We start from the raw sequence: 144,179 nt of genomic DNA on the forward strand, positions 1-144,179 counted from the left end.
CCAAAAACTCTGCACATACGGACAGTCAAGGTTCAAGTTATTCCCAGGTTACACAGATCACTAAAGGGATGGGGGGCTAGCCTAATACAATGTATCTTGCAAGGAGTCATATAGGTTCTGTGAGAGATTTTGTAGTGCATAAACTGATGGTTAGGGTTCTTTGATGCTCCAAAAATATCTATAGTTCCATCCCATTGTGTTAGATATTTCTACCATAACTTTGGAACAGAAAGAACAGCAGGTGAACGTGCTGTGAGATGCGTATACATGCAGGAGACCATGCCCTTGGACGTTGCCCCCAGGACCCACTCCACTACAAGATGACATATTAAGTTAGGACCCCAAGGAACCTCATATGTTTTCAATGCAGATCTTAGTCTGAAATAAAAGAACAGAGTAGTATTGGGAATGTTAAAATGAGAAACAAGGTCCTGGAATAGCCTCATGACCTGCAACATCATCTAAGACTAACATGCCTCTTCGGGCCCATAAGTCAATGGTAAGGTCTACCACCAGATAAAAAATTTGTATTATTCCAAATGGGCGAGCATCTGTGCCATTTGACATTGAGACCCAAGAATTTTTCCACTATAAGAAATAGGGCCAAAGAGCAGAGAACACTTTTTGTAAGTGAGACCAGAGAACAATAAATCTTGTAGTGTAATAGGTGATGTTAATTCCTGCTCTATCTCTAAAGAGGCAGGGTTGCACTGTGAGAATCCACACACTCTTTGTTAGGAATCACAGAGCTTAGACTAGTGCTTCCTGTAATTGCTCTCTCTCTCTCTCACATACACACACACAAATGAGAATTATTTCCTTTGTTTTACTTAGATATGCATTTTTATTTTTCTAATAGGTACAATATTAAAATAAACACAAGTTAAAAAAAAGTTTTATTAAAACAGAAAACTGTACAAAAAAGCATTATATATATATATATATATATATATATATATATATATATATATATATATATATATATATATATATATATACACTACATTGTAATTACAGAACAGTCTACTGTCCAAAAAAGGCACTCAATTCAGAAATTGGAAATACAATGACATACGACTTGTTTAACTATTTCAAATCGATAAAACAGTGATTTTATTTTGTTCACAGATTCAACAAGGACTCATTAACACTGAGGGAACAGACCCACAGTCTTAGACCTTGTGGTCAAGACAAAGCATCCTTCCTCAGGGCCGGTATTGTTTAACACTGCAATTAACACCAGAAGGACATACCTTCATTATCAGGGTAGGGTGTTGGCAAGGGAGCACTCAAGTGTGGATTATTTTTAACTGTTGAAGACTGAGCCCAAATATTCATTTTTATTCATTAAGTTAAAGTTATAGGGCTCTATGTATCATTGATTTTTCTTTTGCATCTTGACATTTTGTAGGTTTTTGTGACTTCGTAGAACTACCGCAATGTATTAAAGCCATTTTCACCCCTGTAACTTAGTTTCATCCCTGCTACGATAGTTTAATTACGACTGTTCGTTTCAAACTACTTTCATATGCAAATCTACGAATATCATTATAATACCAAAGTTTCGTGCTTACCCTTGATGTGTTATAATTTTCTCCTGATTTACAACTTTGGTTTGTGCCTGTTTTTTACGAAAGACTCAACTTGCTGTTTGTTTGTGAAACTTCCTGTTTAAACGTTAACAGGCTTTTAATTACTTTAAAATAAAGCACCTTTAAACTATATAAATAAACCAAAAATATGTATTAATAGTCTATATTAAATAACAATGGCAATAAATACATTTTGTTTTGGTTTCTTTTATATGTTAAGGTGCTTTATTAATGAAGGGAAGCACGGAAACAAATCATTGCAGAGTTCTTTAAACACAATACATAAATTGAAATATTTTCTCATCAGTAATTAATTATGTATTACCGAAATACGCCGAAAAGTATTTACTTGCATAGCCTACTGTATGTACTGTACTTTTCCTTTACACAACTAAAATGTACATAGACTCAAACAAAAGTTCTCTGTGATGTTCTTAAATTAACATGCTTTTGGGATGTTAAGGCCTAATCTACCTGCTACCAAACCAAGCCCCAGTCTTGACTGCTCATGAATATGCATGACAGTGGCAATTCTGACAGCACTTTGGCGATAAAGAGCTCGTCAGGCCACCTGAAAACATCAATAGTAGAAATAATAACACGTATGTGTTAAGGAGGGGTGTCTCTAAATAAATCTATCTGAATTGTGTTTAAAAATGCAATTGTTTTAAAAAGAGAAGTCTTGGAATAGGAAATGAGGAAGATTTTACATTATATAGATAGGGGAAAAGTCGCTACCGGAACTCTTTGGATTCCCAGGATGCACCGCTCAGGCACAGACGGAAGTTCTAATGTTAAATCAGTGGAGTTGACCATCTTGTGTAGATAGAATATTTTTGATGTAACACAGCTCTGAACAAGAATAACAGTTTACAAACACACACAGTACTCCCATCCCCTTCTCCAGTCCATAATCAGGTCACTCCCACATTATCTTTCAAATCAGCGGCCCCAGCACTACAATATTAATATTAACTAAATCCAGTTATTAATAAAATTGATTAATATTGCTACATAATTGATTTATTAAAATGTTTGGCTATACTGTTACTTGATTACTGTCTTGTTAGAATTGTGTTGAAGAAGAAAATACATTCTTGACAGAATCAGATTTTGCTGCTGATGTATTTATTTTCAAAATGTTTTCTCATTGTGCTGCAGCAGTGCGCCACAGATTTTTTTAAATTTTCTTTTGTGTGTGTGTTTACTTCACAGTTTTGCACCATGGCCCAGTAAATCCTAGCACCGGCACTGGTCCCACTGAATTCATTTTGTTAGTTATTTCTTTCCATGTTTCATTTCTTAATGTTTTTTGGCTCTGCAAAGTGTTAAATAATATTTCCTGATTTTTTTTCCATTTCACTAACAGGTAAATGTGGTCTTTGTGGAAATGTGTGGAGTCTGCAGAAGCCATAGCTCGATCCTATTATATTTGTTACTACTGCTTTCTGTTCACTATACTACTCATTTATCTTTGCTAGAAGGAAGTATCTATTTATAATGAGATGCAAATGCTGATCGCTCCTGTATAACGATGAGTAATTTATGCTGTTCGTAAACTTGCGGTGATATTCCGGTAGTTGTTTACAAAAAAGAACTGTTTTTTAGTACATCGCACTCAAAAATTCTACGAAGGACGGAGGCTACGAATTTGCAGTATTTACAAACACATAAGCAATATTAGTGCATACAGTCCATAACCTTAATGATTATCGAGTCAATCAATGGTAGGGTTAGGGTTAGGATTAATTAATGTAATATAAGTCTGTTGCAGCAGCAAAGGTCATTCAAAATGATCTAGACAGCATTTAGAACTGGGCAGACACATGGCAAATGAAATTTAATAGAGAAAAGTGTAAAGTATTGCATGCGGGCAATAAAAATGTGCATTATAAATATCATATGGCAGATAGTGAAATTGAAGAAGGGAACTATGAAAAAGACCTAGGAGTTTATGTTGACTCAGAAATGTCTTCATCTAGACAATGTGGGGAAGCTATAAAAGAGGCTAACAAGATGCTCAGATATATTGTGAGAAGTGTTGAATTTAAATCAAGGGAAGTAATGTTAAAACTCTACAATGCATTAGTAAGACCTCACCTAGAATATTGTGTTCAGTTCTGGTGACCTTGTTACAAAAAGGATATTGCTGCTCTAGAAAGAGTGCAAAGAAGAGCAACCAGAATTATCCCGGTTTAAAAGGCATGTCGTATGCAAACAGGCTAAAAGAATTTAATCTATTCAGTCTTGAACAAAGAAGACTACGCAGCGATCTGATTCAAACATTCAAAATCCTAAAAGCTATAGACAATGTTGACCCAGGGGACTTTTTTGACCTGAAAAAAGAAACAAGGACCAGGGGTCACAAATGGAGATTAGATAAAGGGGCATTCAGAACAGAAGATAGGAGGCACTTTTTTCTACAGAGAATTGTGAGGGTCTGGAACCAACTCCCCAGTAATGTTGTTGAAGCTGACACCCTGGGATCCTTCAAGAAGCTGCTTGATGAGATTCTGGGATCAATAAGCTACTAACAACCAAACGAGCAAGATGGGCTGAATGGCCTCCTCTCGTTTGTAAACTTTCTTATGTTCTTATGTGTCTGCTAAATGACAATAATAATAATAATAATAATAATAATAATAATAATAATAATAATAACAACAAAAAATGCAATAACATATTTCATTTTCTCTCCCTCTCATTTCAATTCTGAAATAATTTTGTTTTAGTATTTAAGCATATAATTTAAATCCCACAGCGGCCTTGTGTGCTGTGCTCCTCCAGGAGATAAACACGACTTGCGCAAAAGGCTCAGCACTATTATCTCTTCAAGTCTGCTGGGTTATGATAATAACCCAACGTTCCCTTTCAAGTACGAAATGCAACCATTACCGAATATGATACAATAGCGTTGGGGATCCATGAGATTCAGTCGATAGAACCGTGTAAAAAGTATGGGTACCAGCCCACACCGCTGCATTGCAAATGTCATTGAGAGATGCACCCTGGAATAAAGCCCCCTGAAGGAATGGGCAGTGAGCTTTCTGGCGGGGGCAAGTTGGCCAGTTCATAGGCAGTTCTGCATGTGTCTGTTATCCATTTGGACAGCCTCTACCTAGACAGGGCTTGACCATGGGACTTTGTCCCAGAGCAGCCAACACATCGTCCGGACTGCCTCTAACTTTTTGTCATGTCAACATAACACACCAGGGCCTGCACTGGGCAGAGTGTATGGAGCTGCAGAACCACATTTAACTTCCAGCGAGGAACAATGTCCTTCATAGGCGGCCAAAGCCACTGAACCACTTTCAAAAGTTTTGCCCCGCCAGGTAGCTGAGCTCCTGGGGAGAGCAAGTCAATTTTACATGGCAAGCTGAATGGCTGCCAAATAGACCTTTTAATGTAGAGGGAAAATCCTCTCATCAACAGGACCTGCAAACTGCAGTATTCCTGCCGTGGGACAAGTCATGGAGTCAAACCCACGAGACAGACACCATGTCTGTGGATGTGGCTATGGCATTTTGAAGGTGTCAATAACCCTATTGGACAGACCCAAATGGCTCAATGCAGCCATTTAGGGGGCAGACCCAGAGCTACGGGCTCTATGGGTAGGTCCCCCGTGCCTGACTGAGCAGGTCACGATGCTTGGGCAGTCTCCACGGCTGGCCACTCAGGAGCTGCATCAGGGTTTAGACCAGTTTCCTGGGCCAATAAGGGGCTACTAGGAGCACCTTGTTGGTACAGTAGTGTACAGTACTATTGCTGCCCTCAAGGGGCGTCTGCTAAAGCAGCAATGCCGCTGTACAGTAATGCAATGGGGTGGACGCTCTGTAGACCAGGGCATCTGCAAGACAGCAGTGGCTCTCTTGATCAATGGCTATTACAGGGAGAGCTTAACCACAGAGGATGCACTCTCTGACTCCACGTACTCAGACGGGAACGCCATCTCCTAAGGACTCAGAGCGCTCTGTAAAGCTGTAGGAGAGATGTTTCTCCAGCATACACTTGGACAAATGCTCAAAAAACTTGCAGAAAAGAGGTTTTATAAAAAAGAAAAGAGGTTTGGGCTGTCAACAAGGCCTGCTTGGTACCAGGCAGGCAGGCTGGCCTTGCATGTGTACAGGGATAACCCCAGGCATTATGCAAACAGTAAGCAATGTAGAGTAAGAATGTACAGTTGCACATCCCCTGCGCCCCCCCCCCCCCCGCCCCCCGCCATTCTAGGCAAGGCCCCAGACGAAGCTGGACGCGTCTGCAGTGTGCAGTACTGTAAAACCTGATGCCTATAACAGGGCAAGTCAAGATTCGAACCAAGTCCGCTGGTACTGGACAGGGAGTGCTACCACTGTTTAAACTGAGTAGGTGACTTTTGAACACACATTACGGTAACCTTGCTCGTTGTTCAGTACACGTACTGGGTCAGAAACAGGGTAGATCTGTGACCCACAGTTACCGCAGAAGCAATATATAGGGGTGCCCACGTATATAGCTTCAGGCAAGCTGACACAGTCCTAAGACTGAGGGAAGCCTGCTGTCAGAGCTCTCACAGCCTTCGCAATGACACTGCAAGCAGAAACCAAGGTGGCAACGAAACACTGCGGGAGGGACTGTGAGCAGGCAGACCCGAAGCAGAGCTGAGCCCAGCAACTGCTAGTGAATCGGAAAGGTAACCTTGTTCATTGTACAGTGTACTGGCAGGAACAGAAGTAAGTCTGGACCTACAGTTACCATGGAAGCAGTCTATAGGGATACCCACCTATAGTTCTGCTGGCTAATAAACAGTCCGAAAACTGAGGAAAGCCTGCTGTTAGAGCCCTAACAGCCTTCACAATGTTTATGAAAGAAGAACTAGTGTGGCAACGAGACACTGTGGAAGAAGTCTAGCCTGAAGCGCACTCTTTGTCAACACTCTTTGAGAAACAAACTTTCTCACACAAAACATTAATAGCGCAATTACAGTTTAAATGATATAATTTTCATAACAAAAAACTAAACTTAATTTTGAACTTCAATCGAAGCTAGCAGCCTGAGAGAGAGCATGATACAGCCGACTTAAGCTTGTTTGATCACAGGGAGGGGTCGATGGGAGCTGCCAGCTTCACACGGGGCACAAGACTCTGATGAGCAGTCTGATATATATATATTCATGTTACAGGGTCTTTAAGAGATAAATACCCATGAGGTAATGGTTATAATGGTTATATTATACTAGATAGGGAACTGTCTTTAAGGACAGGAATTTCAGCTCTGCTGAATGTAGGGGATCGAATGGTGGTCTTTTAAGTGCATCCAGCACTACAATGAGCCGCCAGCAAGGGACAAGGTCCTTTCTAGGGGGTCTTAAACTCCGAGCACCTTCAAAAACTGTCCTGCCAGGAAGTGCGCTCCTAGGGTGACTGAGTCAATTTTAGACAAGCTGATATAGCTGCCTTGCGATGGACTGGCGTCCCATCCAGGGTGAAGTCTCGCCTTGCGCCCTGTGTATGCCGGGTTAGCTCCGGCTCACCGCGACCCTGTGAAGGAGTAAGTGGTTAATGATAATGGATGGATGGATGATATAGCTGCCAGGTAGACCTTAAGCATGGAGGGAGATTCCCCTTCATCAAAAAGGTCCTGCAATAATTGCAGTATACTTGGCCTTGGGGCAAGTCGTGGGGTCCAGTGCACGCGACTGACACTATGCCTGGAAGACACTCCATTTGTAGCCATAATGGGAGTGGGTAGATGCTGCCCTGGCATTCTGAAGGGTGACATTTATTTATTTATTTATTTATTTCATTTATATAGTGCCTTTCATGATAAATGATAAAACAGGATCAAAGAGAACCGCCAAAATTTTTATTTCAGTTTTAGGATTTGATAAAAGACTGCTAGGGTCAAACTCATGCAATCTTACATTTTTTAGTTGGTTATGGGAGCCTACAAACATAATCTCTGTTTTACCTGAATTCAACATTAGGAAGTTTTGAGACAGACAGCACTTGATGTCAGCAAGGCAAGCAGTAAATAACACCCTGACAGAAGTATCAGCAGGTTTTAAAGACAAATACAGCTGGGTGTATTTATAGCAAATATAGCAGTGGAAGTTCACACCATGTTTCCTGACGATATCACCCAGTGGTAACATATATAATGAAAATAGCAATGGACCCAGAATAGAACCTTGTCGAACACCGCAATCAACTTTGGTCAATGCTGATTTTTCCTCCCCAATAGAGACAAATTGATACCTATCGAATAGGTAAGATTGAAACCAGGATAAGACAAGGCCAGAGTCCCACTAAGTATTTGAGCCGATTTAATAAGATGGAGTGGTCTACGGTGTCAAAAGCAGCACTTAGATCAAGAAGAATTAGAACTGATGGAAAGCCCAAGTCAGAGCTTATCAGTAGTTCATTTACAACTTTGACAAGGGCTGTTTCTGTACGATGTGCAGCACAAAATCTGGACTGAAATTTCTCAGGTACACCATTAAGAGTTAAAAAACTTTGTACTTGAAATGCAACAACCCTCTCTAAAACCTTGTCTAAGAATGGAAGATTGGAGATGGGCCTGTAGTTATTAATGAGTTTAGGATCCAAGTTGTGTTTCTTGAGCATTAGCTTTACTATAGCTACCTTAAGTGCTGAGGGAACAATACCAGAAGAAAGTACTTATAATTTTTAAAATGTGGGTAATAATAACTCCAAGAGCGTTTTTAATAACTTTGTAAGAATAGGATCAAGAGAACATGCTGTAGTTCTCATGTGCTGAATCAGAACTGTCAGCTCTTGAAGGGTAATCAAAGAAAAGACTGCCATAGTAGCCTTAGAGGCACTAATAGGTAATACTGTGCAACAAGCCTCCTTAATAGAATATGTTTGTGGAATCTGATTTCTAATGTGTAGTATTTTATTTATTTATTTATTTTTAATTTAGTCGTTGCCAATTATTTTTTTATTATTTTCTCCCAATTTGGAATGGCCAATTATTTTTTAGGCTCAGCTCACCGCTACCACCCCTGCGCTGATTCGGGAGGGCGAAGACGAACACACGCTGTCCTCCGAAGCGTGTGCCATCAGCTGACCGCTTTTTTTCACACTGCGGACTCACCATGCAGCCACCCAAGAGCTACAGCGTCAGAGGACAACGCAGGCAAGCCCGCAGGCGCCCTGCCAGACTACAGGGGTCGCTGGTGCGCGGTGAGCTGAGGACACCCTGGCCGACCTAACCCTCCCTCCCCCCGGGCAGTGCTCGGCCAATTGAGCACCGCCCCCTGGAAGCTCCTGTCCTCGGTCGGCAAAGGAATAGCCTGGACTCGAACTTGCGACATCCAGACTGTAGGGCACATCCTGCACTCCACACTGAGTGCCTTTACTGGATGCGCTACTTGGGAGCCCAGTAGTATTTTATTTTTAAAATGATTTAAGAAGTCATTACAGCTAGGAATAAAACCAGTATCAAGGGTGGAACTATTTGGAGAAGGATTAAATAATTTATCAACTGTAGCAAAAATTATTATTTTTATTAGTTTCAATTAAGTTAGAGTAATAAGTTGATCGGACAATGCCAGAGCCTTCCTAAATTATTTCCATTACACAAGAGTAGAACTTCATACTGATTTGAACTCGGCTCTTGCCAAGATAAGCACCAAGTAAGATGTAGCTTTACAGAAACTAATGTGATCCATCTGTGTCTCCATCCATTTGCGTTTCCTTCCATAGGATGATGTAGATATCCTTCTGCCTGGTGTTGATGGCTGAAGTGTAATGCTGGCTCCAGGGATCAGCTTATTTGCCTCCCTAGTGCATCAGCACACACAACGGCTGCGATGCTGGCTCCGGGGATCAACCACAGTGCGGTCTCTGCAGCGCATCAGCATGACAACCGTCAGGACTGAGCTAAGTAGGGTACGTCTCTGGGGTCTTCAAGTGGGCACCTTCCATCCTCGGTGTTTCGTAGACTAGCCCACGACACCTCAAGAGGGCTCGACGGTGATTCTGGCATCCCAGCATCACACCCCTCCGTCCTCAACTCAACTCAGCCCAGTTTACTTACCAGTACATCAGCGTTTCTTTCTTTCTATTGTGCTTGAGATCCCCAACCCTTTTCCGTCTCAATCACAGCCAGTTGCTGCTCCTCTCTGCTGTTTCAGATAAGTTATTCACTGTGCGACGCAACTCCTGGCCACTGAATCCGACGTCTCTGTGAAACCGGGTTGTAGAGTGTGCCACAAATCCTCGACAACCCACCCCCAGTGGGTAAACCCAGACTCTCCATCCTCACTGTTCCGCTCCAGCGGCTAGTTGAGCATACCGCAGTTTAGCCAGATGGTCCTTCCATATAGTGTAGTGAACATGCAATTTCGTTACCCGCCATCCCCGTTCTAATTTCCAACCCTCATATTTCAATTTACGAGTAGCATCATTAAACCACGGTGAGTTTTTTTTAAAAAACACCCTCCGAGTTTTGACTGGCGCTACAACATCTAAGATACCAGTCAATGAGGTGTTGTAGGTATTCACCATCTCATCTACAGATAAGCCCTCCGGGATTGATAATAAACTCAGTATACCAGAAAATTTACCAGCAGTTAAGGAATTAATATCCAGAGATGTATGTGTATGTTCCATGGATTTTGTAGTTACTGGTATGCTGACCTCAAAAAGAATAGCAAGATGGTCAGAAATGGTGAGATCTGTAGTTAATACATTTTTAACAACTATACCATGAGGGATTACCAGGTCTAGAGTATGGCCACGATTGTGTGTGGGACCTTTTACAGGCTGGATATAATCTAAGGAATCCAGTAGCCTCATAAATTCAGATTCTGTGTCAATATGTTGGTTAAAATCACCCAGTAGAAGAATCCTATCATAATGTACTGTCAATGAAGACAGAAAGTCACTAAATTCAGCTAAAAATAATGGGTTTGACTTAGGTGGTCGATAGATAATTACAATATGAACAGGTAGTGCACTATTTAGTGTTAATGTTAACAGTTCAAAAGATGAATAACCTGGGACAGTAACCTGATTAATTCTATGTTCACTATGGAAAATAGTAGCAAGTCCACCTCCCCGCCCAGTAGAGCGAGCTTTCTGAAAAAAAGAATAGTAAGGTGGGGAAGCCTCAATCAGTGAGACATTCTCATTAGGTCCAAGCCAAGTTTCAGTTAATGATAAAATATCAATCCCGTAATCCTGAATTATTAGACAGAGTCCTCACATTAAATAAGCATAAATGTAGAACCGTCCCATCTAGTGCAAGTGATTGAGCAGAGATAATAGGAATTTGAGTAAGATTACTGTAGCACACACCTCTATAACTACTCTTTGGGAAGCGGGGGTGGCAGGAAGCTATAACCTCAATCTTGCATATCTCTTTAGGTCCCCCCCCCCACAGTGCCTAGTTTAAATACTTTGCAAGGTAAGGTGGTTCTCAATATTAGCAGCTAACCTGCTTGCCCCTGATCTATTTAGATGAAGTCCATCCTTCTTATAAAATATATTTCTCCACCAGAAACAGTCCCAGTTATTTATAAAACCCAGACACTCTTGAGCACACCAGCCAGCTAGCCACGCATTTACAGCCCTAATTCTGCTGAATTTTTCATCCTCACAACAAGTAACAGGAAATAGACCTGACAGAATAATTCTGCATCCTGACCTTTTTTGTTGTTTTGTTAATGATCTGAAGTCCTCTTTTAGAATTTCAGATTTCCTATTCCTTATGTCATTTGCACCGACATGTCCTTAGTTTTTGCTCCAAGGAGGCAGGTAACAGTTCTGTTCATAGGGTCTTTACAGCTAAAATCACTGTCAACGTGGAGAATAATTGGGTCGCCTACTAACAGGACCTCCCCCCTATTTCCAGTCAACGCATCGCCAGTGTTGCTCAGTGCTTGGAATCTGTTAGATAATTTGATCTCCTCTGTATTTTGACAACTTATCCGTCTCCTCTTCCTACCTTTTCTAGCGGTCACCCAATCCTCATTTAACTCTTGCCTTTCAACTATATTTATTTTATCAGGTCCTGCTGCCAATCAGGCTGTGGTATTGAGATGTCGAATGGAGCAACCTCATTTAAAAAATTTGAATCAGGTTGGAAAAGCTCCAAGCATACAGTTAGCCTCTGGATTCTGTCGTGGTGATCATGCTTGCGGAATCGAGGCTTATGCTGAGATAGATGACCCTTTGAGGGGTGTCAGACAGCTTTTTGAAAGGTTTCACTGTGAGTCCTAGCCATTGGAGGTGGCTGGTGACCAGTCCCATATGCAACACTGCCTTTGCTGGTGACTCGGCACATCAGCCAGTCGTCCAGATAATTGAGCACTGATGCCTTTGAGTCTCAGAGGAGCCATGTAGCGTCCATGTACTTTGAGAAAGTGCGAGAAGCTAAAGAGAGGCCAAATGGCAGTACATGGAACTCGTACGCAATCTCTTGAAACGTGAACCACAAATATTTCCTGCTGCTGGGTTTCACAGGGATATGAAAGTGGGCGTCCATGAGGTCCACTGTACTGAACCAGTTGCCTGGCCTGAAATTGCAATGGCTCGTTCCTGCAGCAGGGCCTATACCTCTAGAGGGTTTAAGACTGTTGTTACGATCATGTCCTGAAAGGGAGGAGGGCCGAAACAAAACTGCAGAGAGTAGCCAGCCTTGATAGTTATAAGCACCCAGGTGTCTGTTGGTGCATGATCGCCAATAATCCAGGTGGGCCTGATAGAATGGGCCCTGGACCCTTGCAAGTCGTGTATCTTTGTAAACAGCAGCCCTGGGGCTTACAAATGATGTATTATTTGTTTATTTCTGGCATTTTTGGCCTTCGCAATCCTGCGTTGAATTTAGGGTACAGACTGGGATTGGAGAAGATCTGTGTACACTCAATACAAGGACCTATACCTCTTTGAGGGTTCACGACTGTTATTATGATCATGCCCTGAAAGGGACGAGGGCCAAAACTTAACTACAGAAAGTAGCCGGCCTTGATAGTGAGTGATAAGCACCCAGGTGTCTGTGGTGCATGATTGCCAATAATCCAGGTGGGCCTGATAGAATGGGCCCTGGACCTGTGGCAGCAAAACCTTAGGGCGACTAGCACACAGGGGCTTGCGCCTGCGGTTGCTGCTTGGGAGCAGGGCACCGGTAATTGTGGCGACCTCCATACTGCGCACCCTGTAAGTGGTTATGCGCATTAGCCCTAGCAGGAGCTGTATGAGCCTGTGCCTGATTCGGGCTCAGGGTGCATGTTTCACCATTGCTTTGCCGGCTTATGGGCTGGGGGCTTCTGCTTGGGGAGGAGGCATGCCAACTCCCTGGGAGTTTCCTGTGCTTGGTGAGAGCACTTTAGCATCTCATCCACTGCTGGTCCAAACGTATGACCTGGTGTTACGGGAGCATCAAGCAATGACACCTTGTCCTTGTTAGGCACTCGGGAGCTACCTTCCTGCCAACACCATGCTCCTGCCCAATACCTGCCCATAGTACTTAGACAACTAGAGCAGATGGTTATTGACAAAGCTTAACTTGTCCAGTGGGTGGGACAAGGGCCTGAATCTACATTCTGCATGACAAAATGCACAATTTTAAATGAAGTTTACAAAATAGATATTCCCATTATTTTTTATTTAATTTCTATTTGACTGCTGCTCGCAGGCGAGAGAGCCATCTCGCTGTAAGCTGGTAGTTTCCATAACAGCGAATTATGCTTCCATTCATTTTACTTGATCTCGTTAACATGCATTTTGATTAACAAGTTCCCCTTATTTAGTCATTGATACAGGAAGTGATGTACATGACCTGTGACGAGATTTTTAACGAGAAATGTGTTCATTAACGACCTCATTGACTGAATTTCAAAGCATTAAGGATTGATTTAATTAACATATTTCATTTGAAAATCGCTTGCTACTAAAGCTCTCGTTACTATACCACGAGTTCTATACAATAACACTATTTTTTGAAAATCCTGCCCAAGGTGTCTTCCCGCGCTTGTCATGGGTCAGGTAAAGGTGCCTGAACTGTGGGGACTGAGACAACGGGGGGGCCTTGCAGCAGCTCCGTCTAAAGGGACTGCTGCTGGCTCATAGCTTCAAAAAGCTTTTCCATTTGCCCCGCAACCCGCCTTGGCTGAGGAGAGGCGGATCTAGAGGAGCGTGGGCTCTTAGTCTTGCTCCTACCTAGAGGGTTGCTTACTAGCTCCTGGTGCAACAGTGAGTGGGGACACTTGACTGCACTGCAGGGGACGAATGGGGCGAGTCTGGATGCTGTGACGGTGTCAGATTGGCCCCCAGAACAGCAGGCCAGCCTGCTTTCCAATTTCCTCTTAGAAAAATTAGCACAAGATGGGCAAGAGCTGAGGTCTTTAAGTGCTCCCTCTGGTACAGGCTTTGGTACCGTAGGAGTGGCCTGGTATCGACCGGGCCACTGGTACTGACTGTGGTACCGAAAACGGTACCGACTGTACCATGAGAAGTGGAGTGCAGGGAAAGACCTGAAAGAGCCACTGGCAACTGCAAGCATGCACTGTTAAAGTGGGGCTGCAGATCACTTGCTCACTAGAAAAAATGTAGTAGCCTTCATTGGCAGAGACGCAAAAGCAGACAGCAATGGCAAAGATACACTCAGAATATTCTCCGGTCGAAAATGTTCCAGCCAATTCAACAGCACAGTGCAGCTAAAAAGCCGTTAATACTGGTAGTGTCTCCGTAGCGCAGAAAAGCTGACTGGAAAAAACAGACAGCTAGCGCAGGATACTGTCTGTGTCAGGGTTGCCAGATGCTACTCATAAAATCCTCCTGTTGGTGAACCAATGTCCCCCCATTTTCAGACTTCCCCCCCAATTTACACAATACCCGTATTGGAAAGGGGGAGTTGCATAGATAGTATTTACCGTCCTATGATTCAATTCAGGTGTTGCTGTAATTAACCAAAATATTAGGCATCACTAAGAATTTCTGGAGTATATGTGTGGTTGGTTGAAAGCTCTTGCATCTTGTCCCCTTGCCATATTTAACATCCAGGAGGCTTCCTGACTTCACTGGCTGACAACCAGAAGGAATTGACAAGGATGATTAAAGCGTTTATGACTCCTGTTATTTTTTGTCAGTGTTTTTAGACAATTGAATAAACTGTATCATTATTTATTAGGCATTGTTAAATTTAACTAAACCATAAATGCAGTAGAATTTCTTTTTTTTTTAAATGAAGCAACTGCCATATGTTTGTTTGTTGATATGTTTAAAAATAAAGTTTTAATTTGGATTTTCTTTTAAATCCCAATGCTTCTCTACCACAATTAATTTATAATAATAATAATAATAATAACAATAATAATAGTATAAATGCTACATAACGTAGTACAGAATTTCTCTGAAAATATTTTCTATAAATCAAGACCCGTACAAAATCTACATGTTACCTATCTACTATATTCAATGCAGTGGGGGAGTGCCCGTGTGTCGATGGTGGAGGAGTCAAGCGTAAGGCGGGACTTATGGTAAAAGGCATGTACTATTGGCTATTGCAGTAGGCTATCACTGTCAGAAGGCAGTGTTAATATTTTTAAAAGATATTAACAAAATCGAAAAGGTCAGAAACAGTGTAAGACAAAGAAAAATTAGATCTGTTTAAAATAGTTTTAAAAATGTCATATTTCAGAAAGTGCAGTATCTCTCCAATCATTCTAAATGTTTATCTTGGTGAAAACTGATAGCTTTTCTGAGCAGTTATATGGTTACTCAGGAGTCACTTAGCTTCCCCTCCAAGAAGTTAAAGGGGTATCACAGGACTGCATGTTATCCTGCGAAGTGGTGCTTTGCCTTAACCCCAATATCTTACAGTTATAAACAAACAGGCAGATTGACATTACATCAAAAAGTAAAAATACAAGCATAATGGTTAAAAGATAAAAAACAAAGACAAAACAAACAAAAAAAAAAACTTTGACATTGTTCTATGACTACATCCTCTTTCTGCTTAGCAGAAAATATCACAACAACAAAAGAAAATACAAACACATTTAGTGTGATTTTCAAACAGTCTGTTATTTTTAAAGATATATATATATATTTGATACTAAACCAAGCGCTAGGTTGTTAGTTGATAGCAGAAATTCAAAGCACGGAAAGATTTACCAATCAGCTTAGCTGTCATTCAGTAGCTATACTTTAGTTAAAAAATGGGTTATATCACATTTAAAAGCAGCATCCTATGGGCTGTCAATCATAACTTTTGAGGGGTGGAGCTTAGTGACTTGATACCCACCCAACTCCCTCCATAAATATTAATCCACAGAAACACAGTTTTTTATATATACTGGTATAGACAATTCCTTCACCATCTTCCTTCCCTAGCATTCCTCAAAATACCCATTTCCCAAACTTGTAGCTACCCTGTCTGCTGGGAGACAGATGCAGCAGTGTGGCCCTGCGGGCTCAGCAACACGTATTGTAACAGCAGAGTCATCACACATCCAATGTACATTATATTGTAATGCTGTTTAGTCTGTGTGATTTCCACAAATCCTTTTAAAAGGGGTTAATAAAATTATATGGAGTGTCTTATGGGGTTAGTGAAAGGATAAGTCCTGAAAACAACCCTTGAGGTGGGTGGAATAGTGAAAGGGATCATCACCCTAATCAGCTAGGACTAGGAGGCTGACACAAATTGGCTATCATCCCTTTTCCTCAAACAAATCTTAATCATGAAAGAAGATGATGGCTACTGCATTCATATCGCAAGCCTCTTAACAAGCTGTAGTCTCCAGACAGTACAATCACAATGGCAATTCACAACCTTAAAACAGACAGCCCAGCAGGACAGGGATATTTTATTTTGAGTTGCAATCCCAAGGCAGTGGTTCTCAAAGCGAGGAACTAGGGGCCCCTGGGGGGACTGCAAAATCACAAGCAGACCCTACTATAAGTAGGGCTTGAAGTTTTTGGTTTTTATTTTTGATCACATGACATTCCTTTAAACTTATTTTGAGCCAATTCTGTGTCCTAATTAAATTCAGAAAAAGCTGTTAATTACACAACAATGTCACTTGTTTTTACTTCATATCTTGACTGGGCCTGATTCTGTTTAGCTTAATTTATATTTCAAACAGATGTGACAAATTATGTTGATTGCTCATCACTGATCCTAATTGCATTTCATTTTTGTAGTCGCCTAGTTTGTCATTGTTGCTTTTACTATTTTCACTTGTTTAAGAGAGTTGTCCTGACAGATGTTCTTTTCATCTTAAAATACCCAGCACGGAGTCCATCACTTAAAATCTCCTTGATTTCTCCTTGATTTGTAGCAAAGAAAAAAATTATCTTAAACCCAGTCTTTAATTATCTTAAACCCAGTCTTTAATTATCTTAAACCCAGTCTTTAATTATCTTAAACCCAGTCTTTAATTATCTTAAACCCAGTCTTTAATTAGTAGTTTTCTCTTTATTAGGATGCAGCGACAGCTTAACAACTACTAATTAACATTTAAATGGAGGTAGAGAATAAATAAATAAAAAACAAAAAGTTCAAGCCCTAACTATAAGTAATGATTACAGTGCAATTAATATTTGTCAAATACAATATGTGTTTTTGCTATGTTATTTGTATATTTTTTCAATTAGCAGACCAAAGTCACTTTAAAAGGGGATCCTAACTAGAAAAAGTTTGAGAACAATTAAATTAAGGTAAATAGGTTGTTAACCAGATGTGTGCTGGAAATGTGGATTTAAATATATATATATATATATATATATATATATATATATATATATATATATATATATATATATATATATATATATATTCAGTGTAAGCAGAGTGCACAGTAGTTTCCATCTTTACGATTTGAGCATATACCAAAAAAAAAGAAAAAGAAACACCACCACATACTCAAACGTTTTTCATACACTGTAAAGAGGTTATTTCCTATAGAAGTGGAAACACTGTAAATCAACAGATCCCAAGACCTTTCTCAGTTTTGATAGGAAGCAGGAGTAAAGCCACTAGCCTGCAGTGTTTCACTTCCAGGCCTGCAGCACTTAAAATAACCCATTTAAATACTGAAAAAAAACACACTATATAAATGCTTTGTCAAATTATTTCAGTTATAACAAGGCCGAAGGCTTTAGCTGATTTATTTGACTGTATATTTCTATGGTTTTACCTTCCTTTTTAACACTGTATGGTATTTAGTCTTGGGAGGAGTAGGGAGATGGGCTCATGACCCTGGGCTGTACTGTGTGTGTTCCATATCACTGGGCAGATAAATTAGAAATAGAGAAACAAAAGACACAGGTAAAGGAAGCATATTTACATCAAACGCAAGGACATTGGAATCACTTATAACAACTGAGGGAGTCTGCTTGAATTGTACTACTTGAAGGAGGGGTCGGGGTCCTTTATCTCTAATGCTAGGCATATGAAAGCCAAGGCAAACAGCACCATGCCAAGTGAGGTAAACAGGCTGGGCTTTTTTTTAGTTTTCTCTTTTAAATGGACGAGCATATAAATTCATGTTACAAACATTATGTTGCTGAAAGGGGATTAGAGAAATTCAGGACAGAGCAGATCTGCAAAGGCGCTAAACGAGAATTGTTTTGGTCACCACATACTCTAACTTCCTCTCCCTTCCCCCCCAAGTTCCTCATGCGAGAACCTCAGTCGTCGTCATCCAGCACCTCTGTCTTGATCTCCCCGGCCCCGCCTTGTCTTGCCAGTGCTAATATGGTGTGATTGACAGCAGCCATTTCCACAGCTAGAGAGATCGGATCCTGGTGGTCACTGTGGCTGGTACTGTCATCCTGCCGTGAAGAGGAGATGCTAGTTAGAAATATTTAACTAGAGAAAATCACTGACATCAAGACAAAACAATTTACTTTAACCTAAAGAAATTTAAAACACAGATGCACACACACACACACACACACCAACTATTTAAAATGTGATACCCATTCAATCTACAGATTTTTAAATGAACACAAAATAATTTCCTGGAAAACCACATTAAATTACTAAATGTATTTACACAACAGCAACAAGCCCTTGCATGGTAGAGGTAATAAAATGGCTCCAATACAATAACATCTTTATACACTTGTAAAACTAGTTTAAATACAAACAATACAATTATATTTAAAACAAGTTTATTCAAAACTACAATTTTGCACTTTTTTAATTTCAGAAGTTCATCTACAGTACTTTAGTTAAACACCATAACTATTTATCAATATAAATGCTTCCATTTAAGAATGTTAAGTGCCAATGGTAACAAGAACAATACAATCCTTACCCATACAATGCCCCCTACCTGCTCGGAGTAGTCATTGCCATCAATGTCGTCACTATTGGAGTGTCCTCCTGGACTCTGCACATCAATCCCATGGCTCTCCAGGATTGCTGCTTCTTCGAAAAAACAGACCTTACCATAAAATATCTGAGATAATTCATGCACATTTAACATTCTATATTCAGACAGTGCCTATTCTAGTCATACATCACCTTTTTTATGGATAAAGGCGTCTGCCCTGCCAAAATAAATCTATTAATGGGGGGCTGTTCAACTGATCTCAACAGTGGTGGCTAGCTGACAAAATCAAAATAGTGTTTCAGTGCTTTTTTCCAAACCTGGCCACTCCAGAAAATCTTGTTGCGTGTCAAAGGTCGCTGTGGGATTGCATTGTTAAAAAAAAAAAAAACTTTGGGAGGATTGTGTTTAGAGCAAAGCAGTCCGATCAATGGAAGCTGAAATTGAAAGAATGTTGATTGCTATTTTCATTATGGCACTATACAAATTTAGACAGACTTCTCAAGACCCACCTTACAAAAGAAGACCGATGGAAAGTGAATCTGATTGTTCTTCATCAACAGATAGTGACAGTGATTTCATTCCATGCCGCAATGCTCGTGTGGTAAGTTTACTGATTTAGCTTTCAATGTGTATGTTCTTTTAAAAATGAAGGCTTCACATTGCTAAATGTAAAACAATAATACATTGTAAAGAAATGCATTAATAGTAGCGTTTTGTCTGTTGTTTTTTTTCCTACACACACCTCCTGACTACGTGACGACGCTCTTCTTTTGTAGCCACTTTGGGTACATCGAGTATGAGATACAAAACCTGGCCCGATAACCATGCTAGCAGTGGAAAGTGCCAGGCAGTGGAAATGGCATAAATTAACAATTTCCTCCCTACACTTTGTGTCATTACCCTTTTCACTGCCCACCCTGTTATTGTATTAAAATAAATATATATTCAAAGCCACTACAGAAGTCCCCTTTTTGACACATTACCAATATTAGCTCTTCTCTTGATTTCCTTCCGTCGGTTTGCAAACCAGTTGTAGACCTTCAGGGAGGTGACTCTCTCCAAGTCTGATAGCTTTTTCCCTGAAGAAAGAGACACAGATTGTGAATGAGTGAAAATACGCACTCAAGCAAGTTTCAATGTGTAAATGTTGTTTGAAATAGGGTAATAAAATAAAGATTTCTAATAACCCTCATGCACCAATGACATGTATTTCCAACAGTGCTGAGTAAATGTTACATTCCTAGCACTATTACGTTTTGTTGGAATTTACAACAAAACATAATTTACTGTCAGTTTAAGACTAGGTCCTGGATAAAACGAGCAAGACAGTGCAGGGTTCCCACGCAGATCTGATTTTTGACAGGAAAGTTAGATCGGTACACAGGAAATAATGATAATATTGATCAACATGATAGGATAGCTTTCTTGTCAAGATGACCTCCTCCTCCCCTTGCAGCCATCCAATCCACCCACTTTACACTTTAACAAAACAAATCACAGTTACTAAATAGTTAGAGTATACAATCTAAAGGCAAAATTATATTTTCTAATTGGCCTCGAAAAATACAGTCTATTCAAAACACCCTGTAAGTAAAAAAATTCAGGAAACTGCATCCCAGCTTCCATCCAGTTTCATTGGCTCCCTTTTGAAGGCTTCCATGGACAACGTGGAGTCCACAGCTTCCGATATTTAGAAGCTCTGGCAGTTCCTGAGTCTGGCGCTCTTGCACAAAATCCTAGTAGAATCTCCAGTTAATGTTTGGGCCATTCATCGAGATCTGCAATAAGCACTTTGGATGGGCTGTACCTTGTTTGAAGTGCTCCATTAGGTCAGCTGCATGGCATGACCAAGGAATTCTTCCAAGATACCTTACAGCCACTTGATCAGTGTCATTGTCCCAGTATCTGACTATAAGGTCCATCTGCTCATTCTGAGAGATTCTGTTCAGGCATTCGTCAAAGGCCAAAACATACTAAGTAGGCACACTTTGTAGCTCCACATGTGAATTCCTGTGCAATTTTGCTATCAGGAAACATATTGGCAAAGACCTGTAAAGCATTCTGACAAGAATTAAATGAGTAAAGGCTCATTACCACCTTCAGTGCCCAGATAACTTCTGCCTTGATTACATCATCATTGGCAATAGCAATTTCCATGGATCCTTGCAGTGTTGCTGTATTCTTGCCAGCTGACAAGAAATAGCTGCTGTCTGATGTACCAGATGACCCATCACCATCAGTTGATTTGGCTGACCTTTGGTGTGGTTGAAGACATTGATGGGGTCAGCGACTGGTGCGCTTTACCCTTCAGGTGGCTCTTGATAGCATCTATTCAATTGTAAGTCACCTTGGATAAGGGCGTCTGCTAAGAAATAAATAATAATAATAATAATAATAATAATAATAATAATAATAATAATAATAATAATAATAATAATAATAATATATTCCCATATTTCCAACATCAATTGTTTTCTTGCACAAACTGCAATATGCCTTGTGAACATTATCCTTCACTTCTTCTAGCCATGAGGCATACTCTGGGTCATCCTTCCAAAACTGGCATTTCTTGGAGGCCATGTCTGATTGGAGAGGCTGCATATGTGAAAGCATAAAAGGGGACGGAGAATTCGTGATCTGTTCCTTTGCTTTGGTTTAGTGAGTAGAACCGAGAAGGACAGTAAAAGTAACCACAGAAAGTAAAACCCTGAGTGTTGTGTTTTGTTTGTTTGTAATTGTCTTGTCTTGTACATTATTAGACAGCTAACAGTTCCGGAGCTGTCACCAAGGGCCAGCACTAAACCGGACAACACTGCATCATTGTCACAAATATAAACCTGTATCACCCACCATGAGCACTACTGCACGCACCCAGGACTGGTGATCGTGTTTGTATTATTGTGGGGTGGATATCGTTTGTTATTTGGGACTGACTGTTCTTGTAATATACCCCGTGCTGTACACATTGGTGTGTATTGCCGAGGAATTACTGTTTGGTCGCCAGACCTGAAATCTCCAAAATAAAACATTTCCAGACCGGATTACAATTATCTCTGTCTGCTTCTTTTACGCACTGCATCACTCCTGCACCTGCTGCCACTCAGCCACTTTGTCACACAATCATAATTTTTCCCGTTTAGGGAAATCAGCAAACTGGAAGACTGCCATAGCCATGACTCTGAAAATCCATCAATTTGAAATGGATTTGACTTTCCATGACTTTTCCATTTTTCGCCATTTTCCATGACTTTTTTTTCCCAGAATTTTCCATGACCGTGGGAACCCTGTATATGATACGGTAAAAGTCTCAATATTGGTGAATCTTAAGATTTACTGGTACATGTCAACATTTACCAAGTAAAGCGGTAAATGTCCGAAATAAACACGATAACGCTTTATCAGACATTTACCGGTACACCTCAAGAATAACTAAGTGCCTTTGGTTAATGACAGGGAAATTGTTTCTAAGCAGTCGCTTTCTGGTGGGCAAGGGTTCAAACCATGTATGTGTGTGACAGGGGGTACTGTTATGGTGTGGATATCCACTGAGATATTAGAGAGACACAGAGAGTTTGCGATTGAAATGCCACACAGGCGTCCAGGTTTTATTAATAATCACAAATATTGCAGGGAGTTGCAGTGGTTGGTGGCCGCCACTAGGATACCAGCAATGGTATCCATAGTGTGAGAGAACACACACACATGTGTGCATAATTACAGAAATACAAAACAAAACACTGTACAAAAACAAAGCCAGGAAACAAAAGGTGGCCAAGCGTTACTCCCACTAAAAGGGAGGTCCTGCTTCAGCAACTCTCCCGACATAAACTAAATAAACTTGGGAAGGATTCAAATCCCCTAAATTAATCCCTACCGTAAAGTTGCAGGTATCTCGGTCTGCACATGGTGATAACCCGTAGCTCATCCCCAGGCTTGCAAAACATGGAACACACCAAACACCAGAACAAACAAAGCTTGTCTTTCCAGGCCCTTTTTAAAGACAGTTGACCAGTGTTAATTGATTATTAATTATGCAATTAATTCCTGGTCACCTGCTGCACATTCCTTTTCAATTGCAGGAGGGAAGTTTAATCTCCCTGCCCTGTTATATCTAGCACACAGTATTTAAAAAATAAAAATAAAAATACACATTCTTTTAGTATAAACCACCACCAACTATACATTAATTACAGGGACAGGCCTCAGCCTTGCCACATACCTCCCCTTTGTGCAAACGGCCCCCTCCTTTAAACCCCAACCATTTCTCCAGGAGTCCCAAATAGTCTTTTTTTTTTTTTTACTCCTTGTGGGTGGGTTGGAGGGCGGGTCAGTTCAGGCCTCCATAACAGGTCCGAGAACTGGCGACAGGGGACCCAGACAATGTAGACGAGGCATTGAGAGCGCAGGTTGGCAGCCCCAGGCAGAGGTGCGAGTCCTGTCGACTGAGTCTTGGCCAGCAGGGGGAGAGGAGCAGGAGACCAGGTGATCAACTGTGCCTGGTGGTGCAGCAACCTAGGAGTCAGGCCCAGTGACCATAGGTCCAGACACGAAGGCAGGGTCGAGGGAAGTGCCTCACAGGCGCCAGACTGTTGCACAGGGGTGGTGGTCTCCTCACCTTCTCCTTCTGCTGGGGTGGCTCCAACGCTAGCAGCGGCACAGGGCACTGGTAGTAGCATTGGCAACAACAGTGCTGGACCTTCTCTGGTCTTTGGGCAGGCAGACCCTCCTTCTCTGGTCTTTGGGCAGGCAGACCCTCCTTCTCTGGCCTTTGGGCAGGCAGCTCGTCCTTCCATGGCACTGGAGATGGCTCCTCCCCCCTTGACTAGAGAAAACAGCTTTGCTTGCTTCTGGGAACGTCAGCTCCTCCTTTTCGGGCATGCAGCTCTACCTTCTCTGGCATTCTGGCAGGGATCTCCACCATGTTACCAAATTTCCCGTCATCTCACGGGGCTTGGAAGGCAGAGGGGTGCGTCTCGTGCTGTCTGGAAGGCGGCTGGGGTTGGACCTTCTGGCGGAGCCATTCCTCAGCTAATTCCACCTAGGCTCGAAGGCGCCCAAACTCCACACGCCTCGGAGGTGCCCAAACTCTCCACTAGCTCCTCACCATGGAGCCACTTCCTCTGCAACCGCCTCTGCTTGTCGTGCCAGTCTTCTTTTTTTGACATTAATGTTTTTTGTTAATGGAACATTTATATGCAGAAACACATATTGTTCGACATCAATGTTTTTTGTTAATGGTAAATGTGTATATAGAAATAATTATATTCTTTGATATGAATGATTACTTTGTTAATTGACAATTTATAGCAGGAATAAATACATTCTTTGATGATATACCTGCATTTACCAATAAGCTTTGGTAAATCATAAGATTAACCGGTAAATGTCTTCATAATTTTGGACATTTACCACCTTATTTGATAAATGTTGACATTTAGTGGTAAAACTTAAGATTGACCAGATTCTGACTTTTACCATAACATATGCATTAATTAAATTAACTCATACCTGGCTTCTGAATCACAGCATTGCAGGCATTGGCAATCTCTTCTCTTTTAGCTTCATCAGGGTACTGGTTTTCATTGAAATAGCTGGGGGATAGAAACAGGAGTCAGCCTACCTTGCAGCCACCACCTCATATATAGGGTACGAATGCTTTACCAGTCAAAGTTGAAATGAGTGGAGGCCAAAAATACAGTAGCGGTCTCCAGTTTATTAATTTTTCCTAGAAATACAGGTCAGCAATAGTACAAGTGGAATAATACCAGAGACAGATTCCCAGAGCACAACCTTTTTTAAACTGAATCATATTTGGCTGCTTTAATCTAAAACTTTCAGCTGTCAAAGTGAAAGTTACAAAATTCTAGGGTACCCACCCACATTAGGATAACTACTCTTCCTAGAACCTAATTGGTGGTGACCTGTAAGGTTTATCATATTGATAATTCAGTATTAATTGATGCTGAGATAATTTAAGCAAGATAAATTATATAGTGCAATGTGTAACACTTTATATATATATATATATATATATATAAAATAAATAATGGCAGGACGCTACCCAGATTGAATCACAGCTCCCAGAATGCACACCGAACGGCTGATTGTAGCTAACATTTCAAGCTTTTCACAAGCGTAGCGTGTCAGTCAGTGATAGAAGGTGAACGAGTATTTAAAACCTTCATGTACATTTAGGCTGAGAGACTGTGTGCCAGAGCAGCTATAAATATGGTGAAACATTTCAAATAGGCCTAAAACGATTATTTACATTACATTAGGCTTACAAAAAACTAAAACACTCACCCATATAACCACAAAAGCCAGAAGTACTTCCAAAGAAATTATTTTTGTTAATTTCTAACATAAAACAAATAGCTATGCACTTTGATGCTCTAGTGTAAATAACATAGAATGTATATAATTAAAAAAATATCTCAATTAGCCGTCATAAAACAAAAACACGGAAATGCCAAATACACAAAACCATTTGAAACACTGTACTGTACAGTCATGCACGTGTAGTGCAAATACTGTAGTCAGGACCCAACGTATTTTTATCTGTACTTATTATCAATTTCCTCATTAAAAAAAAAAAAATACTTAGGACTTAGGCTAGACATTTTCAGAGATGCAGAATCACAGTCAAATTGTAGTTGCAGTTTAAAAAAAAGGAGCATAACATACTGAATTTCTGCTGGCTACACAAATATGCACTAAACCCTATTAAAAAAAAAAAAAAAGTTATCGATAACAAACCCTTCTCAAAACAGGGTAGGAATAGAATATTTAAAATTAAATACGGTACTGTATGAAGTTGCTATTTACGCCACAACTGGAAGTAGACTACAGGGTCCACTTGGATTAAACCGAAAGAACCTGAACAGACCACAGATGTTTTCTGAGAAACCCGCATTAGCAACACAAACTAGTTCTTCATAAAATCAGGATGAAAACTATATATTTTTTAAAACTATATATTTTTTTAACGGATCCATATTCTAATAGTGCTCCTTTGGTGTCAAATGCTTAAATAAGTTTAACATTTGCACTCAATTGTAATATTTATACTATAGGCTACATTTATGTCTCATGTTCATTATACTGTATACGCAGTATGCTGTATGGAGTATTATATATATATTTCACTAATAGATAATAACTAGCATGTTTTTGCAGTTAGAAAATTTTGCACACATAAACAAAGCTGGTCTCATAATTGGATTGCTGTAGTGTATGAAAAAGTCATGTGCATAGGACACATTTTTTCTAAAGACTGTAATAAGCCAGTTCACACATTTCAGTAGCTGATCTCACATTTTTATGTCCCTGACCCTGGGTGAAAAAAAAAAAAGTGTTGGGATGCAGTGTTTTACTTAGATCTCTTGGAACAGTCCTGTTTCACCTGCATTATACCAGGCTGGTTGTGTGATCTCCACTTCATGGGTTGCTGTACAACATATTCCTTCCACGTGTGTAGGACCTTAGAAATTGATACTGTAGTGATTCAAGGAAAAAAAAATATATATATATATATATATATATATATATATATATATATATATATATATATATCGGAACCAAGCACTCTGGACAACAGTATTTTATTGTAAACAGGGTGGTGCCTGTATGTTTATTTTCTTATTATGGTGTTCTCTTTATCCAGAGTCACACAAATCAAATATCAACAACATAAACAAAATAAACCAAACAAAACCTAGCTCTTTATTAAAGCACTAACTACCCCTTTCTATAAGTCAGACAGCTAAGCTGTTTACTGACAAAAAAGAACACTTAAACTAGATAACAATTGTTTCCCCCTAGGTAGAACACCAACCTTTAATCTGTTTCCAGTATGTATCGGTCTCTCTGTATGTCATACCCTTTGCACACCCTCGCGTTTGAAAAAACCCATGGTCTTTTATGGCTGCCTAATTGGAGACAGGTGAAAACCCTTGTCTCAAAATGGTCGCCCCTGTGGAGCTCTGGGAATTGTAGTCTTTTCTGACATTGGCAGTCAAAGACTACAACTTACTTGTGTAACCCAAATTCAATGGAGAGGATACAGGCTTCTCGTCACTCTTGGACCAATATACACACCGTCCACCACTTTCCCATATATTTTATAGTTCACTTTGTCACATATCCTCCCCCCCAGCTCAGACCTACTGGGACGAGCGACCTTGGTGAACAAATAGTGAACACATGATAACCCATCCGCATTGCCTTGTAAAATTGAATGCCTGTAGGCTTAAAAACCACCTGGTTACCCTAGCATTTTTCTCTTTATTGTTCTTCATCCAAGTTAAGGGAGCATGGTCAGTTATTAGTTTAAAACATCCGCCCAGTAAGTAATATTTAAAGATTACTTGAAGCAGGAGCTTGCCTATCTGCCTCAGTCCCTGGTTCCTGTAGACTGACCACCATGGGCTTCCAATGCCCATTTAATTGCTAAACATTCTTTTTTCACTATAGCGTAGTTTTTCTCTTGTGGAAAGAGTTTCATACTTAAAAACATTACAGGGTGCTCCTCACCCTGGACCTGTTGGGAAAACACTGCCCCTATCCCTACTTCAGAAGCATCTGTCTGTACAATGAATTCTTGTTATTTGTTTATTTAGCAGACGCCTTTATCCAAGGCGACTTACAGAGACAAGGGTGTGTGAACTATGCATCAGCTGCAGAGTCACTTACAAATACGTCTCACCTGAAAGACAGAGCACAAGGAGGCTAAGTGACTTGCTCAGGGTCATACAATGAGTCAGTGGCTGAGGTGGGATTTGAACCGGGGACCTCCTGGTTATAAGCCCTTTTCTTTAACCACTGGACCATCAAAATTTGGTATAACTAATACTGGCTGTGTGCACAGAGCCGCTTTCAACCTCTGAAAGGCAGCCTCCGCTTCTGCATTCCATTTTACCATTAGGTTTTTCCCACCTTTGGTAAGATCTGTGAGGGGTGCGGCTATTGAGGCAAAGTCAGGAATGAACCTCCTGTAGTAACCGGTTAGTCCCAAGAATGCCCTAACCTGTTTTTTTCCAACTGGCCGTGGCCATTTTTCTATTGCCTCCAGTTTATCAATTTGTGGTTTTACCATGCCTCTTCCAACATTAACCCCCAAATATTTTGCTTCCCCCAGCCCTATTGTGCAGTTAGTGGGGTTAGCAGTCAAACCAACACTTTTTATAGAATTAAGTACTGCTTGTACTCTCACCGAGTGGGTGTCCCAGTCAGTACTGTATATGACCACATCATCTAAGTATGCGGCTGCATATTCCTGATGTGGCCTTAAGACCCTATCCATCATGCGCTGAAATGTAGCAGGAGCCCCATGCAAACCAAAAGGCAGTACTGTGTACTGGAATAAGCCCAATACCCTTTTGTTAAGTCGATAGTTGTTAAATAATGAGCTGGTCCCAATCTCTCAATCAACTCATCAACTCTAGGCATCGGGTAAGCATCACATTTGTACACTTCATTCAGCTTCCTATAATCATTACAAAAGCGAAGTGTCCCATCAGGTTTTGGAACTAGCACTATAGGTGAGGACCATTCACTATGTGACTCCTCAATCACCCCAAGCTTAAGCATTTTCTTTACTTCCCCTTTAATGGCTTCCCTTCTTGCCTCAGGTATTCTGTAAGGTTTTACTTTTATTTTCTCTCCTGGTTTGGTCAATATTTTGTGGCGTACGATGTCGGTTCTGCTAGGTATGGCGGAGAACACATCCCTATTTCTTCCTACAAAATCTCATACCTCCTGCTTCTGGGTCTCCGATAAAGTATCTGCTGTTTTAACCTGTGGTTCAGGCTGAACTTCTTTAGATTCTACCAATGCATTATCGTTCATAGCCAAAAGACCTTCCCTGTCTCTCCATGCTTTTAAGAGGTTGATATGGTATATTTGCTCCACCTTTCTTCTCCCTGGCTGTCTCACTTTGTAATATACCTCACCAACCTTTTCTATGATCTCATATGGGCCATGCCAGGTAGCCACAAATTTACTCTCTACGGTCGGAACTAATACCAGAACCCTGTCTCCGGGCTGAAAAACCCTGACCCTTGCCTGTCGGTTATAACTGTGCTTCTGCTGGGCTTGAGCCTGCCGCATATGCTCCTTCACAATGGGTATTACAGCAGCTATTCGGTCCTGCATCTGAGAGACATATTCAATAATGCTACGATACGGGGTGGGTTCTTGCTTCCAGACCTCTTTCTCTATGTCCAGAAGGCCCCGGGGATGTCTGCCATATAAAAGCTCAAAAGGTGAAAATCCTGTAGAGGTTTGGGGCACTTCTCGTACAGCGAACATTAAGTAAGAAATCCAAGAAATTTTTACTGTCCCTATCAATTACCTTCCGTAGCATTGATTTAAGGGTCTTGTTGAAGCGCTCCACTAACCCATCCGTTTGGGGATGGTAGACAGAGGTTCTCAGGTGTCTAATTTTCAGTAATTTGCACAGTTCCTTGGTAACCCGAGACATGAAAGGAGTGCCCTGGTCCGTATCTCTTTTGGGATTCCTACCCTGCTGAACACCACAAACAACTCTTTGGCAATAACTTTAGCTGAAGTATTATGGAGGGGAATAGCCTCCGGATATCTCGCAGCATAATCTAGGATAACCAGAATATGCTGATGTCCGCGGGCTGACTTGTTTAGGGGGCCTACTAAATCCATGGCTATGCGTTCAAACGGAGTCTCTATTATTGGCAATGGCACTAATGGGCTGCGAAATGTTTTAAAAGGGTCCGGATGCTGGCATTCGGGACAGGAGGTACAGTGTCGGGCTATATCAGCATGTATCCCAAGCCAGTAAAACCTGCAAACGATACGTTCTGTGGTTTTCTCTACCCTAAATGCCCCCCTAGGTGATGTCCATGGGCTAAATCTAGTACCACCTTCCTGAACTGCTGGGGCACAATTAGCTGCTCCACGATCTCTTTCCCCTTCTTGTCTACACAATATAACAAATCATTCTGCATAGAAAAGTGAGGATAGGTGAGATGGATCTCAGGATTTGTTTGAGCCTCATTTACCACCATTATATTCTCCCTGACAGAAACTAAAGTGGGATCGCGTAATTGGGCAGTCCCGAAATTTTTTGCATTTGTTCCCAAATCGAGTAAGTTTTGTTCTGGGTCTGGGACCTTACCAGAGAGGCTAGGGCCCTCATGATCCACTTCCTCTCCCATCATTACGTCCAATGGGAACTCTGGTTTACACTCTGTAACAATGTCACTCTCTAACACTGGAAGTAAGGGTTCTGGGCAGTTACTCTGTGGCTCTCTTCCTGCCACCTCAATTTTATCGGGCATATCCAATGCACCCTGTTTCCCCCATAGTTTAGTAAAACTGGGAAAGTCCCGACCCAATATTACTTGATACGGCAACATCGGTACTACTCCCACTCTATAGGTAAGCAACCCAGCACTCGTTGTAATACATATAATTGCCGTTGGGTAGTGGCACGTATCCCTGTGTATGCAAGTAATATTAAGGTCCTGGTCCTTATCTAATTTATGCGGGTCCACTAATTGCGTGGACACCAGAGTTACCATGCTTCCCGAATCAAGTAATGCTTTATTCTTAATTCCCTCTATAACCACTGGGCAAATGTGTTTCTCACCCTTTGGGTTCCCCGGTGTTACAGAAACTATAGTACAGGCATATAGAGAGCTGTTATTAGGTTGTTCCCCCATGTTACACTGCATTGGCTCCTCATTTTCAGGACAGTTGACCGCTATATGACCATATTCAGTGCACCTAAAGCACCTTAACCCTTAGCGGGCCATTTATTCAGCACGTGTCAGGCTCGTCAGGTCAAATTTATTTTCAGACACGCAGTTTATTTTATTTATTTAGTTATTTTTTTTTTTTAATTTAGTCATTGCCAATTAGTTTTTATTATTTTCTCCCCAATTTGAAATGCCCAATTATTTTTTTTTATGCTCGGGAGGGGCGAAGATGAACACACGCTGTCCTCCGAAGCGTGTGCTGTCAGCCGCCCGCTTCTTTACACTCTGCAGACTCACCGTGCAGCCGCCTCAAAGCTACAGCGTTGGAGGACAACGCAGCTCTGGGCAGCTTACAGGGAAGCCCGCAGGCGCCCAGCCAGACTACAGGGGTCGCTGGTGTGCGGTCAGCCGAGGACACCCTGGCAGACCTAACCCTCCCTCTCCCTGGATGACACTCGACCAATTGAACAATTTTCTGTAACCAATAACTAGCACGTATAGGTTGAGGGCTAGGCAAAACCCTGTTGGCCAAATCATTGATTCGCTCTGCCAAGGTCTGTATGTCCTTTTGCAGAGTCAAACTGGCTCTCAGTTGTTCCTCTCGCAGTAACTGATTGGTCTCCTGTTGGATCCGGTTGGTCTCCTGTTGGACTCGTTTTGCTTCTTGTTGTGCTGCCTGTTGGACCCACGTCGCTTCTTGTTGCACTGAAGCGACTTGTAAGAGCCCCTGCACTACTATCTCCATGGTTGCAAGCTGTTGTGTTCCGCTTCACAGACTTTATTTATTTTTTTTAATTTTCTAGTGCTGCCCGCATTCTCCACCACATGTGACAGACTGGGGTGTTTTGTCACGATTCTTTCGGGTCTTGAACACAGTCTTTCGGAACCAAGCACTGGACAACAGTATTTTATTGTAAACAGGGTGGTGCCTGTATGTTTATTTTCTTATGGTGTTCTCTTTATCCAGAGTCACACAAATCAAATATCAACAACGTAAACAAAATAAACCAAACAAAACCTAGCTCTTTATTAAGAGCACTAACTAAACCTTTTAATTATCTTTTAACTACCCCTTTCTATAAGTCAGACAGCTAAGCTGTTTACTGACAAAACAGAACACTTAAACTAGGCAACAATTGTTTCCCCTAGGTAGAACACCAACCTTTAATCTGTTTCCAGCACGTATCGGTCTCTCTGTATGTCATACCCTTTGCACACCCTTGTGTTTGAAAAAAAACATGCTCTTTTATGGCTGCCTAATTGGAGACAGGTGAAAACCCTTGTCTCAAAATGGTCACCCCTGTGGAGCTCTGGGAATTGTAGTCTTTTCTGACATTGGCAGTCAAAGACTACAACTTACTTGTGTAACCCAAATTCAATGGAGAGGATACAGGCTTCTCGTCACTCTTGGACCAATATACACACCGTCCACCACTTTCCCATATATTTTATAGTTCACTTCGTCACTATATATATATATATATATATATATATATATATATATATATATATATATATATATATATATATATATATATATGGAAATTCAGTAACAAACACTGTGTTAAAATAACTTTAAGGTTGCAGTTCAAAATCACAAAGGTCAGGAAATGGGACCAAAATAATAACCTTTGGAGAGTTTCTGTGATGTCATCATAAACTAGGAGACCTTTAGTTTACAGTCACATAACCTGTAACTCATTCAAGTACATCTTTTATTTTTAATAATACCTGGATATTAGTATATGTTAAAAAAGACAATATAAAAGGTGTCTTGGCTTAGGTCACAGGTCAAATCTAATCGTCTAGATTAGATTAGATTTGTCTTTTGATTTTGTAATTAAATTTAACATGAATGTTCACATAACTAATCACATAACAAATGCTCCACCAAGAGTGCCGAGATGGACATTACACTGGAAAAAAAAAAAAAATTCTCTGTACTGGAATGTAGCTATCATGCTTCTTGGCATATGTGCCAATGTAGACACAATCATAAACAAAACACGTACATTTTCACTGCGCTCACTGTCACTCAGTTCACTCTTTGAACTATTGTCTATAGACGTGATATAGGTGTTGCATGATTTCCAGTACATGAGAGTAAAACTTCATGCTGATTTGAACTCGGCTCTCGCCAAGATAAGCACCAACTAAGATGTAGTGTGATCCTGTTGTTTGTGTTTCCATCCTTATAATGATGTAGATATCCTTCTGCCTGAAGTGTAATGCTGGCTCCAGGGATCAGCTTGTTTTGCCTCCCTAGCGCATCAGCAAACACAACGGCTGCAATGCTGGCTCTGGAGATCAACCACAGTGCGGTCTCCCCAGCGCATCAGTATGACAACCATCTCGATTAAGCCAAGTAGGGTACATCTCTGGGGTCTTCTAGTGGGCACCTTCCATCCTTGGTGTTTCGTCGACTAGCCCACGACACCTCAAGAGGGCTCGACGATGATTCTGGCGTGCCAGCATCACCCTCCCATCCCCCACTCAACTCTGCCCAGCTTACTTACCCGTACATCAGCGTTTCTTTCTTTCTATTGTGCTTGAGATCCCCAACCAGAATCTTTCCGTCTCAACCACAGCCAGTTGCTGCTCCACTCTGCTGCTTCATATAAGTTCTTCACTGTGCGACGCAACTCTTGGCCACTAAATCCGATGTCTCTGAGAAACCGGGTTGTAGAGTGTGCCACACATCCTTGACAACCCTCCACTGGGTAAACCCGGACTCTCCAACCTCGCTGTTCCGTGGCTTAATTACTACTGTTACTTCCAATGCAAAAGTTGGCACACTTGCCACTATGCAACATGGCATTGCCACATATCTATACAAATCCATTGGTTTATCAAATGCATTTGAACATGTATCTCACTCAGTAAAAGGAATGTTTTTTTTTTTTCTAGAACAGTGCCAAACTGTGTTTCTTTGTCTTGTTATTGTCATATGAGTTCCTAAGAACAGCTAGAACGGCACAATATTCTGCACAACAATAAACACACCCAGGTAATGTCCTTCTGGGCAGTCTTGGTGGAGCATTTGTCATGTGATTAGTCATTGCTGATGTCATTACTGATGTCATGTATGACACCATATCTGATGCGATGCATAGGCATAATAGGGGTGAATTAAGGTTAACGTCCCATTTCCTGACTTGTGATTTTGAACTGCAACCTTAATGTTATTTTAACAAAGTTTTTGTTGCTGAATATATATATATTTAAGTCAGGTGGCATGCACATCAGAGGGAGTTAAAGGAAGGAGGGGCTACATGGTGCCTCGCCTGCCTGGAGTATGGGCACCTCCCTGAGGTGTGCCCATATGAAGACCCCCTCTTTGTGCAGGCCTTTGATCAAGGTGAGGTGGAGACTGCGGAGGAGTGGATCCACCTGAAGGCCATACCATCGCCGCAGGTGGATCAGGAAACCTGCCTCACCTGCCTCAAAGAGCAGGAATTGGCCCAGGAGAGGAAGGCAGGGAGAAGGAGCAGGAAGAGAAGGGGGAGAGGTAGGCTGCAGCAACAGCAACCGCAGCAGGAGATCGGTGAGGATGACTGTGAGGTTTACATTGTGAACCTCGTGGCGGAGTTGTGCCCTGGCTGTGGGGCATATGGGCACACGTTGGCCATATGCCCCACGCAATATGAAGAGGCGGAGCGCGAGCATCCAGCGCCCAGAAGGGGGGAGCGCGAGCATGCAGCGCCCAGAAGGGGGGAGCCCGTGCATCCAGCGCCCAGAAGGGGGGAGCCCGTGCATCCAGCGCCCAGGGGGGGGAAGCCCACAGGTCCAGAACCTAGGCCTCCAGCAGCAGAGGAAGAATACCTGCTGCCTCTGCCACCTCCACCACTTCCACAGCCAGGAGCAGAGCAGCAGGAGCTGCCTCTGCCTCCGCCACCTCCACCGCCAGGAGCAGAGCAGCAGGAGCTGCCACCTCCACCGCCAGGAGCAGAGCAGCAGGAGCTGCCTCTGCCTCCGCCACCTCCACCAGCAGAGGGTGAATGCCTGCTGGTTCCGACTCAAGCGCCGTGGGAGGACTGCTTGCCCCTCCCACCTCCACCAGCAGAGGGTGAATGCCTGCTAGTTCCGCCTCAACCGCCGTGGGAGGACTGCTTGCCGCTCCCAGCTCCACCAGCAGAGGGTGAATGCCTGCTGGTTCCGCCTCAGCCGCCGTGGGAGGACTGCTTTCCCCTCCCACCTCCACCAGCAGAGGGTGAATGCCTGCTGGATCCGCCTCAACAGCCGTGGGAGGACTGCTTGCCGCTCCCAGCTCCACCAGCAGAGGGTGAATGCCTGCTGGTTCCGCCTCAGCCGCCGTGGGAGGACTGCTTTCCCCTCCCACCTCCACCAGCAGAGGGTGAATGCCTGCTGGATCCGCCTCAACAGCCGTGGGAGGACTGCTTGCCGCTCCCAGCTCCACCAGCAGAGGGTGAATGCCTGCTGGTTCCGCCTCAGCCGCCGTGGGAGGACTGCTTGCCCCTCCCACCTCCACCAGCAGAGGGTGAATGCCTGCTGGTTCCGCCTCAACCGCCGTGGGAGGACTGCTTGCCGCTCCCAGCTCCACCAGCAGAGGGTGAATGCCTGCTGGTTCCGCCTCAGCCGCCGTGGGTGGACTGCTTTCCCCTCCCACCTCCACCAGCAGAGGGTGAATGCCTGCTGGTTCCGCCTCAACCGCCGTGGGAGGACTGCTTGCCGCTCCCAGCTCCACCAGCAGAGGGTGAATGCCTGCTGGTTCCGCCTCAGCCGCCGTGGGAGGACTGCTTTCCCCTCCCACCTCCACCAGCAGAGGGTGAATGCCTGCTGGTTCCGCCTCAACCGCCGTGGGAGGATTGCTTGCCCCTCCCAGCTCCACCAGCAGAGGGTGAATGCCTGCTGGTTCCGCCTCAACCGCCGTGGGAGGACTGCTTGCCGCTCCCAGCTCCACCAGCAGAGGGTGAATGCCTGCTGGTTCCGCCTCAGCCGTCGTGGGAGGACTGCTTTCCCCTCCCACCTCCACCAGCAGAGGGTGAATGCCTGCTGGTTCCGCCTCAGCCGCCGTGGGAGGACTGCTTGCCGCTCCCACCTCCACCAGCAGAGGGTGAATGCCTGCTGGTTCCGCCTCAACCGCCGTGGGAGGACTGCTTGCCGCTCCCAGCTCCACCAGCAGAGGGTGAATGCCTGCTGGTTCCGCCTCAGCCGCCGTGGGAGGACTGCTTTCCCCTCCCACCTCCACCAGCAGAGGGTGAATGCCTGCTGGTTCCGCCTCAACCGCCGTGGGAGGACTGCTTGCCGCTCCCAGCTCCACCAGCAGAGGGTGAATGCCTGCTGGTTCCACATCCACCTTCATGGGAAGGACTGCTCCTGCCCTGCCTCGCACCGCCCAAGGATGCCTGCCTCGCTTCGCCCAAGGATGCCTGCCTCGCTTCGCCCAAGGATGCCTGTTGCTCCGCATCGCCCGGGGCTGCCTATTGCTCCGCATCGCCCGGGGCTGCCTGTTGCTCCGCATCGCCCGGGGCTGCCTGTTGCTCCGCATCGCCCGGGGCTGCCTGTTGCTCCGCATCGCCCGGGGCTGCCTGTTGCTCCGCATCGCCCGGGGCTGCCTGTTGCTCCGCATCGCCTGGAGAGCCACCAGCTGCAGGGAACGAGGGAGAAGTGGAGCTCCCGCTGCCAACTCCATGGCCAGGGGCTCCCCTCCCAAGGGTCCGCTGCTGCTGCTGTCGTCGCCTCCCGAGGGTCCGCTGCTGCTGCCGTCGCCTCCCGAGGGTCCGCTGCCGTCGCCTCCCGAGGGTCCGCTGCCGTCGCCTCCCGAGGGTCGCTGCCGTCGCCTCCCGAGGGTCTGCTGCCGTTGCCTCCCGAGGGTCCGCTGCCGCTGCCGTCGCCTCCCGAGGGTCCGCTGCCGTCGCCTGGGGTCGCCAGGGATCCTGCTTCGCCTGGGGTCACTACACTGTGGTCGGAGCCCCACGGAGGGGAACTGCCGGCCATGAAGAAAGGGGGGGAGGTCAGGAGACCAGCTCCCCCAGCCGCACTTTCGCGGCAGGAAATACTATGGCTGGAACCCCATGAAGGGGAGCTGCCGGCCATGGAAAAGGAGGGGGAGGTCAGGAGACCAGCTCCCCCAGCTGCACTTTCGCGGCAGGAAATACTGTGGCTGGAGCCCCGTGAAGGGCAGCTGCCAGCCATGAAGAAGGGGGGGGGAGGTCAGGAGACCAGCTTCCCCCGCAGCAATTTCGCTGCAGGAGAGAGGGTGGCCGGAGCCCCACGGAGGGGAGCTGCCGGCCATGAAGAAGGGGGGGCAGGTCTGGAGACCACCCCCAAAAATGTTTTGGCCAGAGGAACGCTACGGCTGTTTGGGTGGGAGGAGGACATCCCACCGTGGCCGCCACCTTTGGTCCATTGCTGCCCCTGTTCCTGCGCCGGGACTGCTAACCGGGACTTTGGGGACTAAGGGGGGAGGTGGCCGAAAAGGCCATGTGTGCTGCGCACAAGGGGGGGCATGTGTGGCGGAGTGTCCCGCCCCTATTTATTATTATTTGTATTTTTGTTTGCGGCGCGGGTAAAAGCGCCACGTCTTTTATTATTATATTTAAAAACCCTGTGAGGATGCATGGCTGATCAGCTACTGATTATTTAACTAGCTGACAGTCATACATCCTTACCAAACGCGTGCAGACTCTGGCCGAGGGATAATAAGATAATTAACAACTAGTTAATCCCTCGGCCAGAGTATATAAACCTGCAGCTCTCTGCACTCGAGGCTGAGTGTAGAGGAGAGTACGGGAGAGCGGAGAGAGAAAACAACATTTAAAAACAATTGCTAAAACGTGCTGGATTACCCAGCACATCACTTACTTGTTTGTTTGTTCATTCGTTTGGCCCTCGTGCCCTTTTGTTATGTGTTTTGTTAAATCTTTTGTTTTGTTTGTTAATAAATACGCTGAGTGCCGCAGCATTCAGCTGCGAGCCAGACTGTCACATATATATATATATATATATATATACACATCATTTCTATTGTTTCTTTTTCTTTTTATAAATTGGAGTAACATGGTTGTAGTTAAATGGCCTGTGCTCCATTGCCATTCAAATACACTATGGACTTTTGCTCTAGGGCAAAATTTATCACTAGAAATAAACAATTTAGTAAGCTCTGAGGGGTTCTACCTGCATCTGAGCTCTTAAATTTTTTATTCAAGGAAATGCATGCACATGGATTAGGGAGTGGTTAACATGTAGAAAACAGAAAATACTGATTAGAGGAGAAACCTCAAAATGGAGTGAGGTAACCAGTGGTGTACCACAGGGATCAGTATTAGGTCCTCTGCTATTCCTAATCTACATTAATGATTTAGATTCTGGTATAGTAAGCAAACTTACAGACGACACAAAAATAGGAAAGAGTGGCAAACACCATTGCAGTAGCAAAGGTCATTCAAAATGATCTAGACGGCATTCAGAACTGGGCAGACACATGGCAAATGACATTTAATAGAGAAAAGTGGAAAAAGTGCCTTCTATTTTCTGTTCTGAATGCCCCTTTATCTAATCTCCATTTGTGACCCCTGGTCCTTGTTTCTTTTTTCAGGTCAAAAAAGTCCCTTGGTTGACATTGTCAATACCTTTTAGAATTCTGAATACTTGAATCAGATCGCTGCGTAGACTTCTTTGTTCAAGACTGAATAGATTCAATTCTTTTAGCCTGTCTGCATACGACATGCCTTTTAAACCCGGAATAATTCTGGTAGCTCTTCTTTGCACTCTTTCTAGAGCAGCAATATCCTTTTTTTAACGAGGTGACCAGAACTGAACACAATATTCTAGGTGAGGTCTTACTAATGCATTGTACCCTTGAGCAAGGTACTTCACCTAGATTGCTCCAGTAAAAACCCAACTGCATAAATGGGTAATTGTATGTTTAAAAAAAAAAAAAAAAAATGGTGATATCTTGTAACAATTGTAAGTCGCCCTGGGTAAGGGCGTCTGCTAAGAAATAAATAATAATAATAATATGGTATTTATAATGCAATTTGTATTGCCTGCATGCTGTACCTTACACTTTTCTCTATTAAATGTTATTTGCCATGTGTCTGCCCAGTTCTGAATGCTTTCTAGATTATGACCTTTGCTACTGCAACAGTGTTTGCCACTCTTTCCTATTTTTGTGTCATCTGCAAATTTAACAAGTTTGCTTACTATACCAGAATCTAAGTCATTAATGTAGATTAGGAAGAGCAGAGGACCTAATATTGATCGCTGTGGTACTCCACTGGTTACCTCGCTCCTTACCTCTTATTTTGAGGTTTCTCCTCTAATCAGTACTTTCTGTTTTCTACTTGTTAACCACTCCGTAATGTGTATTAATGTTCTTGAATCCCTACTGAGCTCAGTTTGAGAATTAATCTTTTATGTGGGACTTTGTCAAAAGCTTTCTGGAAATCTAAATAAACCATGTTATATGCTTTGCAATTATCCATTGTCAATGTTGCATCTTCAAACTAATTAAGCAGGTTAGTTAGACACTATCTCCCTTTCCTAAAACAATGTTCACTGTCTCCCAGGATACTGTTACCATATAGGTAATTTTCCATTTTGGATCTTATTATAGTTTCCATATAATAGAACTTGATCGAAGGCTTACTTAATCTGTCCCTCTGTCCTAAAACTATCAAGTAATATTTTCTAAGCGTGATGGAATGAATAGTTTAATGTGAATGCAGCAAATTATTTCTAAGTTCATGAAAATCCTTCGCACACACCTGCAACAGCAGCTCTGCTAATTGGGCTCACCTCTCCATCACAGCCAGGCACTCCTTCCTCCAGGTGAAGCGGCTACCCCTACGCAGCCGGAAGCTGCCTGGAGTGGAGCTAACCGGGGGTGGGGTCTGTCTCCACTCGGGGTCCTCCATGGCGATGGGGGCAGGACGCATGTTCAGGGTGACGCCTGGTGAAAAGAACACATATACTTGCAGTTAGAAACAAGAAGCATTCCTCTAGGCAACACTATCCCATTGACAGTTTCATTGCATGATTTGTAATAATGCAGTAACCCATTATTAAACTAGAAAAACAGGGAAAATGACATTTGCTTAATCAGTATCTTGGAGATACAGTATATGAGCTGCACACACAGTAATAATCCCCATACTGTATCGTCAGAGGTGTAAAGGCTGAAATGATTACATATTTTTTATAAAAGCACACTTACTGCAGTAATGTAAACTGTACTGTTACAGCTTGTATTAAATTATTGAATGTGAAAAACAGAAAGAAATTCCCCGAAGTAAAACTGAAAATAATAAACTTGCTAAACTGTGGCTCCAATTTTATTAAGTTGTATACTAAAATAACCTGTCCAAAAACTGATAATAAATGTAATGAAGTCTTAAATGCAACTGGTCTCCAGAAAAAATGAACATAAATAATTCCTAGTAGCATTTCTGGAATTCTGCAACTATAAATCAGTGTGGTTATTTTTGAATGACAAATACATACATCACTGGGGGAGGGGAAAACCATGGAAATGGTGTACAGCGGAATATTCAACACCTTTTTTCACCACACAAACTGATATTCTGTGGTGTTTCACCTGACTCAAAACAGACTGTTCAAACATGATGCTTATAGTCAGATGATTTATACATATGGTCAGTCAAAAGGCTAAAGAAAATATTACATTAGCACCCACCATTCACTGCTTCTAAAAAGTTAGAGAGAAAGATTGTAAAACAGCACCATGTCTTACCTGGGCTGGTCTTCTCCAGCTGGTACCACCTGTAAAAAGCCCTCTTCTTCTGCTCACTCAAGTCAGAGCCCTGCTGCAGCAGCCAGTGGGAGATACGGCTCTGGCTGATACCTACAAGTAAAGATAAGTAAACTAATAAATCAAGTAGAGTAAAAGAAAATAATGTCTTTCAGATTATGTCTAAATCATTGAAGAAAGTGTAACGCACTGTGACTATTTTTTTTAATTGAATTGGAACCTTTAAATCATAAAAACATGTAGAGGTATATGTGTGACAGAGATCGAATGATTCTTGGTGTTAAAGCTCCTTCCCAACCTGTGAGGGCGCGGAGTAAAGGGAACAGAGTACTCTGGACTGGATGGCCCGACAGTTCATTTTTAGGATTAGGCGAAAGTCGGCCATCTAGAAAGGGGACTGAGCTACGGTACACTAAATCATCGACCCAGAAGGTTAACGGGGTCATGGTTGACATTACTGGTATATCATTCGTTGGACCACAGGAATGAGGACTACACACTGCGGTCTCCGAAAAAGGTTAATCCACAAGACTCACGCCAGCGAGCCAGTTAACAAACCACAGGTTATACAGCAATCAGATAAAATCAAACTTTATTTATATAGCGCCTTTCATGGCAGTTGAAAACAACAATAAAACTGCGAAAACCATAAAAAACAGTAATAAAACTAGTAAATAAACAAATAAAAACAGTAAAAACAACAAAACAGTAAAATAAAAATGACAGTCAGATTAAAATGGAAACAATAGATCATAAAAATGAGTCCACAGTACAAGGGCCCTACAATTGAATGCTCTACCACCAGTGTTTTTCTTAAAAGCCCTTGGGACAGTAAGCAGCTCAGGGATGGGATCCTGGGATGAGAGAAGCCGCACAGGAATATAATGAAAGATCCCTTGAGTATCATGGGGGACCATTCCATTCAGGGCTTTATTGAATAGGACCTTAAAATCAATCCTAGACCATCCTGGGAGCCAATGTAGGGTTGTTAGCACAGGAGAAATATGTTCAGATGTTGTTGTTCTTGCTAAAACCCTGGCTGCAGCATTTTGTACAACCTGGGCAGCAGTGTGGAGTAGTGGTTAGGGCTCTGGACTCTTGACAAAGGGTTGTGGGTTCAATCCCAGGTGGGGGACACTGCTGCTGTACCCTTGAGCAAGGTACTTTACCTAGATTGCTCTAGTAAAAAACCCAACTGTATAAATGGGTATGTATGTAAAAATAATGTGTAAAAAATAATGTAATTATAATGTAAAAATTTGATATCTTGTAACAATTGTATATAAAAATAATGTGATATATTGTAACAATTGTAAGTCGCCCTGGATAAGGGCGTCTGCTAAGAAATAAATAATAATAATAATAAGGATAAAACATAGCTTGGGATACTTGTAAACAGGGAGTATAAAAAAAATCAGGCTTAGATGATACAAAGACATGCATCTGTAAGAAATAATAACACCACCAGAGTTATTATAATCTGTATAGCGTGTTATTATATGTGGTTCGAATGAAAGATCTGGGTCAAAAAGTACACCCAAGTTCCTAATTCCAGCTCTCAGTGAATAAGGGGAGCTGTCCACTGGAAAAACACATGGACACATTACCTGTTTTATCTGAATTTAACAATAAAAAGTTGTCCGACATCCATAACTTAATATCAGCGAGGCAGTTAATGAGAATATTTGTAGATTAAGTATGACTCGGTTTTAGAGACAAATATAGTTGAGTATCATCTTATGAAAACTATAATAAGATCTAAAACTGAAAATTACCTATATGGTAACAATATCCTGGGAGACAGTCAGCATGGAAAGGGAGATCGTGTCTAACTAACCTACTAGACTTTTTTGAGGATGCAACATCGACAATGGATAATTGCAAAGCATACGACATGGTTTATTTAGATTTCCAGAAAGCTTTTGACAAAGTCCCGCATAAAAGATTAATTCTCAAACTGAACGCAGTAGGGATTCAAGGAAATGCATGCACATGGATTAGGGAGTGGTTAACATGTAGAAAACAGAAAGTACTGATTAGAGGAGAAACCTCAAAATGGAGCGAGGTAACCAGTGGTGTACCACAGGGATCAGTTTTAGGTCCTCTGCTATTCCTAATCTACATTAATGATTTAGATTCTGTTATAGTAAGCAAGCTTGTTAAATTTGCAGACGACACAAAAATAGGAGGAGTGGCAAACACTGTTGCAGCAGCAAAGGTCATTCAAAATGATCTAGACAGCATTCACAACTGGGCAGACACATGGCAAATGACATTTAATAGAGAAAAGTGTAAAGTATTGCACGCAGGCAATAAAAATATCACATAGGAGATACTGAAATTGAAGAAGGGATCTATGAAAAAGACCTAGGAGTTTATGTTGACTCAGAAATGTCTTCATCTAGACAATGTGGGGAAGCTATAAAAAAGGCTAACAAGATGCTCGGATATATTGTGAGAAGTGTTAAATTTAAGGGAAGTAATGTTAAAACTTTTGCAATGCATTAGTAAGACCTCACCTAGAATACTGTGTTCAGTTCTGGTCACCTTGTTACAAAAAGGATATTGCTGCCTAGAAAGAGTGCAAAGAAGAGCAACCAGAATTATCCCGGGTTTAAAAGGCATGTCGTTTGCAGACAGGCTAAAAGAATTGAATCTATTCAGTCTTGAACAAAGAAGACTACGCGGCGATCTGATTCAAACATTCAAAATCCTAAAAGGTATCGACCCAGGGGACTTTATTGACCTGAAAAAAGAAACAAGGACCAGGGGTCACAAATGGAGATTAGATAAAGGGGCATTCAGAACAGAAAATAGGAGGCACTTTTTTACACAGAATTGTGAGGGTCTGGAACCAACTCCCCAGTAATGTTGTTGGACCCTGGGATCCTTCAAGAAGCTGCTTGATGAGATTCTGGGATCAATAAGGTACTAACAACCAAACGAGCAAGATGGGCTGAATGGCCTCCTCTTGTTTGTAAACTTTCTTATGTTCTTATGGTCTGAGAACAGAACCCTGGGGGACACCACATGTAACATCTGATAGAAAGGAAGAATCTTCCTCAATTGTAACATATGGTAGCCTATTTGAAAGATATAATTTAAACCAAGACAGGACACTACCTGACAATCCTATAAGACTACTGAGACATACAATCACAATAGGATAAGTAGTGTCACATGCTGCACTTAGATCTAAAAGAATAAGAACCGAGGCTAAGCCTGTATCTGATGACAAAACCACTTACCAATCTAATAAGAACAGATTCAGTACTATGGCCAGAGCGGACACTTGACTGAAATTTCTCATATACTGTATTCCTTTGAATTTAAGACACCCTCGAATTTAAGATGCAGCCCAAAATTCTCACCCTCAATTTGAGGGAAAAAAACCCATCAAATAAATACATATTTACAGATACAACCTCAAATTACACATATGGAGGCAGTTTGCAGTCATCTGCTCTCACATATAGAGCATTACAGTTATGTGCTGCTTCACATTTCCAGTCTTGATTACTCACCGCTGTTTTTCTCCCAATTTCTGAACTGTGGCATTGCTTGGTATGTCGAAAAATGCAGGGCTCTGATCAGCATTTCCGATCTGTCCAAGCTGGTACTGTTTGTTAGAAATGCTGAAATTGTAAAAGCTTCTCTTTGAATTCCTCAGGAAGCTAATGATGCTGGTAGTCATGTCTTTTGTTGGCATTTTAATACACGCATCATTGTACTCGAATTGAAGACGCAGGCTATTTTCGAGAAGCAACATTATTTTCAAAAAGTGTGTCAAATTATATATATCAGTATATCATGTACTGCTAGGAAGGTATTAACAGTCCCCTGGGTCAACATTGTCTACACATTTAGGATTTTGAATGTTTGAATCAGATCACTGCGTAGTTTTCTTTGTTCAAGACTGAATAGATTCAATTCTTTTAGCCTGTCTGCATACGACATGCCTTTTAAACCCGGGATAATTCTGGTTGCTCTTCTTTGCACTCTTTCTAGAGCAGCAATATCCTTTTTGTAACGAGGTGACCAGAACTGAACACAATATTCTTGGTGAGGTCTTACTAATGCATTGTAAAGTTCAATTGCCCTTTGTAAGCAGACCCAGACACAGACATTGTAGTTTTTAAAGCACTTTCGTGCAATTTTTATTAATTAAATAAATAAAAGAACTGAAAACCAAACAAAACAAAATTGTAAACTCAGTTGCTTTTCTGCAGGAGAATCCGCTGCTAACCAACACATCATCAGCAAGTGCATAAAGGCTCCATGTGTTATTCTCTCATGTCGCTTCTTTTGTTTCGGCTTCTCTGTCACGCGCTGGGAAGTCGAAATGGTAGCTGACCGCTTAGAGCCTGAAGGAAGGGCTACCCCCACGGATTCCCTAAGGTTTCCCCCTAAACCAAAAAATCCAAAATATGTGAGCAGGGGTTTTTCCTTACCCGAGTGCTGAGCGGTTCGCATTTAGTTCTGCGGGGTGCGTGGTCAGGCTGGAGAGGCTGGGCTCGTTTCCCCGGCGCAGTCATGCTCTGGGGAAAGGGCTGTGTCCAGCTGCTCATTTTCATTAATTTTTCAATATTTTGGGGGCATGCGTCACTGTGGGGTGTGTTAATCATTATTTTTTTCCATTCATGGTTTGGTGGCCTTGTCTTTTGGGGGAAGGTGGCTCATAGCCACTTCTTAGCTGTGGCACTGGGATGCGTGTAACTCTATGTTTTTTCCAGCTGGCCTCACGCAGGTAGCGTTTGCGCACCCACGGGCCCTGAGCGCCCATCACAGTAATTGGGCCCTGAGTGCCCATCACAGTTCGCTAAACCATCTGCAACTGCAATCAATAAATCTAATCCATGGCAGATTCTAACTAAACTTTCTCTGCATAACTACACACTGGACGGTTACCAGCAAAACAAAAACTTACACACACACAAGTTACTCACAAAGGTTTCACACAGTACCTTCCGTTACTGACAGCCTCTTGCCTTCTCACAAACTGAAGACCAAGACTGTCTGTGGAATTAAGCGAAGCTGTTGAGTTACCCACCAGTCGAGTTAATCTGATAGATTGGGTTTATTTATTTTTTCTTTGTTTTTAGTGGTTTTGTTTTGTTCTTTGATTCGATTCAATATAAGACCAGAAGTGTTACTTATGTTTGCATGTAAGAAAAAAAAAAAAGTATTTTCTTTTCTTGTGCAATATATTTTGCTATTAAACTGAATTGACATTGCTCTGTGAAAATGTGTCCATATGTAGAAACACTTCTTTCAGCATCCACAGAACTGGTAACAACTGACAAACATATTTTAGCCTTTCTTGCTAAATCAAGAAATAGTTCTCTGCATGTCTCCAAAATTCGGTCATTGAAATTCCACTACCATTTTCTTTTGCATATAGTTGATATCTCTTCATTTCTGATTTAAAGTAAGCATCAAACCCTGGAATACAATTTAACGAGAGGGGTTCTTTATCCAAACTACAAACTTGTTGTGGGTCTAAAATCCCTACTGCCTTCAGAAACTTGTGAGCTGGTTAAATAAAAAGTGGTTTTATTCTGCATTGATAAGTGGTGTAGTAGCTCGTCAATTTTTCAAAAACTTTGTGGACAGTTTTAACAACACATGTTTATTTTGCCATCTGTGCTTTTATGCCAGTGCTTGGTGTGTATGTATTAATTCTGCAACTTTATTATAAGTTTGGTGAATTCTAACATTACAGCTTTCAAAGTAAGTTATACCTATCAGTGTGCAGCACACCAAGTGGATATTGCTGCCTGCAATCTCTCAAAGAAATGCTTTTTGAGTTTGTTGGTGCATCTATTTGTTCTAAAACAGCAAGTCTCGAAGTAAGCTTTTCTTTAAATGCATCAATTTCTAGAATGGCAATAATTGTCCCTTGTAATTAGGGGGTATTTTCATATTAGCACGAATTTAATAGGTTGATTAATTAATTACTTAATTAATTAATTATTATTTTGATCAGTTTAGCTGGAGTGGCTACATGGACATCTGGAGGTTTAGGACTGGGAAAAAAAAAGAGTTGTGAAAAACGCAGGGCCCTATCTATAGTGAAACATAATGATCCATTAGTATATTCTGGGATGTGTACCTTGAACGGTAAGCTACGTGTAACGTCTAGCCCCACCTCCCGTGAGAAGTGGTTTGTGTTATGTAGAGGACAGCATGGACTTTGAAGTACAGCATTCTGTGTTGATTCTGTCGTGTTATTGTATTATACAGCGAGATGCTCCATTGAACAATCGAAAAATACAAGTTTGGACTCTTTAATGTACATAATTACATTACACACTTTCTTTCACACCAGAAACACGAACATCACAGTACTTTACTTATTTTTTAGCTTTAGCCTGGGAGATATTGTTCTGTGTTAGTATTCCTAATTATAATAAAATGGTGTTTATGACTGCAAATGAATAAGTATTTTTTTTTTTTTTTTTAAATACCGGTATTTATTTATTGTTGTTAACTATATTTTGTTAGATTTTTACCAAAATGTACATTTGGTATACATGGGACCAATTATTCAAAGGATCCTTTCTTCTAGTTGGTTCAGGGGGGTTATTGAGGACAGACCCTCTCTGGTTCTGCCTCTTTCCATTTTCAGCATTGCCTCTTTCTTTTGGTTTCGCTTAAGGTGGATCACTTTTTTATCTGAATAATATAGCACAAGTGGTGTAGGGCTTACAGAAAATTATGAAAAATACATACAAATATCGGAGAGATGCTTTAATTTAACTATACATAATTACACTACTGGAATATTGTTAGGTATCTAGAACGTAAACAAACAGTTTATGTGTTAAATACATAGTTCATTTTATATATTAACAGTCTAACACATTTAAGAAGTATAATGTTCAAAACAGAAAGTTATAAGGATATATCAGAATAAAAGGAAAATAAATTACTGAAAAAAGTAAGTTGTAACAATCACTTTGCACAACTGAGGCAGTTGCACTGTTCTCCCAAAGGAGATACTACTAGCCCTATTCCTATAACTAAATAAAGCAAGACTGACAGACAGCAAAAGCAGGTACGTCAGAGGTATCAATTTCATCAGCAATCGGTTTATTGTTGTGAACAATGTCAACAAATTAAATATAAACAAAAACAAAATACAAATGAGTATAGAATAGATAAAGAAAGGAGAACAAGAAAGGTTGAAAGCAGTAATAACAATAATCATAAGAAAGAAAACAAATAATTGCAGGGAACAGGTAAGTATGTAGAAGTACAGGTAAGTAGGAAAGTAAAGTGAACAAAACAGAAGGCCAAAAAATAACACAAAGGACAAATGGGTGGAGAGTCCTGTGGGCCTCAAATAAACCCCCCCACACACAAACATGACACAAACACAGTGCACAGACAGACAGAGAAATAATTACTGATGGAAAACAATTACAAAGACAGTCTTGATGGCAATGGATGATGAATGAAAGTTAAGCCTAAACAAGTCCAGCATGGCAGGGTAATTGAAAACCAAACAAAGTAACAAAAGAACAAAACCAAAAAACATAGGAAACAAAGTATCAAATTAAAGTAAATCAGCCAGCTTTAGTACAGGTGCTGGATTCTAAGGAGCTCTGAGATTGAAGGAGTGGATATTTGAATAAGCCAATGGGGAGGGATGAACAGAGGGCGGTTACAAGGAACTGTGGGAAATGAAGTTTTAACCTGGCCAGGCTACTGACCCTAATCAAAGGGACAGGTGGGTGAGACTTACACCCACATTATGTAGCATGGAAATTGCTAAAAAGTTACCGTTTGAAACATTAATTCTGCAAATAAAGTACAGTAAAAAAAAATACAAATAAAATTAAAACTGGGTTGCAGAAATTGGATGTGAAATGTACACGCTCTAGTAACACACAAATAAGAAAACAAACCAGTCAAATGAACTGAGTTCACTCAGTGTTGGTTTTGTGTTTACTGTGTACAGCTTTATATCACTATCCACACATAAATCACCAGATTGAAATGACCCGTTGTGGCAATGTGCCCCGCCCCTGTGTGCATTTGTGTGTTATATGTTGTATGTTGCGTGCGTGTGTTAATGTTGGTGTATATTCATTGGTACACGGGATATAAACGGGTCTGTGTTTCACGTGTATTTAAAAATGTAGATTTGTATTTAGGCACGAGGAGGGCACAAATCACTTCACGTGCTGGTTAAATGTAATATGTGAGCACGGGGTTGCACAGAATTAATTCACGTGCTGGGATTCAAGTGAATAATTAATTAGTAATTGAATCCCAGCACAACAGTATATATAGAGACGCGTAGCATTCACTCGTGGTTGGGTGTTCGGTGAGTGGAGAACGAGTGTGGAGAAGGAGGTAAAAAGAATAATAATAAGAAGAAGAATAATAAGGAAAGAACTGTCTCACTCACCGTGTTTCGTTTGTCTGTCTGTCTGTTTGTCTGTTTACTGTCTAGTCTGTTTTGTTCGTTTATTTATTTTGGCCTCAAGTGCCGTGTGCTGTGTTTTGTTGTTTCAAACCTTTTATTTTCTGTTCTGTTTATTAAATGCTGAGCGCGATCACGCGCCCAGCTTCACCAAACCCCAAATCTCTGTCTGTTTATTTCCTGCATCTGGTCTGACGCCACCCACTCCGGCCGTCTTTGTGACACCCGTTAATAAGGACAAGCTCCTGATAATAACACTCACATTTATCAGTCATAAAATTGATTTCCACCCACTAATATCACTTTGTGAAATAAAACCATAAGGTGTAAATAAGCTGCTGTACAGAATTAATAGAACATACAGTACAACATAGCAAGTCATATGTCCATGTACAGTATAACAAACTGTACTGCTTTATTATAAAGGAATATCAATGTAACCAATTTAATACCAAGTACTACAATGTATTTTGAGTTCAACTCTGCTTATAGTCACCACTCTATTTGTGGTATTAAAAGGGTTTGAATGGAGTAATATAACTAATATACTCTAATAAAAATTTATGCCTTAATATTTTTCAAAAACAGTAAGCGATTGAGCACAGTGAAGCAAACTGATTTGACAAAATAAAATGCCTTTAAAAAAGCAGAAACTTTCAGAAACTATATGTAGGTACTTAATAGTAATCTTTGTGAATAATTGAACTCTGTCTTGCTTTGGGCTGACTTACTCTCTTTCAAGTGTTTTTTTTTGTAATATTTTTTTGCAAGGACAATCTTCAGATTAGGGATGCAACAGTTATGATTTTCTGAAACTGAAACTGACTTATGCATAAAATTCCCAAACGAACAACGTACGCAGAGATAATGGGCAGGATTTTCAAAAGGTCATAAATGATAACGCCAGTGTTAAATCAACAAATCTGTATGTAGGGAACCTCCGGTGGTTTCCACCCAAGATGGCGGGTTAGCTCGAGAGCTCCTACACTCATCGCCCGATTTATTATAAAATGCACATATTATTCAGTGAAGGGCACTTTTTGCTCTTAGAATCACAGAATGGAGACACCAGAGAAAAGGGATTTGTCAGCTATGGACCTGAACACCCCCTCCCCAACTACAAAAATCAAGGGTAAAAGCGCCAGAAAGCAGATACTTATCTCTGATGACACAGCACCGAAGGTAACGGAGCTCAACCACGAGGATTCTCAGGGCCAGACACTGCCCTGGCAAACAGAGACACAGCTTCATTCGCTGAGAGATTTCACTGTGGGATGCATCAAGGAATGTTTGAAAAGTGAAATCATCGCGGACATCAAAACTGTTTGTGCCGAAATAAAATCTATCCAGGCTCGTCTCCAGCAAACAGGAAAAGATTATCGCTACTCTCTCCTCTCTTGGTAAGCAGAACAAGCAAGTAGATATTCTTCAGGCTGCCCAGCGCCAAAACCAGGCTAGCATTAAAGAATCAGACACAGCGATTTCCTTACTTAAATCTCGCCTGGCTGAGTTGGAGGATGGAAAACGCCGATCAAATCTGCAGATTGTTGGCTTGCCGGAGGGTACCGAGGGGGGTGACCCTATTGATTTCCTACAAAAATCCATACCATTGTAGCTGCCCTCTGTGACCAGGCCTACTGAAATTGAGAGGGCGCACCACATTTATGATGGATCTAGCTCTCGGAGAGACAGACCTGGCACCTTTATTTTTAAACTACTTCGTTATACCGATCGACAGCTCATCCTCCGGCTGCCAGAAAGTTAGACATACCACCTCGGCAGGATGGCAACTCTCTTCTTTTTTTCCTGGATTACTCTGCTTTCACTGCCCAGTGAAGAAAGAGTTTTGTACCGGTTCAGAAATCTCTCAGGCAGCTTGGAGTTCAGAACTTTCTGCTGTACCCGACAAAATTGAAGATCATTCACGATGGCCAATTCAGTCTGTTCAATTCAGCACAAGAAGGGGAAAGATTTGTCTCAGGGCTACAGAAGTCTAATACACAACCTATGGAATAAATACATTGCATCACATTCAACAATGGAGTTGCATATTTACTTTTTACCCTTTTTTGGATAATAAACTGCTGCATCTGGCTGGCTTGACTTTGCATTATAGGATCTGCTTCATTGGAACAGTTACTGTCAACTAAGTGAGTTCCATTGATATGGGGGGGGGGGTAACATGTATGTATATATTATATATATATATATATATACACATACATACACACAGTACTGTGCAAAAGTTTTTAGGCAGGTGTGAAAAAATGCTGTAAAGTAAGAATGCTTTCAAAAATAGACATGTTAATAGTTTATATTTATCAATTAACAAAATGCAAAGTGAGTGAACAGAAGAAAAATCTACATCAAATCAATATTTGGTGTGACCACCCTTTGCCTTCAAAACAGCATCAATTCTTCTAGGTACACTTGCACACAGTTTTTGAAGGAACTCGGCAGGTAGGTTGGCCCAAACATCTTGGAGAACTAACCACAGTTCTTCTGTGGATTTAGGCAGCCTCAGTTGCTTCTCTCTCTTCATGTAATCCCAGACAGACTCGATGATGTTGAGATCAGGGCTCTGTGGGGGCCATACCATCACTTCCAGTACTCCTTGTTCTTCTTTACGCTGAAGATAGTTCTTAATGACTTTCGCTGTATGTTTGGGGTCATTGTCATGCTGCAGAATAAATTTGGGGCCAATCAGATCCCTCCCTGATGGTATTGCATGATGGATAAGTATCTGCCTGTATTTCTCAGCATTGAGGAGGAGACCATTAATTCTGACCAAATCCTCAACTCCATTTGCAGAAATGCAGCCCCAAACTTGCAAGGAACCTCCACCATGCTTCACTGTTGCCTGCAGACACTCATTCGTGTACCGCTCTCCAGCCCTTCGGCGAACAAACTGCCTTCTGCTACAGCCAAATATTTCAAATTTTGACTCATCAGTCCAGAGCACCTGCAGCTATTTTTTTGCACCCCAGTTCCTGTGTTTTCGTGCATAGTTGAGTCGCTTGGCCTTGTTTCCACGTCGGAGGTATGGCTTTTTGGCCGCAAGTCTTCCATGAAGGCCACTTCTGACCAGACTTCTCCGGACAGTAGATGGGTGTACCAGGGTCCCACTGTTTTCTGCCAATTCTGAGCTGATGGCACTGCTGGACATCTTCTGATTGCGAAGGGAAGTAAGCATGATGTGTCTTTCATCTGCTGCAGTAAGTTTCCTTGGCCGACCACTGCGTCTACAGTCCTCAACGTTGCCTGTTTCTTTGTGCATTGAAATTTCTGCCTGGGAGAGACCTTGCTGATGCAGTATAACTACCTTGTGTCTTGTTGCTGTGCTCAGTCTTGCCATGGTGTATGACTTTTGACAGTAAACTGTCTTCAGCAACCTCACCTTGTTAGCTGAGTTTGGCTGTTCCTCACCCAGTTTTATTCCTCCTACACAGCTGTTTTTGTTTCAGTTAATGATTGTGTTTCAACCTACATATTGAATTGATGATCATTAGCACCTGTTTGGTATAATTGTTTAATCCTACACCTGACTATATGCCTACAAAATCCCAGACTTTGTGCAAGTGTACCTAGAAGAATTGATGCTGTTTTGAAGGCAAAGGGTGGTCACACCAAATATGGATTTGATTTAGATTTTTCTTCTGTTCACTCACGTTGCATTTAGTTAATTGATAAATATAATCTATTAACATGTCTATTTTTGAAAGCATTCTTACTTTACAGCATTTTTTCACACCTGCCTAAAACTTTTGCACAGTACTGTATATATATATATATATACACATACATACATACATACATACAATGCTGTGAAAAAGTATTTGCCCCCTGTCTGATTTTTTGCATTTTTGCACATTTTTCACATTGTATTTGGTCAGATTTTTTTGTGGGTTGTAGTAGTATATAGAGGGAGTCTGAGAAAAAAAATGACACCAAATTTTGGTGCTTCTTTCATTTGTTTGGTGTGCAAGGTAATCAAACATGCAATCTTCAGGTGTGAAAAAGTTATTGCCCCCCCCCCCCCTAGTTAACTCAGCCCAATTAAAGGAGTAATTAGGGTCAGCTGTTTGAGTACTTTGGTTAACAACCAGGCCTTATTTGGGCCAGCCCTGCCCAATATAAATCTGATTAACTTTGGCCCTTACCATCAGAGTGAAGTTGTCAGCACACAGGTTCTAGAGGCACATCATGCCACGAACAAAAGAAATTCCTGAAGACCTCCAGAAAAAAGTTGTTGATGCCTATCAGTCTGGAAAGGGTTACAAAGCCATTTCTAAGGCTCTGGGGCTCCAGCGAACCACAGTCAGAGTCATATTGTCCAAATGGAGAAAGTTTGGGACAGCAGTGAATCTTCCCAGGAGTGGCCGTCCTGCCAAAATCTCTCCAAGAGCAAGGCGTAAAATCGTCCAGGAAGTCACAAAGAACCCTAGAACAACATCCAGGGATCTGCAGGCCTCTCTCGCCTCGGTTAAGGTCAGTGTTCATGACTCCACCATCACAAAGACACTGGGAAAAAATGGGTTTCATGGCAGAGTAGCAAGGCGGAAACCATTGCTCAGTAAGAAGAAAATGAATGCTTGTCTCAAGTTTGCCAAAAAGCACCTGGATGATCCTCTAGAGTTCTGGAACAATGTTCTATGGACAGATGAGTCAGAACTTTTTGGCCGACATGGGCCCAATTATGTCTGGCGAAAACAAAACACTGCATTCCACACTAAGAACCTCATACCAACGGTCAAACATGGTGTTGGAAGTGTCATGGTTTGGGGATGCTTTGCTGCATCAGGACCTGGATGCCTTGCCATCATTGAAGGAACCATGAATTCTGCTCTGTATCAGAGAATTCTACTGGAGAATGTCAGGCCATCTGTCTGTGAGCTGAAGCTGACGCGCAGATGGGTCATGCAGCAAGACAATGATCCGAAACGCACAAGCAAGTCTACATCAGAATGGTTGAAGAACAAGAAATTTAAAGTTTTGGAATGGCCTAGTCAAAGTCCAGACCTAAACCCCTGTCTGTACCCAATTTTAAATATTACACTATGTAACACAATTTTTGTTCCTGGGTAGTAAGTGTTATTTCCTAATTACTTATGCCTCAAAAGTATAGAAAATGGCTATTATTCCCCACAAACTTTGCTTTTGTGACCAGGACAGTGATATTTTGAAATTTACCTATTTCCAATGAGAAAACGGGCGAATTTGTGTCTTTTCGTTCACATAAAGTCAGAAGAAAACAACATATGAATCCAAATTAACATGTATTTATACTGAAGTAATACAAAAATGACTACAAAAGATTTAGAAGTGAGTAGTTTTTCGAGATTTACGATTATACTGTAAATCACTTTCACGAATCAGACCCCAAATGTAGTCTCCCATCATGTTCTCGTTATACTGTCCTTGGTAGCGGTGTTCAAAGTCCAGTATATCCTGGTGGAAGCGCTCGCCTTGCTCCTCCGAGTACGCTCCCATGTTCTCCTTGAATTTATCAAGATGAGCATCAAGGATATGGACTTTGAGGAACATCCTACAGCCCATTGTGCCGTAGTTCTTCACCAGAGTCTCAACCAGCTCCACATAGTTTTCGGCCTTGTGATTGCCCAGGAAGCCCCGAACCACTGCGACAAAGCTGTTCCAAGCCGCTTTCTCCTTACTAGTGAGCTTCGTGGGGAATTCAGTGCACATCGGGATCTTCTTTATCTGTGGTCCAACGAAGACACTGGCTTTGACCTTTGCCTCAGACAGCTTAGGGAAGAAGTCTTGAAGGTACTTGAAGGCTGCCGACTCCTTATCTAGAGCTCTGACAAATTGTTTCATAAGGCCCAATTGGATGTGCAGTGGTGGCATCAGCACCTTCCGGGGGTCCACCAGTGGCTCCCACTTGACGTTGTTCCTCCCCACAGAGAACTCAATCCACTGTGGCCAGTCCCGCCTGTGGTAGTGCGCCTTGGTGTCCCTGCTGTCCCAAAGGCAAAGATAGCAGGGAAACTTGGTAAAACCGCCTTGGAGACTGTGGCAATGTGCCCTGCCCTTGTGTGCGTTTATGTGGTGTATGTTGTGTGTGTTAATGTTGGTGTATAGAGATTGGTACACGGGATATAAACGGGTCTGTGTTTCACGTGTATTTAAAAATGTAGATTTGTATTTAGGCATGAGGAGGGCACAAATCATTTCACGTGCTGGTTAAATGTAATATGTGAGCACGGGGTTGCATGTAATGAATTCACGTGCTGGGATTCAAGTGAATAATTAATTGGTAATTGAATCCCAGCACAACAGTATATATAGACACATTTTCATTCACTCGGGGTTGGGTGTTCGAGAGTGGAGAATGGGAGAGAGACGAGTAAAAGAAAACAACGTAAATAGTAAGTGTTTATAGACTCACCGTGTTTGTTTGTGTGTCTGTCCGTGCACCGTTTGTAGTGTTAGTCAATTTTTGTTTGTCTATTTATTTTGGCGCAAGTGCTGTGTCCTGTTTTGTGTTCAAACCTTTTTATTTTCTGTTCTGTCTGTTAATTATTAAATGCTGAGCGCGATCACGCGCTCAGCTTCACCAAAACCCCAAGTCTCTGTGTGTTACTTCCTGGCTCTGGTCTGACGCCACCCACTCCGACCGTCTTTGTGACACGTGGTGTCATCGTGGGATTAACAGCGCCTCCTAGACGCAGACCAGAGAAGGAGTACCGTGTGTTTTTTGGAAAGGGGATAAAAAAAAAATGGATTATTTTTGGGGGAAAAGGGAAGGAGAAAAGAGGCTAGAGAGGAAGCAACAGCAGCACCCATCCTGCAGGCCAGTGACAGAGGAGGTGATCGACTGGCTACTGGATCGGGAGAAGCAAGGGAGGCCCAGAGTAACATCAGCGCAGCAGTTGCAGGCGGTGTTAAAAAGGTGCCCCGCACCGCTACTAGCAAGGCCGTTGTCCTCTCTAGCGCCCAAAGGGGAGGAGCCCGAACGTCCTACGCCTGAGTGGGAGGAGCCGAACGTCCTACGTCTGAGTGGGAGGAGCCCAAACATCCTACGCCTGAGTGGGAGGAGCCCGAACGTCCTACGCCTGAGTGGGGGGAGCCCGAACGTCCACAGCCCAAAAGGGAGGAGTCAGTGCGTCCACAGCCCAAAAGGGAGGAGTCGGTGCGTCCATAGCCCAAGAGGGGGAAGTCGGTGCTTCCACAGCCCTAGGACCCAAGCTGCCAGCAGAGGGAGAATGCCTGCTGGTTCCACCTCCACCAGCAGAGGAACAATGCCTGTTGGTTCCATGTCCACCAGCAGAGGGAGAATGCCTGCTGGTTCCCCCTCCACCAGCAGAGGAACAATGCCTGCTGGTTCCATGTCCACCAGCAGAGGAAAAATGCCTGCTGTCCCCATCTCCACTAGCAGCGGAAGAATGCCTGCTGGTTTCCCCTTCCGAGGCAGAGCCGCACCAGTCCCCTGCAAGAAAGGCAGAGCCGCACCAGTCCCCTGCAAGAGAGGCAGAGCAGCACCAGTCCCCTGCAAAAGAGGGAGGCTACACGCTGCTCCCACCTCCGTCGCCAGGAGACTACACGCTGCTCCCACCTTTGTCGCCAGGAGACTACACGCTGCTACCACCTTCACCGGCAGGAGCAGAGCAGCAGGAGCTGCCTCTGCCTCTGCCACCTTCACCGGCAGGAGCAGAGCAGCAGGAGCTGCCTCTGTCTCCGCCACCTTCACCGGCAGGAGCAGAGCAGCAGGAGCTGCCTCTGCCTCCGCCACCTCCACCGGCAGGAGCAGAGCAGCAGGAGCTGCCTCTGCCTCCGCCACCTCCACCGCTTCCTCCACTAGGAGCAGAGCAGCAGGAGCTGCCCCTGCCTCCGCCACTTCCAGGAGCAGAGGAGCAGGAGCTAATGTGCTTTCTGATGTGACTGGTGTGAAAGTGCTGCTGAGTCCCCGACTGCTCCTTCTCAGTGACGACTCCCAAATTAACGTTAACCGTCAGAATCGTCACATTTTTTTGGCAGGCCTAACAGCAGCTAAAAAGTAAATCTTTGGATGCTTTGGGCCCTTAGATCGCACTTGGTTGTTTTCATTTACAGGTATTGTGCTTGTGGAGAGAAGTACTGCTAGATTACACCATGCCAGTGTAAAAACTGTAACTGCATGGTCAGATGCTTTTTCTTGTCTCCAAAATGTGCTTAATTAGCCCCCCCTCCCCCTTTTTTAATATATATATATATATATATATATATATATATATATATATATATATATATATATATATATATATATGCATAAATAGAATATACGATTATTATTATTTTGGATGATTAATTAATTTTGTATTCCTGTTTCTGTATTACTTTGTACATTTTAGAGCTCCCACAATTTGTTTTTATCTATTTGTTCATGTATTACTTTATTTTCTGGAAAACAAATAAAAAACAATTGTTAAAAAAAAATCAGTATGTAGCATTGATTTTGGCATTTTCAAGCGGTCGTTATATGCCTATTTCGTTATTAAATATTCGTGCTAATGTGATTTCCGAAATTATGTTGATTTACAAAAATAATGTTAATATCTTAATGAGCAGTGCTTCTTGCTACTATTTCTTTTGTTTGTGTGGGAATTTAAAATGAAATCTGTGTTGACACCGACGAGAGAGAGAGAGAGAGAGAGAGAGAGAGAGAGAGAGAGAGAGAGATGCAATTTGAAGAATAAGGACAATGCAACAGACAATGCAATTTGAAGAATAATGCCAGTTCGGGTAGGACTATGTGGTACTTTAGCCTCACCAAAGTGGCAATACGCAATGCTCGAATGCATGACAAATGCAACTTCAAAAATCCAAAATCCACGGATACCAAAATGTTATGCTTGATCCTTGTAGATCTCATCAACATCTATCCAAAAATATCTTGGGCTGACTTTTTTGGAGCCCCCCCACGTGAGTTATTTCGGCCTAAACTTGGTAGAAATACCAAAAAGTCAAATTTCAGAGGAGATTAATGACCAGTGGGGGGACTTGAAACCAAAAGTGTTTCACAAAATTTGCAAGAGTAGTCCCTAACGTTCTTACAGCAATACTAACATTTTAGGACCCGCATCCCCTACAGGGTAAAAGGGTTGGGCTTAAGTTTGAATAAAACTTGTCACTTACCCCTCATCTGGCAACTTGCCAAAAGTAAGTCAGCTGCTCCTGGTATTTTTTCTCGAAAGCCCTATTCATTATTAGTTGAACGAGGTGCTACACATGATGGTAGCGTCTAAGTTGAGCCCAGGGTGACTTTTCTGGTCAGGTTCACTTTTTCACTTTGGGTTGACCTTTGCCAGGTCACAGCTCGAAAGGGAAATTTTATTTTAAAAATAAATAAATAAATAAAATAAAGTAATAATATAGCATTTCTGAACTTAGCGGGCCCGAAAACCCCCAGGTTAATTTTTCTAGGAAACATCTGAGACGGTCGGGCAACAAAATGCCCCTTTTCTGGATGAGTTGGCGTGGAATGACCTGAATGTAATTTTGATGGTGATATAGAAAGATAGTGGTAAAACCCTACAGTTTATTGTAAAATATTGTTATACACAAAAAGGCGAGTCTTGAGATAGCTTAAAGATTTAAGTTACAATTACTTTATCATAACATTTACACCACAATAACCCACCAGCCTCTAAAATCAATGTTGAACTGACAATGGATTCAATACAGTGTCAGGAAGTAAGGGAGATAATTGAAAGAAACCATAATATATTTTTCAGCACTACTGGGGTGAACAAATATAATAAAAGTTGACATTGTAACTGATCCCGGGGTTAAAATAAAATTACAACCATACCCATTACCTGAGGCTAAAAGAGCAGAGATAAAGGCTGAAGTAGAAAGGATGCTTCAGCTTGGTGTAATTGAAGAGTTGTCTAGCGACTGATCAAGCCCGATAGTTTTAATACCAAAGCCCAATGGCACATGGAGCTTCTGTAATGATTTTAGGAAGCTAAACGAAGTCTCAGAATTTGACGCCTACCCGATGCCTAGAATGGACGAGTTAATTGAAAATTAAGAGATATTGGCAAATACCCTTAACTGAGAGACAAGGAAAATAGCTTACCCAAGATGGATTGTACCAGTACAATGTAATGCTGTTTGGGCTACATGGTGCCCCAGCTACATTTCCGTGCCAAATTGACAACATTTTAAAACCTCATACACAATACACATCGGCTTATTTAATATAGTAATTTCTAGTGAAAATTGGGAAACATTTAAAAAGGGCAGAAGCTGTATTGGATAGCCTCAGATCAGCAGGGCTAACTGCGAACCCAGAAAAGTGTCACGTGGGCTTAACAGAGGCTCTATATTTGGGCTACGTAGTTGGGAAGGGTTGTGAAACCACATGTAAACAAAGTGGAAGCTTTATAAAATGTCCTCAACCTGTCAATAAAACGCAGGTACGAGCATTCCTAGGAATTGTTGGCTATTACAATAGATTTAACCCAAATTTTGCCACAATAGCAGCACCATTAACAGAGCTAACCCATAACAGGTACCCAAACACAGTGAGGTGGACTGAAGAAGCTGAGAGGGCATTCAGGCTGTTGACTGACATTGACACTGACTGTACAGTGACCTGGTGTTAGTCGTACCCAATTCTAAAAACGGTTTGTCTTGCAAACGGATGCCTCTGATGTGCGTATAAGAACATAAGAAAGTTTACAAACGAGAGGAGGCCATTCAGCCCATCTTGCTCGTTTGGTTGTTAGTAGCTTATTGATCCCAGAATCTCATCAAACATCTTCTTGAAGGATCCCAGGGTGTCAGCTTCAACAACATTACTGGGGAGTTGGTTCCAGAGCCTCACAATTGTCCTGCTGTTCCACACAATATCTGTTTGTTCTGGTAAGTAGGTTACACACACACACACACACACACACACACACAGAATTCTATGAGGCGCCGTATATCAATTTTGATCTTTTGGATAACCAAACTCTAGAAGAGATTTTGGATGAGTCGGAATCAGACACCAACCCTTATTCAAGTGGTGAAAAAAATAAAAAAGTAATACTGCTATATCGAACTTACCGAAGCATAGCTTCTGGACATAGAAAAGGAAAAGGAAAAAAAATATACAGAAGTCAACTGCCTGGGCACCGGGTGTCCTTTTTTGCCACTGTCAAGAGTATTTCAAAATGCAAACAACATCTTTTTTGCCACTGTGAAACGGTACCACAAATCTGGCATGGATACCTCCAGTAAATTCTCCCGGCTCACAAAAGACAATTAAAAAAAAAAAAAATAAATAAATAAATAAATAAATAAATAAAAAATCTTCCCCAACATGGTCACTTGACACTGCCACAGGTCTGTAAGAGGTTTGTTTTAATGTGCAACTAAACATGGCCAGATGTGCCAAAAAAGATCTGTGTGATTGTCCTGCTGCACTTCCTCAGACAAGTAAAACAATTAATCAAACACCATGTTGCTCGAAATCGCTTGCTGCAGCTCCACCTACTGTTCAGAATGAACATCTAAAAAGTGCCTGTAAATCTTTAAAGCTGCATTTTCAATAGCAGTGTTCAATTTAAATCTATAAATAGTGCTTCTTGTTTTTAATCAGTTCAATGTTTATTAAATAATGTTTTTATTAATGCGTTTTTGGTTTTAAGGAATTATATTTTTTAGGTCAGACACAGAAGGATATTTAATAAAAATTACTTTTTTGTTAATTAAACATGTTTTTATGTTTTTTTAGTTAGTTGACCCATTTTATAAACGCAATAAGGCACTTCAGGGTGTGGAATATAGTCTTAATAGCCACACGTCCCGGGCGGTTAAAGTCACTCGGCTCACTCCTGACTTATAACGCACCCGGGGTGTGTGGATATTAGAGTATATCCCACACCCTGTCATGCCTTATTGCTTACTTAACGAGCAAGTAGCAGGGTTCTGAAAAATATAGCCTTACACGTTCCCACGTGTTACACAACTGTTCAATGGCCGAGAGAGGCCAAGAGAAGTCCCCATTTGTTCCCACTGTTTTTTTTTTGTTTTCTTTTACTTCTTTTATGTGTTCAGTATTTGATGTGGTAGCCAAATTTTTGCCTTCAGAGAGAAGAGTTGGAAAGCCAGAAGTACTGAACCAAAAGTAAGTTTTATTTATTACACAGCTCAGTTTGGCAATTGAAAACAATAAATCAAAACAAAATCCTGCCCACTGGGCACTAACTAAACTTTTCTTTCCCTGTCCAGCCCTGCTGAAGCTCGCCTTCACCAGGTAAAAAGAAGTACAGCACACGACAAACAGTAGGGTGAGGGTGACTGTGGTAATTATACCACAGTAACGGGAATTCCTATGGTGAGGGCTTGTCAGGTGAATCTCAGTCCTGAGCTTCTTTGGCGGGTTGATGACAAGACGAACATAAGGAAGTTTACAAACGAGGAGGCGGCCATTCGGTCCATCTTGCTCGTTTGGTTGTTAGTAGCTTATTGATCCCAGAATCGCATCAAGCAGCTTCTTGAAGGATCCCAGGGTGTCGGCTTCAACAACATTACTGGGGAGTTGGTTCCAGGCCCTCACAATTCTCTGTGTAAAAAAGTGCCTCCTATTTTCTGTTCTGAATGCCCCTTTATCTAATCTCCATTTGTGACCCCTGGTCCTTGTTTCTTTTTTCAAGCCAAAAAAGTCCCCTGGGTCAACATTGTCTATAACTTTTAGGATTTTGAATGCTTGAATCAGATCACTGTGTAGTCTTCTTTGTTCAAGACTGAATAGATTCAATTCTTTTAGCCTGTCTGCATACGACATGCCTTTCAAATCCGGGTATTCTGGTTGCTCTTCTTTGCACTCTTTCTAGAGCAGCAATATCCTTTTTGTAACAAGGTGACCAGAAAGGAACACAATATTCTAGATGAGGTCTTACTAATTCATTGTAAAGTTTTAACATTACTTCCCTTGATTTAAATTCAACACTTCTCACAATATATCCAAGCTTCTTGTTGGCCTTTTTTAAAGCTTCCCCACATTGTCTAGATGAAGACATTTCTGAGTCAACATAAACTCCTAGGTCTTTTTCATACATTTCTCCTTCAATTTCAGTATCTGCCATATGATATTTATAATGCACATTTTTACTGCCTGCGTGCAGTACGTTACACTTTTCTCTATTAAATGTCATTTGCCATGTGTCTGCCCAGTTGTGAATGCTGTCTAGATCATTTTGAATGACCTTTGCTGCTGCAACAGTGTTTGCCACTCCTCCTATTTTTGTGTCGTCTGCAAATTTTAGCAAGCTTGCAAACTATACCAGAATCTAAATCATTAATGCAGATTAGGAATAGCAGAGCACCTAAAACTGATCCCTGTGGTACACCACTGGTTACCTCGCTCCATTTTGAGGTTTCTCCTCTCATCAGTACTTTCTGTTTTCTACATGTTAACCACTCCCTAATCCATGTGTATGCATTTCCTTGAAACCCTACTGCGTTCAGTTTGAGAATTAATCTTTTATGTGGGACTTTGTCAAAAGCTTTCTGGAAATTTAAATAAACCATGTTGTATGCTTTGCAATTATCCATTGTCGATGTTGCATTCTCAAAAAAATCAAGCAGGTTAGTTAGACACAATCTCCCTTTCCTAAAACCATGCTGACTGTCTCCCAAGATACTGTTACCATAGAGGTAATTTTCCATTTTGGATCTTATTATAGTTTCCATAGGTTTACATATAATAGAAGTCAGGCTTATTGGTCTGTAGTTACCTGGTTCGGTTTTGTCCCCCTTTTTATGGATCGGTATTACGTTTGCAATTGTCCAGTCTGTCGGTACGACCCCTGTGTCAAGAGACTGTTGCATGATCTTGGTTAGCGGTTTGTAAATAACTTCTCTCATTTCTTTGAGTACTATTAGGAGGATCTCATCCGGCCCAGGGGATTTGTTTATTTTAAGAGCTCCTAGTCCCTTTAACACTTCTGCCTCTGTTATGCAAGTTATTTAAAACTTGATAGGAACAGGTCGACATGTGGGGCATGTTGTCCGTGTCCTCCTTTGTAAAAACTTGTGAAAAGTAATCATTTAATATATTTGGCTTTTTTTTTTCTTCGTCTATGATTTTGCCATTTGTGTCTCTTAGACATTTAACCTCCTCTTTGAATGTTCTCTTGCTGTTATAATATTGGAAAAACATTTTGGAATTGGTTTTAGCCCCCTTAGCAATATTGATTTCTGTCTCTCTCTTGGCCTTTATAACTTCCTTTTTGACTTGTGTTTGCAGTTCCAAGTACTTTTTCTGTGTACTTTGTTTTTGGTTCTTTTTAAACGCTTTGTAAAGTGCCTTTTTTCGTACTACATTTTTAAAAAACAGCCATCCCTTTTCTGTGGATGTTTTCTCTATTTTACTCTACTTCTGTTAGTCTCTGTTTCATACTTTCATAGTTTGCGTTTCTAAAATTATACACCTTAGCTTTAGTCATTACTTTTGGGGTTTTAAAAATCACTTCGAGTTTGCCAATTGCTCTCTGACCTCTGTTTAAGTTATTCTGTCTTCGTTATTTAAAAAGACTAAATCAAGGGATGACTCCCCTCTAGTCGGTTCCTTGACAAATTGCATTAGGAAGCAGTTATTTATCATTTCCACCATTTCAATTTCATCCGTCGTGCTCCCCACTGGGTTTTGCCATTTTAGATGGGGGAAATTGAAATCCCCCATTAGTATGGCTTCTCCTTTGCTACACGCATTTCTAATGTCATTGTATAACAGATTATTTTGCTCTGCATCTGAATTTGGCGGTCTATAGCATGCTCCTATTATTATGCCTTTTGAATTTTTGTCCATTATTCTGACCCATATTGATTTGGCGTTGTTTTCTTTGTCCAGATTTAACACCTGGGCTTCAAGACTATTTCTTATGCATAGCGCTACCCCTCCGCCTCTTCTGTCTTTTCTCAAAAAGATCAAATTTTGCATGAGTGACATTTAATGTGTGATTCACAGTATTCATATATTGTCAAACAGTTTCTGTTAACACTAGAACCGCCAGATTTATGCTACTACCTAGAACCACCAGCAGTAGTCATTTTGATGGGTACATTTTAAACAAATTCGATATGAAAATGAAAAACTATCAAAACACAACTCAAAAGTTTTATTCATGAACATCATATCTGACACTTGCATAGCAGAAACATTATATTTAAATGAAAAAATATACATAAGGCTTTATTTTCGAAATTAGCGCATATAATGCATGACGTAAAAAAATGAAAAAACATAATAAAATAAACATTTCAAAAGAAGATATTGTGTAAACAGATGTAAACTGCTATATGTACATACGAAATGGTAAAAACAAAGTAATTATTTACAAAAATAACATTAAATGCTTTTTTCACATTAGCCTACTGCATAGCACAATTTCAAAAAATGAAAAACTATAAAAAAAATAAACATTTCAAAAGAAAATATTGTGTAACCAGCTGTAAACTGGTTATATGTAGGCCTACATACACAATTGTAAAATCAAAATTATTTATAAAAAATAACATAAAAAAAGAAAATAACTCAGCTCCCATTGTGTAACGGGAATGCACATTCAGGTAAACATACTTCAAAGTAGCCCCCATATTAGCACAATCCACACAGATGTAACACTTATCAACTTGTGTGCATTTACCACATACTGCTCTTTCACACTGTGCACAGATATCAGAGTTTATTTTTATTGCATTTAGTTACCTGGCATTGTTTTCTGTTGCTTGTGTCACTTGGTGCGCACTGTATCCAGATTGAGCTGTGTTTCCCTGCCGCTTTGCAGTTCTCTGATCGAAATGTTTCTGCCAAAGCTCTATGGCTAGCATCATAAGAGATCTCTCCTACTGATATTTTTCCCGGTGCATTCATTGCACAAAAAACTCAGGAATTGATGGTTGCCATGTCCAGTACATTGTAAAATACAGCAACTGGACACCTGTGATTGCTTTCACTGAGTACCAAGTTTTGCGCAGATGGTGGAAATGCTCCTCTTCTTTGTTTACTGTTGCAACCAGGCTGTTTTTTTTTCTTTAACTGTTTTGCTAATTACAGTGAAATAAATAATATATTATATATATATATATATATATATATATATATATATATATATATATATATATATATATATATATATATACACACACACACACACACACACACACACATACATACTGGTAACATTCATCTCCTTTTCCTAGCACAGTTACATCAGCCTAATACATTGTCACCGAGTCTCTGACCAGCTGGGCGAGTTACATCTCTGCACAGGTAGGGGTAGGGTCCGCTGCCAACCAAAACTTGATCCTGAATATGACAGGATTGTTTGAAGTGTTTATAACTTTTTTATTTTTGCAATTCTGACTTTCAAACGTCATCAGTATATTTTATACATGTATTTAGGAAAAGTCAAGAACAGATAACCACGGATCTTTAACACATGCAGAGTAATTTAAATTTTAAAAGTGAAAACCGTCACAATGACTACCGTGGCGGTTCTAGTGTTAACAAGGGAGGAAAAAATAGTGCGTTAATGGCATCTGATGAACTTTCGAAAGTTTAAAACAATCTTTGAATCCCTGGCTAGCGAACGAATCTTCGAACATTCAAACACTGCCCTATATGCAACTGTTACCATCTTTCACACAAACCGCAACCATGGCAACAGGCGTGAGGAGGGAACGAGATTGAAACAGCGTACATTGATAAAAACACGAAAAATATGAAGTAATCCACACTGGATATGTTTTTCAAGAGAAAAAGGGCATGTAATTACTGTATTCAGCAAGTAAGTATACTTTTTATTTTTAATTTCTTTGCTGTTTTCTTTTAAATATACAGTTTAAATTTTGATCAATGTGAAGTTGGCTTGACAGAACTACTGTATAAAGATGTTTAATTCAATCTGGGTGTTTCTTCATCACTTAGGTTTGCTACTATTCGATTTTAATTTTTTTGCCAAATCGACGATTAATGTCGACCTTTATTTTAGAAAGAATTGACCTTTTTTTTCTATCTTTATTTTTCAATTCAAGCAGAGAATGGGTGAAATCGACCTTTATGCTTTTAAAAAAAAATAATAATAGTAACAACACAGGCTTTTTATGCCATTGAGAAATGTCTAATTTAGCAAAGCCCCTTTATCATATTCAACATGCAACAAAACCATGTTTACCAACATTCTAATTGAAATTACGTTTGGTCACAGCAGAGCTATACCTTGTAAAGACCCTACAAAAATTTAAAAATTGTCTCAGATAAACTGTAGAAAACGCAGGATATAAAAGTGTACTACACAGACTTTTATAGCATAAATTTACAAGTAAAAATAATATGCACAGAACAAAACATTAGTTGAACAGAACTAACTTGCACTTATTCTTCAGCACAGCTGGAGTCACTGGAAGGTAAGGCAGACGGGCCTGCTTCGTCCTGCCGCAGAGGCGTCTGTCAGGGGATTGTGCACATTAAGTGTTTTCCTCTTGCGCCCCATTTTCAAACCAAACTAGTAACTGTCACCGTATACCTAGTAAAAGCCTACCTACACCTTAACCTGCTAATTTCAAAAGTAGGCGCTTTGATTATTGACAGTCATTTAAACAAATGAGAGCATTCTGGCGCTGCTTCAGTCAACGAGATCTGTCAGAACTGGGTGAAATGACAGTGACGGTGAAACTATACTAACAGATCACTTAGATGACTGACAGCGACCAACAGCCATTCCGAGTGGAAAGGAGAATTTATAGATGATTTCTAAAATTGTTATTTTTGGTACGAAAATAAAAAATAGCGAGTGGTTTTACTAACGTTTATCCTATATAAATTTATTTCAGTCAACGTTTAACAAGCTTTACTGATTAATATCAAAAAGTAGCATGCCTAATCATTCTGATACAGCAAATTGCCAAACCCTATTATAGTGAACAACCTGATATAACAAACATTTCTCCAGGTAGCAGGAGGGTTCATTATAAGAAAGTTAGACTGTGTGTATATATATATATATATACACACACACACATATACATATACAGTATATATATACAGTATATACAGTATATATATATATACACACACACACATATATATATACATATATATACACACACACACACACAGTGCCTATAGAAAGTCTACACCCCCTTGAACTTTTTTGTTGTGCTAGTGCATTAGAGTTTCATGCATTTAAATGAGGATTCTTTTCCACTTATCTACACACCATACTCCACACTGTTAAGTGGGAAAAAGTTTTTATTGAGAAAAAAATTATATATTAAAAATACAAAACTGAAAGATCATAATTGGATAAGTCTCCACCCCCTGAGTTAATACTTGGTGGAAGCACCTTTGGCAGCAATTACAGCTGAGTCTGTTGGGATAGGTCTCTACCAACTTTGCACACCTAGATTTGGCAACATTTGACCATTCTTCTTTACAAAACTGTTCAAGCTCTGTCAAGTTCCTTGGGGAGCGTTGATGGACAGCTTTCAAGATTTCAAGTCATGCCACAAATTTTCGATTGGATTTAGATCGGGACTCTGCCTGGGCAACTCAAGGACATTTACCTTTTTATTCCTTAGCCACTCCAGTGTAGCTTTGGCTGTGTGCTTTGGGTCATTGTCATGCTGAAAGGTGAACTTCCGTCCCAGTTTCAGCTTTCTTGCAGAAGGCAGCAGGTTTTCCTCAAGGACATTTTCCCTTCTATCCTGACAAGTGCCCCAGTCCCTGCCGATGAGAAACATCCCCATAACATGATGCTGCTACCACCATGCTTCACAGTAGGGATGATGTTCTTTGGGTGATGTGCGGTGTTGGGTTTGCGCCAAATATAACGCTTTGCATTTAAGTTCCATTTTAGTTTCGTCAGACCACAAAACTTTTTGCCACATGGCTACAGAATCTCCTGAGTGTTTTTTTTGCATACTTCAAACAGGATTCAAGGTGGGCTTTCTTGAGTAATGGCTTCATTTTTGCCACCCTACCATACAGGCCAGATTTGTGGAGTGCTCGGGATATTGTTGTCACGTGGCCATAAAAGCCTGCAGCTATTGCAAAGTTGGCCTCTTGGTAGCCTCTCTGATCAGTCTCCTTCTTGCTCGGTCATCCAGTTTGGAGGGACGGTCTGATCTAGGCAGGGTCTTGGTGGTGCCATACACCTTCCACTTCTTAATAATCGTCTTGACCGTGCTCCAAGGGATATTCAGGCCTTTGATATTTTTTTATACCCATCCCCTGATCTGTGCCTTTCAACAACTTTGTCCCAGAGTTCCTTTGAAAGCACCTTGGTGCTCATGGTTGAGTCTTTGCTTTGAAATGCACTACCCAGCAGAGGGAACCTACAGGAACTGTTGAATTGATCCTGGAATCGTGTGAATCACTACAATTTAACATAGAGGCCACTTAACTTGGTGTGTGATTTTGAAGGCGATTTTGTTACACCTGAGCTAATTTAGGACTGCTGTTACAAGGGGGTGGACACTTACCAACCAAGCAATTTCAGTTTTTATTTTTAATTAATTTTCTACAAATTTCTACAATTTTTTTTCACTTGGAAGTTGTGGGGTAGGATGTGTAGATAAATGAAAAAAAATAAAATAATGCATTTTAATTCCAGGCTATAAGGCAACAAAAGGTGAAAATTTTGAAAGGGGGTGTAGACTTTCTATAGGCACTGTGTATATGTATATGTGTGTGTGTGTGTGTGTGTGTGTGTATATATATATATATATATATATATATATATATATATATATACACACACACACACACACACACACACACAGTACATATATAATTCATTGGTTATGAAAGAACCACACCTCGTGAAGCAAGATTTTAAAAGTAGAGGCAACCACACAATCATGCAGGCAAAGCTGAATCAGTTCCTCTTAAGAAGCTGCAGATTAAAAAACGTCCTGTTACTATAAAATCTTACTTTTCAGGAAGTGGGGTTCTTGCTTAAGCAATTATTTGAGACAAGCACATTGAGCTCAAACCAATGTATTATCTTTTAGTCCTAAAAGTCTCAGTAAAACAAACTGGGCATGAGTTCTGCTAGTTCTCAGCTGTTCTTGTGTCAGTGTTGGAATTATGAAGAATATACCCAGTGAGTTGATCTGATCTCTACTGTATGTCTTTACCTGTCACCTGAGCCACCACAGCCTGTGAGATCCGACGATTTGCCAGGAAGGCCTTGATCTCCTCCTTAATGATGCTGCTATCTCTCCTGTAGTAGGGGAAGACAAGTGTGAGCAGGCAATGTTTCTGGCAGACTGTCGTCCTCTCTTCTCTACGCAATAAGTACTATACAGAACCCTCTAGGAACAAAAAAGCCTGCTCAAGGAGGGCATAATATACTTTTTGCAGAAAATCTTGTACAGATATTGTAATCAGGGTTTCTAATTTCCTGTGTTTTACCCAGACTTTTATACTCTCCTTTAAGAATTCAATTGATACCTGTTAAGCCATTTGTGTACAAACAAGATCGTATGGCAAGCCAAATTATCATTTACAGATATTTCAAATTGCATTTTAAGATATCTTGAAATATTTAGAGATATCTGTAAAACATTTCCAGATATCTCAAATTGAATTCCAGATATCTTTAATTGTGCAGTTTCTAAGATATCTAAAATTAATTTAAAGATATCTGTAAATCAATTTGCGATATCTAAAAATGAAATAAAGATATTTCAAATTGATTTACAGATATATTTAAATACTATGGAAACCATATGGATTGTGCTAGCATGGCACGCCAAACTGTCATTTAGAGATACACTGCCTTGAAAAAGTATTTGCCCCCTGTCTGATTTTCTGCATTTTTGCTAATTTTTCACATTGTATTTGGTCAGATATTTTTGTGGGTTGTAGTAGTATATAGAGGGAGTGTGAGAGAAAAAATTAAACCAAAGTTTGGTGCTTCTTTCATTTGTTTTGGTGTGCAAGTCAAACATGCAATCTTCAGGTGTGAAAAAGTTATTGCCCCCCCTAGTTAACTCAACTCAATTAAAGGGATAATTAGGGTCCGCTGTTTGAGTACTTTGGTTAACAACCAGGCCGGATTTGGGATTCATGGCAGAGTAGCAAGGCAGAAACCATTGCTCACTAAGAAGAGCATGAATGCTTGTCTCAAGTTGGAACTTTTTGGCTGACATGCATTCCACAGTAAGAACCTCATAGCAACGGTCAAGCATGGTGGTGGAAGTGTCATGGTTTGGGGATGCTTTGCTACATCAGGACCTGGACGCCTTGCCATCATTACAGGAACCATTAATTCTGCTCTGTATCAGAGAATTCTACAGGAGAATGTCAGGCCATCCGTCCATGAGCTGAAGCTGAAGCGCAGCTGGGTCATGCAGCAAGACAATGATCCAAAACACACAAGCAAGTCTACATCAGAATGGTTGAACAAGAAGAAATTTAAAGTTTTGGAATGGCCTAGTCAAAGTCCAGACCTAAACCCCATTGAGATGTTGTGGCAGGACCTGAAACGAGCAGTTCATGCTCGAAAACTCACAAATGTCACTGAGTTGGAGCACTTCTGCATGGAGGAGTGGGCCAAAATTCCTCGACGGCGCTGTGAGAGACTAATCAATAACTACAGTAAATGGTTGGTTGCAGTTATTGCTGCTAAAGGTGGCGTAACCAGTTATTGAGTCTAAGGGGGCGATTACTTTTTCACATAGGGTGTTGCATAAATATGCAAAAATGCAGAAAATCAGACAGGGGGCAAATACTTTTTCACGGCACTGTATCTTAAAATGAGGGTTTTAAAGATATCTCTAAATCATTTAAAGATATCTGTAAATCATTTGAAGATATATTCAAATAACTTCCTGTTCATTTAGAGATATCTCTAAATAACTTCCTGTTCATTTGAAGATGTCTTTAAATAGACAGGAAGTCCATTGAAGACATTTTCACAGGAAGTCATTTCCAGATATCTCGAAATGGCTTCCTGTTCATTTGAAGATATCTTCAAATGATTTAGAGATATCTCTAAATAAACAGGAAATTATTTGAAGACATCTTAAAATGATTTACAAATCTTTAAATTATTATTATTATTATTATTTATTTCTTAGCAAACGCCCTTATCCAGGGTACAAGCATTAATACAATTAAGAACAAGATAAAATACAATAACTTCGGTTCTAGCAAGCAGAAGTATATGACAAAATACGATTCAATAATGGAGCAGATAAGTGTCAGTGTGTGATGGGGTGCTCGCTCGCCCCTATAAATTTGTGTTTTGTTATTGTTGTATTTTCATTATGGTTTTTGTGATTCTTGGTTTGTTTTGGATTGGCAGGGAGGGGTTAAATTCCTCCCTGTAAAATACATGTGAGAATGTGGCTGGAGCCTTAAGTGTTTAATTGTTAATTATTAGTTAATTGGGCTCCAGCCACAGACTATAAGACAGCTGAAACCCTTTGTTAGGGAGAAGAGTTTTGGGGTGAGTTTGTTTGTTGGTGTGCTGGTTAGTTTTGAAAAAAGAAACTGTAGTGAAGGCTAATGCCCAGCCTACATTTCTGTATTTTTGTTTGAACCTTTTTGTTGGCCCTTGTGCCTATTTATTTGATTATTTTTTGTTTAATAAAGATCATTATTTTGCCCCTTCCACTGTCTCTGAGCCTCAAACCTCTGTCATCCTGCCACACGTGGTGTCAGAAGCGGGATAGCGCCACCTAGAGGCTCAGAGCAGTATTTTTTTTTTTTTTAATTTTGAATTTTTTAATTTTGGGATTTTTGGAGGTTTTTTGGCGGTGCGCAGAATGGGGAAAAAACAAAGGCAGCAAAGAAAGCAGCAGCTACCAACCCCGTCGTCGGCAGCCACCCCACCACCACCGCCTTCACCACCATCACGGGAGATCTGGGAGTGGTTGGTGCACCCCGAAGTGGACCTCTTCCACGACCTCCCCACATCCATCAGCACGCTGTGGTATCGAGATGGGGAGAGGTGGGAGGAGTGGGAGAGAGAGCACCACCCGGGGTCCCTCCAGGAGATAGCCGTCATGGTCCTGGCATACCTGGCGATAGACATGGGGGAGATCCCCCTCCTTGAAGAAAAGGGGATGGAGCCGCTGCCGTCGCCCAGAGAGGGGGAGCTGCTGCCGTCGCCCGAGAGGGAGGAGCCCGAACGTCCACAGCCCGAGAGGGAGGAGCCCGAACGCCCACAGCCCGAGAGGGAGGAGCCCGAACGTCCACAGCCCGAGAGGGAGGAGCCCGAACGTCCACAGCTCGAGGGGAAGGAGCCCGAGTGGGAGGAGTCGGTGCGTCCACGGCCCGAGTGGGAGGAGTCGGTGCGTCCACGGCCCGAGCGGGAGGAGCCGGAGCTGTCTCTCCCTCCACCGCCAGCAGAGGGGGAACAGCCGGAGCTGTCTCTCCCTCCACCGCCAGCAGAGGGGGAACAGCCGGAGCTGTCTCTCCCTCCACCGCCAGCAGAGGGGGAACAGCCGGAGCTGTCTCTCCCTCCACCGCCAGCAGAGGGGGAACAGCCGGAGCTGTCTCTCCCTCCACCGCCAGCAGAGGGGGAACAGCGGGCACTGTCTCTCCCTCTACCGCCAGCAGAGGGGGAACAGCGGGCGCTGTCTCTCCCTCCACCGCCAGCAGAAGATGCTGGAGGTCCCTCCCAGCCTCTGTACCGGTTGCTGAAGGGAGCGCGGGGACAAACTGCCCGGCGGCTAAGAGGCACAGCACCGCCCAAGGGTGCCTGCCTGTTCGCATCGCCTGGGGTTGCCTGCCTGCCCGCATCGTCTAGAGAAACTCTCAGTGTGCTTTCTCCTAGGGATGCTGGTCCGCCGTCGCCTGGGGTCGCTGCTGGTCCGCCGTCGCCTGGGGTGGAGCTACTGTCCCGAGCGCCAGAGGGTCCCGCGCCGCCCGGGGGTCCAGAGGGTCCCGCGCCGCCAGGGGGTCCAGAGGGTCCAGCGTCGCCAGAGGGGCCAGGGGGTCCCGCGTCACCAGAGGGTCCAGCGTCGCCAGAGGGGCCAGGGGGTCCCGTGTCGCCAGAGGGTCCAGCGTCGCCGGAAGGACCAGCATCGCCGTTCTCGCCTCTGCCACCAGAGGGAGACGAGCTGCTGTTCTCGCCTCCGCCATCAGAGGGAGACGAGCTGCTGTTCCCGCCTCCGCCATCAGAAGGAGATGAGCTGCTGTTCCCGCGTCCGCCACCAGAGGAGCTGGAGCGGGCTCTATCTCTTTAAAACCCTCATTTTAAGATATCTCTAAATGACAGTTTGGCATATTATTTAAAGATATCTGTAAATCATTTGAAGATATCTTCAAATAACGTCCTGTTCATTTAAAGATATCTGCCAATCATTTGAAGATATCTTCAAATAGCTTCCTGTTCATTTAGAGATATCTATAAATCATTTAGAGATATCTCTAAATAACTTCCTGTTCATTTGAAGATATCTTTAAATGGACAGGAAGTCCATTGAAAACATAGAGCATTTTCACAGGAAGTCATTTCGAGATATCTTGAAATGGCTTCCTGTTCATTTGAAGATATCTTCAAATGATTTAGATATATCTCTAAATGAACAGGAAGTTATTTTGAGATGTCTCCAAATGATTTAGAGATATCTTTAAATGAACAGGACTTTATTTAGAGATCTCTCTAAATGATTTAGAGATCTGAAAAGTATTTCAAGATATCTCAAAAACATTTGGAGATATCTTAAAATGATTTAAAGATATCTAAAATATCTATGCATTTTAGATATCTCATTTAAAGCTCCATTTGAATATATCTGTAAATCATTTTGAGATATCTCTAAATGTATTTTAGATATCTTAAAATGATTTAGAGATATCTTTAAATATTTGAAGATATCTTCAAATATTTAGAGATCTGGATGATTTAGAGATATCTTCAAATATTTAGAGATATCTATAAATGAATCTGAGATATCTATAAATGATAATTTGGCTTGCCATAGAGATCGCAACATGTTAATAAGTGACCAATCTTTATTGAAGCTATAGTAATAAATTAAGTATTTTATGCTGGACACACTTACAATCACTATGCATAACTGTATTTACATTAATAATGATGAATCACTTCTACTTTTAAATGAAAAAGACTTATGATTTAAAAGCCCATTTTATTGTTTTACAGAAAAACCCTGTAAATTAAATTCATTTTACTATTAACGCATTTCTCAGTTATGATTGATATACACGAATGGCTTAACAGGTATCAATTGAATTTTTAAAGGAGAGTAGAAATCAGTGTCAAATCTGAAACCCTAATTATAAGCAATACTAATATGCTATTAATGTTTTCCATCATAGTTACTATACCTTAATTTGGAAGAAAACATGTTAAAACATTCAATATAGTAGTATAGCAGTATAAGCTACAATATAGTAGTAGCTTATACTGAGCTTTTACTTACGCAAAGACTGCACACCGTAATATTGTATGATTGTTTAAAGCATGTAATAATAAATGGGGGTGCACATAACTAAGAACACAAATTAACACTAAGCTGAAATACTGAAAGCTTTATTGTTTCCTTTTAGAAAACAGTTAAAAACTACACTGTCATGGCAGCTTAAAATAGGTCATTTTGTATAGGATGTTCATTGTATTTTGCAGTTGCACAGATAACTTGACAATATATTCCAGCTAAAACCCAGGAGAGGGAGATACAACACATACAGCTATGTAAAGCTGTTTAAAGTATTATTTTTAAAATGTTATTCCTTTAAATAGTTACTTTGAAAAATGTTAATAGCATTTATACTGGCTTAAATAGCTGTAATAAAAAGACGATAACCGTGGAAATTTTTTTTACAGTTCTCATACCGTCAAAATCTAATACCGTGACATCCCTAAGTAGGACACGAGTAAAAAAAAAAAAAATACATTGTTAATTTTATTCTATAGTAAAATCTTAGGTAAAAAAACTTGGCCATAATAGCAGGCTCAATGCTGTTTAATTTGAGCTATCAGTATTGTTAACATTTAGACAGTTATGACGCCACATGACAGGAGCACCCCTGCCTAAAGTGTTTTATTGTCACCTTCTACAATACCAGTTACCTCATGAGTTCCTCCACCTTGTCATCGATGTCCAGCTCTTCCTCTGTGGCTTCAAAGTTATACAACCTTTGACCCACACTATTGGTGGGGTATCGGCTTGGTGACAGCTTCCCGTTGGGAGTGGTAGACATACTCTCTTTGCCATTGTGATTGGCTGTGGCGCTGCTGAGGGGCGAGGAGGTGTCGTAGCTGTTGCTGGGGGAGGGCGAAAGCCTGCGGCACTGGGTCTGCGTGGCGATGGTGATGGTGGAAGAGGCTGCCATATTACTGGTAGAAGTGGTGGTGCTCATCCCGCTGTAGGCTGGCCGGCGGCCAAACTTGTCCCCATGCTCGCGGTCCAGACGCTCCAGGGTTTCCAGGGCATGCAGTATCTCATGTTTAGTCATCCCCGTCCGGCGGAGACGCTGCAGAAGATCGATTTGCTCAATAGTGAACCGCGGCTCGTCTGTGTAGTGAGACATTCTGCAATAGAGAACATGGCATTGTAACATTTGGCAACGGGTTGCTTGGCAGTGGGTTGGAACACCTTTGTGATTGTTGGATATGTAATAGTGCTAAATATGAGAAATCAGATGGTGTATAGGTATTATTTAAGCAATTTACACCCATTTCATAATTCATAAGTTTGTAATTGTATTGACCGACATTTTTATATGCAGAGCCATTATATATTTATTTTTATTGCATTTATATAGAGCTTTTTATACAATCAAGTATCGCAAAGCACTGTACAGTACATAGCAGAAAAAACCACAATACATTTGTATAGCACGTCACACATACAACTGCCACAATCTGACTATTTAAATAACATATTTAATAGGGGTGGGCATCGATATGAAAATTGTATATTGGTATTGTGCACCTATTTCGATATCGATAATATCAGTCTTCCAAAAGACAGAAAAATATAATAACACAAATGCAATATAGAACATATATACAGTGCTGTGAAAAAGTATTTGCCCCGTCTGATTTTCTGCATTTTTGCATATTTTTGACACTGAATGTTATCAGATCTTCAACCAAAACCTAATATTAGATAAAAGGGAACCTGAGTGAACAAATAACTCAAAAATTTGATACATATTTCATTTATTCATTAATGAAAGTTATGCACCACCCAATGCCCCCATGTGAAAAAGTAATCGCCCACTTAGACTCAATAACTGGTTACGCCTTTATAAGCAATGACTGCAACCAAATGCTTCCTGTAGTTATTGATTAGTCTCTCACAGCACCGTGGAGGAATTTTGGCCCACTCCTCCATGGAGAACTGCTTCAACTCAGTGACATTTGTGGGTTTTTGAGCATGAACTACTCGTTTCAGGTCCTGCCACAACATCTCAATGGGGTTTAGGTCTGGACTTTGACTAGGCCATTCCAAAACTTTAAATTTCTTCTTGTTCAACCATTCTGATGTAGACTTACTTGTGCGTTTCGGATCATTGTCTTGCTGCATGACCGAGCTGCGCGTCAGCTTCAGCTCACGGACGGATGGCCTGACATTCTCCTGTAGAATTCTCTGATACAGAGCAGAATTCATGGTTCCTTCAATGATGGCAAGGCGTCCAGGTCCTGATGCAGTAAAGCATCCCAAAACCATGACACTACCACCACCATGCTTGACCGTTGTTATGCGGTTCTTACTGTAGAATGCAGTGTTTGGTTTTCGCCAGACATAATGGGGCCCATGTCGGCCAAGAAGTTCCACTTTTGACTCATCTGTCCATAGAACATTGTTCGAGAACTCTAGAGGATCATCCAGGTGCTTTTTGGCAAACTTGAGACGAGCATTCATGTTCTTCTTAGTGAGCAATGGTTTCCTCCTTACTACTCTGCCATGAATCCCATTTTTGCCCAGTGTCTTTCTGATGGTGGAGTCATAAACACTGACCTTAGCTGAGGTGAGAGAGGCCTGCAGATCCCTGGATGTTGTTCTAGGGTTCTTTGTTGACTTGCTGGACGATTTTACGCCTTGCTCTTGGAGAGATTTTGGCAGGATGACCACTCCTGGGAAGATTCACTACTGGCCCAAACTTTCTCCATTTGGACAATATGGCTCTGACTGTGGTTCGGTGCCCCAGAGCCTTAGAAATGGCTTTGTAACCCTTTCCAGACTGATAGGCATCAACAACTTTTTTCTGGAGGAAACTTTTTTCTTCAGGAATTTCTTTTGTTCGTGGTATTATGTGCCTCTAGAACCTGTGTGCTGACAACTTCACTCTGACGGTAAGGGCCAAAGTTAGTTTATAACTAACTATAATAGCACCTCTGTTTTTGTTACTGATATTTTAAAGCCCCATTTATTTGACCACTTTTCTCCTAACTATTTCAATATGTTTATTCATTTTATAAATAACCCCATCATCAGCAAACAGACCTACAGATACTTTCAATCCTACTAAAATATCCTCAGCTAAATCATTTACCATTATATTAAATAGCAAAGGGCTGATAACACTTCCTTGAGGAGTTCCATTTTGCATCTCAAATCTTTCAGAGAACTTCCCCTTAATTTTTACTTTAAACCCTCTTTCCTTCAGAAACTCTCTGATCCACCACAAAGTCCTCCCTTTTATACCTGTGACAGGCTGGCTCGCAGTGGTGAGGTGTGATGACGTCACGGACCAGGAAGTAACTGAAACCAAAACAGTGGATGGGCGGGTGAAGCTGAATGCAACTGCATTCAGCGTAATTTATTAAGTAAATAAACAGAAACAAAAGATTTAAACAAAACAACAAAACACAAAACAAAAAGACGCGATGGCCAAACAAATAGAAACAAGTATACTTTTTTAAAAATAGCAATTGTTTTGTTGTATTCTACGCGCTCACTCTCCACTCTCCCGTACTCTCTACACCCCACCCCTGCAGAATGGACAGCTGCAGGTTCTTATTTTACTATTTTTATTATTATTTTTATTTCTTAGCAGTCTGCTAAGAAAGAAAAATAATAATAAAAATAATAAATAATAATAAATACGCTGCGCCTGCAAACAATAATACAAATAATAATAGGGGCGGGACACTCCGCCACAATCCCCAATGATCCTATTTTATATATTAAACCTTCTTTCCAGACCATATCATACGCTTTCTCTATGACAATAAAAACTGCCCCAACCACCTCATTCTCACTTAATGCCTCCTTGACTTCAGTAGACAATCTTACCAACTGATCTTCGTCGATCTATTTTTACGAAAGCCACTTTGATAACACTATGGAACACAATTTTTGTTCCTGGGTAGTAAGTGTTATTTCCTAATTGCTTATGCCTCAAAAGTATAGAAAATGGCTATTATTCCCCACAAACTTTGCTTTTGTGACCAGGAGTGAGATTTTGAAATGTACCTATTTCCAATGAGAAAACGGGTGAATTTGTGTCTTTTTGTTCACATAAAGTCAGAAAAAAACAACATATGAATCCAAATTAACATGTATTTATACTAAAGTAATACAAAAATGACTACAAAAGATTTAGAAGTGAGTAGTTTTTCGAGATTTACAATTATACTGTAAATCACTTTCACGAATCAGCCCCCAAATGTAGTCTCCCATCATGTTCTCGTTATACTGTCCTTCATTGGCAGCTCATCCAGGAGCCTCAAAGCTGTACTGCTCCATAATGGTAACAAGTACCCGTCTCTTCCCCTGGCTCACTCGGTGCACCTCAAAGAGGATTACAACAGCATCAAGACCTTGCTGGATGCCTTGAAGTATGATAAGTACGGCTGGGACCCCCGGAAGGTGCTGATGCCACCACTGCACATCAAATTGGGCCTTATGAAACAATTTGTCAGAGCTCTAGATAAGGAGTTGGCAGCCTTCAAGTACCTTCAAGACTTCTTCCCTAAGCTGTCTGAGGCAAAGGTCAAAGCCGGTGTCTTCGTCAGACCACAGATAAAGAAGATCCTGGAGTGCAATGAATTCCCCACGAAGCTCACTAGTAAGGAGAAAGCGGCTTGGAACAGCTTTGTCGCAGTGGTTCGGGGCTTCCTGGGCAATCACAAGGCCGAAAACTATGTGGAGCTGGTTGAGACTCTGGTGAAGAACTACAGCACAATGGGCTGGCTGTAGGATGTCCCTCAAAGTCCATATCCTTGATGCTCATCTTGATAAATTCAAGGAGAACATGGGAGCGTACTCAGAGGAGCAAGGCGAGCGCTTCCACCAGGATATACTGGACTTTGAACGCCGCTACCAAGGACAGTATAACGAGAACATGATGGGAGACTACATTTGGGGGCTGATTCGTGAAAGTGATTTACAGTATAATCGTAAATCTCGAAAAACTACTCACTTCTAAATCTTTTGTAGTCATTTTTGTATTACTTCAGTATAAATACATGTTAATTTAGATTCATATGTTGTTTTTTTCTGACTTTATGTGAACGAAAAGACACAAATTCGCCCGTTTTCTCATTGGAAATAGGTAAATTTCAAAATATCACTGTCCTGGTCACAAAAGCAAAGTTTGTGGGGAATAATAGCCATTTTCTATACTTTTGAGGCATAAGCAATTAGGAAATAACACTTACTACCCAGGAACCAGAAAAAAAAAAAAAAATTGTTACACGGTGTAATCACTCATTAATTTTTTAGTTTCCAAAAAATACCACATTCTCTCACACACCATCCTTTCCATAATTTTACATATAGTAGCCATCAATGCTATTGGTCGATAAGATCCCACTTCACCCGGATCCTTTCCTGCCTTACTTATAGTAATGATGATAGCATTCTTCCATTCTTTATGCAACACCCCCAACTCCCACACTTTATTATAAAGTTTTAACCCTTTGCGGTCCATTGTCGGACTAGGTCCGACATTGCAATTATTCCTCACAGGTCCTTTGTCGGACTGGGTCCGACATCATTATAGCAACGCAATAAACGGGTGTTTAGTCGTTTTTTCTCCGGAAAAAGCAGAGAAAACCATTCAATTGCCGAGTGGTAGCGACAGGAGCCGAGACAAGTCGGAAAAAAAAAAAGGCGTATCTCATGAATAGTCATACATGGTATCAGGTATCAGATAACGGGGCGTTCATAGTAAACAAGCTGGCTGAGTGCGTCAGCGCACAGAGACTATCATGGACATTTGCAGAGCTTTTTTCAGATGTTATAGTAATAAAATAATGACGGATCGCATTATTGAGGAGTTTGGTGATAAAACGAGTGATCCGGAGATGATCGATCGGTATGTACGACTATTATTATTATTTATTTATTACATAGGTGAACGCTATAGCAAACGAAAGGGTGGGGCGGGGCAGGAGATGCCTAGTGAGTGCTTTGTTGATATGCAGGGCCATTTAAACCCGTTTGACTGTGAAAAAAAATACTTTTAAACAGCGCGTATAAAATTAACTGCGCGTGTGAAAATTAATTAGACCTGGCGTGCCTGACGCGCAGTTCATAAATGGACTGCAAAGGGTTAATAATATTTCTAAACTTCTATCTGGTAACATTTTATACATAATATAAGAAATCTTATCTTCACCTGGAGAGGAATTCTTGCCTTTTTCAATCACAGCTTTCACTTCACCTATTGAAAATGACACATTTATTTTTGTTTTGACATCGTCCCTATCTTCTAATATTACTGAATTATTTATGCAAAATTGTCCCCTCTTATCTAAATTATTTATTATAATTCTCATCTTGCCCCACCTTAGCAAATGCTAAGGTGGGGCAAGATGGAATAATTGAAGAAGGAATCTATGAAAAAGACCTAGGAGTTTATGTTGACTCAGAAATGTCTTCATCTAGACATTGTGGGGAAGCTATAAAAAAGGCTAACAAGATGCTTGGATATATTGTGAGAAGTGTTGAATTTAAATCAAGGGAAGTAATGTTAAAACTCTACAATGCATTAGTAAGACCTCACCTAGAATATTGTGTTCAGTTCTGGTCACCTCGTTACAAAAAGGATATTGCTGCTCTAGAAAGAGTGCAAAGAAGAGCAACCAGAATTATCCCGGGTTTAAAAGGCATGTCGTATGCAGACAGGCTAAAAGAATTGAATCTATTCAGTCTTGAACAAAGAAGACTACGCGGCGATCTGATTCAAACATTCAAAATCCTAAAAGGTATAGACAATGTCAACCCGGGGGACTTCTTTGACTTGAAAAAAGAAAAAAGGACCAGGGGTCATAAATGGAGATTAGATAAAGGGGCATTCAGAACAGAAAATAGGAGGCACTTTTTTACACAGAGAATTGTGAGGGTCTGGAACCAACTCCCCAGTAATGTTGTTGAAGCTGACACCCTGGGATCCTTCAAAAAGCTGCTTGATGAGATTCTGGGATCAATAAGCTACTAACAACCAAACGAGCAAGATGGGCTGAATGGCCTCCTCTCGTTTGTAAACTTTCTTATGTTCTTATGTTCATAGAGGCTTTCTTCTCATCGTCTGTTATAATTATTCCATCCTACTTTAACGGAAATAATTTATTTCCTTTCCCTTTTCCTGCCATTGCCTTAATTTTATTTCACACATCCTTTACACTAGAAACGTAACTTATTTTAGTGCAATAATCCTGGCAATATTCATTTTTCCTTTTCCTAATAGCCCTTTGAGCCATTGCTTTTGATTTTTTAAACTTAAGTTATCTGCCAACGTTTTTTTTTTTTAAACTTTTCTCAGACAAGATTTCCTTTCTTTAATCAGTCTGGTACACTCTTCATTCCATCAAGGTACCGCTGGTTTTACCCCCTTCTTAGTTTTCCTAATTGGAATAGCTCCCTTTGCTGCTTGCGTAATAGCCTTTATTATCCTCATTAAAAATATTTACATCATCTTGTATTATATTTTTTTCAATAGTTCTATTACAGATGTATTGAAATTTTTCCCAGTTTGTTTTTTTATAATCCCTTCTCTCTTCTTGCACCTGCTCATCGATCTTAGTCTTCCCATCTATCGTAAGAATTATAGGGAAATTATCACTTCCCATTTCTTCAGCCATTAATATCTTCCAATCCACTCTTACTCCCATTTCTTCCTCTCCTTTTCTCCGTCGTTTTTCTTTAGTCCAAAGTCCCCCCCCCCCCACTAACCTGTCCCTCCTCGATTTTCTTCCGCAAACACTCCTTTCATAATTTGCCAGAAAACTTGCCCTCACATACCTCCCATTAATGACTCTACCCCTAGCTTTATCACAATACATATATCAAATTATTTAAGCCGATTTTCCTGTGTATTGTGTTTTTTGTGTTAAGTTTTTTTTTTAGTTGTGTATCCCTTTAAAAAAAAGACAGCCCTGTTTCTTAATTAGTTGATGAGTGCACTTTTTGAAAATAGGATATAGTTTCCGGTAAGGGATTGGGTGGTGAGAGGAAACAGGTGAAGAAATGGGAGTAGAGCATATGAGAGAGGGTACACAGGTTGTGGATTTGTTGTTTTTTCTTGATTTATAGCTATTGAATGTTTGAAATACATTTATTAATCGGGTTCTTAGAAAAAAAGAAAAATGCCAATCAATGGAATAAAATGGTTAAATAATACTTTATGTATGATGTTTGCCTACGAGACTAACAATGATTGGTATGTATAGGGTTTGTTGTATATTAATATAAAATAAACTTGATTATACTGCGTTTGTATTTTTAGCAGTATTAGCAATAAAAAGTATGTCTAGCGAGCGTACAAGATTTTTTTTTTTTATCACACGATATCGTGATATGGAAATTATTATCGATATCATGTTGAAATATCGATATTGGTGCCCACACCTAATATTTAAATATTAGGTTAACAGTATGCACAATAAAAAAGCAGCAATTTTAAAGTTACATTAAAACCAACTAAGATAATAAAACCATTTTATCAAAGTGCGTTTTTAGTCTTGACTTGAAAACTGTAACGGTCCCAGCTTCCCTGATAAATGAAGGCAAAGTATTCCATAGTTTAGGAGCTCTACAAGAAAAATCCCTACCGCCTGTGCTGCTGTTGCTGACCCTAGGAATAACCAGCAGCCCCACATCCTGTGATCTCAGAGTGCGGTTTGGAAGATACGGGGTCAGTAACTCCTGCAAAGGCCAAAACAGGGGTAATATGTTCACTTTTCCTGGTTTTAGTCAGAATTCTAGTGGCGGTATTCTGAACAAGCTGCAAGCGGGAAACCACATGTTTTGGGACACCAGAAAAAAGTGCATTACAATAATCAATTCTAGATAATTGGTCTAAGTTTACCTATTTCTCAAATGGTAAAAATATACTTTAGTAACTTCCTTAATATGAGTCTCAAATGATAGATCACAATCAAAGATGACCCCCAAACTCTTAATTTCTAGTTTAAGTTTTGATGAGAGACTGAAAGGGTTGAGCTCATGTAATCCAACATTTCCTTTTAGTTGGTTCTGTCATCCCACTAGCATGACCTGTTTTGTCTGAATTCAACATTAGAAAATTATGTGACATCCCATGCTTGATGTCTGTAGGCAAGTAGCTAATAACACAGAGGCAAAAGAAATTCCTGGGCAAATATAGCTGGGTATCATCAGCATAGCAATGGAAGTTCACTCCGTGTCTGCGGATAATGTCAGCTAACAGTAGCATATATAATTAAAACAACAAGGGACATAGAATAGAGCCATGTGGAACACCACAGACAACTTCCGATAATGCCGATTTTACCTCCCCAATATAGACAACTGAAACCTATCAGAAAGATAAGATTTGAACTAGGATAGGACCAGGTCAGACAGTCCCACTGTTCTTTCCAGACAATTCAGTAGGATGGAATGGTCTACAGTATCAAAGGCAGCGCTTTGATCTAGAAGAATTAAAACTTATGGAAAGCCAGAGTCGGAGTTTATTAGCAGATCATTCACAACTATGACAAGGGCTGTCTCGGTGCTATGTTCAGCACGAAAACCCGACCTGAAGTTCTCGAATATACCGTTAGAAAGAGTTTGTAATTTAATTGTTAAATTGTGAAACTATTTACAAGTTATTTAACCCTTTCCAGCCGACGCGCTCTAATTTTATTGAAAAATTCATGATGACAAAAAGGTCATTTCTCGGCTGTCAAACCAGCTTTCTTGTTTGTTTTGTGTGTTTGGGTCATTGCCATGACCACGGGCTGTGTCATTATACCATTGGTTTAAGGCTAGGATGGGTGTGGCATATATTATTTTGAGTTTGAAGACGAGTCTCACTGCCAGCGCCATTACGACTGAGTGGACAGCGGACTCAAAGTTCTTTATCTACAATTCTATAATTCCAGGACTGATAATCAGCACATAATCTAAAAGGTAAATACTTAAAATAATTAGTCGTATTGTTTTTTTTTTCCTTATTTTGTTTTTAAAACTTTATTTGTTGGGTTTAAAAAAAAAAAAAAAAAAGAAAATCGCTGCGTCATGTTTGTCTGTGTTTGCTTGCTTGCTTGCTAGGCAGAGCTACCTTTGTAAGATCCAAACAAGAGTAACTACTGTACTAGCATATAACAAAAATAAAATAAAAATATTTAAGTTAGTTTCACTTCTGTTCATGTTCTCCTCAGGAGAAAATAAACATATTGCGTGCAATGCGAAACTACATCAGCAGTACATGTTGAATATTCTTTCAATATGTTTTGTTTGTTGTTGGTTTTTTTATAGGACGTATCATTCTTGTATTTTATCATGATTTACTTTATAGCCATGAATATTTTATTTTGTTTGTGCAAAGAACAGTGAGGCATTATTTAGTTGTAGTTATTGACAGTGAGGCATTATTAATCAGCCATGTATTTTATTATTAGTTTACTTTTTTAAAATTTTATTTTGTTGTCAGTTTAATTTTTCTGTGTGTGAAAAAAAGATGGAGAATTGTTTATTCTTATTAATTGGTATTTAAGTTAGTTTCACTTCTATTCATGTTCACTTTAGTTTCTTTTCCCTTTTTTAAGTTGTTTCTCCTCAGGAGAAAATAGACATACTGTGTGTGATGCGAAACTACATCAGCAGTACATGTTGAATATTCTTTCAATATGTTTTGTTTGTTTTGTTTTGTTTTTTTAGGACGTATCATTCTTAGCTGTAACGTTAGTCAATATTGTTATTATTTATTTATTTATTTATTTTATAATTTAGTCGTTGCCAATTAGTTTTTATTATTTTCTCCCCAATTTGAAATGCCCAATTATTTTTTAGGCTCAGCTCACCGCTACCACCCCTGCGATGACTAGGGAGGGGCGAAGATGAACACACGCTGTCCTCCTAAGCGTGTGCCGTCAGCCGCCCGCTTCTTTACACACTGCGAACTCACCGTGCAGCCGCCTCAGAGCTACAGCGTTGGAGGACAACGCAGCTCTGGGCAGCTTACAGGCAAGCCCGCAGGCGCCTGGCCAGACTACAGGGGTCGCTACTACGCGGTGAGCCGAGGACACCCTGGCCGACCTAACCCTCCCTCCCCCCGGGCGACGCTTGGCCAATTGAGCGCCGCCCCCTGGGAGCTCCCGTCCACGGTCAGCTGTGGAATAGCCTGGACTCGAACCGGCGATGTCTAGGCTATAGAGCGCATCCTGCACTCTAGCGAGTGCTTTTACTGGATGCGCGACTCGGGAGCCCCCAATATTATTATTATTTAGCTGTTTTAATTGATTTTAACTTTTTTGGTAATTTAGTATTTTATTAGGGTTTTTTTTTTTTACTTTGTGTATGTGTGTGTAAAGAAGAGAGAGAGGCATGACTTAGCTGTAAATTATTTATTTATTATTTATATTTGATCATGATTTACTTTCTTTGTGTATTACTTAGCCATGAATATTTTATTTTGTTTGTGCAAAGAACAGTGAGGCATTATTTAGTTGTAGTTATTGACAGTGAGGCATTATTAATCAGCCATGTATTTTATTATTAGTTTACTTTTTTATTTTATTTTGTTGTTAGTTTAATTTTCCTGTGTGTGAAAAAAAGGATGGAGAATTGTTTATTATTATGAATTGGTATTTTAATGTTTTGTGTAGGTGTGTGTAAGCCATGATATGGATGGAGACAAGCAGTTCCAGCATCTGTTTAAGTCTCTGAAGAGGAGGAGGGCCCTGTCTGAGTCTTGATTTATTATTTATTGTAGTTTTGAAAATAAACATCTTAAATCTTAAGCTTGTGTGTTGTTTCTTCATTTGTATACTTAAATATAATTGTATCTCAAACAGGGTAATAATGTTTCCAATAAGTTTTTGGCAAGTCTTAGGCTTGGCTGGCATTTGCCATTTCACAGGTTGATTTTTTTTCCCTCTAAAATTCCAGATTTGAAATCCTTGAGAAATTGTGAAGCTACAATATCCTCTAAGTTTTTTTCTATGAAACTTAGAAAGAGGTTGAAATTGTCAGTTTATAAAATTATTTATTAATATTTAAGATTTGCCATTTTGGGGGTTGAGTTTTCTAAAATTACATACATTATAACCTTATCTAGCTCTGAAACTGTTCAAGATATTTCAATTCTGATTTCAGATTTGAAATCCTTGAGAAATTGTGCAGCTACCTTATGCTCTATTTTTTTATGGAATACTTGGAAAAAGGTTGAAATTTGCAATTTTTTAAAATATTTGTACATTTTTTTTCAAAGAAAAATGATGATGAGTAGCTCATATGGAAAAAGAAAAATCACCACACAACAAAATAAACCACATTACTGAAAATATCTACTTAGCCTTTCTGTAGGTGTATTGGGTTTTAATTTCTGATTTACAGTTTAAAAGCTACAAGCAATTAAACACAAAGTGTTCATATTCATAACCAAATATGGACATTTTCCGTAGGCAGCATAGGGTTAAACCGGGCTAGTACATGCAGTTGGGTTAAAGTATTATGCTGTAGTATGTTGGTGTATCAAGGCAGTGGAACCCTTCACTGAAATCAGCATTTATAGGGTGAATCACTTGTCCTGTGCCTCAGCTTTCCTGCAGCATAATAGGGCCTGTGAATGGACAGGCAAGGAATAGGTAGGCTGAGCCAAGTTGATACAAGGAACACCTCTGCCTAGCCAGAGAGCTGCAACCAAGCTCCTAATTGTTGGTTTACGTAACTACCAGTTTGGCATGTATAACTGCTTGATATTTTAATCAAAGTAACACGCATCCTCCGAAACTGCCATGCAGTTACCTCAGAGTTACAGCGTCGGAGGACCACGCAGCTCTGGGCAACTTACAGGTAGGCCCGCAGTCACCCAGCCACTCTACAAGGGTCGCTGGTGCACGGTGAGCCGAGGACACCCTGCCCGACCTAAGCCATCCTCCCCCTGGGCAGCGCTCAGCCAATTGTGCACTGCCCCCTGGGAACTCCCGTCCATGGTCGGCAGTGGAATAGCCTGACTCAAACCGACGACCTCCAGGCTATAGGGCAAATCCTGCACTCCATGCGGAGTGCCTTTACTGGATGCGCCACTCGGGAGCCCTTGTTTTAAACATTTTATTATGTTAACATTACTTGTTTAACTAAATAAACTTGAAACTCTGTTTTGCTGGCATCTCACAAATGGACTACTGGACAAGCCTTAATTTGATTGGATGACCAATTTCACCAGAACAAAAACAACAAGCGCAGCTCATATTCCTATTGTTTAATAAGCAAAGTAGTGAATGTAATGTATAGGATTTATTAAATATTTGATGGTGCTACTCTCCATATGATATTATGTGAAAACAGTTGCTGCAAAATTGTCAGCAGCTCTCAATGCAGTTATTCTGATATTTCTGTTGGTTCTACATTGAAAATTTTGCATGTTTGAGGTAACTTAATATAATATCCCTATGAGTGTGTGCATGTTTTTTTTTAAATCCTGAAACAGGAGATTAAAGTTAAACTTCATTTTGTTCAGTAATACAGCTGCTTTCGTCACAAAAGAGGATGGCTGCATCTGTATTCTGAATGATGGACGGATTTGCGGCTTGGTAAGCACTTGCATGTTAAAGTACATGATGCTATCAAAACAATTCCACTAAATCCTACCTAATACATACTGCTGCATGATTTTCCTATATGAAAAACGCACACATTATGGTAAAGGTGAATTAAAGTATTTTATTTGAAGCTGTGTTTGAGCAGATTATTAACATAACATAAGAAAGTTTACAAACGAGAGGAGGCCATTCAGCCCATCTTGCTCGTTTGGTTGTTTGTAGCTTATTGATCACAGAATCTCATCAAGCAGCTTCTTGAAGGATCCCAGGGTGTCCAGCTTCAACAACATTACTGGGGAGTTGGTTCCAGACCCTCACAATTCTCTGTGTAAAAAAGTGCCTCCTATTTTCTGTTCTGAATGCCCCTTTTTTTACGATCTCCCTTTCCTAAAACCATGCTGGTTGTCTCCCAGGATGTTGTTACCATATAGGTAATTTTCCATTTTGGATCTTATTATAGTTTCCATAAGTTTACATATAATAGAAGTCAGGCTTATTGGTCTTCTTTCATTTCTTTGAGAGCTATTGGGAGGATCTCATCTGGCCCAGGGGATTTGTTTATTTTAAGAGCTCCTAGTCCCTTTAACACTTCTGCCTCTGTTATGCTAAAGTTATTTAAAATTGGGTAGGAACAGGTCGACATGTGGGGCATGTTATCCGTGTCCTCCTTTGTAAAAACCTGTGAAAAGTAATCATTTAATATATTTGCTATTTTCTTTCTTCATTTATGATTTTGCCATTTGTGTCTCTTAGACATTTAACCTCCTCTTTGAATGTTCTCTTGCTGTTATAATATTGGAAAAATATTTTGGAATTGGTTTTAGCCCCCTTAGCAATATTGATTTCTATCTCTCTCTTGGCCTTTCTAACTTCCTTTTTGACTTGCGTTTGCAGTTCCAAGTACTCTTTCTGTGTGCTTTGTTTTTGGTCCCTTTTAAACGCTCTGTAAAGTGCCTTTTTTCACTGAATATTTTATTAATTGATCTATTAAACCATTTTGTCCATTTTGTTTTAGATTTAGATTTGTCTACTTTTGGGATGTAATTGTTTTGTGCCTCTAGTACTACATTTTTAAAAAACAGCCAAGCCTTTTTCTGTGGATGTTTTCTCTATTTTACTCCAATCTACTTCTGTTAGTCTCTGTTTCATACCTTCATAGTTTGCTTTTCTAAAATTGTAAACCTTAGTTAGTCATTACTTTTGGGGTTTTAAAAAATATTTAAAATGAGACCATGTTGTGGTCTGAGTTTGCCAATGGTTCTCTGACCTCTATTTTAGTTATTCTGTCTTCATTATTTGAAAAGACTAAAATCAAGGCATGCCTCCCCTCTAGTCTGTGCCTTGACAAATTATCGAACAGATACTTAAATTATGTACTTCCTGTCAGCTTCATAAAGTCGCAAAATGGAATTACTGTTGACATCAACATCAGTCATAGGAAAAGTAGTGAGACACTCTGTCTAGCTTCTAGGAGATTGAGCTACTTTAAACAAAATAAATGGCAAACATTTATAATGTTATATATTTTAACCACTGCACGCCAGACCGCTCTAATTTCCGTGCCTAATCACCGATGGCGCAATCTCTCTTCCGGACTGTCTAACAGCAATAATAAGCCATGGATCAATCAAATCATTCTTTGAGCCTTGTCCTTGAATAAGGCTAGGCACTAGGAACAAAAAAAAAGTCAGAATACACAGGAAACGCTTCTACTAGCGTGTATTTTAAAGTAGAAAAGGTCAAGATCAAGAGGAGGCTTGTACTTGATGGTACATACACCACACTACATGACTTTGATTTATTTATTTATTTGCTTGCTTTACAGTGGTGGCCACATTTATTGCAGTACCCCAATATAGTTAGGTTTAGTGCTATATCACCATTCTATAGTTCGTTTTTCTATAGACTTTTTTGTTGTTGTTGATTTGCTGTTTGTGGTTATACTGAATTCTAAAACTTTTGTATATAAATGTATATATATATTCATATATTCAACGCAAAATTATTTAATTTAATAAGTGCATTTTTTTTTTTACTTGTATTCATACATTTCAAGATTAAAAAGTTTTACATAAGATTTGGCAGTGTACTTTGCTTCGTCTGGACTACTTTTATAAACTAGTTGACAGTGCTGAAAATAGATCTGTTTTCGGGCATGTTGGCATACAGACATGACTCAGACAAAATCTTGTAGCTCCTCAACAGTTGAAGATCTTTGAAATCATCATAAAATTTAGTAACTGTAACATAATAATATGTAATTTATACCTGACTTAAAAATGGTTGAAAATGACAGTTACCATATTATTATTAGGCTTCCAAGCCGTAGGCTGGGGAAGCCTATTGTTTTTATTATTATTATTTTTTATTATTATTATTATTATTATTATTATTATTTATTTTTTTCTGCCAAAACATGCTCAAAAACTCACGAAATTCGGTACACTGGTAGATATGATAGTGGATGATAGTCGGTTATATTCAGCAAATTTGCGCAAGTCACATGGTTCGGCAGCCATATTGGATTTTGCGGAATTTGTTAAAACGCCTATGTATCGGAAACCACTTACTGCAGAGTTCTGAAAATTGCTATACATGTTGAGGGATAGTCCATGATTAACTGTTGTTAATATGAATCTGATTGGTTCTGTGGTTTGGCAACCACATTGATTAATGACATAAAATTACCATAAAAATATAAAATCATCAAAATTCAAACATCTTCTTCTCTGAAACCGCTTATCCGATTGAAACAAAAATTGGAATAAAACATCTCAGTATGGTCATCTGTTACGCTTGTTCAAGGGAAGTTGCTACTGTGAAAATCATGGCGTTCACGCTGCATGACATCATCAACATATGCAACTGGCTATAAAACTGCGTATAACTTATCGGCTGCACCAAAACGCACGAAATTTGACACGGATGTTGAGGACTATGTGATGTTGTGTCGTGGTCAATATGGCGGGGATCGTGGATTTAATGAAAAGTTTGGACAATATTCAAAAGTCTTCTTCTCATGAACGGTAAATAGTACAGCTGTGAAAAATTTTGTACATAGTGCGCTCATGTCCACGATTGATTCTGCTTAAGAAAAAAATGGATCGGTCACATGGTGTGGCAGCTATGTTGGATTTTGCGTGAAACGCTTAAACAACAACTCCTCATGAGCCCTTTGGCCGATTGATGTGAATCTTGGTTATACGTTAAAACGTTTTTAAAAAAATTAGTCAGGAAAAAGTTTCTACATCAACAAACATGACCGCAATGAGCCAATCAATATGGGTGACATGCCAGTTTTCCCAAATTTTACCCTGAAATGATACATTCACACAACTAGGGGCAGCTGTTGCCATAGAAACGTGAGTACAGTCTTGGAAAAATATTTCTTGAAAGCAGCCATATTTCGCTGGTGCGAGAACAGTTTTACTAACTCATATAACTTAAAACACAGTAATTACAGTGGAAAGGATTATATTAATTTAGACGTACACACAGTACATTATACAAAGATACATACTGTAAACTAAGAAAACATTATTTTAAGAACTGTTGCAGCTGCATCCACGCGAAAAAAAACAAAACAAAAAAAACCTACTGACAAAAGTTATATGCGGTTTGTAATACTTATGAACAAATTCGTTTTATTAAAGCTACCATGAGCATAATTTTGTGAGACTGTTAATATATTGCAGATGTCAGTTACGTTCTACTTTTTATTTTAATTATATTAAGTTGTATTCATAGGGCTGTGTTTAGAGAAATCAGGTCTGATTCAGTTGCAATTCAACAGTACCCACAAAAAAACAACAAAAAAACTGCATAATGTTGTTTGCTTATGTATAATAACCTTGTGGATATGCTGGCTTCACACAACTGCACACATGCTCACACACAGTAGTATTCGCTTGCTCTATCAAATAGAATTGTATAGAAGATCGCACGGCTATTCACAGCGAATTTACTATAAATATTCTCTAAAACACTGTGTATAATTATTTAATCACTGTTTAGCAGCTCAACGTAAACCGCAGATGAAAACATACACATTTCACGTCCACGTTTTCCACCTGTACGCTTGAGTGACTTTGATTGACTGACTTTTACAATTAATAATATAGGTCATTTTAGGTAACAGAAAGTATCCACAAAACTCTTCAGAATCGCTTGCTCTATGAAATACAATTGTAACGGTAATATATAAAGTGTTTATGTTTTATTATTTAATATAGGATGTGTGTTTTTATAAATTGGTTTTGATTTGTTGTGGCTTGAACAGAATTGCAAAGTTTGTAATTTATTAGAAGTGACTTTTGTTGTTTTACAAAATTGGTGTGTTTATATGACCACTATAGGTAATGCAAGTAGTGTAATGTGTAATACATAAATAGGTTTATATAGTATGGTTAAGTTCTGCTATAGGTCAAATTTAAAGCTGGCTGTAAAACTTCTCATAATTTCTTATTGACTGCAGATAGTTGTTATATAACATGCAGAGTTCTGATTGAAGCCAAAATGAGCATAAATGATCTAAGTATGATTTATCTTTTACGGTTGTTCAAGGGAAGTTGCTACAGTACAAAACATGGCTGCTGTGGGCCGATGACATTTCAGCATTGATCATCTAACCAGTGATTCCCATATTTTTGCCAAAATTGACAATCAGCTGTGTCCAAAATGATTTGTGATGATGACGTTTCATGTATAACAACCAATGCACTTAAATTTCACACTAACTGCTTGGAAGCCATAAAGTTGCTTGCAACTCTAGTTATTATTATTAGGCTTCCAAGCCGTAGGCTGGGGAAGCCTATAGTTTTTGTTAGGATTATTAGGCTTCCAAGCCAAAGGCTGGGGAAGCCTATTGTTATTTCTGTGTTATTATTATTATTATTTTTCCACACAAACATCGCAGAGTTATGAAAACGCATATGTAAGTAGATGCCTATGGCTGGACAACCAGACTGGCGTCCCCGAATGAAAGAGTCACATGGTTCGACCGCCATCTTGGATCTCGTGGAAATTTTGGGAATTTTTCAAAACTCTTGCCGTTAAAAACAATTTAAGGTGGAACTATGACAATGGCAGCAGATAGTGCAGCAATGGCCTATAAAAAACATATGTTCAATAGAGGTTGATTGAACAATTACTTTGACCGCTACAATCTTCTTGTCTTAAACCGCAACGTCAATCGACACCTAAATTGGCACGCATGTTCATGACCAGGTCCTTTCTACCATTTGTAAAATCCACGCTTTTTGGCTAAAAAACATGGCCGCCGCGTGCAAATAACCGTTTCACGACGGCTCTATTTTCATACATTCGTGCATAAATCCAAGGTGCAATACACTACAGTCATGAAACTTTATAGGACCATAGAGACTCACGTAAAGTACTGGTGATATGAAAATGACACATTTTGGTACATGGTTTAGCGGCCATATTAATAATTGTAAAATAACTTTTGCAACCCATAACAAGAACACTGTTGCACTTATGTTCTTCAGTGTCAACACAATTGTACAGACCGTTGGAAAGTAATAACTGCTGAAGTTTGAAACCAATTGCTTACACGGTGCGGCTGCCATATTGGAATTTAAGTTGAAATTATAACTCCTAGGGCGTGCCGACAGGGTCAAAGTTATAATGGAACACATATAGGAAGTCATATGTGCTCTATGAAAAAATGTCATCGCCCGTGACCTCTGACCTCTCCTTAAGGTCAAACAGTGATGTATGACATCATCAACATACACACCTGGTTATAAAACTGCCTATAACTTCTGATCGGCTGCACCAAAATGCACAAACTTTGACATGGATGTAGAGGACTATGGGATGTTGTGCTGTGGTCAGTATGGCGCCCATTGGTCACATGGTGTGGCAGCCATGTTAGATTTAATGACAATTTCGGGGAATTTTCAAAAGTATTCTCATATTTGTGCCAAAATTTACACAGTTAGCACAGTTGTGATGATAACGTTTCATCTATAATAACCAATGCACTTAAATTTCACGATAACTGCTTGGAAGCCTTTATAGTTGCTAGCAACTCTAGTTATTTTTACAACTGAACTGTGGTCAAACACAGTCACAAATCCTGAATCTGTTGAAACGAAACCGTGTGTGTAATCCATTTAAAAGATGCATGTGAGAAGGGTGGGTGGGGGGCACTTTGGGGCCGTATCTTTCATTGAAATATTTATTTTTGGTAATCAAATGTATAGACAGAACGCTTCACAATCGCTTGCTCTATAAAATACCGTTGTAACTGTAAAGATCGCATAGTTATTCATGGAGAATCCCCCCAAAAAGCGGACATTTTAGTATAATTCGAGCTTACCAACTTCTCAGCCGTAATGCTGTTTGTTTACTTATAACCTCGTGGACATGCAAGCAATACTGATACACACAAAGAATTTGAAAAAAATTACCGTCTTCTCGGGCTGTACAAAAATGTTATGTAATCACATTTTTTTTTTTTTTTTTTAAAAGCTGTCGTAGCTGAACAGAAGCCAACAAAAAGAAAATTCACTACTCGTTTTACTGATATGGCGTCTTTTTTTTATTTCATAACTACAGTGATAGTTATAATTATTAAGACTAAACTAATAAAACAACAATCGCAAATTCTGAATATGTGGCAACGAAGCCAGGCACCCTAGATAGCCAATCGTTACACTATTATCACTTTCTATTGCTTTACGAATGCACATTAAATGATAGCGGCATTCAAATATACAAGAACCAATACATGCTGTAGACTTTATTTTATATTGCAAAATTAAGAATAGGTCACCACACGCACACAAACTCAAACAGAGCGATTTCGAATTTAGAACAATGTCAGCCTCTTATATGCATTATTTTCAAAGTATATGACTGCATTCTATTTAGAATTTTGTGTGCATCCAAATAATTTAAATTGGCTACTAACCAATAATTCCAATATTTGTGCCAAAATTAACACAGCACAGTTGTGATGATAAATCTATAATAACCAATGCGCTTAAATTTTACGACTGCTTGAAGCTGTAAAGTTGCTCTCAACTCTAGTTGTTGTTGTTGTTATTATTATTATTATTATTATTATTATTATTATTTATTATATATTTTTGGGGGCGGGGCTTATATATAAAAAAGTATATATTCCACAACAAAATACATTATATAATTGGAAACAGCTACTAAAGGCCTTTTTGTGGATATATTTAATTTCTGATTTTAGGTTGCCTAACTAAAAGCACTACAACACGAAGTTGTCATATTTATACCCGTATATGGTCATTCTATTTAACAGTTAAAATGTAAAAGTATGAGGAGAGGATGAGGTGTGTCAAGGCAATGTCCCAGCCTAAGCAGATAGAATGGATGAGATGGGAGAATGTGTTATAGCGCAAGATTAACTGGCGAGATCTGTGGACAATAGAATAGAGGAGGATCAGCTTCCTCATCAGGTCCACATATGGTGTGTTTCCTTCAGCGTGGGTAGGGTAGAACCCTGCATGTTCATCACTGGCTACTGTGAAGCACATTGTAAGGAATTTTGTAATAGTTTTTGTATTAAAACTAATTATTCTTTTCTAATGTTATTTTCTGTAACACATTGAACAAAGAAACTAGGTGTGGTATTTTGGGTTTGAGCTCAAGAATGTAATGTGAGAAAAGGCCTCTGACTGTCTGTCTCTCTGCTTGCTTGCATGAGGGATGGGAGAATCTCAGAGATAAAAGATTCAATGTGAGGGGCCCTGCCTGCCTGTGTGGTGTTGGTGAAGTAAAGGAATGTCTTTGTGAGGCTTGAAAATCGGCCACATACACAGAATATAGTGAGGAGGGGTCATAAATGACATCATTAAAAGGGTGTGTTTTAGAAACTATAAAAAACTGAAGTGAATGTATTTCCTGGGGCGCAGTTCTCTCAATCTAACTGTAGCCCAGAGTGACGCGACTCTGTTCATTCCAATTATTCTATTCTGAGCTATACCAATAAACATATATTTGACATAACTAATATTGTTTATCATTTTCACATTCTACAACATTCTCACCTGGAACAATTGGAGGCTGCTAGAGATTGGACAATGCAGGCAGACATTGGCCAGCACCTTATTTTCCCCACCTGAGATTGCTACAACTCTCCTTGACCTGACATTGTCCTGTGGTCAGTCTCAACATACCTTGCTCTCCTGGTAGAGCAAACCATGCCATGGGAGGATTCTGTGGGTGAGGCACATGAAAGGAAGAAACTTTGGTATGTTAAACTACTATGGTTAAACCCAGTAGTTTAGTATTGGTCTTAATTATTATAATACAAATTGTTATCACTTTTAAATTATATATCGCCTAGGGTAAATTTTGTTTGTACTTTAAATTAAATGTTTTGTATTTAATTTAATCATTAATGTATTTTCTTATCTATGTATATATTCTCATTTATGTACATTTTATTTTATGTAAAGTGCACTGAGACTCCTTTATTGGTGTGAAGTGTGCTATTTAAATAAAGATTGATTGATGATTGATTGATTGATTGTTGTTAAGTTAGCCAATGAGGTGGAACAGCGGGGGTGGAGAGTCTGGGTTTCTCCAGTAGAGGTGGGTTGCTGGGGATTTGTGACAAATTTCAAACGCATATTTTTTTAATGTATTAATTCTAGTCATTTATTAGTTCCAAAACAACAGGAAACTAGAGTTGCGAGCAACTTTACGGCTTCCAAGCAGTTATCGTGAAATTTAAGTGCATTGGTTATTATAAATGAAGCGTTACCATCACAACTGGCTAACTGTCAATTTTGGCCCAAATATTGGTTTTATTGGTTAGTAGGCTATTTAAATTGTATTTGGATGCACACAAAATTCTAAATAGTATGCAGTCATATAGACTTTGAAAATAATGCATGTAAGAGGCTAACATTGTTCTAAATTCTAGATCACTCTTTGTTTGAGTTTGTGTGCGTGTGTGTGTGTGACCGTGTGGTGCCCTATTCTTCATTTTGCAATATAAAATAAAGTCTACAGCATGTATTGGTTTTTGTATATTTTAATGCCACTATCATTTAATGTGCATTTTTTTAAAGTAATAGAAAGTGATAATAGTGTAACGATTAGCTATCAGGGGTGCCTGGCAAATACACAATTCACCATATTTAATTGTGACCAAACCGCTACTAGGACATAACATGTGCACGATTTATGGGTAACACCACTCGAATCCTATGCCGAGGAATTATAAACAGGACAGAGGAGAGAAGAAGCTGGAACAGAACCCAGAGAGACAGTACAAATTGAGCAGTTATTGTGCTCTGCAGGTAACAGACCTTTTGGAGAGTTGGCTCAAATACAGAACAAATTATTTCATAATAAATCACATCCAAAGTTATATTATAGCACTCAATAGTTAACCATCTGGCCCAACAAACATTATATCCGGCTCAATCAAAAACATCATATTGCACACTTGATAAACTCATTATAGTTTGCACATAAATAGTAATTATTGCACATCAATAGTAGCCCAGTTATATTGCACATCTTAATCATGTATATTACACATGAGTTATTTATATTGCACACCTTGGTTAATCATGTATATTGGGATAAGTGAAAAAAAAAAGAACCTCCATACGTCTTTTAAATACACTGGCTGCTTTGTTGCCACCTATTGAGGATTTGCGATTGTGGTTTTATCAGTTTAGTCTTATAACTATGAAATGTAGTTATAAAATAAAAAATAACAGACGCCGTATCAGTACAGTATACCCATTCACTTGAATTCCGTATGTAGATACTACTGAATCAGAGACGATTTTTTTGTAAACACAGCCCTATAAATACAACTTAATATAATTAAAATAAAAGGTAGAATGTAACTGACGCCTGTTATGTTAACATTCTGCCGAAATTATACTCATGGTAGCTTTAATAAAACAAATTTGTTCATAAGTTTTACAAACTGCGAATAACTTTTATTTCGAGACTTTGAATTTTCAGCTACGTCACACCCGAAAGACGGAGCACAAGGAGGTTAAGTGACTTGCTCAGAATCACACAATGAGTCAGTAGCTGAGGTGGGATTTGAACCGGAGACCTCTTGGTTACAAGCCCGTTTCTTTAACCACTGGACCACACAGCCTCCTATTACAAGACCGGCTCTCTCGCCGGTCTCAAACAGCAAATAATAAAAGACGGACGGTACTCGACCGCCCACACATAGACACAATAATGGATTAGGACGGAAGGCTTTGTCCGCCCGCATACAAATACAATAACAAAAACAATAACAATAACAATAACAATAGTAACACAAAACATACATATATACAAATAATAATACAAGGGCGGGGTGTACTCCGTCACAGCTCCGCAACAAACATGTCCTTGTCCGCACGGACAACATGTCAGTAGTTGCGTACATGAACCACCGGAGAGGGCTTCGGTCTCCGGGGTTACACAGCATAGCCTTTCGGCTACTGATCTGGGCACAGAGGCACCTACTGTCCCTCCGGGATGTACATCTCCCGGGAGTGGTGAACTGGGCGGCGGACCTCCTCTCCAGGGAGGGTCCTCACCCGTCAGAATGGCGACTGCGCCTTCAGGTGGTTCAGGTTGACCTCTTTGCCACGGCAGAGACGACCCATTGCCCCCTGTGGTTCTCCCTGCACAGCTGCGGAGGTCCACTACGCATCAACACCCTAGTGCACAAATGGCCCAAAACGCTTTTATACGCTTTCCCGCCTATACTGCTGCTCCCTGCCTTCCTCGAGAAGATCAGGAGAGGAAGTGACCGTTCTGGTGGCCCCCAGATGGCCCAGGAGAACCTGGTTTTTGAACCTCTGCCAGCTGCTGTGCAGGGCCAGCCCTGGGAGATCCCGCTGCCCATGGATCTCCTCAGCCAGGCAAAAGGCACCCTCTGGCGCCCAGAACCAGGAAGACTCCAGCTGTGGGTCTGGCCCCTGAATGGGACCGTCTGTCCGCCCTAGGGTTCTCAGACGCAGAAATTAGTACACTGCTGAACACAAGGGCTTCTTCCACAAGAGCGTTGTACACCTATACGTGGAAATATTTTCTAAACTGTAGCATGGCCAGAGGCCATGATCCTGTGTATTGCCCTATAGCAGTTATTTTACAGTTTCTGCAAGATCTACTAGAGGCAGGTAAATCCCCCTCTATGTTGAAAGTGTACCTAGCAGCCATATCTGCTTGCCATGTTCCCATCGACTCAGTATCCCCGGGCACTCATATTCTGGCGACCTGTTTTCTAAAGGATGCCCGGCGGTTGCGACCTCCTATAAAGGACATCCTCCCCGAACGGAGTCTAGATGTGGTACTAGAGGCTCTCACGAAGGCCCCGTTTGAGCCCATAGATACCATAGAGCTGAAATATCTCTCTATGAAGACAGCCTTTCTCTTAGCTATCACCTCCGCTAAGCGGGTCAGTGAGCTACAGGCACTGTCCGTGCACAGTTCATGTATGAGAGTTTGGGACGATGGAAACAGGGTATCGTTGCACACTAACCCTGCTTTCCTCCCTAAGGTGATTACAGCGTTTCACTTGAATCAATCAGTGGAACTAAAGGCTTTCCCCCTCCCTTCGTGGAGGAGTCGGATAGGAGATTAAATTCCCTCTGCCCAGTTTGGGCATTGAGATGTTATGTGAATAGAACGAGAGCGCTGAGTCAGTCTGACCAGCTCTTTGTTTGTCATGGTCAACGGACCCGGGTCAAGCCCTCTCTAAGCAGCGACTGTCCCATTGGATTGTGGACACGGTTTCGACCTTGTATACTAATGCCAGCCTACCCCCACCTGGAAGGGTGGCCGCACACTCAACCAGAGGTGTGGCTATGTCATGGGCCCTCTTCAGAGGCGCCTCGTTGACTGATATATGTACTGTGGCTAGCTGGACTACCTCACATACGTTTATCAGGTTCTACCGACTTAATGTCGTAGATTCCTCTAGGCCTTTAACCCTTTGCTGTCCTATGTCGGACCAGGTCATACATTACAATTTTCCCTTTCCGGTCCAATGACATCAAAAAGACGTAAAACACAGGTCTATAGTCGTTTTCTCCGGATAAAGCCGAGAAAACCATTCAATGGCCGAGTGAGACCAATAGGAGCTGAGAGAAGCCAGGGGAAATAAGAAAAAAAAAGGGGCCGGTTCTGAGCAATACACAGCCCCGGCACCACAGAGATAACACGGCCATAAACAAACAAGATAGCTGCTCCTGTATCCAGTGCTCAAAGAATATCATGGACATTTGCAGAGCTTTTTGAGATGTTATAGTAATAAAATAATGACTTGGATCGCATTATTGAGGAGTTTGGTGATAAAACAAGTGATCAGGAGATGATTTATCAGTATGCATGACTATGAAGAGGTATGTGAAAAATACAGCGAACAAGGGGTGGGGCGGGGCTGGAGATGCAGTACTGAGTGTCCTGTTGATACGCAGTGCCTTTTAAACCTGTTTTACTGTGAAAAAATACTTTTAAACAGCGCGTCTAAGATAAACTGCGCGTGTGAAAATAAATTGGACCTGACGCGCCTGAGACGCGCTGAATAAATGGACCGCAAAGGGTTACTAGGCACTAGAGTCCTTGAGGTTGCACGCTCACACCACCAACACTAGATGGCGGTAGCGAGATGTCCCTCAGATGCTGTCCGCTCATTCTCCCTCACGACAGCTCTGGTATACTTCCCCAAAAGTATTCAGTTTGGCGGTCATTTTCGAATTGAAAGGGAGCGATAGGTTATGGATGTAACCCCGGTTCCCGGAATGAGAAGATGACAACCTTGTGAGGCCGCATCACTCGCATTCGTGGGTTCAATGCAAAATAGACTGATTCTCCGCTGAATGACTATTCATTACCTCGGTGAGGCGGGACCGAGGACGTCACTCCGCAGAGGGGCCTATCGGCAGCTTTGATATAAAAGGCTAAGCAAATACCTGAGAAGCAGGCATATCCCAAAAGTATTCAACTTGGCGGTCATCTTATCTTTCAGGGATTCGGGGATACATGTTCTTATACAGTTCTACGGTTATGCACCAATACACGGTTTATATTTTCTGCACTCTTAACCCTTAGTGGTCCATTTATTCAGCGCCTGTCAGGCGCGTCATGTCCAATTTATTTTCACACGCGCAGTTTACCTTAGACACGCTGTTTAAAAGTAATTTTACTTAAAGTAAAACAGGTTTAAAAGGCACTGCATATCAACAGGACACTCAGTACTGCATCTCCAGCCCCGCCCCACCCCTTGTTCGCTGTACTTATCACATACCTCTTCATATGCATTAGTAAGACCTCATCTAGAATATTGCATTCAGTTCTGGTCACCTTGTTACAAAAAGGATATTGCTGCTCTAGAAAGAGTACAAAGAAGAGCGACCAGAATTATCGCGGGTTTAAAAGGCATGTCGTATGCAGACAGGCTAAAAGAATTGAATCTATTCAGTCTTGAACAAAGACAACTACACGGTGATCTGATTCAAAATTCTAAAAGGTATTGACAATGTCGACCCAGGGGACTTTTTCAATCTGGTCTGGAACCGACTCCCCAGTAATGTTGTTGAAGCTGACACCCTGGGATCCTTCAAGAAGCTGCTTGATGAGATTCTGGGACCAATAAGCTACTAACAGCCAAACGAGCAAGATGGGCCGAATGTTCTTATAGTCGTGCATACTGATAAATCATCTCCTGATCACTCGTTTTATCACCTAACTCCTCAATAATGCGACCCAAGTCATTATTTTATTACTATAACATCTCAAAAAGCGTGGCAAATGTCTGTGATATTCTTTGAGCGCTGGATACGGAAGCAGCTATCTTGTTTGTTTATGTCTGTGTTAGGTCTGTGGTGCAAGTACTATGTGTATTGCTCAGATCCGCCCCCCCCCCCTTTTTTTCCCCGGCTTCACTCGGCTCCTACCGATCTCACTCGGCCATTATAAAATGTTTTCTCGGCTTTTTCCAGAGAAAAAACGACTAGAGATCTGTGCTTGACGTCTTTTTGATAACGTCGGACAGGGTCCGACATCAGACCTGAAAGGGTAAATTGTAATGTCGGATCTGGTCCGACATAGGACCGCAAAGGGTTAGGGATAGTTCATACTCTAGTACAGGGTGGTCCGTCAGCCCCATTGACTCACTCATATGTGTTTGTGGGTTGCTTTGATATGAATCATATGAAAAGTTTGAAATGAACACATTTTTTCAGTATTAAACAATAATAATGAGAAAGCTTCTTCAAATTGAATTAGAATTAGCTACTCTGAGCACTTTATGTCAGCTTTTTTCTTTGCTGGTCATAGCTGGGGAATTTTTTTCTTTTTTTTTTTTTACTTAGGTCAAGGTATGCGAATATAATAAGGACAATTAAATAATATTCCTTTCTGAATGTACATTACATCTTTTCATCTAGAATCGGCAACAAGCTGGGGGAAAAACAGCTAATTTATTTATTTACTTATATTTTTTAATACCATGTGAGCGGAGCATGCCTATTTTGTCTGGAGCGGGGGAGCGGAGCAGAGCAAAAGAAAGAGGAGAGCAGAGCGGAGGATATTATGAGCGGAATTGTCACCACTTCACTCCACTCACATTCTCTGAACACAACACAGACACTCGCCGTTAAAATATATTGTCTTTAACTCAGGATTTACACAAGTGAGTAAACTCTGTATCCCTTATATGTGAAGAGGGTAAACGATATATTGCCCAAATTCAAAGTGGATAAACATTGTTTACCTGCGTATACCCTCGACTACACCACTGCTTTTGACACAGCATAGTTAGTCACAATACAATATAAAAGGGACTCTCAGTTCTTTCAAATAAGACAAATCCTTAAAATGGCCACAATATAGCATACACACTAATAGCATACGTCCAATCAAATAATAAATATGATTGCTGCATGCTAAGCTGTAAAAAAACACATGAAACTGAATGGCGCAAATAAAAACAAAAGCATAAAACAGACAATATTAGCCTAACACTTGTGCCCTTTTTTCATACAATACTGTATCCAAAAGCTCTTTTACAATAAAAAAATATATAAAGGCCATAGGACCTGACAGATAACAGTAATAAGAAACAAGACAACAATAAAATGCATAAAATTAAAAAATACATTAAAAATCAGACAAAATAGCAGGTCAGAATAGAAAAATGAACACGATAAAACGTATGCAATAAAATAAAGAACGGAAGGCTTTATATTATAGCCTAGTAAAAACATGTGTGCAGTGTCTTTGTAAACACTGATTTGATATTAAACAACTTTCGCTTTGTATTATAAGCTTTCACAATTATTTTCAGCAAATCGAGAGATCTTGCTACACTGTAAAAAAGCCAACTTGAAAACATGGAATTTACTATATTTTTCAAGTTGAGTGGGCTATAATTTGAGGAGACATTGAGTTTAAATGTAATATATAGATAATCCAACACACTTCTCTCTCACTTGGCTAAACTTTGAATTATATATTGAGTGAACTTGTGTACAAGTTTCCATCCTATTAAAGGCTGATCAAGACAGCTACGCATGCTCATTTGAATCTTGACGCTGATGAGGCGGGGGCAAGTGTGGGCAAGTTTACCTTACGCATGCGCAGGTACACCACATTTCCAACCGTCACTGAATGATGACAGACGAGAGCTTGCTGTTACACGGATTACTTCACTTTTTGCACATGGAACTCTGGTGAAAAAGGTAAGTTTATAGGTAGGTAAGTTTATAGCTAGAAATGTGTTATGTGTTTGTAATTTAGAATCGCATGTACACCCGCAGAACATTATTAAAAAGTGGTTTGCGCCGGAACTTTTGAATGTAAATTACGTTTGCTAATGTTTCAAATTGTAGACGTTCAAATGAAACGGTCATGAAAAGTGCAGGTAGCTTAGGACAGGTAGAGGCTTTGGTATATAACAATGCAGTTAGAGTAATTGAAGTAATTGAAGTGAAACTGTGATCTAACAGTTAAGTTAGCTTGGTAGGTAGCTATCTAGCAAACTTGCTAAAGCCACGGGCAAGTACATCGCTTGCTGGTTGGGTGGACAGATGGTATGGTCATTTTGCATTTGAATTATAATAAATGATGCAAAATAGCTAGCTAAGTGAAGTGAAGCGGCGTTGCACAGTCGTGTTTGCATGTTGTGGCCATAGAAATAGAATGAGCTAGCTGACATGCATAACTTTGCTATAGCAGGGGAATTTTCAAATAACTATGTAACTTGGTGTCCGGCTGACATATTTCTCAAAACAAATTAATTTCCTATTGAAAATTATATATTTTTAGAAAGGTAACATTTTAATCAACGCTGCACAATAACTTATTAATACATTTAAAAAAAAATTTTGCCTTTTTTTGTACTTTCATATTTTGAATCTCATAACCGACCCTGTCCAAGAGTTTGATTTTTAAGTTTCAGAGTGAAATGTTATACATTTAATTATTATAATGTTATGTTTTTATACAAAAATCTGAAAGAAGTATTTAAGTTGTTTCAAAAACATATGTTAAATATGAGAAAAGCTATGTCATTTTCTATTTATACACCATTCTATGCATGTCCCAGAGTTTTTCACACAAAATCTCATAACCGACACCCACTGACTTTTTGTGTAGAAATGATAACATATCAATAAAGTCTTTCAAACAAGGTGAAAGGTCAAGGGTATCTGTAGGGAAGGACTGGAGACAGAGGTAAATATGCTCTTCATTATTTTTAAAATATTACCGTTTAACTCACTAGTGCAGCCTGGCACAGTTGTGTAGCTCATAACCAACACCGCTAGCAAAACATGGAAATAAAAATATTTATGAAATGTATATGTATTTAATATAAATTTACTTTATCCTCATTGTTATTACATTGAAATCAGAAAACAATGGTTTGTTGTAAATGGACAAAGAAGTTAAATTTCTCACAATTGACACCTTACAATTTTTCTCATAACCGACACTTTTCAAAAACAAGAAAAATGTTGGTTATGAGAAGTTAGTGTCGGTTATGATTTTTATATTATTTACTTGTATACTTCAAATCATTTTTTGGGGTGTCGCACATTAATAACACTAAAATCGCATTATATAGATATAGTTAGGGTTACAATCAGTTTTATATTCTCTTCTGGATCCAGATTTTCTCTCAGAGCTGATAGTTAATCAGGGATCAGGGTAATAAGTGTGCAGAAAGGCCCTCTGTATCTGGAGCAGGCCAGGTCCAAACGCATGAATCACCGTGCACCTCTAGAAGAAGTCTTGGGAAGGGAAGACAGATAGAAGAGAATACTTCCAAAGAAGAAAGACCATAAAGGCCACAGAAAAAGCAAAGTTCCTTGAGGAAAAGATAAGGAAGCTGGAAAGACAAATTGAAAAATATAAATTCTGATGTAGTCTTGCTTGTGTGTTTTGGATCATTGTCTTGCTGCATGACACAGCTGCGCTTCAGCTTCGGCTCACGGACAGAAGGCCTGACATTCCCCTGTAGAATTCTTTGATACACAGCAGAATTCATGGTTCCTTCAATGATGGCAAGGCATCCAGGTCCTGATGCAGCAAAACATCCCCAAACCATGACACTACCACCACCATGCTTGACCGTTGGTATGAGGTTCTTACTGTGGAATGTAGTGTTTGGTTTTCGCCAGACATAACGGGGCCCATGGCAGCCAAAAAGTTCCACTTTTGACTCATCTGTCCATAGAACATTGTTCCAAAACTCTTGAGGATCATCCAGGTGCTTTTTTGACAAACTTGAGACGAGCATTCATGTTCTTCTTAGTAAGCAATAGTTTCCACCGTGCTACTCTGCCATGAATCCCATTTTTGCCCAGTGTCTTTCTGATGGTGGAGTCATGAACACTGACCTTAGCCGAGGTGAGAGAGGCCTGCAGATCCCTGGATGTTGTTCTAGGGTTCTATGTGACTTCCTGGATGATTTTAAGCCTTGCTCTTGGAGAGATTTTGGCAGGACGGCCACTCTTGGGAAGATTCACTACTGTCCCAAACTTTCTCCATTTGGACAATATGGCTCTGACTGTGGTTCGATGGAGCCCCAGAGCCTTAGCAATGGCTTTGTAACCCTTTCCAGACTGATAGGCATCAACAACTTTTTTCCGGAGGTCTTCAGGAATTTCTTTTGTTCGTGGCATGATGTGCCTCTAGAACCTGTGTGCTGACAACTTCACCCTGATGGTAAGGGCCATAGTTAGTCAGATTTATATTGGGCAGGGCTGGCCCAAATCAGGCCTGGTTGTTAACCAAAGTACTCAAACAGCTGACCCTAATTATCCCTTTAATTGGGTTGAGTTAACTAGGGGGGGCAATAACTTTTTCACACCTGAAGACTGCATGTTTGATTACCTTGCACACCAAACAAATGAAAGCAGCACCAAACTTTGGGGTCATTTTTTCTCTCAGACTCCCTCTATGTACTACTACAACCCACAAAAAAATCTGACCAAATACAATGTGAAAAATGTGCAAAAATGCAGAAAATCAGACAGGGGGCAAATACTTTTTCACGGCACTGTATATAATTTTTAAATGTATTTAAATAAAGGGCTCAAAAGGGTACCATGTCATCTGGAATATGATATAGAGAAGGACGGCCTGCAGTCTGTAACCCTTTCTTCTGATGTTTTAATGAATTGCATCCAAGGATTTAGCTATAAGATGAAGTGCTGAGAAAGAAACTCATAACCAACACAGAGCTTTCATAACCGACACCCCACACTCATAACCAACATTGTAATTAAAATCTGAATTTAAAAAAATATGAAATTTAAGTTTAAAAAACAAATGCTATAGTTGTTTTCTATTTGCAAAACACTCCGCATCTTTCTAAGTACTGTTTGCTTAGGATTTATTTTTTCTTCAGGAAAAAAACGTTTATGAAAAAGTTATTTAATAGAGTGTCGGTTATGAGGTAGAAATTTAAATAATTTAAATTAAAAACAATACGTTTTTAATTATTGGGTGAAATATACATAACAAAAAAATTACAATTCTAGAAATACCACTTTTATAAATCTATCTAACAACAGTGTTCAGTTTTAACAAGTTTTCTATTGGGTGTCGGTTATGAGATTTTGAGGGGTTCATGACAGAAAATTAAGAAAAAAATACAAAAAAATGAAAAATATTAACTGTGCCAATAGTAGGAAACAAAACTTCGAAGATTGCTGATTTAGTATAGGTTTAAAAAAACACATAACAGCAATGATTTTATATCAACTATTTATCAGTCCAAGTTACATAGTTATTTGAAAATTCCCCAGCAACGCTCGCTACACGTGTCTGAGTATGTCTGCAAGCTACGTCCACAACGCTGTAGTGTATATCATTTTTCAATTTTTACAGACTTATAGCCTAACCATCTCCTCTGTAGCCTATAGTTTTATAACCATGCTAGATCGCCTGTTGTCTGTTATTACAGAGATTTTGTAGATAATGTTTTATTTGTAATTGATGATGGATTAAATTTATGTATTCTATTGATTATTTGATTAAAGATGCTGTTTGGAATTTGAATGATCTCAAAAATTGAAAAATACCCATTGTTTATTCAGAATAGGACACAAATACAAAGCTTTATGAACGGTCAACAAAAAATATAAACCTATCCCTGTATTCTTTATGTACCAAAGGCTCCTAAGTGATAAGGTTTCAAAGTGTTTGTAAAATTAGGCCTAACTGAATATTCATAACTTAAATATTACAGCTGCGTGATAGAAATAGTCCACTATTTTGCATGTGAAAATATGAAATGTGATTTGCTCAATTGTTTACTTTTCTGTTTGTGACCTGAGTGTAAATCTAACTTTTTCTTTTTTGCAGGACCTTCAAGCGTAATCTCATTAATGCAGTGCAAGCTATGCAAATTTTCAAACCCTAATCAAGAGGTGCTCTTCAAACACTACAGATTAATTCTCAAACTGAACGCAGTAGGGGTTCAAGGAAATGCATGCACATGGATTAGGGAGTAGTTAACATGTAGAAAAGAGAAAGTACTGATTAGAGGAGAAACCTCAAAATGGAGCGAGGTAACCAGTGGTGTACCACAGGGATCAGTGTTAGGTCCTCTGCTATTCCTAATCTACATTAATGATTTAGATTCTGGTATAGTAAGCAAACTTGTTAAATTTGCAGATGACACAAAAATAGGAGGAGTGGCAAACACTGTTGAAGCAGCAAAGGTCATTCAAAATGATCTAGACAGCAATCAGAGCTGGGCAGACACATGGCAAATGAAATTTAATAGAGAAAAGTGTAAAGTATTGCATGCATGCAATAAAAATGTGCATTACAAATATCATATGGTAGATACTGAAATTGAAGAAGGGAACTATGAAAAAGACCTAGGAGTTTATGTTGACTCAGAAATGTCTTCATCTAGACAATGTGGGGAAGCTATAAAAAAGGCCAACAAGATGCTCGGATATATTGTGAGAAGTGTTGAATTTAAATCAAGGGAAGTAATGTTAAAACTTTACAATGCATTAGCAAGACCTCACCTAGAATATTGTGTTCAGTTCTGGTCACCTCGTTACAAAAAGGATATTGCTGCTCTAGAAAGAGTGCAAAGAGCGACCAGAATTATCCCGGGTTTAAAGGGCATGTTGTATGCAGACAGGCTAAAAGAATGGAATCTATTCAGTCTTGAACAAAGAAGACTACGCGGCGATCTGATTCGAACAGTCAAAATCCTAAAAGGTATAGACAATGTCGACCCAGGGGACTTTTTTGACCTGAAAAAAGAAACAAGGACCAGGGGTCACAAATGGAGATTAGATAAAGGGGCATTCAGAACAGAAAATAGGAGGCACTTTTTTACACAGAGAATTGTGAGGGTCTGGAACCAACTCCCTAGTAATGTTGTTGAAGCGGACACCCTGGGATCCTTCAAAAAGCTGTTTGATGAGATTCTGGGATCAAAAACCTACCAACAACCAAACGAGGAAGATGGGCTGAATGGCCTCCTCTCGTTTGTAAACTTTCTTATGTTTTTCTTATGTTCTTAATACGTCACGGACAACAGGCAAGAAATTGGCCCTGCCTCTACGATTGCATCTGCTCCTTCAGGACTCCAGGTGCTTTAAAATCTCACCTTACACGATCACATGCAAGGGCAGTAAGTCAAGAAAACTCAACATTTCATTGTGAGCTATGTGACTTCAAAGGCATTTGTAATGAGAGCCAGTTTTTTGGCTATATTAGACAGCATTTAAAGAATCACGAGACAGTTAGGTGCCCTTTCATAAACGGTGAATTCCAAAGCAACGTGCTTTCAACTTTTAGTGCTCATAAGAGTAGAACACACAAAAAATCACTCTTAAAGATTTCAAAACATCAATAACAAGCACAAATGAGGAGTTGTCACACAGCCTTGACCAGCCATTGAACTCTAATCAAAATGATGATGTAGGGCCATCCACACAAACTGCTCCAGAATTAGTGACAGATACTCTAAACTCTGAAGAGGAAAGAAGTGCATTGGTGCATTGGTGAAAGAGATGAAGAGATGTGAACAAGACCTACATCAACTCCAACATGGACCTCACATTTTCTCTGAGGAGGAAAAAGATAGCTGAGGCGGAGCCACTGGTGTCCGCAGAGGTGCCCTGCACTGTTTACAGAAGAACAGGCAAGTATACAAATTGCTTTTTTGCTTTATGTTATTTACATCAGCCTTGGAAAAATTACATCAGCCTTTCTCAATATATTCACAACCTTTCGTTGGATAATTTAATCAGGTGTGTTAGTTTGGGGATAGAATGGAAAAAATGCACATCCCGGGGGCCCCCATTGAGTACATTAAGAAACTGATGTAGCTGAACAAACAAACTGAGCTTTTTTTTGTTATCAACAGATCTGTGCAGAGTTCTACAGAATCACAACTGTTGACCTGATGCGCACTTTCCATGGTTCCTTGGAGAAACATTCTGCACAACTGATCAGGTTGTATCGAGCAAGAAGAGGAGCATTTGGAGACGATATGCAATCCCTTCTAGACAAGCTTGATGAACAGGTACAATTACTGTGGTCCTCTGTCATTAGATTACATATGGTGTGGATTTGTGAATGACAAGGACATTAGATGGTCTAGCAAACATTAAGCAACAGTAGTGTGTGGAATTTATCACAACTTCAATATTCTTACTTTCACATGAGTAGACCAATTTGTGCCAGTTGCTGACAATGTAACACAGCTGTCAAATATATTTCCAATAGCTGTTTTGGAAGCTGTGGGTTTGACAGAGTTTGAACACAGATCGAATATATGCATAGGGATTTTATATTTATGGTTTGAACTGCTGTTATTTTTTAAAACCAAAAATGACCACTATGGACATGCACGGATTGCTAACCAAAGTCCTATCCTGTTTTCTTTATGTACTGTTTTTCAGACCTCTGATAATTTGGCACACAGGAAGATGACAGTTCTTAAAGGTCTGCCCTCGTTCCTGAGAGAAAAGCCGGGGAACCTACTGAAGATGTGCCTGGTAAATGCATGATTCATACACGCTTTTCACACTACAGAGCAGACCTGCACCCTTGCCGGTAGACCCTTCTCATATACGTGTGCCTTCTATATGAGTGGGAAATGTTCCTGCACATATCAGAATAATGACCCCTGCTTGCCATTTCTATGAATTCAAGGGATATATAACCCAAAACATATGTCAACATTATTTTGCCCCTACCTTGACTGTGGTCTATTCCCCCAAACAGTTTTTAGCTCCATACTTTGGTTACTTAGATACGTAGTAGCAATGTTTTGTTTGATCCCATTCATTCTTGAAATGCATCTAAAACACCTTACACGTACTCAGTTTTAACTCCTTACACACAAAAGATTTCTGATATGTCACCTAACTGAGCTGTAAACTACTTTGGCATTTTTGTTGCCATGACGACTCAAAACCTCAAAAGATAAAAGTGGATTGTAGCTGAATAAAGTGACATCAAAAATCTAAATTAGACCCAAGTTTCAGAGACGCATTCTGCTGTGTAAGGGGATTTTAGGTTCATCCACTGCTCAGTGTATGGTGCTCTAGCATGTAAGTCGAGTCTGTAAAGTAAAAGTATGGCAAAATAAAAGTCACAGACCTACAGGGAGGATGATGCACAACACTTTTATTTTGAAGACTTGGTTTACATGCTAGAGGATGGGACGCAGTGCACTAGATGAGGAAAGGGTATTATGTGTAGGCACATTTTCCCGACTCACATAGAAGGCACATGTATATTAGGGGGGTCTACCAGCTAACCTTTACCGGGCTGGCTCAGAAAATTATTTTTCACATCATCCATCCCAGCATATTTCCATCAAATCAGAGATAATTTCTGGCCAGGCCAGCACAGTTTTGTTTGGTTTAGCTGTGTGAAAAGGTTATTGCTGTCTTTTTTCCCAGAGCATTTTAGGAGTATATTCTACGCACACTTTTAAGTACATTAAGGGCCAGGTGTTGTTCTAAAATGCTGTCGGTTCGCTGTTTGAATGTGGACGTGGATTGTCTTCCACTTCTGCGTACCTCCACTATTGACCTCCACATCGATGATTGTCTGTGTGGACCCTAGCGGGCATAACCTTATATGAATGTGTCCCCATTAACGCATATGTATATCTCTAATCAATAACATCTCAATACATGTAATGAATTGTTTGGAGTACATAATTGATTTTGATATTTAGTTATTCCACAAATTCCATTCTGTTTTTCCCTGTTGACACCAGGACACTGACCCTGAGGAGAGCTACACCAAAGGCGTCAAAGTTGGCATCATCACAGTCGTCAAAGATGATGTAGTCAGCTCCAACTCACTTCCAACAGTCACAAGTGTCGCCATTGTGTTAGAAGAAGCTGTTGTCTTTGAAGATGTACGTGATTTGCCTACTGCATTTGCTCTACTGTCCGACCTACTCTACGTTCTGAACACTGATTTTTCAAAATAACTGAAATACACTTTTGAGGTGATTCAACAGGTCTTGATGGACCTTGGCTCTCAGTGCTCTGCTAGGGTGCAGTCTCTGAAAACCAAGCTCTTGCTGTGAGGATAACATCCACCCACAAAGATCTTAATATCTTAGAGTGGATGATAGAGTAAATAATGTGAGGTGTGATCAACATTATGTTGAGATTGACCAAGCTGTGGTTAACTGAGTTTTCTTTGTATCAAAAACTCTGTATGTATTTATTTTTGTTATGAACAGGCAGTACAGAGTCACTTGGATGTGCAAACCACATTTTTCAGTTTAAGTAAGGTCTGACAAACACCATGTTGGATTTGACCAAGTTTTTGCATTGTGTTTTCTGTTCATCAAAAACCAGCTGAGCACTTCAGTGGTAATATGGGTTTTGTTGGGAAGATCCGATATTCAGCCTGTATATCCTTGCAGCAAAAATGTTCAATTTGTTTATAATACTAGGCTATACAGAGTCTATTTGTTTATAATACTAGGCTATACAGAGTCACTTGAATGTGCAACCAAAATTTTCAAGTAAAAGTAAGGTCTGACAAACACCATCATGTCAGGTTTGACCAAGTTTTTGTTTTCTGTATTAAAAAACAATCTGCACTTCAGTAGACGTCATGCAATACGGGTTTTGTTGTGCATGGAATAGCCCAAAGGATATCCAGCCTACAGTATCCTTGCTGCAAAATTGTTCTATTTGTTGTTAATACTAGGCTATACAGTCACTTGGCTGTGCAAACAAAATATTTCAGTTTAAAGACAAACACTATGTTGGGTTTCACCAAGTTATTGGTTTGTGTTTTTTTGTGTACCAAAAAACATCTGTCCACTCAAGATGTCATACAGTAAGGGTTGCATTGTTCATGGAAAAGCCCATACAATGTTCAGAGCAGTGATTCAGTGATTCTGCTGAATTAAGTGATTCAATATCCTATTTTTTGGTTAAAAATTGGCTATATAGATCCCCACTTAGACACGCAAACAACATTTTGTATTATGTGTGACAAACTTTTTTTTTTTTTCTGTGTATCAAAAACTATCTGAGCACTGTAGTGGACATTTTGCACTGTTTGTTGTTTGAATAAACATTTTATTGAAAGTGAACAAGAAAGTCTTTTGTCCTTAATGCAATAAAATGAGAAGATATGTTGATCCAAATTTTATAAGTTGCATCAACTCATAATATTGAGGCAACCAGCTGCACAGCATTTTTAAGTTAACTCAACTTTTTTTGTACAAGTTCTATTAACACAGACTTTAAATCAGTGCAATATTTAATCTGAAGTGCATGTAACAAAGATATGTAAGTGCGCATGGCAATAAAAAGTGCATTTACTGAGCAAAAAAAAAAATTGTTGAGAGATCCCACCTACTAACATAAACTTTCAAGTCCTTGCAATGTTTAACCTTAAGTTCATTCAACTTAGAAATGTAATTACTCATAGAAATACCATTTGATGAGCAAAAAATTGTGAGTTGAGACAAATCAGGAATTCAAGTTTGTTGAACATTGTGCCCAAAAGCTGAGTTTACTCAGAAAAGCTGTGCAGCTGGTTGCCTTAAGATTAAGTTGACTCAACTTCAAATTTTTTACAGTGTAGGAATGCAGGATCGATGAGGGAGGTAGTGGCTGTTGTGTGCTGTTTTTCATCGAGTTGTCATATAGTATTTAGTTTGTCAGTTTTGGAAGAAAAAAAAAGGTCAGCTACTGTTTATTTTATAAAATATCATAACGGAATCAACACATGTTATCAACATTCTTTTAAAAAAATAAAAATGCAATCAACATTTAAAAAAAAAAAAACAGTTGTCACGTCAACTTCAGTTCCCCATGCCGCTTGTCAATTTCAGTACTGTTCAGTGAGAGAGCACACACAGACGAGACACAGTTCAAAGAAAAATTGCATCAGGAACATTATACAATTTAGTACTGGTGAGAAATAAAATAGGATCCTATTCATGATAAATAACAACAAAGATTGTGAAAAATGGCATTTCACCAAAAATAGTGGGTGGACGGAGTTCACCCATCTAAAAAAGTGAGTGGACGCTGTCTAATTGGTTATAATTCTTTTTTCTGTTATGTGGTTGCATTTTTCAAAAAATAGCGCAAAACAACTACATGGCGATATAAGAACATAAGAAAGTTTACAAACGAGAGGAGGCCATTCAGCCCATCTTGACGTTTGGTTGTTAGTAGCTTATTGATCCCAGAATCTCATCAAGCAGCTTCTTGAAGGATCCCAGGGTGTCAGCTACAACAACATTACTGAGGAGTTGGTTCCAGACCCTCACAATTCTCTGTGTAAAAAAATGCCTCCTATTTTCTGTTCTGAATGCCCCTTTATCTAATCTCCATTTATGACCCCTGGTCCTTTTTCCTTTTTTCAAGTCAAAGAAGTCCCCCGGGTTGACATTGTCTATACCTTTTAGGATTTTGAATGTTTGAATCAGATATGCTGCGCCATGCTGCTCAGACCCCAACATTTTATAAGCAAGAACATTTAGGTTCGGGTGGGAAAAAATAGGGGTCGGATAACCCAAACCACACATCTTTTTTTTTTATTTGGCCTTATAATAATAGAAATTAAGTGCTTATAGAGATTATCTGTACAATATTTGATTAGTTTAAAATAAAATAAATCTCATGGCAAGGTGTTTATGTAAATTAATTTCTGTATTTATTTTTCAGTGAGTAGTACAGGGAAAGAATGTTGCCCTCCCAAATAAATAAATAAATAAATAAATAAATTAAATTAAATAAAGACATCAGGGACAGGGTATGAAACCAGGATCACCCTGCTGCAGCAGTGTTCCAGTTAACCATCATGGGACAAGATGTTAGATGAGGAAAAATAGCTGGAAAATGTTGTACATGGTTTAAAAAAAGGTTCAAATAGAAATAAACAAAAGAAAAAAACAGATTTTGTCTTTGCAAAATTTGATGGAGCCTACTGTAAATATTGCGTGAATTTTGGTAGAAAACCAGTAAAAAAAACTTAACAGGTTATAACAAGTCCTTTAAAAGTCAGGGGGTCCGCAGTTACTAAATTGAAAGCACGTCATGAAAAATCATAATTCCACAAAGCAATGATTTTGTATCTGTGATGCAACAAACTAAAACACCTGTACACCAGGAGTTGAATTCAGCTTATAGAAAGAATGGGGAAAAAAACAGGCAAAAGCTATTTTTATATTTTAATAACTCAAAGTATTGCTTATTATAGTTGTACTCTTAGTATGTTACTTAAATTTACTAGCAAATGTGTTCCAAACTGCACTGAAAGGCACATTTCCTTAAAGTATGTTATACATTTGTTGAGATGAGGTCACAGGGACCTTTTGTGTATCTTGGAAGAATGTGGTGAACCATTCAAGCTGCAAGGCTACATCCACCCCTGTTAATCACTAACTGATTGATTGTGTTCACGGTTAAATAAAACCAAAATCCTACAAGCTATATTCTACTTTGTGTGTGTGTGTGTGTGTGTGTGTGTGTGTGTGTGTGTGTGTGTGTGTGTGTGTGTTTTGTGATATGGGGCCAAGTAGGTTTTAAAGAAGGACAAGTAGATTTTTCTAGCATTTTACCCCTTGGACAAGAACTTTCTTTTCAGAAATTGCACACCCCTGCTTATTAATTTGTAGCTAACTAATGAAAATTGTAATTAAATCTACAAGAATAACTGACATCGCAACACTAACTTCATATACAATTACTAGAATGCAGACATTTGAAATCAGACACACAATAAGTATTGATACTAATATATATATATATATATATATATATATATATATGAATAATCAAAAAAATGTACAGCGTAAATTAAAAAAAAAAAATAATAATAATAATAATTAACTCCATCAATAACAATCAAAGACAATTCTTACCTTATCCTGGACCTTTCTCTTCCACACCATTTAATATAAGAATTAAAATAAAATCCTCGTATTATTGCACTGTTTATCACCCAAGCAAAAATATGTACCGCTTTATTAAAAATGAATCCTCCTGTAGTTATTCCTAATATGATTTAACACACCAGACTGACTTGCCTTTGTCTGTGTGACAGCAGCCATATTGACATCAAGATGAGGTTCGCCGGGATTCGTAGTTTTGTGAAAAGGAAAAACTTGACTGTTGTAGCGATTACCCTAAATTTAAACTACTAATCCCAGATTGCAAGCACTCGGGCCCATCTGAGATAACAACAAGCAGACGCCAATAGAACTACAACTCCCAGAATACACTGTGCTAACACGTTTGAACATTTCACAAGACCACCATACTGTAGAGAAGACGAGTGAAAATAGCATATAACTACAGTTCCCAGCATAGTTTAAGACAGAAGAGTCGACCTATGAACTTTTTTTTACACCTGGGCTGTGTTCAATATGCAGAGTGCTCTGCCGTGGCGCTACGGTTAGCTCTTATTAAATAGTGTGTGCGTTCGAGACTCTTTTTGCCGGCTGATTGCAGATTTAAGTCTGCGGGTGACGGCACAGTCTGTGCAGACAGAGCGTGGACAGCTGTGGTAGAGGAACTGTAGAGCAAACGAATCAAATATGGAGACGGAGTTGAGAGAAATTCTAATGATAGAAGAAAAGGATACAATCGAAGCTCCCTTCGTGCTTCACTTGCGTCATAATTTAGAGCATAGTCCGAACAAGTATTTTAGAAATGGGCATTGCTATAAAGAAACAATCCGAACGTATGTGTTGTGTTGTCACGTAAAGTAATGAGTGGTATTCTAACAGGCAGATCTGGGATTCTAATATAAAGTATGAGTCATAAGGTCATCTTTGAATCCCATGTCCACCACATCAAACAAGGAAAACAATAATAAAAAAAGAACTGAGCATTTCATTATTTTGACTCACTAACTCTTTCTGCATATATTGCTGTGGGTAATAATAAGCAAGGCTAAGGCAAATTGGATTTGGGCGTGGCTATGTTATTTACAATGGAATATCTATGGGACTATTTAGAAGTTTTCCTTTTAGAAGTCTAATTGAAGCACAAAGTGACCTGACCATCTTCATTCTGGTGAATATCCCATTGCATTCTCCTCAAAGGTTCAGCTCCAGATTCCCCACAATAAACTATTCAAAGTTGATGTAAGGCGTATGATGGAAAAGTAAAACATGAAAATGCAATGAAGTCAGTTGAGAAGTACTGTGCACTGTTTGGGCAATACCTCTTTCCGTACATTTTCTGAGATTCAGGATATAAAAGAATGTTATAATATGAAATAATTTCAAAATCATCTCAAAAGCAGTGAAGTGCTGCCTTAACAAAATAAAAAATAAACAAACGTTTTGTTTGCACTGTTGTATTGGCCTTCAGTGCCTCCGCAAATCACCAGCTGCCATAGCCATGGTCTAGGACAGTGAAGGTAACGAGTGACTGACAGTAACTGAACCAGTCACAGACAACAACATACCATAATTTGCAAACACTGAGGATATTTAAATTATACAGTACACTTGGTAAGAAATTATACAGCACTAATTAAATGTAGCTGAGAGGACTACTCTAATTTACTTTTAGAATAATGCATAGTACATTTCCAACTATGCACAAACCACTATAAAAAAACAGATAGTTGCATTTTCAAGAATGCAGGAATGGTAAGCACATTGAAGTTATCCAATATTATTAATATTTCTCATCAGATTGGATCCTTTCCTTTAGTGCAGATGATACGATGAGATTTATGGTTGTGGTCAGCTGAATTTCACACTTCTCCATAGTTGAGTTTGTAGTGGTGCAGACCACAGTTGTCTTATATAGACCATTTCAAAATGACACACAGCTGTATTAATTTAATCAGCTCCAATTATATCAGGTAGCTTCACAACCCTTTAATCATTCTCTTTTATTACTAGAAGTGTTTTTCAGCTCATTGTGTATTGGGACACTTGAACACACGCTCACTGGTGAAATTAATTTGAAATGTATTAATGTGCTCATTTTCATATTTACAATTGGTTCACATATATATTTCCTACATTTCCAACTGACATTAAAAAGTGTGCTTTGACAAAAATACACATGTGAAACATTATTATTATTATTATTATTATTATTATTATTATTTATTTGCTTGGCAGACACCCTTATCCAGGAAAACCTACGATGGTATACAAGACATATAATGAGTGCATATACAAGAAAGTTAAAAAAGTTACAAAGCATAACTACAATAAATTAGGTTACATTGTAAGACTATATACAGTAGAACAGGTAAATGCACAAAGTATATAATGAAGTTATAATGTATATGTGCATCACTAAAACATCCACGCATAGTATTTTATTGTTGAACTGTTTCAGAATTGAAACATTTATGGAGGTATGACACAGGCCCGGTTTTTGGGATGGAACCGCATAACAGTCTCGCGTTTTGATTGGTCCATGTCTGTCACATGAATATGTCGTCACACGAGTGGAAAAGCTTGCAGGCATTTTTAACATTGTGATCAGAGAGAGAGAGAGAGAGAGAGACAGCCAGCTGGTCCTGAAGCTCACTGAGCTGAGCAACACTGACATCAGTCAGCTTCAGGACAGCACTGCAAAAACAATTCCAATTAGTGTAAACCAAATTATAAAACACCTGAAACACTCCTATCTGGACCATTGGGATACAAATACTAAAACACAAAACAAACTAGAGTGCTATCGGACCCTAAATAGAAATTACACCCTGGCAGAATACCTGGTAACTGTCAGAAACACAAAGCAGAGGCAGATCCTGACCAAATACCGGCTCAGTGACCACAACCTGGCCATTGAAAAAGGCCGACAGAGGCAAACCTGGCTGGCCAGGGAGAACAGGCACTGTGGTCACTGTGAGACAGGAGAGGTCGAGACAGAGATTCACTTCCTGACACACTGTGAAAAATATAAAAACATAAGGGACATTTTCTTCCCCAAATTCTGTGATTTAGTCCCAGAATTCCCAAAAATGTGTGATACCCAGAAGCTGTCAATCCTGCTGGGGGAAGACAAACACACAGCCAGACTGGCTGGTCAATACGTGGAGACCTGTCATAGCCTGAGGGACAGACCGTGAACACGTCACACACTAGAGAGGGAAAAGAGAGAGGGAGGGAGGGAGGGATTCTGTTTAATATAGAAAGAGGGAGGGAGGGAGGGAGGGGGTATTGTATAATTGAGGGAGGGGGGATTCTGTTTAATATAGAGGGGGGAAGGGGGTACTGTTTGATATAGAGGGGAAGGGAGGGATTCTGTTTACTGTATTAATATAGAAGGAGGAGGGATACTGTTAGTATTAAGAAAAATTCTTTGTCTGTATATTTGAGTTGGTTATGCCATGTATGTGCTTTGGCAACACAATTATTTTTATTGTCATGCCAATAAAGCCAATTTGAATTGAATTGAATTGAATTGAGAGAGAGAGAGAGAGAGAGAGAGAGAGAGAGAGAGAGAGAGAGAGAGAGAGAGAGAGAGAGAGAGAGAGAGAGATCTGCTTTCCACCACCTTACCATTAAAATATAATGTGGTATTACGCTGTACTGATATAACAAACTATGGGTGATTACTTTATATGAATTATCATGTTATGCACGAATGTAACAATTGGCTTTCTGTGGTGGTGTACTTTTTAGCATATATCTATAATCGTTTATGTGATATATTTTAATATAAAATTTATGTCTTCCACACTATTACAGTTTTGTTAGAGGATGTATTAGTTTAGATCTAATGTAATCACAGTTGTACATATAGACTGCCCATGTTTTCATTCACGTCCCAAATTCTGGGCTGCTTTGGTTTTTAGATAACGTCCCAAATTCTGGGTCGTTTTGGTTTTTAGATAACGTCCCAAATTCTGGGTCGTTTTGGTTTTTAGATAACGTCCCAAATTCTGGGCCGCTTTTGGTTTTTAGATAATGTCCCAAATTCTGGGCCGATTTGGTTTGCAGATAACGTCCCAAGTTCTGGGCCGCTTTGCATTTTCGAATTCAGCCCAGTTTTGGGGACTCAGCTGACAGCAGAGTTTCTAAGTCATGCATGCACAGTTTACCATAAACTGGATCGTGAATTCATTTGAGAGTAACCCTTAGTACATGAATCGAAGTTAATGTATTTTTTACTCTCCCCAGAAATCTTTTTTTTAAATTTTTTTTTATGAAAAAACTGAAATAAAATGTAAATGTTAAAAAACGTATTTCTTATTACATGAAGAAACTACATTGCACTGAAATAGATACATGAAAATTAATTAAAGCAGTCGTTTTCCTTTATTAAAGGCTAATATTAAAACACATTTTTGGAAAGGAACATGGTATTCCGAAAAAAGGACTTCTCATTTTCTTATGTAACGTCCATCAATATATTGTAGTGTTTCAGGTTCTTTTTGGACAGAAATGAGACTGCAACTGTGAGTAGATGAAGGCCGTTTATTTTGACAATAATTAAATAATCACAAAATAAAATTATAAAGTGAGGGAAAGGAGACTGGGAATTGAAAGTGAAAATAAATGATTGTAGTAATTTTTCTTTTACCCTACCCTTCCCAGTCTTTTCCCCGCCCCTCTTTTGCGCAAAACCTGAACTCCAATTCCCCTCCACACACATGTACCACCATGCAACCCCTGCACGCATACACCCACCATGCAACCCCTGCACGCAAACACCACCATAAAACCCCTGCACAAACACCTCAGTGGGAGGACTGCGTGTCGTTCCCACCTCCGCTAGCAGAGGGAGAGTTCCTGCTGGTTCCACCTCCACCGCCCTGGGAGGACTGCGTGTCGCTCCCGCCTCCGCCAGCAGAGGGTGAGTTCCTGCTGGTTCCACCTCCACTGCCGTGGGAGGACTGTTGGTCACTCCCACCTCCGCCAGCAGAGGGAGAGTACCTGCTGGTTCCGTCTCCATCGCCGCCATCAGCAGAGGGAGCATGCCTGCTGGTTCCACCGCTGCAGCCAGAAGGGGAGGAGCCCCTGCCGCCTTCGCAGCCAGAAGGGGAGGAGCCCCTGCCGCCTTCGCAGCCAGAAGGGGAGGAGCCCCTGCCGCCTTTGCCAGGAGCAAAGCAGCAGGAGCTGCCTCTGCTTCCACCACCACCACCCAAGGGAGAGGAGCAGGAGCTGCCTCTCCCTTCAAGACAGGACGAACCAGGACAGGAGGCTGGCGGTCCGCAGCCACCCTTGCATAGGTTGCTGAGCCGAGCAAGGGGGAAAACCGCCGGGTCGCAATGGCAGAGAAGAGGGCCAACCCTAGCACCACCGCTGGTCCTGGCTCCCCTCCTGCAATCGCCTCCCGAGGGTCCACTGCCGCCGTCGCCTCCTGAAGGACCGCTGCCGCCCTGTCGTGCATCACCTGGGAATGCCAGTTCGCCATCGCCTGGGGATGCCTGCCTCGCACCGCTCAGGGATGCCTGCCTCGCACCGCTCAGGGATGCCTGCCTCGCACCGCCCTAGGATGCCAGCCTCACATTGCCCAAGGATGCCAGCCTCGCACCGCCCAAGGATGCCAGCCTTGCACCGCCCAAGGATGCCACATCCGCATCGCCTGGGGCTGCCTGCTGCTCCGCATCGCCTGGGGCTGCCTGCTGCTCCGCAACACCTGGGGCTGCCTGCTGCTCCGCATCGCCTGGGGCTGCCTGTTGCTCCGCATCGCCTGGGGCTGCCTGTTGCTCTGCACCAGTTACAGGGTACAAGGGAGAAGTGGAGCTCCCGCTGCCGTCTCCATGGCCAGGGGCTCCCCTCCCGAGTTCGCCTCCTGAGGGTCCGCCGCTCCTGCTGTCGCCTCCCGAGGGTCCGCCGCTGCTGCCATCGCCTGGGGTCGTCGTCGGCTCTGCTTCTCCTGGGGTCGCCGAGGGTCCTGCTTCGCCTGGATTTGTCGCCGGCTCTGCTTCACCTGGGGTCACTACACAGTGGCTGGAGCCCCATGAAGGGGAGCTGCCAGCCTTGAAGAAAGGGGGGGAGGTTAGGAGACCAGCTCCCCCAGCCGGATTTTCGCTGCAGGAAACACTGTGGCCAGAGTCCCACGGAGGGAAGCTGCCGGCCATGAAGAGGAGGGGTGAGGTCAGGAGACCAGTTCCCCCAGCCGCACTTTCGTGGCAGGATAGAGTGTGGTGGGAGCCCCGGAAGAGGGAGCTGCCAGCCACGAAGAAGTGGGGGGTGGAGGACATTCCACCATGGCCACCCCGAGAAACAACTTGCTTCCCCCTCTTCCGGGACTTTAAGAATGAGGGGAGAGGTGGCCGTTGGGGCCAAGTGTGCGTTGCACAAGGTGGGGATATGTAACAGGGCGAGGTGCCCTGTACATTGTTTTGTTTATTTATTTTTAGAACGGGTTTTCCCCCCACACCCCCGTGTTATTTTGTATTTTATTATTATTATTATCATGTTCAGTATAAATATGACGGCTAAACGCCGCGGGTTTGGTTATTGTTTTTGTTATTTATGTATTTAGGACGGCGTAGCCGTTTTGTTTGTTTGTTTTGTTTAGCGTGGATGGGTAGCCCCATCCACAGCACTTTAATTAATAAACTCATGCAGATTGTGGCCGAGGGGTAATAGGATAATTACTAGCCAGTTAAACCCCTCAGCCACGGTATATAAGCCTGCAGCTATCTGCGCTCATGGTGGGTGTACGAGAGGAGCGTAGAGAGCGAGAAGAGAGAAAAACCGAAACTTAAAAGACATAGGAACAGTGAAGGCAATCTGCCCAGCCTGACCAGTGTTGTGTTATATTATTTTGTGTTCGAGATTTGGTTTGTTTACCTGTTTTATTTTCACTCTGTGACCACGTTTCCTTTTGTTCAAACTTTTTATTTATTTTTGTTAATAAAACGGCAAACGCCGCCTTTAACTGCAGTACTTGGTGTGTGTTTACCTTCCTGCTTCTGTCTGACGTCACCGTCTCAGCCACCCTGTCACATATGACTTCGCAGTTGTATATTAATTTCTTTATAGCTAATTGCATTGTCTCCTACTTAATGTACAGTGATATAATTAATGCAAGTGTTTATATCTAATAATAATTGGCTCGGGACCCGCGGGACCACTCGTATGCCGCTGTTATGTATTATCTATAACAAAATGTCAATGTAAAAAAACAAGTTAGAAAAACGCAACAGCCGTTTAAAGGGGTGATATCAAACACAAAAGTCCAAGTTAGGAGAAGCAATTAGGCCAATCTTGTCAAGCATGAAGCAAATAGGCACAATTGGAAAGGTGCTGGGGCCCAAGATTCACACAAGTCTTGCTTCTAACTTGGCGCTTTTTTTTGATCGCTTCGCTCCACTTTATTGCTCCACTTCAAATGCTCTTTGTATGACTTGAAGTGACTGAGACACACACTCACACACTGAGACACACACAGACACTCCCACACTGAGACACACACACACACTGACACACACTGAGGCGCACATACATAAACTGACATACACACACACTGAGACACACATACACTGAGACACACACACACACACTCACTGAGACACAAACACTCTGAGACACAAACACTCTGAGACACACACAGACACACCGAGACACACATACACTGAGAAACACACACACTACAACACGCACAGTCTCTGTGAGTGTGAGTGTGTCTCAGTATGTGAGTGTGTGTCTGTGGCAATGTGCCCCGCCCCTGTGTGCATTTGTGTGTTATATGTTGTATGTTGCGTGTGTTAATGTTGGTGTATTGTAGTTGGTACACGGGATATACATGGGTGTGTGCAGCACGAGTATTTAAATTGTATATTTGTATTTAGGCACGAGGATGGCACATCACATCACGTGCATTTAAAGTATTAGTATGTGAACACGGGAAAGTGCACTTTAATTAATTCACGTGCAGTTGTACCGAGATTCCAATTGAATGATTGACTAGCAATCGAGTCTCGGTACAACTGCATAAAAGCAGCATGTTTTCACTCACTCGGGGTTGTGTGTTCGGTGAGTGGAGAACGGGTGTGGAGAGGAGTTAAAATAAACGAAAAGAATAATAAAAATAATAGTAAGTGTTTTCACTCACCGTGTTTGTTTGTCCCTGTTTGTTAGTGTCTGTCCGTTTTGTTTGTCTCTTTCATTTTGGCGTGAAGTGCCGTGTCCTGTTTTTGTGTTCGCTTATTTTGTTTATTAAATGCTGAGCACAACCAAGTGCTCAGCTTCACCAACCTCACTGTCTCTGTCTGTTACTTCCTGTTTCTGGTCTGACGTCACCCACTGCAGCCGTCTTTGTGACACGTGGTGTCATCGTGGGATTAACAGCGCCTCCTAGACGCAGACCAGAGAAGGAGTACAGTGTGTTTTTTTTTTGGAAAGGGAAAAAAAAAGGATTTTTTTTGGAGAAATGGAGGGAGGAAAGAGCCTAGAGAGGAAGCAACAGCAGCACCCATCCTGCAGGCCAGTGACAGAGGAGGTGATCGACTGGCTGCTGGATCAGGAGAAGCAAGGGGGCCCCAGAGTAACATCAGCGCAGCAGATGCAGGCGGTGTTAACAAGGTGCCCTGCACTGCTACTAGCGAGGCTGTTGTCCTCTCTAGCGCCCAAAGGGGAGGAGCCCGAACGTCCTATGCCTGAGTGGGAGGAGCCCGAACGTCCTACGCCTGAGTGGGAGGAGCCCGAACGTCCTACGCCTGAGTGAGAGGAGCCCAAACGTCCTACGCCTGAGTGGGGGGAGCCCGAACGTCCTAAGCCCAAGAGGGGGGAGTCGGTGCGTCCACAGCCCAAGCGGGAGGAGTCGGTGCGTCCACAGCCCAAAAGGGAGGAGTCGGTGCGTCCACAGCCCAAAAGGGAGGAGTCGGTGCGTCCACAGCCCAAAGAGGGGGGAGTCGGTGCTTCCATAGCTCAAGAGGGGGAAGTTGGTGCTTCCACAGCCCTAGGACCCAAGCTGCCAGCAGAGGAAGAATGCCTGCTGTCCCCATGTCCACCAGCAGAGGAAGAATGCCTGCTGTCCCCGTGTCCACCAGCAGAGTGTGAATGTCTGCTGGTATCACTTTCCCCACCGTCACCACCCGGAGGAGAGGAGCAGGAGCTGCCTCTGCCTCCATCACCTACCCCCGCAAGGGAGGGAGACCCGCACCAGTCCCCTGCAAGTGAGGCAGAGCCGCACCAGTCCCTTGCAACAGTAGGAGACTACACGCTGCTCCCACCTCCATCGCCAGGAGACTACACGCTGCTCCCACCTCTACCTCCACCACCACCAGGAGCAGAGCAGCAGGAGCTGCCTCTGCCTCCACCACTGCCCGGAGCAGAGGAGCAGGAGCTGCCTCTGCCTCTGCCACCTCCAGGAGCAGAGCAGCAGGAACTGCCTCTGCCTCCGCCACCGCCAGGAGCAGAGGAGCAGAAGCTGCCTCTGCCTCCGCCACCGCCAGGAGCAGAACAGCAGGAGCTGTCTCTGCTTCCCGCACCTCCACCACAGGGAGTACGGTGGCTGGAGCCCCAGAAAGGGGAGCTACCGGCTACAAAGACAGGGGGAGAGGTCAGGAGACCACTTTCCCCAGCAGCAGTTTCGCTGCAGGAGTTCTTGTGGCCGGAGCCCCACAGGAGGGAGCTACCGGCTACGAAGAAAGGGGGAGAGGTCAGGAGACCAGCATCCCCCGCAGCAATTTCGCTGCAGGAGTGGACCAGCATGCTGTCAGCCGTGCCACTACCGGCAGGGATGCTGACAGCATTGCCAGCCATGGGCCCACTGAAGCCTCCCTTCCCAGCCCGAGACTTTGTCCTGGACTGCTGGGTTTTTAAGGGGGGAGGTGGCCGTTGAGGCCATGTGTGCTGCACACAAGGGGGGGTATATGTGGCAATGTGCCCCGCCCCTGTGTGCATTTGTGTGTTATATGTTGTATGTTGCGTGTGTTAATGTTGGTGTATTGTAGTTGGTACACAGGATATACATGGGTGTGTGCAGCACGAGTATTTAAATTGTATATTTGTATTTAGGCACGAGGATGGCACATCACATCACGTGCATTTAAAGTATTAGTATGTGAACACGGGAAAGTGCACTTTAATTAATTCACGTGCAGTTGTACCGAGATTCCAATTGAATGATTGACTAGCAATCGAGTCTCGGTACAACTGCATAAAAGCAGCATGTTTTCACTCACTCAGGGTTGTGTGTTCGGTGAGTGGAGAACGGGTGTGGAGAGGAGTTAAAATAAACGAAAAGAATAATAAAAATAATAGTAAGTGTTTTCACTCACCGTGTTTGTTTGTCCCTGTTTGTTAGGGTCTGTCCGTTTTGTTTGTCTCTTTTATTTTGGCGTGAAGTGTCGTGTCCTGTTTTTGTGTTCGCTTATTTTGTTTATTAAATGCTGAGCACAACCAAGTGCTCAGCTTCACCAACCTCACTGTCTCTGTCTGTTACTTCCTGTTTCTGGTCTGACGTCACCCACTGCAGCCGTCTTTGTGACAGTGTCTCAGTAACTTCAAGTCATACAAAGAGCATTTCAAGTAGTTTGAACTTGCAACATGACGTTCTTGAAGAGCACACGACTTTAGCCTGCTGCGCCACTGCACATTTCAAGTGGAGCGAAGATATCAAAAAAAGGTGCCAAGTTAGAAGCAAGAATTGTGTGAATCTTGGGCCCCAGCACCTTTCCAATTGTGCCTATTTGCTTGATGCTTGACAAGATTGGCCTAATTGCTTCTCCTAACTTGGACTTTTGTGTTTGATCTCACCCCTTTAAACGGCTGTTGCGTTTTTCTAACTTGTTTTTTTAAATTGACAATGTTTTTGTTATAGATATCACTTCTTTTTTTACTTCATCAAATAATGAATAAAGCGAGGGAAAGATATTCGAGAATGTGTATGGTAAATACACATGAATGAACAAGAGAATAGTAAGTAGAGTAATATAAGAGAAATGAGAAAAGATTTGAAAGTAAAATAATGGTAGAAGGGACTTTTGGACAGTAATGAAAGTGTAAACATTGTATTCTTATAGTTGCATGAGTGGTGAAAACAACATGTCTATTTTGGTAGGTATTGATATATTGATATTTACGTAGGTACAAAACTTCAATGTTATAAATGGTTCAAAAGGTACATATGCATGTCCGTGCTAAAAGGTAGTATACTAACACATTTTAATGCTGGAAAAAAACATTATTCTCCTCGATATAGTGGTCTTATGAACTTAGGCTAAGGCATTTGTAAAGTATTAGATCTCTTCATAAAAGGCCATATACATTTTGTTTGCATTTGCCCATGGCTTGACTTCAATAAGTGCATCATTTGCATGCACCCATTTTCCAGTAGCACCCACAGCAAGAACAGACACATAGTGTCCTGAAGTAACATCCTGTCCTTGGTGTATGATAATGGAATCTAATTGGTAATTCCTGTTGTCCACAGTAATTGTGCTCTTCTGCACAGCAGTAAACTTAGCATTGTGTCACTTTGTAACGATCCCGCCTAGTTTGATTTCCCAAAGCATAAGTTGGACTGCAATCAGTCTCCCTGCTGATTGAATAAGTTCACGTTTCATGATTGGAGAAGTTTTGCATTGCCTACATTTGCTACCAGGAATCATTGCCCATTTGTCATTTCTATAAATGAGTTCTTCCAAACACATGGAATCTGTACCAGCAGGTACATGTAGAGGATAAATATGCAAAACCTCTCGGTTTGATGAGCAGTAGTTACATGTAGTACATAGAATGTCATGACTTATTGTGACTGAAACCATGCAAGATACTTCAGGACAAATTTCAGACAATTTGGTGAGAAACTCTGCAACATGTTGCTGCTCAACTCTATTGAAAGGTTCTCCTAAGAAGTGACAAATATCCACAGTAGTTAGAGACACAGTGGATGGCAAGTGATCCTATTTGTGAACAAAGCTCCTGATAGCCTCTTGTTGACTGTGTTTTAATGAATCCTTCAAAGGTTGCAAGTGAAGAAGGCACTGCAATGTTGCATTTGCATAGCATGAGGTGAAATTGGGGTTGCTCAATCCTCTGAATGGATGTGTAAGTGCAATGTTCTCTTAGAAGACTGAGGCTTTTGCTGTTCCTGAACATTAATGATGGCTCGGTGAATGAAATGCACATGTGCATATTAGTCTCCTTCAAGCTTTTCAACTTCAGACAATAAATCCCTCTGAGCCGATGGTACTCTTATTATTATTATTATTATTATTTATTTCTTAGCAGACGCCCTTATCCAGGGCGACTTATAATTGTTACAAGACACATTTTTTTACATACAATTACCCATTTATACAGTTGGGTTTTTACTGGAGCAATTTAGGTGAAGTACCTTGCTCAAGGGTACAGCAGCAATGTCCCCAACCGGGGATTGAACCCACAACCCTCTGGTCAAGAGTCCAGAGCCCTAACCACTACTCCACACTGCTGCCCTACTCTTCAACTGCAGTTTGACATGCGTAGATGCAGGTGGGGTCAAAGTTGATAAGGTGGATACCGCTTAAGGAAGTAACTGTGGAAGTGCAATGAAACTTTGTCCATAGGAGAAAATGGAGTTACCACAATCCATCATAACTGTTTTTAGAGTCATCCCTTGACATTTGTGAATGGTGATTCCCTGAGCACCAATGACTGGGAACTGCTCTCGAACAATGTAGACTCTATCCATGATTTCAAACTTTGAGCATAAAAGTTGAAAGGTATGGGTGACTCCATTGTTAAATTTGATGGTTATGGTTTTGAGCATACTTGTGTTTTCCAGATAGTAGGAAATTGATGAGACCAGTGGCAATGTCAATGTTCTTGCGAATTTGCTTAATACAAATGCAAATGTGATACATTTACTACCGAACTAAATACAAATGCAAATATGTGACAAATGCTAAATGGACTTCAAATACTTTCCAATACAACAAATGTTAATTTATTAACATGAATTTGGCAGAGGCCTTTCAAGGTGACTGTGGAAGGGTGGTGGGCAATTCACTGACACACAGGACACAGAGAAGTAATTTAGGAACACCGCACAGGTGCCCAGTTTTATTATGGGAGCTCAATTTCTTTTCAGCCCGCAGAGGGCACTGTTGTCTGTGGTCTGCCGTACCAACTATGGTAGCGACAGAGCCACAACTATACCGGGGGCAGTACAGGATACAGTGTTTCAAACAAAACAATAATCAAAAGGCGAAAGGAACAGGGAAAATAAAACACAGTAAACAAAACTACAAATAAAAGGTGCTGCGCTCGGCAGCTTCACCCCAACCGTCGCTACCCGCACGGCCCGGGTCTCCGTCCTACACTAGCGGCTCCCTCAGCCTGCTATACACCTTTTACCGGGGCTGCCCAAAGTTTTTCCCCCGCTACCGCTAATTCTTTTATTTATTTATTTATTTCTTGTTGGGATTTCCGTCCCCGCAGTTTTTTCTCCAGCGCTTCCACACACCGTTTACGTCTCAGAGGGCAGACCTGAGGGAACAGCAGAATGTTAACTTATAGGGCCAGCAATTCCCCCAAGACCCGCCTCTCAGCCACTCAGAGAGAAGGAAAGCCTGCACACCCACTCTCCCACCTCTCCGTGTCACTGCCATGACTGACAGGCGGATATTGACGGGCTGCTGCCCTCTCCCTGCAGCACTATGAACACATCAGAAGAGTCAGCACAGGTCTCCCCCTGTTACAGTGACATACAAGGAAAGCAGTTTATATAATAACAACATAAACACAGTAATCACTTAGTTCATAATAATTAACAGGTATGTACCAATATAGGAAGCAAGTTACATAAAACAGTGTTTCCCAATCTTGGTCCTGAGGACCCAGTGTTTGCTGATTTGTGTTCCAACTGAGCTTTAAATTACGAATTGAACCCTCAATTGAATAAATAAAATGTCTAATTAGAGCATTTCAATTATTTGTAGAAATGGATGGCTGCACAGGCCTCAATTAATACCAAACTAGGACTACCTAATGTTAACTCAGGTAAGGTAGTCCAAGATTAGTGCTGATCAGGGTTTGTGAAAGCAGCCGAAAGAGTTGGATATTTCAAGTTATTTCTAACATTGCAATAAGTCACTAATTATTAGTTCAATTGGGGATCAATTTAATAACTGAGAACTGAGTTGGAACATAAACAGCAGACACAGTGGGCCCGCAGGACCAGGTTTGTGAAAAACTGACATAAATGATGAGATATATGTATATATTTATATATATGTGTGCATTGCACAATTATTATTTTTACTTGTTTTGTTTGTTATGTTTAATAAACATGAAATTCTCAAAAGTGTCCTTAGTTTGTATCTTTCAGGTTAATCAACTTTACCAGCAATACTGAGAAGTCTCTCTACTTTATTATGAGCATTATTATTGAAAAGTGTTTAAAATTGAAATATTTTTTAAGCTTTCCCATGATTTGACATTCAAATGCAAATTCTTATACAAATACCAAGTCAAATGCAAATAGTTCGGCAGATTGCATTTAAATTATTATTTATTTTTTAGCAGATACCCTTATCCAGGGCAACTTACAATTGTCACAATTATATCACATTATGTTTACATACAATTACCAATTTATCCAGTTGTTTATAATGAATCTAGGTAAAATACCTTGCTCAAGGGTACAACAGCAGTGTCCCTCACCCGGGATTGAACCCACAACCCTCCGATCAAGAGTCCAGGTATAATGCTGCATAAACACTGCTGTTTAGGAATAGAGCACTTTTTTTTTACTATACACACATTCTATTTACATACAAACGTTTCACACGTCTGTGGTTTTACAGAGGAGGCTGAAGTTGGCTTCTTTCGCCAGCTTCTCATTCGCTGGCTTATAGTGCATAAATATATTTGTCTACATTGAAGAAGTAGCCTTGAATTTAACCGTTTAAATCACATTGGGCCACCGATTTCTCTGCCGGTACCTGACAAGGGGCAAACCCTCTGCAAGCCTCACTTGTATTTAGCCTGGCCCAACGTGGTTTACTGGGGAAGAACAGCGGGAAATATGCCAAATATGCCAATCGCTCAGCATCTTATTTGCTCTTTATGTATCTACTCTGAATAAGTAGCCTTGCATTTAATGGGTTAAATCACGTCGGGCTGCCGATTTCTCTGCAGGTACCCAGCGAGGGGCACCCCCTCTGCAAGCTACACCTGTATTTAGCCCGGCCCAATGTGGTTTACTAGGGCAGAACAGCGAGTACACTTCCCACATATGCCAGTCACTCAGCCTCTTATTTGCTCTTTATGTATCTACATTGAATAAGTAGCCTTGCCTTTAACAGGTTAAATCACGTTGGGCCGCCGATTTCTTTGCTGGTACCTGAAGAGAGGCAACCCTCCTGCAAGCTCCACTTGTATTTAGCCTGGCCCAACGTGGTTTACTGGGGCAGAACAGAGGGCAAACATGCCACATATGCCAATTACACAGCTTCTTCGCTGGAAATAGCCTTGCATTTAAAGGGTTAAATCACTTTGTGCCGCCGATTTCTCTGCCAGTACCTGACAAGGGGCAACCCCTCTGCAAGCCCCACTTGTATTTAGCCTGGCCCAACGTGGTTTACTGGGGCAGAACAGAGGGCAAACATGCCACATATGCCAATTACACTGCTACTTTGCTGGAAATAGCCTTGCATTTAAAGGGTTAAATCACTTTATGCTGCCGATTTCTCTGCCAGTACGTGACAAGGGGCAACCCCTTTGCAAGCCCAACTTGTATTTAGCCCGGACCAACGTGGTTTACTGGGGAAGAACAGCGGGTAAATGTGACATTCCTGGATTTGGCTAATGCATATGGTTCAGTGCCACATGAACTTCTTTGGGCAGCATTTGATTTTTTCAGTGTACTGATGACAATAACAAATTTAGTGAAAGCCTACTTTGAGATTTGCAATTTAGTTTTTCAACTTCAGAATTCAGTACTACATGGCAATGCCTAGAAGTTGGAATAATGGCAGGATGCACCATTTCTCCACTGGCTTTTACCATGGCAATGGAAGTAATCATTAGGGCATCAAAATGGGTAGTGGGAGGAGAGCGCTTGGCTTCTGGAATGCGACTACCACCAATTCGAGCATACATGGATGACATGACAACCATGACTACAACAGTAGCCTGCACTAATCGGTTATTGGGCAAATTAACTAATAACATTGAATGGGCACGAATGCAATTCAAGCCCACTAAATCAAGGAGCATCTCTATAATTAAAGGTAAAGTAGTAGATAAAACGTTCTTCATTAATGGTAAGTCAATACCAACAGTGTCTGAGAAGCCAGTGAAGAGTCTTGGGAGATGGTACGACGGGGATCTAAAGGACGCAGTTCGTGTGGGAGAAATTAGACAACAAGCAAACGGAGGGGGGTGATGCTGGGACGCCAGCATCACCGTTGAGCCCTCTTGAGGTGTCGGGGGCTTGTCGACGAAACACAGAGGATGGAATGTGCCCACTTGAAGACCCCAGAGATGTACCCTACTTAACTCAATCCAGACGGTTGTCATGCTGATGCGCTGGGGAGACCACACTATGGTTGATCCCCGGAGCCAGCATCGCAGCCGTTGTGTGTGCTGATGCGCTAGGGAGGCAATAAGCTGATCCCTGGAGCCAGCATTACACTTCAGCCATCAACACCAGACAGAAGGATATCTACATCATCATATGGAAGGAAGCGCAAATGGATGGAGACACATATGGGTCACATTAGTTTACTGTGAAACTACGTCTTAGTTGGTGCTTATCTTGGCGAGAGCCAAGTTCAAATCAGCATGAAGTTTTAACATCTACACTCATGTAATGGAAATCATGCCGCATATGCCAATCGCTCAGCTTCTTATTTGCTTTATGTATCTATGTTGAATAAGTAGCCTTGCATTTAATGGGTTAAATCATGTCGGGCCGCTGATTTCTCTGCAGGTACCTGGCGAGGGGCACCCCCTCTGTAAGCTACACCTGTATTTAGGCTGGCCCAATGTGGTTTACTGGGGCAGAACAGCAGGCAAACATGCTATATATGGTAATCACTCAGCTTCCTATTCGCTCTTTATGTATCTACGCTGAATAAGTACAGAAATCGGCGGCACAAAGTGATTTAACCCTTCAAATGACAGGCTTTTTCCAGCGAAGAAGCTGTGCAATTGGTATATGCGGCATGTTTGCCCTCTGTTCTGCCCCAGTAAACCACGTTGGGCCGGGCTTAACCCGTTAAATGCAAGGCTACTTATGCAACGTAGATACATAAAGAGCAAATAAGAAGCTGAGCGATTGGCATATGTAGCAAGTGTACTCGCTGTTCTGCCCCAGTAAACCACGTTGGGCCGGGCTAAATACAGGTGTAGCTTACAGAGGGGGTGCCCCTCGCCAGGCACCTGCAGAGAAATCGGCGACCCAACGTGATTTAACCCATTAAATGCAAGGCTACTTATTCAATGTAGATACATAAAGAGTGAATCATAAGCTGAGCAATTTGCATATGTGCAGATCGCGGCAGCATTCCGCAATCAAGGCTAATGCTAATCCCCATATAATCAAAATATGAGGTGCTTGACTTTCTCAGCAATATATTCATATATCCACACATCCTCTCAAATATTACAGCATTAATACATGGTGAGAGACGTGGTATGAGACTGGAAATCTGTCTTGATTATGAGTTAAGGAGTTCCACTACTAGGAGAATGAATGGAGTTGTGAAACCCAATCTCTGAATGTGAGTTCACCTTTTCCATTTCAAGCAGACAGGATAGTAGCAGACCGCTGATCGATCCTGTATTAACTAACACATAGGATGGTCGACATCTCATCTCTTCCCTCGTTCTCAGAAAATGGAGCACAAAGGGTGCTGAGCTTCCCCAGCAGTCGATTTACACATGTTCGTCCAGTTCCAGCTGCTACCTCAACCCTCAGTTCCAGCTCCCCTTCTGCCTCTACTTTCGGTATCCAAGTTCCATCAGCTGGTCCCGTCTGCTGCCCCTCCCCCTCCAGACTCCCCAGCTTCACCAGCTGCTATTTGACTGAATCCTACTCTCAGTAACCTCCTACAGTCTGCTCCGCATTTCATATTTGCAGCCGTCGCCCTTCTTTGAGAGCTTCATATTCTACAGCTTGGTCAGTGTTTTCAACCTTCTGTGCCCAGAATCGGATTCATCCTATTCCTTCAATCAAAACCAGATCCTGGCTTTCATTGTCCACAGTAGGGATTCTCTCTCTCTCCCCCATTCTCTCCATACCAGCAGTTCGCCTGACCCTCCGTGGGATTCTTAAGAGCTTTCCCTTCTGCCTCACCTTCCCGCCTGTCTACATCAATGAACATTCTCTGTTTGCTCATTCTACTCTTTGGAAACGCCACTTCTCCCCATACAAAGATCTGCCTATGGAGATCATCTGCATCTGAGCCTTCTTCGGTCTCCTCAGGAGCTCAGAATCCACAGTTTCTTCTACTTCTAATTTACTTCATCATTCAGTTGTGTACCTCCAAGACGGATCCATTTCAGCATGTTCAGTTCATTCAGCTGTCAAGCAGAGTCCCCTATCTGCCCCTTCTTTTCAACGTCAAGGTATCTCATCTGCATCTCGGCATTCTTTGGTCTCCTCAGAACTCGCAGTTTCTTCTGCTTCTAATTTACTTCATCATTCGGTTGTACCTCCAAGATGGATCAATTTCAACGTGGTTAGTTCATTCAGTAGTCCCCTATCTGCCCCTTCTTTTCAACATCAAGGTATCTCCCCAGCAAGAAACCTTGTTGCCCCCCTCCGCCCCCTGGACCCTCAGTTCATTGATTCCTCTCGCTCCTATAATCACTCGTCACTGGTTCTCAACCCACCTCTCCACCCTCCAGAGCAGGCCTCCCTCCTCTACTCTACCCCCCCCCAGGACCCTCAGCTCATTGATTCCTCTCGCTCCTATCATCACTCATCACTGGTTCTCAACCCACCTCCCCACCCTCCAGAGCAAGCCTCCCTCCTCTACTCTACTCCCCCCCCCTCTGCTCATTGATTTCTCTCACTCCTAGGATCACTCGTCACTGGTTCTCAACCTACCTCGCCTCCAGAGCGGGCCTCCCCCCCCCCCATCATTCTGTAGGCACAGCCCCCTCTGCTGCGAAGGCCAACATCAATCACAGCCAGATCATGAATGTGGGGAGCTGGCCCTCTTCTGCAGTGGATTCTTTCATTCATTCATCCTCCTCTCATATAGTTGCTGCCCATTTTTAAAAAATAGCTAGTATGCCTGGAGTGGGGGCTTCCTGTCCGCCGGGGCCACCAGAGGTTTTCCCCTAATCGGCCTCAAGGGGTTTTTTCCTCTCCACTGAGCGGCAGGTATACACATAGTCACATCCTACTAATAAATTACTAATCTCCCTCTGTTTGTCCCGTTTGTCCTTCCAGTCTTTTGTTTATGTTATGCGTTGGCATGTGCTGTCTTTTGTTTGTCTCACGGTGTAGGAGATTTTGTGAGGTGCCGGGGGTCCATCCTTTGGGGTCAAGTGAGTCTCACTTCCCTGACCTCAGGGCTAGGCATCCGCCTCCAATACCTTCAGGGGGGTTCCCACCACGTGAGTCAGAGCGGACCCCCGGCCATACTCTGTCCTGTCGCAGCTCCTGCGCTTATCTTACCTCACTCAAGGGTCTGTTCTATTCTGCCTCTCTTTTGGGACGTGGCCACTCGTGCTGAGTCCTATACTAACCTCTATGCTTTGTTCTTATTTTCAGGTCCCAGGCAGCGTGATGTCTCGGCCAGTCAGGGGTTTGACGAGCGCCCCTTACAGAAGTCTCAGATGCTGGGTACCTCTTTCTCTCATCTCCTCTCGTGTTCCGGCCTTCTGGGACTGACTTCCTCTCGAGGGGCGGCTCTTCGAGTCATAACCCTCATATGTGTTTTCAGTTGCTGGGTCCTCTGCCCCTGGGATGTGTCGGCATCGTCGCCCTCAGTCAGCGACCTCTTTTCTATCCTGTCTTCGGTTGCTGGGTCCTTCGCCCCTGGGATGTGTCGGCATCGTCGCCCTCAGTCAGCGACCTCTTTTCTATCTTGTTTCGGTTGCTGGGTCCTCTGCCCCTGGGATGTGTCGGCATCGTCGCCCTCAGTCAGTGACCACTTTCTATTCTACTAACTGCTCCTTTCTGCCTCTTCTGCCTTATCCATCACCCCAGCTCACGCCCCGTGAATTACTGTATGAACATAGCATACAAGTTTTAAATGTTTACAAAACTCGACAATGTTGCCGAATTTGTCATTCAAACTTGTTTAATTTTAATCAGTTTTGTCTGCTTGTTACTTTTTTCAGCCAACACATTTAAATGACCCTTGTTTGTTACATTTTAAAAGATTTTTAAACATTACAGTGTAAATGGTGACTCAGTAGCTACCATTAAATGTTTCAACCTCGGTGACTTTCTTTGATGCGCTATTAATTTTAGGCAACTTGCAATATATGTATATATATATATATATATATATATATATATATATATATATATATATATATATATATAATTTTTTTTTATTTTTTTTTTACATGAAACTTGTACTTTTTATATTGGTATATAAATGTCAATTGCTGTGGATAAACACATCAGCCAAATCAATTAATATGACATGTAGTTTTCTAGCTTGCTATTTATTACTTTATTTATACATTTATAATATAAACATGTATTCATTTCTACATTTATTTATTTAAAAATATTTATTTCTAAATGTATTTATTCCTCTATGCATTTGTTTAAATCATTTATTTATTTCTACCAAATAAATTATTCCTTTATTTATTTTTAATTAAACGAGGAACTACAATTTATCAGAGATCAGAGATTTAGACAAGGAAGCTACATGCCACTCTTGTGTGCAATTCCATTCTATGGTATCTACCAAACAAACAGGAAATCGAAAATTTCTAGAATCGAGCAGCACCTTCAGGTTTTCAGCGAAAGCTGGTCAGGCTTGGATGTAAGCTTAAAAAATGAACGCATTTCAACAACTGCACAGTGACGCAGCGGGCTAAGGTCGTCTGCTCTTCAAGAACGTCATGTTGCAAGTTCAAACCACAGTATTTTTTTTCCTGCGATATGTGCTGTTTTAAAACATAAATAATTTGTTTAATATAAATGGTGTGGATATCAAACTGCTTGCACTCCCTGGTTTGTTTTGACGTTGACCAACATTTGGAATCACTGATTGGTAGATGTCCAGTTATTTCGCTTTTCTGTTTGAATAGTCGCTACACACCCTTAAAAAGTAGACAGAAGAAGGACTACCGTTCCTCTTAATAGATGATATAAACAACTAAAAGTCAACAAAACAATATTAAATTTAACCATGAAAAGACATTCTGTGTAAAAAAAAGATTGTTTAACTGAAATTTGATTTTGTTGTAGGAAACAGATGAGCCACCTGAGAATCCATATGCATTGGCAGAGAGCCAAGAGCCACAAGAACAACTTGAATTGCCACAGTTACGCAGTACTGTGCTACGTGGAGATCATGATATCAGTCTTGACAGCGAAGTGACATTTGGACCTTCTGTACATTACATGGATAATGATAGTACACTTCTTTGGATTACTTTAGAGGGCGAACACCAGTGCAATGGCCTTATACAGGAGGACACCCCAACTTGATGACCACACACTTCCTCAGAGCTCTGAGCAGGAAGAATGTCTCCCATTCAGTGAAACCGTCATAGTTTCCATGGCAGAGAACTGGTAAACGAGTGAATCCAAGCTGCTGTAATAAAGCAAACTACCCTGTGCCTGCTTGGCTAATTATGTGCTTTACTGCTCTTGACCAAATTGTTTTTCAATTTGAGGTGGCTCGTGCTGTCAGAGATGCTCTCCTTTCTTTTAAGTTGTGTTGGATTTACTGTTGTGTTAAATATTAATGATGAAAACAAATAAAACACAATCAATACGTTCATTTGCAATTTTATTTGGTCAGTTCTGAGAGGGCATCAACAACTTGGATGTTGTTGTGCTGTTTTGGGTGATCGAGCTGGCTTATGACATCCAGTTCACAAACTATATTTATTAACGTGGAGGGCAGACGTGTGTTGTCAATAAAAAAAGGCTGCCCGCATTAGCATTAAGGTGAACTACACCACTACTAACTAGTGATGGGTACAAAGCCTCACCCGCTTCGACCCGTCTCGAACCATTAGAAGCAAACAGTGTTGTGAATCGAAGGTTCAATTGGTTCGCATGAAGCAATGCATCACGTGACACAAACGCCAGCCGTTCTACGGATCCTCTGAAGCTGCAGACGCTCGGGGTGTTCAGTCACGCACGCTCACAGAGTAAAATCTTGCTGACGGTGTTGTAGGTGCGCTATCAAAACGTTTTGATGGTATATTTACAAAAGAAAACACAAACCACCAATACAACCATTTAGTTCGAATCAATAATGCTTTGTTGACGTAGGTTAGAACTGGAAGGAAGAATATACTGTTTGTCAAATTACATTTTAAATTATTTTCAATTGATCTTTGTTAAATTAAAATATACAGTACTGTGCAAAAGTTTTAGGCAGGTGTGAAAAAATGCTGTAAAGTAAGAATGCTTTCAAAAATAGACATGTTAATAGATTATATTTATCAATTAACTAAATGCAAAGTGAGTGAACAGAAGAAAAATCTCAATCAAATCCATATTTGGTGTGACCACCCTTTGCCTTCAAAACAGCATCAATTCTTCTAGGTACACTTGCACAAAGTCAGGGATTTTGTAGGCATATAGTCAATTGTATGATTAAACAATTATACCAAACAGGTGCTAATGATCATCAATTCAATATGTAGGTTGAAACACAATCATTAACTGAAACAGAAACAGCTGTGTAGGAGGAATAAAACTGGGTGAGGAACAGCCAAACTCAGCTAACAAGGTGAGGTTGCTGAAGACAGTTTACTGTCAAAAGTCATACACTATGGCAAGACTGAGCACAACAACAAGACACAAGGTAGTTATACTGCATCAGCAAGGTCTCTCCCAGGCAGAAATTAAATTTCAAGGCAGACAGGGGTTTCCAGATGTGCTGTTCAAGCTCTTTTGAAGAAGCACAAAGAAACGGGCAACGTTGAGGACCGTAGACGCAGTGGTCGGCCAAGGAAACTTACTGCAGCAGATGAAAGACACATCATGCTTACTTCCCTTTGAAATCGGAAGATGTCCAGCAGTGCCATCAGCTCAGAATTGGCAGAAAACAGTGGGACCCTGGTACACCCATCTACCGTCCGGAGAAGTCTGGTCAGAAGTGGCCTTCATGGAAGACTTGCGGCCAAAAAGCCATACCTCTGACGTGGAAACAAGGCCAAGCGACTCAACTATGCACGAAAACACAGGAACTGGGGTGCAGAAAAATGGCAGCAGGTGCTCTGGACTGATGAGTCAAAATTTGAAATATTTGGCTGTAGCAGAAGGCAGTTTGTTCGCCAAAGGGCTGGAGAGTGGTACACGAATGAGTGTCTGCAGGCAACAGTGAAGCATGGTGGAGGTTCCTTGCAAGTTTGGGGCTGCATTTCTGCAAATGGAGTTGTGGATTTGGTCAGAATTAATGGTCTCCTCAATGCTGAGAAGTACAGGCAGACACTTATCCATCATGCAATACCATCAGGGAGGCATCTGATTGGCCCCAAATTTATTCTGCAGCATGACAACGACCCCAAACATACAGCGAAAGTCATTAAGAACTATCTTCAGCGTAAAGAAGAACAAGGAGTACTGGAAGTGATGGTATGGCCCCCACAGAGCCCTGATCTCAACATCATCGAGTCTGTCTGGGATTACATGAAGAGAGAGAAGCAACTGAGGCTGCCTAAAGCCACAGAAGAACTGTGGTTAGTTCTCCAAGATGTTTGGGCCAACCTACCTGCCGAGTTCCTTCAAAAACTGTGTGCAAGTGTAGCTAGAAGAATTGATGCTGTTTTGAAGGCAAAGGGTGGTCACACCAAATATTGATTTGATGTAGATTTTTCTTCTGTTCACTCACTTTGCATTTTGTTAATTGATAAATATAAACTATTAACATGTCTATTTTTGAAAGCATTCTTACTTTATAGCATTTTTTCACACCTGCCTAAAACTTTTGCACAGTACTGTATGTATATATATATATATATATATATATATATATATATATATATATATATATATATATATATATATATATATACACACACACACACACATACATATGTATATATACATATGCTGGCTACTACTATTGAAATTGGGGGAGTTTAATTATTGTTCATTCTTATAAAAATAAATGTAATGATTATTTGAGATGTTTTCCAGAAATAATTGTTAATAAAATGTGTTTTCAAACGAAGAAGTCTTGAATTCAATATTATTTCATTGTGATACATCAACAAAAGAAATATAATTTATAAATATCAAATTGCTATACTATTGAAAAAACACCATTACACCTTAAAGCACCATATCTTGTTGATGTTTGTATTATGACTGTGGGATCCATGGTGGCTCTATGAGTTTAGTAAGATAAAGTAATCAACCTCAATCCAGAGATTTGGGTTTGTGTCCGCCAAATCATATACTGTATGTAATATGCTTTCTTTTTTTTTTTTTTTAAATATATAGGGATGTATATGTAGAATTCTTTGCATTCAAGTATGTTTTACTGAAATGTAATAAAATAAACATTATTATTATGTTATGTTTCTATATATTATGCACTTTAAAAACACTTTTTTAAAAAAATGTCCAATAGGCTTTAATTGACTTGGGGTTACACTTCAAGTATGTTGTATGCTTAAAAATAATCTGTAATAATCTAGCCATCAGAGAGACACCGATGAGACACTGAACTAATGACCCATTAATGCTATGCCTAATACTAGAATGCCTATGAGTATTGGAGAGGGGCTTCAAGTGATTCAACTACATTAGCTCAGAGCTTCAAATCATTCACAAGGTTCATTGCTTCATTGAGGCTTCAAATCATACACGGGGTTCATTGCTTCATTGAGGCTTCAAATCATACCAGGGGTCCATTGCCTCAATGAGGCTTCAAATCATACACGGGGTTCATTGAGGCTTTGGATCAGTCACGTGATTCAGTGATTCACTACTTCAGGTGATTCAAATGACAACTGCTTCATATGAAGCAAGCAGTGTTCCGCATGAAGCAACACGTGATCTGACTGAACCAGAATCAATACAATGCTTTGTTGAAATATAGCCTAGATTACTCCTGGAAGGAAGCATTTATTATTTCTTTCTCTTTTTTTCAATTAGTTTATTTAAAAAATATCAGCAAATCTGATTCTTTTAGTTTTGCATTTTGGAAAATGTAATTATTATTTTTTTAAATCTAAAACAAGTTCTCTACACGCACACTTCCTCGGAGGAGCAGGGATTCAATCCTGCGCTTGACAAGCATTTCTAATTACACGACTTACTAACTTGTTGCACCACCGGGAAACTGGCTAACAAATGAAATATCAAATATCTTACTTGTTTCAACACTAATTTTCCAGCCGAGTACATTCCCTGAGGTCAGATATGCCTCCCTTTCTAAAGCAACATTATCGTGTTTTCGATTGTACAACAATTTTAAATTTCAAGTATGATAATGCGTATGTGTGACTGGCTTTTTTGTTGGGTAATTACATGTGTGGTTGATATATAACCAGATAACAGAGAAATTATAAAATGTAACTTCATTTTGTAAGTCACAAATGACACTGACAGAGCCTGTAAAAAGCGTGCTTTACGGTGTCTTTCGTGTACATTAGGCTACAGATCATAATTTGTAAATGCCAAGTTCCAGGCAATAGCAGCCTGTGTGTAACTCGTATGTTCAAGTTCAAGTATGTTCAATGACGCGGCTCTACCAATAGATGTCACTATGGAGCACGAGGTGCTTCAAGTGATTCGGCTCAGTGAATCTTTTATGAAGCAAATGGTTCAGAGGGTTCAGTGGCTCAAGAGGCTTCACTTTTCCCACCACTACTGCTAACCATAAAATCGCCCATCAGCCACTACTTTCTGCCGTCTTGGAATCCACAGTAACAACTGACCTGATCCCTTGCAATACAGTTTAGGATAAACACGCTCATTAACATTACACGTGAAATGCGGGTTTCCATGCGAAACTGGGCGTGGTTTTCCAGTGTGTTTTCGTCATTTACACGAGTAAATGAGATTTACCCCATCCCTTTCTTTGGCAGTTTTTTTTCGGCCACAAACCTGATTTACCTGAGTAATTCTCCCAAACGTGCATACGCATCGCCATTTCATGTGTAAATTGACCCGCATGGAAACCCCATGATTGATAAATAAGTATAGTTTAATACACAATATTTATTTAACTAAATGAATCAGTGAATAACATTGTTTCAAATGAAGAGGGCCAAAACTTTAGTCTGCGACTGTACTAACCTTTATTAACATAATTTTTTTTTCTATAAGTTTAGTCGTTGCCAATTAGTTTTTATTATTTTCTCCCCAATTTGAAATGCCCAATTATTTTTTAGGCTCAGCTCACCGCTACCACCTCTGCACTGACTCGGAAGGGGCGAAGATGAACAGACGCTGTCCTCCGAAGCGTGTGCCGTCAGCCACCTGCTTCTTTACACTCTGCAGACTCACCGTGCAGCTGCCTCAGAGCTACAGCGTCGGAGGACAACGCAGCTCTGGGCAGCTTACAGGCAAGCCCGCAGGTGCCCGGCCAGACTACAGGGGTCGCTGGTGCGCGGTGAGCCGAGGACACCCTGGCCGACTTAACCCTCCCTCCCCCCGGATGACGCTCGGCCAATTGAGCGCCGCCCCCTGGAGCTCCCGTCCACGGTCGGTTGTGGAATAGCCTGGACTCGAACCGGCGACGTCCAGGCTATAGAGCGCATCCTGCACTCTAGCGAGTGCTTTAACTGGATGCGCCACTCGTGAGCCCCTAACCTCTATTAAAGCATAATTAAAATGTAATGTTAATTGTATTATGAGGTGAGTGAATAAGTTAAGAGATCAAGGTGTTTGGATTAATTATAGCAGTGTGGTTCATGGCTGATTTGGGGGCTTGTTCCTCTACAGCATTGATTCCCAACCCTGGTCCTGACAGACCCCTGTGTCTGCTGGTTTTCGCTCGAGCAGAGCTCTCTACTTAGTTTTACCCTTAACTGAACTAGAAATTGGCTTATTTAGACCTTTTCAATTGTTTTCAGCTCTTAAACAGGTGGAGATAGTTCAGATAAGTGTTCAATTAAGTAACTGACAACTCAGTTGGCATGAAACCCAGCAGACCCAGTGGTCTGCGAGGACCAGGGTTGGGAACGCATTGCACTGAAGGGAGTGATTTTTCTTCTCTGGTGTGGGGTACCTGATGGTGGGAATGCCCCCTGGACCATGGATTTCGGTGGCAGTTGTCCTGCACCCACAAAAGACAAAGGAAATAGACAAAGAAAGTATAGTCTTTTTTTTTTTTTAAGACCCTAGACATACAGATTTAAGTTATATTGGGTAGTGTAACACTACCTTGGGGTCACCTGTTTTCTAATATTCATATATACAGTACTGTGCAAAGGTTTTAGGCAGGTGTGAAAAAATGCTGTAAAGTAAGAATGCTTTCAAAAATAGACATGTTAATAGATTATATTTATCAATTAACTAAATGCAAAGTGAGTGAACAGAATTAAAATCTAAATCAAATCCATATTTGGTGTGACCACCCTTTGCCTTCAAAACAGCATCAATTCTTCTAGGTACACTTGCACAAAGTCAGGGATTTTGTAGGCATATAGTCAATTGTATGATTAAACAATTATACCAAACAGGTGCTAATGATCATCAATTCAATATGTAGGTTGAAACACAATCATTAACTGAAACAGAAACAGCTGTGTAGGAGGAATAAAACTGGGTGAGGAACAGCCAAACTCAGCTAACAAGGTGAGGTTGCTGAAGACAGTTTACTGTCAAAAGTCATACACTATGGCAAGACTGAGCACAACAACAAGACACAAGGTAGTTATACTGCATCAGCAAGGTCTCTCCCAGGCAGAAATTAAATTTCAAGGCAGACAGGGGTTTCCAGATGTGCTGTTCAAGCTCTTTTGAAGAAGCACAAAGAAACGGGCAACGTTGAGGACCGTAGACGCAGTGGTCGGCCAAGGAAACTTACTGCAGCAGATGAAAGACACATCATGCTTACTTCCCTTTGAAATCGGAAGATGTCCAGCAGTGCCATCAGCTCAGAATTGGCAGAAAACAGTGGGACCCTGGTACACCCATCTACTGTCCGGAGAAGTCTGGTCAGAAGTGGCCTTCATGGAAGACTTGCGGCCAAAAAGCCATACCTCCGACGTGGAAACAAGGCCAAGCGACTCAACTATGCACGAAAACACAGGAACTGGGGTGCAGAAAAATGGCAGCAGGTGCTCTGGACTGATGAGTCAAAATTTGAAATATTTGGCTGTAGCAGAAGGCAGTTTGTTTGCCGAAGGGCTGGAGAGTGGTACACGAATGAGTGTCTGCAGGCAACAGTGAAGCATGGTGGAGGTTCCTTGCAAGTTTGGGGCTGCATTTCTGCAAATGGAGTTGAGGATT

At 40.9% G+C, this 144,179-nt stretch overlaps 1 protein-coding gene across 4 annotated transcripts; it reads right to left on the reverse strand.

Moving 5' to 3' along the window:
* Positions 1–17,871: 17,871 nt before the first annotated feature.
* On the reverse strand, positions 17,872–115,987 carry LOC117410590 (homeobox-containing protein 1-like). 4 transcript variants are annotated; one of them, XM_059025358.1, is made up of 9 exons: positions 115,766–115,987; positions 74,827–75,288; positions 68,912–68,997; positions 40,330–40,440; positions 39,375–39,528; positions 24,391–24,473; positions 19,866–19,961; positions 18,883–18,977; positions 17,872–18,376 (listed from the first exon to the last, which is right to left on the reverse strand). In XM_059025358.1, exons 1-9 carry the CDS (start codon positions 115,795–115,797, stop codon positions 18,233–18,235), a joined length of 1,263 nt encoding a protein of 420 aa, XP_058881341.1. In that variant the 5' UTR covers positions 115,798–115,987; the 3' UTR covers positions 17,872–18,232. The 4 variants fall into 4 exon arrangements, with proteins under 4 accessions (XP_058881341.1, XP_058881343.1, XP_058881342.1 ...); XM_059025360.1 differs by having other exon boundaries at positions 18,883–18,971; positions 115,766–115,983; XM_059025359.1 differs by having other exon boundaries at positions 18,883–18,974; positions 115,766–115,983.
* Positions 115,988–144,179: the final 28,192 nt, after the last annotated feature.

This window comes from Acipenser ruthenus, chromosome 6 (genome assembly GCF_902713425.1).
Source record: "Acipenser ruthenus chromosome 6, fAciRut3.2 maternal haplotype, whole genome shotgun sequence".
Taxonomy (NCBI): Eukaryota; Metazoa; Chordata; class Actinopteri; order Acipenseriformes; family Acipenseridae; genus Acipenser; species Acipenser ruthenus.

Bases quoted from the DNA above. Each gene is read 5' to 3' on its own strand.
- LOC117410590 (XM_059025358.1), bottom strand. From the start codon at position 115,797: ATGTCAATATGGCTGCTGTCACACAGACAAAG. The intron at 40,441-68,911 runs GTAAAGACATAC...CTTTACTTGTAG, and splicing joins TGTGGTGGCTCAGGTGACAG to GTATCAGCCAGAGCCGTATC. The intron at 18,978-19,865 runs GTAATGTGTCAA...GTTTTTTCGAAG, and splicing joins CAAGAGAAGAGCTAATATTG to AAGCAGCAATCCTGGAGAGC.